Here is a 144,179-nt window from a genome sequence, read left to right as displayed (position 1 = left end):
TTTTACTGGTGAACCAAGAGGAAAGTCGTTCGTCTTTCTGGATTACCATCGGAAGGTGATAAAAAAAGTTAAAAAGAAATAATACAAAATAGTAATAAACTAAAGAAGGAAATGATTTGTGATAAATGTGATAAAAAATTTAAAAGAATGTGATAGATATATTATCTATATCTACATATAGATATAATTAGAAAAGCATTAAACAGAAAATTAGAATACAGAAAAATTTTACTGTTACCAAATCGTTGACACATAAAAAAATGAAAAAAAATGTAATATAACAGCGTCCAGGCTAATGATGAGAGGCGTTGCATGAAAGGTAACAAGTGTAACAATATGGAAAAGAATGATAGAGATTAATTAAAAAAGAAGAACTAATGAAAGTTGTTGATACAGATAAAAAAGAGCGAGAAAATAGAAATTATAATTTTAATAAATTATTAAGATAATATTGTAGCTGTCCACTCATGATAGCGGAGATACGAAGAAAAACCATTTTTCATGGCCACTCAATAATAAATTGGAAATAATGTATTTCTGATACTAAGACGTAAAGAAGAATTAAAAGTTGAATTCGATGTGCCTCATGCATATGCAGAAGAAATGTTCGGAAATAATTTCACACTATGTTCCTCATCAGAAGCAGAAAGTAAAAAGGCATAATTTAAATGGGTTTTATTGATATAGACATAGTTTCTTTCTCTACTTATAAATATCACATATACACAACATGGTTTTTAATACAATTAAAATGCACACATAAACATTATAACTACACACACGTTGATTTACTTTACTTAGTCAGATCTTGAATCATTACAAACACATTACTGATAATACAATGCGTAATGGGTAAGGAATTTAGAGTAAAAAGATAGACCTAATTGTTACTCATTTAGACCAGGTGTTCTCAAACTTATTTTTTCAAATCTCTTTCGACTTCATGAAGCTGTTTCTACCATATTCCCAAAACTTCCAAAAAATGTGAAGGTAGGATTTAATTCCTTCCTTCCTTTTGCACGTTTTAACATACGCTGTGACACTTTGTATGGAATATAGATTACGCAAGTTTTTTTACAAGAAACAGTACTTGATCTTAAAATATTATTTCTACGCCAACACTTTCGTTCCTCGTTGCGAACTATCGCTTACGAAGTGTCCCGTCAAGTTTGACTACTCATGAGGGTTGAACTGAACCATTTTGAAAATTAAAGGATTAAAGTGTAAATCAGTGATTCCCAAAGTGGTATATATCGACCCCTAGGGTTCTATGATAACCTGCAAGGGGTCTACGTCAGCAAAAAAAATTTGGAGGTCCATGAAATGAAAATGGAGGTCCACGACAGTGGATCTCAACACATACATTGATAGTACCTATTTACTTACATCATACTATCTTATAATATTAAAACATTTACATTATTTATAAAAGTACCTATGAAGTAAAAAATTGTTTATTTAATGTTACGTATGTTTTACATAACAGATAAACAAAATTTTATTTTGAGTAGTTTTAATTTAAATTCAATTTATAAATGTATAAATTAACATGTGTTTTTACTTTAAGTTTTAACACTAAACTTCACTACAGTTAGAAAATTACAGGAAATCAATATCAGGTAAGTAGGGGTCTACCCAACACGGAAAAGCATGGCAAGGGGTCTAAGACACAAAAAAGTTTGGGGAACTCTGGTGTAAATGATTACTACATTCCAAAGACTACATTTTAGACTTTGCATACATAATTATAAACTTAGTACGGTATGATTTTAATATATTAAATTTTAAAAGGGTGATGTTTATAAATTATTTATTTGATAAAAATTGGTCTGTATGAATTCTTCGGATCTCTTTCAGATAAATTAGTCGATGTTGATGTTGATGAACATTGCCGGGTAAAAGTTGATAGAAATTTTTTACAATTACTGAGCCAGGATTCAATGATTAATTATACTTTTTTTTAAATTTTGTAAAGGCAGACCTCAGGCGATCACCTCTAATCTATGTCATTCGAAGGTGGTTGAAGGAAGGCGTGGTATAACACCCTCCGACATCCAGGTCGACTTCCGATGGGGAGCTCAGATGTTCTTTTTCTCTCTCTCTCTCTTTCTCCGCAATCTCCTTCTTCAACATTACTTTTTCGAAGAAGGTTATGCTTTCTGATATAACCTAGTTTAATGTTCTCTGTATTAGATTTGTCGCTGGGAATTCGAAGTCGTCGGCTTAAACCGCTTGATAACATCCGATAAGCTGACCTGTCATTTTTTTATCTCAAGAATTTTGTAGACTTTCCCGCCATTTTTGACAAAATTATTCTATTTTATCTATGCGTTATGATAACGTCAGTCAGTACATGTTATATACGCATATACACGTAATCACAGGTTAGATCGATATTGATATATTTTTAATTATTAAAAATATTTGGGTGCTTTTAAAAATATTTTATCCTATCTGTGAATTGACTGATCTGAATCTACTTCATTAAAAAGTTGTTTTAGATAAAATACCAAAGACATTACGTAAAAAGTATTTACGTTCATTACTTATACAAATATTATCGACGGCGTTATCATTTTCAAAGAATCAATAATATTAAATAAATATATTACTCGCAATGTTGTGATTAAAAGATACCATAATATTATCAAAAGTTAATTTTTTCTTAAAACACTTAAATGAATGCGCCATTGTTATTGGGAAACGCCAATAGGTCATTGAACCCAACGTCAAATTCCAATATGTCAAAAAGTTTTTTTTAGTTAATTGTATTTAGATTAATATAAAATATATACTCGATAATAAATATAATTATATAAGAACAAAATTATAATATTAATTAACGAAGAAATATATTTTTTCTGCTCTCTTTCTGTTTTTTTCTTAACGGTAAAGACAAAGAACTAAAGTCCGTTCAGCCATTTATAATTTACTTTTCATAATGTATTAAATAAATCGCTGTCATGTCTGTGTGTCTGTATACAAATAGTCAGTTTAAATTATTCTATGTGGATGAATAGTATTAATAAGGAAATATATATTATCTTGCCTAGATAAATTACTACAAAAATAAAATGTATAAGATAGTAAGATGGACATGTATCGGATATGTAATGTATACTTTTCACGATTCTTAACATATATATAGCTGAACTATAAATAAGTCTGTGATTTAAGGGTCTGTTTACTTCCTAAATAACAATATAGACTTAAAATTACTCGAATTATGTATAAAAAATTAGTTATAGATGTAAAAGATTTAAAGGGTTGAACGTGTGTGTGAATCATTTGCTGTCAATTAACGTATGACCCTATTCAAAAATCAATATTTACAGAAATATTAAATAACATAATCAATAGCAAGAAAAGTATTATCAAAATTCGTATTAAAATTAATTTTTGTTTATTATCTATGCAGACTATGTGCTGTCTGAAGTTACTGGCCTGTCGCATATATAGAAAAAAATAAATTGATGTAAATATTTCAGAGTGATTATTTTATACTTATTATAATTGAAAATAATATACTTAATAAATTACGTATGTACAATAAAATTCTACAATCATTTTTAGATATGTCATCGGAGAGATTTAAAATCAATTTTAATAATGTATTATTGAAAAAAAGTATATTATTGTATCAGTAAGCTATATATAATAATGTATTATTAAAAAAAGTATATTATTGTGAAGCACTAAATAAAACTATATTTGTAAAGAGCGACTGTTCAGTTTCACACCGGCTCTTCACCAGAATTGTCTTCTAAGCCGGTGGTGGCTTCCCGTAGGAATAATATGCTTACATTTTATGTTGATTGATGATATGAAAGCGCTTGTAACAGCCTATTTAAATAAAGAATATGATGATCTTTTTTTGAATAAATGTAAAAGTTTTAAAGCTTTTTTCTTGCAATTGACCTATAACCTTATATCGACTATTAGGAAGACCGAAAAGTGATGTCGTTTCTGTCGACATATGTTACAAAAAAAACCGTTTGATTTGTTACCGCTCCGGCGTTGATTTGTATACTAGATGGCAAAAGGTTGTTGATAACGAAGGTGAATATATTGTTGATTAGAAATAAATAATTGGTTAAAATGTAGTCGTGTGAATTTAACTTAAGAAAGCGACTTTACTTACCGGTTCCCCAATATATTAAGAACTGTAACTTAAATCGGAAGATAATATATTAAATTTGCCGTTTTATTGGTTGGTATGGATAGTAAATTTTTTTTGCTTAAAAATAAATTTTCCGATGCGTTAATATATAACATTGTTGTTTTTGATGTTGACCGCATTCAGCGATTCCCCGCGACCTTGCCTATGACGTCAGACCACCTAGTGGGGGGTACATATGCCGGGAGTACTTTCGCCACGTCTACCGGCGCCTGGTCAAGGTATAATGATAACACAGAAGTGGTATAGAAGAGTAATGACTTACCATCACGTTCGTTCCAGCATCACTGCATCACCTGCGACGGACGGGGCCCGACTGAGTGCCGCTGTTCAGATAAGCAGCTGATAACGATAAGGATCTCGTAACGCTGTGATAAGAGGCGATCGCCACGCACCTGTATTGAAAAATTAAAACAATGAAGGATTATTTATTGAATTACTCACGTATAATCTAGCTGTTAGAATGTTCTTGGTACTTGACTCTAGAAAGGCACTGACGGAGGATCAAGGATAATGAGAAGCTAATACTTGACGGTAAATTAGGGGGTAAAATGGCCAGAGGAGGGTCACTTATTTATTGGACTGATGCAATCTCGAAGCCGTGTATCAATGTGCACGTCTTGAAACTTTCACACGATAGAACAGTCTGGAAAAATATGGTGGAAAAAGAAGTTCCATAGTTTATGTCAGACCATATATTATTTAATAAATGTTATAATAGGATCGAAGAGTTTTCAGTTGATCGATGCGTGGAACTTCTTTGACTCATTCTTTTTCTTTTCAGACGATGGAAGCCTCTGCAAGGCATAGATCCTCCAAAGATTGCCACAAAGACCAGACCAGCGCTGCCCACGCCACTTCTGGCGACTTTGACAATGTCGTTAGTTCACCTAGTGAGGGATCTACCCACGTCTATCAGCTCGTGGAAGTAACTGGAGAACCTTTCGGCTCCAACGACCATCGATTGCACGAGCGATGTATCACCACTGCCACTTCTGATGAGCAATTCTTCGAGTTTTTTGGTTCGATTCGTTGGTAGTCTTGGCATAACTCTAAGCATGGTCTTCTTCATCACTCTCTGGGTGACCTTGGGCTTTATTAGGTCCATCATAAGTGTATTAAACATTGTTAAATTGCATAAAAAAGAGCAACTGTTCAGTTTTAAGCCGGCACTTTTTATACCAGTGTTTCAAGTCGGTGGTATCTTACGGCTATATAGTGTTAAAATTATTGAGGATTTAAAAATGCGTGCGTTTACTTCAACTGAGATATTTTAAATTCATTATATGTAATGTATATGTATACAGAATATATGTAGTGTCAAAACAAATTGGCTGGTCATTGCCGTGATAAGTGACTACTAATAAAGCTTTGATATAGTGAAAATCAAATTACAATTGTTATTTGTGGTATATGAATTAATAAATTAAAAAGAAAGAAAATAAAGAAAAAGATGGTGATTAATATGGTTGATCACAGCGGCGACATAAATATGTAAAAGATACCTGAAATGTCAAAAACAGCACGCCAAAAATACTTGGTCGTAACAGTGAATGCTAATTTTCAGCCATCACCCGATGACGCATTTAATTTGAAATTAACAACGCAATAAAAACAAAACAGATAATAAAAATATAAAAAGTTTATATACACGTTGGTGGTGTTGACACATAATCGTGTGAGCTCATATAGCAGTGTTAATTGGTATTATTCGCTGCTAGTTATTTTGAGGTTATAATTAGCTTATTTAGGTTTCATAAGTAAAATACATGTATAAATGTAATGCAGATAGTTCCGTATTAGTGGAACACGGCCATCAATATTTTAAAAATTTAATTTATTATTGCATGTTCGAATTGAAATTCGAAAACCGAACTGTTGTATCAATAAATAAATACTCTGTGTAAAATATATTTATATAATCTGCGTCAAAATAATAGTAGCTGTTAAATTCTTTTTTTAAATATATATCGTATAAGAATGTTTTACAAGTGAATGAAAAAATAATCAGTTAATTATATAAACACGTTTTATTAACAAAAAAATACGATAATTGCGTTAATAGCGTTTCTTTAAGAGGTCATATGCCTTTACGATCGTTTAAGATTCATTTATTTTAAAAATTGTGTTTAAATTTTACCTTATTTTTGCACTTTAATGTTGAATGTCACATTAACCTAGTTTCTTCAAAACACTGTCATTTTTTATATCAGAAAAATAAAAAGAAATCCGTTGTTTTTGTATCGAAATACAAATTCAGACTAAAACGTGTTTAATTAGATAGAATGTTAATTGAAAATGTAGACTGAAAACTGGTTTTTATCGCATACGTATTAAGAATACTTGTATAATTAACCAATTTTTCAGCGGTAGTAGTTCAGTGGTTACGAATTATGATAGCAATTAATTTATTTGTTATTTTATTGTACTTCTTATAAACTAACGATAGATTGACGACCGTTAGGGTTAAATGTTTCTGAAGTGGAGGCTAGGAGCTCGTGGATGCTACGCGAGCAGGCCTTCCAGGTGGACCGACGACATTCTCCAGGTCGCGGAATGTTACTGGATGCGAGCAGGGCTACTCCAGACATCTTGGCGTCCTAAGCCTAGCAGTGAGCGTCTATCAGCTGAAAAGAAGAAGTGATAAGCAGAAGAAATACATCTCTACTTTTCACTGTAAAAAGTACTCCGGTGACGAGTAGTGGAGTATCATTAAGATTCTTCTTCATTTCAGCTGATAGACGCCCACTGCAAGGAATAATCGCCACGCTTGGCTGGTGGGTTGGCGATCGCACTGTGATACATCATAACATGGAAAGGATGCCAATGCCCGTCCTCTTAACCCTTAATAACCTAGAGTTTCAATTTTAATACCAATCTTTTAAACCGAATGTTCACATTACTATTAGTTTTTTATAGGTTGGCTGTACGGATTTTACTGTTGTATAATATTCTTTCCAACGAAATTAAAAAAAAAAAAAATTTTCCCTTCATCTAGACCCTCAAGCAAACACAGTAATATTAAAAAAATCACTTTCGTAAATCAGGCTACTAAGGGTTAAAACTTGTTCGTGAGCAGTGGGAACTCTGCATAATTAATGTACAAAAAGTGAATCATATATTGAACTCGCGATCTATAATCTCAATTTAAACTCTCTACTATTGAACTACTAATCTTTAACTGAAAAGTTGGATCATAATTTAAAAAAGGTCAAGGGCTTTTCTGAGTGGCACTGGCAGTAAATAAATAGATTATTCAGCATAAAATAGAAAAATATGGAATAACTTCATAATAAACATGAAACCGGAAACTGTTTTATTTCAAACTAGCTGTACCCTGGGTGTGTTTCTATGCAACTAATTAAAATAAAGTTAAAGAGAAGGCACACATAAATATTTAGATTTTGAATCATTTTATTAATTAAAAAAATAATTAAGTTAGAAACCTTGGCAGGCTCATGCACAAAAACTATTAAAGATCATCACATGATCAAATGCGTAGTTTATGGTTCTATAAAAGACACACAGACAGACTTTATTGTAAAAATATGTGTAAGCGCCTGTACAAATAAATTAGCAAGGAAATCGTTCTTGTGTTAACTCATTTATAAAGGCGCTTTTCAATTATGTAACATTAAAATGATATACAACTTTAATTAATAAACAAAATTAAAAACTAAAATTATGCATGCTAAACTTATAAATATAAGTATGACGTTTCTAAGTAGATACTAAAAACGATTTTCTTGCCAAAATATTTGTATAGGCGCTTAAACATGTTTTTTTAGAATTATTTAATAGAGATCTTTGGGAGAGGCCTATGTTTTGTAGTGAGTGACTATCGGCTGTAAAAAAAAAGATACTTCTGTATAGGAGATACATATATTATCTTCGCTTAATACTACGCATCAATATATTTATACAAAAAAAAACGGGCGCAATTTTAATGCTTTAAAAAAATAAGTGTAAAAACTTTAAAGTTTTGGTCTGTGAAACGAGCTATACATTTAACATTTTAAAACAATCATCCGAATCATCCTGTATAGATATTACCATAAAAGATATAATGAAATAATAACATAAAGATATTACAAGGAAATTTGATAACCTTTGCATAATAATTATATATTATATGTTGATGTACATATCCATACGAAGAAATATGCTTTAAACATTATTTTTATGGACTATTCAATAGCATATATATGTAAAATAGCATGACATGTTAGGTTTATTGCACTTTATTGGCAAAACTAATCCATTTGCATCATGGCGGAATGATTATAAATGTAGATTTTTATTAGTTTTATAATTAATGTTTTTAACTACTATTTCAAATTAGTTTGTATTTTTGCTCTGTGGTAAGATTATACAGATTATTAAACCATGGAATGCAAGTGGGAGTCTGTCATGTCATCTGTCAAATAATCAGCTATTAAAATCGAATTACCCTAAGTCTTAGTAGTGATATATATTAAATTAGCACTAGAAATAAAGATAATAAGGATGTTTTTTAACAGCCAAATGGTAAACATCTTTTACATTATCTGTATGTACAATATATTAGAGGGACCGGAAAGTAATGTTGTTTCTGTTGATATATTTTATAGAAAAACTGATTGATTTGTTACCGCTACGGCATTGATTTGTATACTAGATGGTAAAAGGTTGTTGAATACGAAGGGCAATATATTGTTATTATAAGAAATAAAAATTTGTTAAAATGCAGTCGTATGAATTTAACTCAAGAAAGCGACATTACTTACCGGTCCCCTAATATATTAAGAACTGTAACTTAAATCGGAAGATAATATATTAATTTTGACGTTTTATTGCTTGCAGCAATTTTTTTTCGTTTAAAAATAAATTATTTAAAAAATAACTTATAAATAGTACCTTCAAAAGATAGTATGCCCAAACTTTCTTTGTTATGACCCGATAGTTGATGAAAGGAAGAGTGATGAAAATTTCTTCCACGAAATCCAAATTTAACACTATAGGCTGTTTTTTAAGGTTACTTTAAAAAATGTTTTTATTGATTAACGAACAATCGACTTGTACAATTTAAAAATAAACGTTGATCACAAAATGGCAGCTAGCACTGAGTAAACTCGCCGAGTTAATTAAGAAATTATTTTTATAATTAAATTAGTTGTGCCCGCGACTTCGTTCGCGTGGAATTTTGTAAAAAAAAATTATTCAGTTTTTTTTTCATCGGCTATCTGCCAGTATGTGTCCCGTCAAAATCGGTAAAAACATTTCAGAGATTAGTCGGAATAAGCGGACAGAAATATAGCCAAAAAAAATAAATTTGGTATATGTGCGGTACATATATTCATTCGCAAAAATAAAAAAATGTAAAAGAGCTTATTTTAATATAACAAACAGAAAATCCTCTTTCATATATTTGCACAGATAATAAAATTTCGAAGGAGAACGAGGCGAGTGGGTGTCTACAACGCAAAAGTTTAAATTTGACCAACATATCAGTCTACATAACTACATAGTTATGGAGATATAATTTCCAAATATTAAACTTCAAAATAGTAAAATATAATTAACATGATGGCTCGTTATTTTTAATTGACATACCATATTAAAAATTCGGTTTTATACAACTTTGACGTTTACCTGCAAACTTGACTTCATTGTTCTGTCATGTAACACAAAAATGCTATATATAACCATATAGCATGTATCTTATAACGATATAATAAAACGCTAATAAGCTATAAATCGTATTAACATAACCGGATGAAACGCTACTATGCTAATTGTAAATAGCATGCGATAAAGAAATGCAATAAATACGTCCGGAATATTATAAACGTAGCAAATCATGCCTGAGTCAGCAATTAACAATGGACTGTTTTATTGTTTGAAAATATGTTTTAATAACCTTTTATTACTTAGATATGAATACATCAAGCTATGTACGCCTTTTGCAGGCAAATGAGTATTTATCCATTATAAATGTATATCTCATTTCCTGGTCTTATCATATGGTACATTTTATGATATCCAAAAGTCAATGCGCGAAGCTCTCGCGCATGCGCAGGAACATGGCGCGTGAGCGTCGCTTCCCTTGACGACTTTTTACATCCCGTAACTAATTTAGTTCTCTTTGTTTACGATTATTTTGTGTTTTACGAATTAAAGTTACTTTGGACAATACCTTTACCATTTCACTCTTGTAAAATTCGGTAAGTATTTCTACCGAAATTTCCCTCTACTACAAAATTCATTTACTCAATATTGGAACTATTGACATTATCCTTATTGATCATATTTTTTTAAATCTGTTTTATTATTGAATTTACTCTTCGCAAGATGTCGCTCTTTTAATAACATCTACATTTTAAGAAAGTTTTACAAAACAGTTTTATGCATATACACTTTATCAGTTATAGCCTAAATGAAATCAAAACAATCAAGCGAACACGCGAATAACAAGAATCCTTGACAATGATGCCAAGGAATTTTGTTATTTAAATATTTATTAATTGAATAATAAGTTTTTACGTTGAAATTATGTAATGAATTTTATAAATGGTAGTCCAATAACGTCTTTAGTAATTTGATTAAAAATTCTGATTAACTTTATTATAAACAAGTTGTGCTAGCGATTTTATCCGCGTGGAATTTATCAAAAAAATTAATTACAATAAAACTAAAATAAAACTAGCCTAAGTTGCTACTTACTTTTATCTGCCAGCTGGAACAAACAGACAGTAAGACAAAAATTATAAAAAGTGATTTTGGTAAATATACCGTATATATATTTAGGTGTATATAGTAAAAAGCGGTGTTTTTAACATCACAAACAGATAATCTAATTTTTTCAGTTTTATAGATGAATTTGTAATTTTTAGCAAAATTTTGGTGCCAGTTTTTCATGGTGCCTTGTAATTTTGAATCGTGATGGTATATAGGTGTCAAAGATGTCTGTTGACGAACGAGTATTTTTATTTTTACTTTTAAAGCTATTATATCCATTACTCATTTCACAGGATTGTAATACCCCCAAGGTTTAAGATCGCTTAGTCAGATGTGACTAAATATGAAGACCTTTGAGTTGAGATTTTTGTATGATCTGTCATTCTATACACATCTAGAAAGAAGTAAGGTAGTTGTATTGGTTATGGCCAGTTAACTCGAGTAGGTAAGCAAATTATTTGTAATTCACAAAACGGAAGTGTCAAGAGACGCTGTCAGTTTGAGTTTTTTTTTCTAAAATGTCAAAAATAATTTTTACAAGGTACAGGTTTGTACTTCAATAACCCGCTCATAGATGGCGCTGTTTTCAATTATGCTACAAATCAAACTGCTTTCAATACCCGGCGATAAATATTGCATATAGACTTTTAGAATGAAACAATCGGCTAATTTCGGGTTTGTAAAGCATTATCTCTGTCCCACACTACCTATGTGAGGTTCTGTCAGTCTCTGTCGCACAGAGATAACGCTCTACGAAGTCTAAATTAGCCGATAGTCTATTTCCAAAGGTCGATGTGCAATATTTATCGCCGGGTGCTGTACACGGGACATCAATGCTCACCGACAACGAATTTATTAATGCTATTATATCTATTAAACACCCTGTAATGCATTCCGTTTGCAACTATCATGACCTTATGTGAATAACTACAAAGGAATTTAAAACTTAATTAAATAAGTCATGGTTTAAAATACATTGCCTTGTTAAAGGTAATCATAGCCTTAAACAAACTATTCCATATATGATTGACACCTCTTGAGTGATCGAACAAAGACGCTGCACTAGAAAAAAATTTCGAACTTTGATCTTCTGAGTGCGATGGAATTTATCTTTGGTTTCCACAAGGGCGTTGTTATGAACTACAATGGATTGTTCATGAGGATTTGGGTCAAGTTAGCTTCTTGTTATATCGGTGATGCCTTTGTGATGCAGGGTCAAGTATTATAACTAAGTCATATTATAATCATTAATTTACTTTTATAAATGTATTGTTGCCTGATGAAAAATTACGTTCTCCTTGTATTCAGATATTCCTTATGTTACCTCATTATTTCTGTTACTGCATTACACGTATGAATAGTATGTAATGATATGTGATAAATTATTAATTTTATTCCGGTTTTCTCATTATTTAATTCATAGTTTCTTTTGACTTCGATAATCATGGTAATAATAATTTATACACAGTCGTGTAAGACCTCAGGGGCGGCTTAAACTATAGTGCAGGGTGTGCAATGCACACGGGCGCTTCCGCGGCGCTCCTTGAGACAGCTAAGAGCATCATCTTGGACCATCATGGTATAACAATGATATGACAAAAGCGACCAGCCAGCACGGTTGCGGCAGTTCTCAAACGCGAGCACCTTATGGGCGGCTTCATCTCGAACATTTTGTTTCAACTCGAAATAAACCTTATTTCACGGCAGCGAAACAGTAATTCGATACATTTCGCTTCTATTTCGCTGTCCATAAAACTTAAAACAAAAGACGAAACATGAACTATCGCGGTTCGACGCTTAGTTTCGCAACAGAGATGTGCTACAGGCATAAAAACAATGAGTGTTATTCTGCCGGCATAAGAAGAAAGGCCGTAACTAATACCATACTGTAAGCTATACCTACTTATAAAATAGCTTGTTGAAATATGAAAAAAACTTTCTTGTTACGACGGCAAAGTTAATAGTTATAGCTGTGTGGGGAGGGGAGTCCAGGCCTAGGGGGTGTCAGGGTTTTTTTTGACTCTGTGTTTGGCACTAGTCGGTGTAACAACTTCTGAAGGTGCCCCGTGGAGGGGTGAAACACGTGTTGAGTGATTTAACGGTGGCGGTTGTGTGATTCGCATTGTTTGCCGAATGTGCATTTATCAGCGGGCTGGCGGGCGGTGCACTTTGTTGCACGATTACCACTGCATGTGCGGAAGTGGCTAAATATTGGTCCCTTTCTTACGTCAGGGTTTCATTGCACACGGCCGCTGCACGAGCTAGAGCCGCCCCTGGACGACCTTGTTCATTTACTTCTAGAATTCTCTTCTCTTTATTACTTTTTTTTTAAATTATGATCACATTGAACGTTGGTGGATTTGTAGAGAACTTTAATTATCTAGGAAAGCCTTATTTTTGTTTTGCTAGTCGATCAAACGGAACGTATACATCCTCCATTTAGGTTGATGACATTCTATTACAGAATGTAAAAAAAAGTATTCAAGTAGGAATTTACATGTGCTTTTGAATTGTCAATTATAAGTTACCCCCAGCTCGGAACGCTGATATATTTAGAACAGAGTTCCTCAAACTTTTATATGTCATAGACCCTTTGCCATATTTTTCCGTGTTGGGTAGACCCCTACTTACCTGATATTAATTTCTTGTAAATTTCTAACTGTAGTGAAGTTTAGTGTTAAAAAATTAAAGTTATATTAACTTAAAGTTATATATGTTAATTTATACATTTATTAATTGAATTTAAATTAAAACTACTCAAAATAAAATTTTGTATCTGTTATGTAAAATATACGTAACATTAAATAAACTATAAATGAAATAACATAAGCAATAAGTCAATATTTTTAGTGAAAAGGAAGAACCTGATGCTTTAATAATAAATAATCAACATTTGGCGTCAATTTTGTAAGGGTTAATCTTAAATCTCCTCGGCTAATGATGTCCAGTCTGTTTCTTTTTTTCGTTAGGAGATTGGTAACAGCGCTGAATCCCCTTTCCACTAGGTATGACGATGGAAAGGAAATTAAAAATTTCCTTGCTATATTCCATAACACGGGAAAAATAACGGGTATGTTGTTTTGCAGCCAGAATTACTGATATTAAGTAAATAGGTACTATCAGTGTATGTGTTGAGTTCCACTATCGTGGACCCCGATTTTCATTTCATGGACCCCCAAATTTTTTTCGCTGACGTAGACCCATTGCAGGTTGTCATAGACCCCTAGGGGTCGATATAGACCACTTTGGGAATCACTGATTTAGAAGAACCTCAACAGTTACTCGTTTTCCATGTGTATATTATAATATCAATCATGTCAATGACTCAACAAATCAAATTCCACACATTTATATCAACTAAAAACTATTTAATGCTATAATAAGATTTGTTTAATAATTTACTTTTAATATTAAAACTAACAAATGAAAGATCTAACATAAATTGTGGAACCTTATTATATATACGTACTTTCAGATCCATGAAGGTTTTGTTAACTTATCTGATAGATCAGTAGTACTGGCCACTATGATCGAATAATACTGTTGCTAATTTGATTTCAAATTCGAATGTTCATTTGAATTCAGAACCCAGCTGTCACTCATTGCGTTTAAGTCAAATTCACGATTGTAAATAGTCTCTGTTATATTCTCAACGTAAATCAAAACTAGATTTTATTTTCCTTGTTAACGAAAAAGGATATATATTACACGGGTGATTTTATAGGATCACAATTCTTTTAAATGACCCACATTTCACGTTGCCGCTTGTATACCCCTAGATTGTTGTAGGATTTTTTTTCATTGTTTTTTATTTTCAGCATCTTCTTCAGTCGTCACATAATCTAAATTTCTCATTCATTCTTTATTTCCTTCTTTGCATCGTCGTTCATTCTCTCTTCAATTGTCACAATCTAGGTATATCTGTAACAATGTACCACAGTCTATTCTTATTTCATTAAAGCTCAAGTTATTTAACTCTATCGCAGGCTTATATAGTACTTTGGTTTTTTAAATGTTTACTTCGTGTTTGTGTATATAAAATATTTGATTTTATATACACAAACACAAACCTTTTTATCGATAATTCAACCTTTTTATCGATAATTTTAGAAAGAGATATGAAATGCAATTATTTTATATCAGAATAAACTACGGATAGGAAATGTCATGTCGTTTGAAAATGTACAATAAAATACCCGATGATTTGAAGAAATGTAAAAATATTGTAATATTTAAAAACACACATTATAAGCAACTATGTATAAGTTTGAAAAGAATAAATTATTTAAATCCAATCTACGCTGTTACTAAACCTGCAATTAAAATATTTTACATGCTATACCAATTAAAAACTTGTTTATATTTACCAAATTTATTATTGTATAGAAAAGAGATGGCAGTAAAATGTTTACTTTCGTAGTTGAGAGTAAACGCGTTGGTTTTTCCTTTTATTTGAAACGTATATGTTATAAAACTTCAAGGTCAAATTTTTACGATGGAACCTGATTAGGCTTGATTTCTATTCGGATCACAGAGAATAGATTTTATTCACAGATATATTTAAATCTAGGCATGAATCTTTTAGGCGTTCTTTATTCAGAATACCAATTAAGAAAAGGACCAATATTTAGCCACTTGCACATGCAGTGGTAGTCGTGCAACAGAATGCACCGCCCGCCAGCTCGCTGATAAATGCGTATGCGGCAAACAATGCGAACTACACAACTGCCACCGTTAATTCACTCAACACGTGTTTCACCCCTCCACGAGGCATCTTCAGGAGTTATGTTACACCGATTAGTGCCAAATACCGAGTGCCTGAGAGCACTCAGAATACCAAATTAAATCTCCCATATTTCTACACTTACATACATCCTTGCGTCGAATCTTTCGCGTTACTTCATCTTTTTCGGTCTTTGGCAGTGTGTATTAGTTCTGCTACTGTGGAGAATGATTTGGACTTCATCGGATCCGCATGATCATCGTTTATCTAATTTTTCGGTGATCAAAATTTTTTATCAATTTGTCACCGCTTTTCTTTGCTTTGTGATCGAACAGCTCAAAAATTAGCGTGCACGTAACCTTGCATTAGGCTGCATACAGGCGGAGGTTTTAATAAACATAGCTATAGAGTCGACGCGTTTGTGATGGAACTTGAGGCCCAATTTTACCGATTCCTAGTGAGCATTTATCAGTAATATATATATATATATATATAAATATATATATATATATAAATATATATATATATATATATATATACCATCTTGGTGGTATGTGTGGTACATGGATGGTGTGAAGACTACAGAGCAGTAAAGAGTGTAAGGAGTTACGCCTATAAGGTTGACCTACAATCGTGATAACATGGTCGGACTACGTGAGATGCAGGCTGTTTTTAAAGAGCCTTATTAGAAATCTAAGGGTAGACCTAAGCTCTACAGCCGAAGTGATGATGATAATGGTGACGAAGAAAGAGAATAAATCATACATCACTGTATAACTTTTATTTGCGACATTCTCGCTTGTTTATTATTAAAAATTGCAGGAAAACTTGTGATGTTCCAACGGCTTTGCAGGACTGTCTATTGAAAATCTAAGGAGGAGGGCTGTGTCCAGCTGATATGATGATGATACATGGTGATAAAGTGATTTGCTAAAATCGATGAATATTTCATATGAAATCAATATTAATAAAACATATTTTCGTGCGTGACTAATGCAAAGTTAATCTCTTGTCAAGGTCACACGGGTCAGGGGTCACGGGTCACATGCGGCAACTGGATTGCGTGCCAACGTCGGTCTATCGCAGCCCGAGCGGAATAATATCGAGTTATTCTAATTGATTATATTTAAGGAAGTCATCGATTATCTTATTTTAACAAACGACGTCTCATATTTGTCTCGAAATTTGAATTTAATTGTTATTAACTTGCCTATTCTATTGGTGACGTAATGTCCTGGTTGATATATCGTATAGGCTCAAATCAGAAATGATAAGATTTGCAAAATAATTAGCGGGGCACATCATTGACCCTTGGAGCCGAAAGATTCTAAAGTGTCGACTATGAGCTGATGGTAGTGTAGGCTGCCTACAATGTGGATAGACGACATAGTTAAGGTTGTGGGATGTCGCTGGAAGCAGTCCAAGACTGGTTATCGTGGAGATCTTTGGGGATCCTATTCCTTGAAGTGGGCGTCCGTCGGCTTAAAAGGAGAAGATAAGAAAAATAATATATAAGTAAGGAAAGGACCATTTAGCCACTTCCGCACATGCAGTGGTAGTCGTGCAACAAAGTGCACCGCCCGCCAGCCCGCTGATAAATGCGCATGCGGCAAACAATGCGAATTACACTGTCACTCTCAGTAACTCTGTGTTTGGCACTAATCAGTGTAACATAACTCCTGAAGATGCCCTGTGGAGGGGTGAAACACGTGTTGAGTGATTTAACGGTGGTAGTTGTGTAATTCGCGGAAGTGGCTGAATATTGGTCCTTTTCTTACTTAGGATGGACTTCCGCAAAATAACGCCTGATTCCATTAAAAATAATATTTTTTTTATTATTTCTACACTTGATATAACTTGACACAAATCCCATATTTCGTAATTAATCTATTATAAATAAAACTTCCTCTCTTATCTGGTATTTAGCGAAGGACTTCGAAATGACATTTTCAACGGACATATATTTGTCATATATTAATTAAGTCAATTAATTATTAATTTATAACTAATTATATCAATTAATTTTAGTCAATAGTATATTTATTCTGATTTCTATAGTTCAGATCTAACTTGTAGGATGTAATATGGAAAATATTCACATGCTTGTTGAGCAGTGGTAGACTGATATGCGATCGTAGGTAGCGGGTTCAATTCCTGCGATACGATCTTATATAACTAAGAAAGGGACTAATATATAGCTACTTCCGCTGTGCAGCATTTATCAGCGGGCATGCGGGCGGTGTACTTTATTGCACGACTACTGCTGCATAGCGGAAGTAGCTGTATATTAGCCCCTTTCTTACTTAGGATGGATTTCCGCAAGGTAACGCCTGAATTTATTAGAATCTTATATAATTTACATTTTTTGCATTAATTATATAGGATTGCCGTTGCTCTTTATACAGTTGTAGAATAGTAGAAGAGCAGAAAAAAAAACTAAATTATTTGTTTTTTTATTACTTATTTATTTTTAAATATACGCACCGTTGTTAAGCGTATATATAATATATAAAAGTATTTCGTATAGCAGATCACACGTGAACTTAGTTTTGCGCAACCCAAAAGTGTTGCATCACGAAATGTTGTTAATTACGCCTTTTGTTTCGTCTAATGCGACTCTTGTGTTTTGGACGCGGTTGGGCCACGAAATAGGATTTCGAGCGATTAAAGACGTTATGGCCTCGTTCAACAAACTTAATACGACGGTGATTTAAATAAAATAATTCTTCTTTTCAGCCAATAGACGCTTATAGATGGCCAATACCAATAGGTTTTCCTCAAAGATATCAATGTGGGCTCAAAGGTATCGTGTGGTATAATGGTACGCAGAAAAAGGTGACAAAAAAGATTTTATGCAGGGAATTGAACCCGCTACCTACGATCGCATGCCACAGTTTACTACTGCTCAACAAGCATGTGAATATTTTCCATATTACATCCTAAAGGTTAGATCTGAACTATAGGAATCAGAATCAATATAATATTGACTAAAATTAATCGATATGATTAGTTATAAATAATAATTAAATAACTTAATTAATACATGACTAATATATGTCCGTTGAAAATGTGATTTGAAAGTCCTTCGCTAAATACCAGATAAGAGAGGAATTTTTGTTTAAAATAGATTAATTACGAAATATTGGATTTATGTCAAGTTATGTCAAGTGTAGAAATAATAAAAAATTATATTATATTTAATAGAATCAGGCGTTATTTCGCGGAAGTCCATCCTAAGTAAGAAAAGGACCAATGTTTAGCCACTACCAAAAGATTTTATGCAGGGAATTGAACCCGCGACCTACGATCGCAAGTTTCAGTTCTCTGCCGCTGTGCTATCACTGCTCAAATTCCTATTACTACATATTAAAATTAATTATTGTTACTCTCTGTACTTGCACACTTTGTATTGCCTGAAATCAGTTAAAAGTTACTAACAATAATACAATCTAGTATCTAATCACCATAGTTTTAATTCAAGATATAAGTGAAGAAAACCGTGAAGGAATGAATGCCACGAACATATCCCAGTAGATTTGCCAGTTCAAGAGCTAATGGGCAGGATATACCACCAAATATAGCAATATTCATCGATGTGGCGAATACATAGATACTGTGGCACATCCTGAGAATGACAATATGGAGTAGGGACCAGGAAATGGTCGAACGAAACGTAAATTTAAAAACTGGACATTCAAAACACCAGTGACTTGGATAACAATAATTTATTTATTTCAATTTACTTTAGTAAACACTGTGACATACGAAAAAATTACTAAAAAAACACGGAAATATTAAATGTAATTGTATATTTTAATACGAAAGGTTTTTGACTAATGACTATTGCTATATGACATACGGATCCTAGATGTGGTCATTTACGATGAACATCATAAGAATACTCAAGGTCAGGGAGCAATGGAGAGGGCTATGCTTGAAGTTTCATTGCGAGATCGAATCATAAATGAGGAAACCTGCAAAAGAACCAAAATGACAGATGGAGAGTCTAAGAATCGCTGGTCTGTTGTGGCAAAGGGCGGAGCATATTGATCGTAAAATGGATGGCAGTTAGATGACCCACCTCTGGGAGTCGCTGGAAGTCGTTGTATGCGAGCAAAGAAAGACCATTCATCGAGGCAATCTCTAAGAGACGCCTACGTCTCACACTGAGCATCCATTGGATGAAAAGAAGTACTAGTGTCAAATATAATATTTATTGGAATCAGGAGTTACCTTGTGGAAGTCCACCCTAAGTAATAAAAGGACCAATATATAGCCACTTCCGCACATGCAGTGGTAGTCGTGCAACAAAGTGTACCGCCCGCATGTAAATGCTGCATAGCGGAAGTAGCTATATATTAGTCCCTTTCTTAGTTATATAAGATCGTATCGCAGGAATTGAACCCGCTACCTACGATCGCATGTCACAATCTACCACTACTCAACCAGGATATGAATATTTTCCATATTGTATCCTACAAGTTAGATCTGAACTATATGAATGTAAAATAAATGCGTATGCGGCAAACAATGCGAATTACACAACTACCATCGTTAAATCACTCAACACGTGTTTCACCCCTCCACGGGGTATCTTCAGGAGTTATTTTACACCAATTAGTACCAAACACAGAGTGACACTCTATAAATTAAAATTCTAAATATTGGCCCTTTTCTTACTTCAAATATAATAAACAGTTTAATAATTAAAAAATATCAAGTATACAAAACTATTCATATTTATTCAAATGTGAATCATACTTTATAACAGCGCACGCAATTTTCAAACCACTTGACACGAAACTAAAGCGTGAACAATTCAGTTCAATATGCGAATGTGTAATTTGATTCATTACTCAACTTCTCCCATGACCTGTGATCAGAATAGATGACCCGGGTTTTGATACTTTCACTGTATAGTAATGGCATCAGTGATCTAGATCATTGTGCGTTTTGAACCCATGGATATGGACTAATAAATTGTTATCAGTGTTGTGTGGGTCACTGAGTAGCAATAGCAGTAGGAGGTGTAGCAATTTCGTTATCTTCTTTTTTGGGCCTTCTCCCCTTCTCCCCTCAACCCGCCAGGTAGACCGACGACATATTTAAAGTCCCAGAAAGTCGCTGGATGTGGGTAGCGCAAATCACAACATCTTGGTGATCTTTGGGGGAAGTCTATACCTTACAGTAAGTGTCAATCGGTTGTAAAGAAGGAAACGATTCATGGTTTCCGTTCTCTAAACTGTCGAAGATCTGTCACTTTCCATCCAGCGCTAAGAGTAAGAAAGGTAATGTAAGAATGAATAAGGAGGAATAAAAAAGCATGAAAGAATTAAGCAGCTTGAACGAGAGGCCACAAAAACGGGACCAATAATTAAAGTCATACTGTTTCATCATCATCTTGATATCAGGTGATAGACGTTCACTGTTAGGCACAGACCTTCGCCAAATATCACCACAATGACCCGTGTTTAGCTAGCCATGCGGTCGGTCGACCCACGCCGCGTCTGCCGGCTAGTGGCCACCACTCAACAACCTTATATCACATAATTAGCAAATTCAACTTAATAATATACTCATTTAACTATAAATCAGTGGAAAGCATCGCCTTAATGATGGGCGACGACAACCTTCGCCCATCATTTCTATCGTTTGCTCGCAGGGTGGTAAGCAATGCAATAAAAAATAATAAAACCAAATAGGAAAACTTGAACCAAAATGCACATATAAAACACATGTAAAAGAAAAAAGTCTAATCTTAACAAATCTGTAATATCAAAAGATAATGATAGAAATGTAAGAATAAAATAAAGATTAGAAATAAAATTGTACCTAGCCACCTAAGAGTAAAAAAGATAAGGAAAGGAAGGCGATGAAAGCAAAAAGAAATGAAAGAACAAAAAAAAAATTGCAAGATATTGTGAAGGATAAAAGGAGAGAATAAAAGAAATTGAGAAGAATGAAAGTGAGTGTAGAATACAGATAAAACCATGAAAAAAAAAATTGTAAATAAAGTCCCTGTCTCAAACAAAATAGGAGTACGAGAGGCTCCTAAAAGCGGGGGCCATTTAAAAAAAAACTATAAATCAGTAAATAAATGTCATTATTAACAATCAAATATATTAAAAATACACTGAAAAGTGTCATATTACAGTTGTTTGAGATAACAATTTGAATAAAAACTTGTTATTATAAATAAAACTATTATTCAAATGAATTATCTCCCGTTGCGATGTCTATAAGGATATGGCTGTAACATTGTTTGCAAATTGCCTTATTATTTATACGAAAAAATATTGCGAGTCAACGAAGCCGTGGGTACATACGTGTATGTTCTCTGATTTTCCTGCATTTTTTAATAATGAACAAGCGAGTATTACAATAAAAAGTGATACAGTAATGTATTCCTAATTCCCTTGTTTGATCACAAATATCATCATCATTTCAGCTACAGTTCTTAAGTTCACGGACTCCTCCGGTGAACTCAGTCCTGATGAAGCTGTTAAGCTACCAGCTTAAGAGCATCAACATCAACATAGAAATAGCATTGATTTTTAATAAGACCGTTTGCGGTCTTTATCTAGAATTTTTTGGTGAATTTACTATGGTCATTTGTCCACTGTGTTATGGGATTAAAATTTAAAATGACCTTATAGTAGAGAGATCGTGAATCTAACAATCTGAAACATTTCTAATCGAAGTTAGACTTTAGCAAACATTTGTGGCAAGTATATGTGCATTTGTGGCAAAAGTAATGTCATAATCTGAAGGTGTCTTAATTTTTACAAACGGCGCTAAATATCACTGTGTTTTGAAATTTATGATGTAGATATATAGAGAATTAGTTATCAATAAGATATAGAGTACAAACACACACACATACACACACATATATATATATATATACATTAACACGTACGTACTACTTTTGGTACGAGATGATTTGGTATGAGAATGTTTGCACCACATGTTATTTAATATACAATACAAATATATATATATATATATATATATGTAATTGAAACTTTTACATGTGCTGTCATATTGTCGTGTAACAGCCGTATCGGTAAGTGTTTATTAATCACAAAATTAATTTACATATTTTACCATTAATAATACATACACTTTATAATCATGAAATATGTTATACTCATTTATTTCTTATATTGGCATGCGACTGTACCAGTATCTTCTAGCAGTAGAAAGTCTGACGAAGTAGAGATAAATATATTTTATTTATATTATTATTATTATTTATACAAGTGTTGTTAGGCCAGCGGTATAAGATTGCTATTTACGATCGTAGGTCGAGGGATAAAATGTTATATAATTCACACTTTGTGAATTAATTATATAGCATTGGACAGCAGCATCTTCTTCGTACCACAATACTATACTTCGATCACCAACCCGTCTGCCAAGCGTGGTGATTACTATATATTCCACTATAGATATCTTTGCATATGTCTTTCCATGCGACAATGGGCTGAAATGACAACGACTTTAAAATGTGTTACATTAACAAGTTTTTTTTTCTATTTTAATGCCACAGGTCAATAAATTCAGGCAGTATAAAGTCTGATTTGACAGTCAGTAACAATAAAAGTAAATAATAAATAGGATTGCCACTGCTCAAAAAGAAATACAATACTGTGATCACCACCCATCTGCCAAGCGTGGTGATTATTGTGTATCATCCTATACATATTTTTGGTGGATGCATATATCTTAAAGTTCGTCTATAGCGTAAAAGACGATATATCGTAAAATTCATTTTGATATTGAATTATTTATACTTTTTTATCTGTCTCTCTTTTTCCTCACACACACGTACGCCCTTATAAATAAACTGGGCATATTTATTATCTGTGATAAATCTGTCCGGTTCCCATTAGATACGGGAAATTTTAGCCGAAACTATTGCGTGTTAAATATTCTATGATTCATGTAAGTTTACGGAATTCGCTTACGTGTCATGTTAGAACATGATTCAGAAGAATGTGGATGAATTCTCCATTAATACGATTTATTTATTTATATTGTTATCCTGTTGTGGTCATTTATAGTGATCATTTTTATAACACGTAAAGAATGCCAGATGAGCACACAACAAACTAAGAAGGATTGTATTTTTGGTGGTCACTTTCAGAATATCCCTAATAATAGTAGAGCAATTCCTTTTTATTACTAACCACATAGGATCACCCTTTCTCTATAGGTCAAGTAGGTAGACCCATTACCATTAGATCATTGAGTTCCCTTGGAGGTGTACTAAGCTTTTCGATGCTTTAGTAACAAAAGATAATAACATAGCTATAATTGTATATATATAAAACTATAAATAAAAAGTACAATAAATATAAAAATGAACAATTAAATCAAAACTGTGATAATGTAGCAAACTATGGTCTAGGAACGAAGATGAAGGAAGAAAGGTGATGCATGGGAGACGATATAATTGGGAAGAATGATAGAGATAGAGGAGGATAGAAGGAAATTGTAATATAATAGACTGGGGAGTATAAAATGAGAAAGTGAAATATAAGAAAATATTAAATACATTTAAAAAACTTTTAAGTTAAACGGTTTTTTGATACCCATATTGTGGTTGTGGAAAAATATGTACCTAGTCCGCCATATTGGAACGGCGTCCATCTTGAATTTTAAATTTTGACATAGTCATCGTGTTTTACTAGTGTAGCCCTTTCATTTGATACCCATATTGTGGGGGTTAAGGAAAAATACGTAATCCGCCATTTTGTATCGGCGGCCATCTTAGATTTATAATGTTATTGATTTTATTATATTGTATTGTCATCTAAATTAAATGTGTGTACCAAATTTCAGATCAATCTGACAACGGAAAGGTGCTTAAATTTCAATTTCTAATTTTGACCCAAATTATTAAACTAATAAATTCCGTACGGGTCGAACTAAATAAAACCGTTTAATAACACTAGCAGGGAAGAACGAGTGCTCCCCAAAAAAGGGGTATGTAGCGAAATAATCACAGTTGTCAAAATGCTTTCGTTTATCTGTAAAACCATCGGTCTACGCATGCGCAAAACGTAAGGACGCGCGGTAAATGATTTGTAGGCGGTTGTCAAAACCGCGCCTCACGCCAAAAAATATTATGAAATATAAAAAATGGCGAACGGCGTCAAGTGACATATGTGTTGTTTGTGAATTTGTATTTAATCTTTAGTGCCTAATGGAATATTGAATTAAAGACTATCTTATATAATTATTTTATTCATGTACAGTTGCGCATTAAAGAGTTAGTCATAAATTTAAATATAAATACATTTTGAAACTATTAAAAATATTGAATTTTATTTAAAACATTAAATTTATTATTTTTCGTTTTATAACACACATTTAATTTATGTATTAAAAAAGTAATATATAAATATTTTTCTTATTTAATACATTGTTCGTTTTTCAATTAATTATTTGATGATTTTTTATATTGATTTTATTATTGAAGTAGGGACATTTTTGGGTGAAAATATTTTTTTCCAATTTTGTATATATATATAATCTGCCTCCTTCCTTTCTACACCTTTTTTTCTCGTTCTTCACATTTTCTTCATTCATTCCTTTTTAACCTTCTTTCACACATCACCTTTTTACAATCATCTACATTCATAATGATATCAACACATTACTACTTCAGTTCTTCTTGAATAAACTAAATACAGTTTGATACAATTGACCAATCATTAATGATAGAAAAAAAGAAAATAAGGTAAAGAAATGTGGACTGCACTGTCAGAAGCTTCCAATAGAAAAAAAAATCATATTTTAAAGTGATCACATTATACATGGTGTTTAGAAATAGCTTTTAAAGTATTTTAGTTATAAATGACATAAAAATTAATCCTTTTAAAGATTCTATATTTATAATACATCGCCCTGTATAAAGGTAACTTTCGAACGTAGTTTTGTGTTCAGTTTATTTTTTATAACTTTTTACTTTTAAATATATTGTTTTGTTTCGCATTTACGAAAACAATAACTGAACAATTTTATTAACGTGTTTTAAAAATATAAATACGAAAGAGGAAAAAATATAAATACGCTGCAGTAACTGCTTTATCAGGTGATAGCCACATCAATACTCATGTAAGTTATTGTACAAAAAAATAACTTAAATAACACTTAGCCTTCTGCCTTTCATATGACTTCAAGTGTAACGATTAGTGATTTCGATGACGTGAATAATTTCGGTTCAAAGTTCACAAGCGGAGCCTTATTGATACAACCTATTCGATTTGGTTGCACCTCGACGGACCTTGACCGGACACCGAACCTAAGACGTGTGCATTGTTGTCCAGCCTATTGTTAAGGTGCTGAATTGGTAAGCCTTGGTCGTACGTTTAGGTTACTTATCTGTCAATTTAAAGTTATGTATACTTTGTATAAAAGGTTAAGTTATTTTTGAGTTTTCTTCAACGTGTTATATATAAGCGATTTATACATAACGATTGTTTTACCTTTAAGGTTTTACATCTGTTAAAAATCATCCTGTATAAATTGATCACTCAAGTAGGTTTTTTTTGCTTCTTTTTAACCAAAGAAGATTCCGCAAAGATCGCCACCATGACCAGTTCTGTGATACAGCGACTTTCCCTTAGCTATGTCGTTGGTCTACCTAATGGGGCGCTTACCCACGTCTCGTCTACCAAATCGTGGTCGCCAGTCATGAAGATTTTGGCCCGAACGGCCATCGGTTGCAAGAGCGATTTGCTCCGCCTATTGCTACTTCAGACAGGCAATTTTTCGAGTTACCTCAGTGATCTTGGTTCTTCTGCGATATATCTTCGAATATGTATATATAACTTCTAGCAATACAAAGCCTGTAAGGATATATAATAAACAGTAATTAATTTTAATATGTAGTAATCCGAATCTGCTTTTTTACTATGTTATCATTTATATACTACCAAAGATACTCGCGTCGGCTCCAAGTCTTCGTTAATAACTGTCTTCGATGTATTCTCGGTATATACTGGCCTGAGAAAATCTCCAATGTAGATCTTTGGAAAAGCTGCGGTGACATGTCGATCGACCAGCAGATCAAACGCCGCAAGTGGAACTGGATAGGTCACACGCTCCAAAGGGACCCTGATCACATACCGAGGGAAGTTCTATGGAATCCTCAAGGAAAGCGAAGTCGTGGCCGCCCAAAGCAAACCTGGCAACGGAAGATCACTGCAGAAGTGAAGGCAGTTGGAATGACGTGGAGCGAAGTAAAGCGCGAGGCTCAAGACCGCTCGGGATGGCGACGTACTGTGGACGCCATGTCTCATTTTGGGGACATAGGAATAAATTATTATTATATTACCATAAATTTATTTAATTATTATATATACGTACACTAAGACGCGTGAAGGATTTGTTAACTTTTTAAAAGGGGTTCTATTGAGGATATTTTGACAATTCGCTCAACAGAGAGCGCCACATGTCTAGTTGAGACTTTTGAACTGCTTTGATACGAGCCAAGATAAGTCCGCTAAAAATAAAAATAAAAGTTCCACATCTACATATATACATTCATTTATGTATAAATGTAATTAACGAGAGATCGTGTGAGAGAGATTCAAAGTTTATGTAAAATGATTTTTACGTGTTTATGATTTTCGTCTGAGTCATCACTCCGATATGATGATTTACACTGTAGCGAAGCATCAGTTTCATCATCGATAAACGACCCGACAATTCAGAGCATCCTGGACATCGTTTACAATAGAACAATTGGACTTGCGCAAGTCAGACAGACCTGCTAAATCCCCGGACAATGGGCGCCATTTTAATTGGTCTTTGTTTATTGACTTTATATTGTTTTGGAATTAACGAAGAATATTGGAGACTTCAAGGACCAGGATTCAGGGCGAGACGGCTGACCGCGTTTCGATCTGTAAAGTAGACCATAGATAGGTGACCTAAATGAATATTTTCTTTTTAGACGTGTGCTCACAGGGTATAAGTGGTCTACCTTGTAGCCGACTCCGAATGTCGGTTAGGCATGAAGGTTGACGAAGAAACAAAGGCTTTATTAAAAGGGGTTGAAGATACGAGACCTACATTCCTAAAACTGTGTAGAAAAACTGTAAAAGATATAATAAAACGAAATAAGATTTGAGAAAAATTGTAAAACCAAATAAAAAATTAAATGTAAACAAAATAATAACTGTAAAACGAAATTCTGTAAAAGGAAAAAAAAATTAAAATTGTAAAACTAAGGAATTAGGTGACGGAAGAAAGAAATCGGAAAAGAGTGAAATGGAATGAAAGCGTAAGACAGACGAAATGTAGAAATTAAGAAAAAAAATTAAAGAACTTAAGATGAATGGATGTAGAGTGCGGAAATAAAATAAGATGTAAACAAATTATTAAACAAAAATAAATGACCCTGTCCTTCCATAAGATATGGGAACGAAAGGCCCTTAATAGTTGGGCCATAAAAAGGTGTAAGTGTGCGTCGAAATTACATGAACTATTTCCTCTATCTCCTTTCTTACATCGGACATAAAGACTTTAGATATATCTGCATTGCATTTTGTTAATACTTTTATAGTGCGAAAAGCCAAGGTGGAACAACCTTCCGGCGTTGTTGTTTCCATACAATTATAACTTAGGAATCAATAAGTTATCTTCTAGGTAACCATGTACCCTTCCGTCATCGTATAACATCAGGCAAGACAGTGGTCAAGTTCTTTGCCTATAAACATTAAAAAAAAACTTTGAAGGCGGTTTTACTCCACCGCTATCTATAATATATTCTCCAAGGTACTTTATACGTATAGAATAAGGAGTAATTTCGTAATGTCTTAATGTAGGCATCCACAGAGCTTTAAACCAGAGTTCCCCAAACTTTTTTGTGTCGTAGACCCCTTGCCATGTTTTTCCGTGTAGGGAAGACCCCCTACTTACCTGATATTGATTTCCTGTAAATTTCTAACTGTAGTGAAGTTTAGTGTTAAAAACTTAAAGTAAAAACACTTGTTAATTCATACATTTATTAATTGAATTTAAATTAAAACTACTCAAAATAAAATTTTGTATCTGTTATGTAAAATATGCGTAACATAAAATAAACGATAAATAAAATATTATAAAATATATACTTCACAGGTACTTTTATAAATAATGTAAATGTTTTAAAATTATAAGATAGTAAATAGATACTATCAGTGTATATGTTGAGATCCACTATCGTGGACCCCCATTTTCATTTCATGGACCCCCAAATTTTTTTTCGCTGACATAGACCCCTTGCAGGTTGTCATAGACCCCTATGGGGGTCGATATAGACCAGTTTGGGAATCACTGCTATAAACAGAAAGTCTCTTTTTATTTTTATTTATTATCTACTTATGATATATATTAAAATATACATAAATATATGTAACTTTTCATAGAGAGAAATCAATAACAAGAATGACACAATCAATACGTTTTCTGTATTTCATCACCGTTTTTTTATCTAAATGAATAAACAATACGTGATATTCGAAGATTTTATTATATTACTTTCAAAGTGATGGAAATGCTTTGTAATCTCCCAAGAAATTATATCTTATGATCGCTGGCGTCATTTGAATAGGTCAGTAATTTAAAGGCAGGTTTAAATATAATTTGACGTTTCATCTTGTCACTAATGACGGTTCTTCTAATAGTAGTATAAACGCTCTCAAGTTGATCACTTAGGCGTAATAAGGTAGATAAATATTGCCCGGCGCTGGGCAACGTGGGTGTTTCTTTTTATGTAAAAATTGCATTTGACAGTTCGATATTGTAATAGATTTTGCATCTGTACAAGCAAAACTTTTAATTTTTTCTTTTCTTTTGTTCTCTTTGCTTCCTTTACATTAAATACAGGGTGGTTGGTAACAGATGTAAGTCTTAAAGTGTCAGTTAAGGTAAGGTATACTCTAGATCAGTGATTCCCAAAGTGGTCTATATCGACCCCTAGGGGTCTATGACAACCTCCAAGGGGTTTACGTCAGCGAAAAAAAATTTGGGGTCCATGAAATGAAAATGGGGGTCCACGATAGTGGATCTCAACATATACACTGATAGTACCTATTTACTTACATCATACTATCTTATAATATCAAAACATTTACTTTATTTAGAAAAGCACCTATGAAGTTAAAAAAATATTATATATGTTTATAAAATTGTGTAAGTTGTAGAATATTGGTATTCGCTTCGTGGTCGCAAGACATTTTGAACATACACTAAACTTCACTACAGTTAGAAATTTACAGGAAATCAATATCAGGTAAGTAGGGGGTCTACCCAACACGGAAAAACATGGCAAGGGGTTTACGACACAAAAAAGTTTGGGGAACTCTGCTCTAGATAAAAATTAAGTGTTTCAGAAATAATAAATAATATAATGAAAATATAATAAGACAAAGCATTTGCAAAATTCTAATTACTACGTAATAAAATTAATTATTGGTTACTATCTGTTACTGCATAGTTTGTACTATCAGAAACTACAGGATGATTGAAAATAAGTGTAAAAGGTTTTAGACCTATCATCCTAGGATTTCTTATGGAAGTTAGCAGATGGCACCAGTCCATACACCGGCAAGCGAAGCGTAAAACGTTCATCCACATGGTGAAAAGATGACCTTGTTAAAGTTGTCGAAAGATGCTGAATGTAGACTACTTCTAATCAGTCTTATTGGATATATAGGGGGGTCCATGTCCTGCGGTGGGCGTTGAATGACGAACATGGTTATTTTTACTGGGCACATTTCTTTGTATGCAAGATTAAAGTTGTCTTTCAATTATAAAGTCGTGGGAAGCGGCCGAAAGTGGGCAAATTGGTCTTTGATCTTCAAGGGAGTCATTTGCCTCCCATTGTCTATAAACTAAATGATTCAATGCCAGCAATTTACTTATATGCATACATATTAAATGTACACTCATACCTCGCTTTGCGTCGTTTCGTTTTGCGTTTTTTTCGAAGTTGCGTCGCTGCTTAATTAGTACTAATTTTCACTGTGCGTCGTTAGATTTTCGAGGTTGCGTTGTTTTGATTTCGGGTCTTTAATTTTTTCTAATTTTCTTTTTTTTCCAAAAGATGGCAACACTTTTGTTTCTAATTAAGCCATGCCACCAAAACTCGGGAATTCCCTATTTAACTAAAAATCAACGCAATTTGAATACAGTTTGATTTTCACTTTGGTTTGGTAATTTTAGAGTTCAGTTTCGATTACGTAGTGTGTTGTGCTTTTTTAAGAGAATAATAAATTTATACAAATTTTTACGAGTTGTTTCTGGTTATAAAAAAGGTAAATATTACTCCAATTTATTTATTCGCAGAGTTATATTATTTTTTTTAAATGTTTATTTTGTTCAATTTTCGATCTTTACATGGTTTGCTATAGAAAATCTTAATTCACTTTGCGTCGTGTTTTTTTGGAACGTAACCACGACGCAAAGTGAGGTAATGGTGTAATCATATAATTACATTACTATAATATATTTTAATGTAAGTTTATATTATTTTAAATAAGTAAATTTCGCACAGAGTATACAATATTTCCCATAAATAAACGTCATGCTGAAATTCGGCAGCGCTCCAAGTACTTAGTGGCTGTTACCAGAAAATTAATTTAAAAAATAAATATTTTAAATTTAGAATTGTTGTCATTAAAAAAGGTGAATATATTTCATACAAGTTCGATATTCAAAATATCTTCATACAAGTAGGTATTTACGTGCGCTTTTAAATCGTCGATTATTTTATCATTATAAGCAGCAAGATGCCACCGGGTCGGAACACTAATCTGTTGAGGACCAGTAAGATACTCAATAGTTGCTCTTTTTAAATGAAATTTAACAATATTTAATATGTAAATTATAATATCAATCATGTAAATGAGTCAACTAACCAAGTTTCATATATTAGGATCAAATAAAAACTCTTTAATGCTATAATAAGATTTATTTAATAATAATATGTAGTTAAAATATCTTTTTTTTTGCATTTTTTCTGATGATGTTAATGCTGTTGGCCCTAAGGCTTTTACAGCTTCGTCAGGTATTGAGTTCACGGAGCGGAAGGGTCCGTGAACTAGATATTTTATAAAATAAATATCAAATACGTACAACAACAAAAAGGCTTTATATGTCATGTTTAATGTTAAAGTATAGTATATCTATTGTGAAAGTTTACATAAGGAAGGTGTACGATATAATGTGGAACTTAGTATATGCGTACACTCAGACCCATAAATAATTTATTAACTTTTTGAAGACGAAATTTATTTACCCGTCTAAATTTTTCATATAATATTTTAAATTATAGCGCATAAATAATATGTTATTAGAAATGTATAACTTCATTTAAAAAGGTTATATATAAATTGTATTTCTACATACTTTTTAATAATGTTTGTTGTGATGAAAACATCCTTGAGTTTTACAAAACCAACTGCGTTCTTTTCATGTCTGTCGTCTCCATCTAAAGGTTGTCTGGTAGATTTCGCCTCGAGCGATAAGACCGCCTTGTACCTCTCTCTATATATATATATATATGCCTAACACTGATAGTAATATTATTAGATATAAGTATAGGTTATTGGCATAACAAGAAAATAATTAACATAATCTCAATTACTCATATACATTTAGTAGCGTGAGATATTTACTAATACACTATATTTTTATATGAGCAATACGTGTTTAATAAAATATTATTATTCCTGCAAAAAAGGCGATGACAGTGAGGCGATGTACAAAAGAAAAGTTTAGAAAAGTAATGCGAGGACAGAAGAGAAAAGAATGCAAGATGACAGAGGATCATTAATTGAACAAATAGTCCTTGGTTTGACATGGTGGGGAAGAACGTTAGGTCCATAAAAACAGGGAATTTAGAAAAAAAATACCTATGTTGTATAATACAATAAAGTGTAAATAAATATAGACTTTACAGAGGCAGTAATGCGTTTATAAATTTAAAAATGTTGTTATTATTTTTTTATAAACGATTTTTAATTTTGGAGTACTTTTTTTTCTAAATTCCCCGTTTTCATGGACTTCTTATTCTTCCCCACCATATTACTAGGGACTATTTATTCAACTAATTATCCTCTGTCATCTTTCATTCTTTTCTCTTTTGTCCTTGCATTACTTTTCTTATTTTTCCTTTCGTTCATCGCCTGACTGTCATCGCCTTTTTTGTAGAAATAATGATATTTTATTAAACACGTATTGCACATATAACAAAAAATAGTGTATTAGTAAATATCTCACGGTACCAAATGTATATGAGTCATTGAGATTAGGTTAATTATTTTCTTGTTAAGCCAATAACCTATACTTATATCTAATATTATTACTATCAGTGTTAGGCAACGGTGTTCTTGGCTCGGAAGCGGCTCGGCATCTCGCAAGAGGTTAGAAAAAGGTAATTAGGAATAATTGAATTTAAAATGTTAAGGCTTCACATGTGTTGTGTAATTTTTTATTTTTAATGCCCACAACAAGGCATACACCGAACCATAGATATCTATAGCTGGATTAACTATAATTATTTAATGGAATCAGGCGTTACCTTGCGGAAGTCCATCCTAAGTAAGAAAACGACCAATATTTAGCCACCTCCGCACATGCAGTGGTAGTCGTGCAACAAAGTGCACCGCCCGCCAGCCCGCTGATAAATGCGTATGCGGCAAACAATGCGAATTACAGTGTCTCTCTTAGTGACTCTGTGTTTGGCACTAATCGGTGTAACATAACTCCTGAAGATGCCCCGTGGAGGGGTGAAACACACAATACTTAGCATGGATTTCCGCAAAATAATGCCTGATTCCATTAAAAATAGTATATTTTTTTATTATCTCTACATTTGATATTATTTGGCACAAATCCCAAATTTCGCAATTAATCGATTATAAATAAAAAATTCTCTGATAAAATATGAGAAAAATGATAAATGCGTATGCGGCAAACGATGCGAATTACACAACCTCACCGTCAAATCACTCAACACGTGTTTCACTTCTCCACGGGGCATCTTCAGGAGTTATGTTACACCGATAAGTGCCAAACATAGAGTCTATGTCTCTGACTCTGTATTATGACGCAGAGGACGTCGCTAACACTCCTCTGGAAACTTTTTTGTGATAAAGAATAAAAGAAATGTACCTAGCCACCTAAGAGTAATAAGATGATGGAAGGAAGGCGATGAAAGCAAGAAGGAATGATAGAACAAAATGAAAGATATTGTGAAGGAAAAAGGTAAGAACAAAAGAAATTGAGAAGTATGACAGTGAGTAAAGAATAAAGATAAAAATTTGAAAAACTTATTTGTAAACATAGACCCTGATCCCAACAGATTAGGGGTACGAGAGACCTCCGAGAGCGGGGGCCATAAAAAAAAAACTTATTTGTGAGCAGAGGCAATCCTATAAAGCACAAAGTGTGAATTTGATATGATTGTATCAAGATTCAAACCTGCGACATACGATCGCAAGTTAGTCCTCTACCATTGGGCTACCACTCCATAAGTAGCCTGACCACAGACATTTTTATTATAATTTACTTGTTTACTTTATACTCTCTTTTTATGGCCCCCGCTATTGGAGGCCTCTCGTACCCCTAATTTGTTGGGATCAGGGTCTTTGTTTACAAACAAGTTTTTCAAATTTTTATCTTTATTCTTTACTCACTGTCATTCTTCTCGATTTCTTTTATTCTTACCTTTTATTCTTTACAATATCTTTCATTCCTTAAATCTTTCATCGCCTTCCTTCCACCATCTTATTACTCTTAGGTGGTTAGGTACATTTCTTTTATTACTTATCTTATTTTTTATATCACAGTTTTCTTTTTTTTAGTTTTGACTTTTTTAATACAATACTACTTTTTTCATATTCTATTTTTAGTTTATTTTTCCTATTATTAATTGACTAGTTATTTGTGCAGTTTATTTTGTACCTATACTTTATACTTTGGACTGCTTTGTTTTTTCTACTTTTAATTTTTTTTTTATTTAGTTACTGTTCTGTGTATTGTTGTGAGTTGAAACTTAAAATCGAAATTGTTTAGAATTATAAGTGTAATAGAATAAATATATATTGGCCGCGGGGCAACTACAGATCTACAGGATGTTTAAATATAAGTGTAAAAGCTTTAAAGGTAATGTACTGTATATTTTCTTTCAATTAATGTATGATACACCCTATCCATAAATCAATCGCTATACCTCATACTGAATACCAATTTAATTCCAGGATTAAATTTTCAAAATTAATTAATTTATCAATAATCAATAACATGATAATATTTAAGGTTGATGCCGACAAATTAGGTATATATTCACCAATTAAAATCTTTTACAATTATAACTAATCACCCTGTATATGATATAATATATAGAATACTAAGCGATAATAACTTCAGCAGTCTATTAAGTACAAACTATATAATTACACAGCGATATAATTGTACATAAATCGACTTTAATTATATCGAATCGTGTACAACCTAATTAAAGTTACTCTAAGCAAACTTAATTTTCTCGTGAGAGGAATATATATATAATATTCCATATTCTCACAATTTGTCACCAATCAAAGTGTTAGTTCCTGACATTTGACCCGACATCGCCGCTGAATATTGTGACACTTGTGTCGTAACGATAGTTTATCATTATTGTCAATGTATATTGATATATATTTTCATCTAAAATACAATTTAAATGACTATTTATTAAAAATAAAAATCGGTAAAAAAACTTTTAAGTTAAACGGTTTTTTAAACGGTTTTATTTGATACCCATATTGTGGTGGTTGTGGAAAAATATGTACCTAATCCGCCATATTGGAAAGGCGTCCATCTTGAATTTTAAATTTTGGCATAATCATCGTGTTTTACTAGTGTAGCCTTTTCATTTGATACCCATATTGAGGGGGTTAAGGAAAAATACGTAATCCGCCATTTTGTATCGGCGGCCATCTTAGATTTATAATGTTATTGATTTTATTATATTGTATTGTCATCTAAATTACATGTGTGTACCAAATTTTAGATCAATCTGACAACGGGAAGGTGCTTAAATTTCAATTTCTAATTCTTACCCAAATAAATAAACAAATAAATTTTGTACGGGTCGAACTAAATAAAACCGTTTAATTAAATGAATTACATCTCATATTCATTAAATTGAGTCTACATAAAAAAGACGAAAGTAATGCTCACTGCAAGGCCTATTCCAAAAATCATCACATAACTAATCCTGGACTGCCTGCATCCTGCGACCTATGTCGACAGTCCCCCCAGTGGGAGACCTAATTACTCCCAGTCTACCTTTAAGGTTGTATTCTTTAAGAGTTTTACCACAGTCGTTGTTTTAGCCCATAGATGCCAGGCTGCCTCTCCAAAGATATCTTACGAGGGATTTACATAATCTCTACCATAGGAAGGCAGGTTGGCAATTGCAAAAAATAATGATGGGCGACGACAACCTTCGCCCATCATTTCTGTCGTTTGCTCGCAGGGTGGTAAGCAATGCAATAAAAAATAACAAAACCAAATAGGAAAACTTGAACCAAAATGAATAATATGCACATGTAAAGGAACTTATTAAATAATAATAGAATGTAAGACTAGACTCTAATGTATTAAAAAAGTCTAATCTAAACAAACCTGTAATATTAAAAGATAAGGATAGAAAATGTAAGAATAAAATAAAGATTAGAAATAAAATTGTACCTAGCCACATAAGAGTAAAAAAGATGAGGAAAGGAAGGCGATGAAAGCAAGAAGGAATGAAAGAACAAAAAAAAATTGCAAGATATTGTGAAGGATAAAAGAAAAGAATAAAATAAATTGAGAAGAATGAAGGTGAGTGTAGAATAAAGATAAAACCCTGAAAAAAATATTTGTAAATAAAGACCCTGTCCCAAACAAAATAGGGGTACGAGAGGCTCCCAATAGCGAGGGCCAAAAAAAAAATCGCAGTGTAACATTATGATATGCAGAGTGCCCTGATACCAATCCTATCCAGAGTAGTATGAATTATATAAGATTGTATCGAGAATCGAAACTGCGACCTTCGTTCGCGAGTCTCAGTCTTTTATCTCATGCTGGACAATATATCGCTACATCGTCTTTCATTCGTCTACATGTTCTTTTATTCACAATCCTTACATCGTCTGTCTTCTTTCACCACATTCTTTGATATCATTTAGTTTATAATTTCAAATTCCTGTTTGTTATTTTTTCTTTCTTATCTTAACCTCCTTCTCTTATATACTTAATTTAATCTCTATTTTTGTTTACAACCTTCTTTACGCGGCCTTCTATATCCGCCATTAAGGCACCGGTGCCACTTTTCACCTGTTCTTCAACCTCCACTTAACACTACATCCTCAGTTTGTGTGCCAGTGACTGTGAACATCGATGAATCTTGCGATCGCATCTTGAGTCTCGTCCGTGCAATACACGCACGTGTGTGACGTGATATTGCTACCGCATGATGGTCACTGTTGGTCGTCTGTTTGTTCGATGAACAAATCACAACTAATTTACCAACATTGCTACATGCTTGAACTAGACTTAGATGTAACACCGTTCATCTTTGTTATGTATCATTCATTTATATTACATTGAAAACAACTCTGAGGTCAAAACCGGACAAAACAACACCATTAATCTTATGCTTAAAATTCCTCTTGAACATTCAGACATTGAATAAAGTGTTAACTAAAATTAATGACCTTAGGTTAGCAAATAACATGAAATCCTGGATCATTAAGTATCATAAATTATTTCATCATAAATGTTTTGGTAATATAGTTTCATCATCGTCAAAACTGTCGCTATAAGATGTCCACTGTTGGATTGCATCTTGAGAATGTCGTCTATCCACTTTGTGGGATGCCCAACGCTGAACTTCTAGACTCATGGTTCTCACTTTAGAACCTTCTGGTCCCAATAGCCATTTGTTCTGTGCGCCTTAGGCTACATTAACTAGACTACTTTCTTTTAAAAGAAGTCCATGTCGGATTACTAAGTTGAATTATTTAGAAAGAAAGACGGAGAGTGACAACATCGCCTCTCTAATGGAAGACAAAGAATGCCGCCATTTTTAAAAGACTGCCACAAAGGTAGGTTATATAAAAATAAAACTTATAATGTGGGGTCGAGTAAAGCAAAATTTCAATGAACGTTTTAAATATATAAATAGAAATATGTTATAAGAAACAAAAATTAGATTTCAAATGTTGTAACGAAGCAAAACAGGGTACATATGAAAGGATTGTGAATAAATAAAAAGAGAATGTTAGATAGCGTTAAGGATGGAAGAATATAGAGATATAGAAATTGTGAAGATTGACAGAAGAGTGTTTATATGTTGAAAAATTATGAAATAATAGTGCTTGTTATGTAAAGGTAAGGGTGAACGACAGGTCTCAAAAACGGGAGCCATAATAAACTACTCCGTGTTTGGCACTAATCGGTGTAACATAACTCCTGAAGATGCCCTGTGGAGGGGTGAAACACGTGTTGAGTGATTTAACGGTGGTAGTTGTTTGATTCGCATTGTTTGCCGCATACGCATTTATCAGCGGGCTGGCGGGCGGTGCATTTTATTGCACGACTACCACTATAGTTGCCTAAATATTGGCCCTTTTCTACTTACCATAATAAAATAGGCATAGTGATTAGAGATGACCTCTTCCTTATCCTCACTCCATATTGTCATCACCAAGTCGTACGTGAGTATCTGTGAGGTCGTTACCGATTTTGCCACATCGATGAATTGTCCCAATGGAAGTCATTATATTCGGGCAGCGCATGACCAATATTTTAGCGGTTTCAGCCTTGCTATGAACTTCTAGAAGTTGACACATTGATGATGATTAAAAAAAGAACTTATCGATCACCAGTATAGTGAATGTTCAATTATGTTCGTTTTAAATGTTATCAAAGCGTATATAACGATATAAACACTTGTGGCATATTACGTAATTAAAATAATTTCTGCTTGCAAGCGAAGTGGGAACGTCTTCGGTGTACAAAAGGCTTGTTAGTCACTCAAAGCTCTCTAATGCAGAGTCGAGATATTCGCTAGGGTGACCATTAGGTTTAGTCTAATAAAATACAAAAATGTATTTTTTTTACGAAGTGTCCTAAAAAGCAAAAAGTATATTTTTTAATTTTTTTAAAATTATTTATTAACAAAATATATTCGGTAAATTTTTCAAGTATATATGTATCATAAACTATAAATTAAAGAAAAAATAAACGAGGAATAAATGTACAAGGTCGAGAATATGAATTGTAAAATAAAAGTTGTTAAATTTTAGCATGTTATTTACCGCGATGCCGCAGCTGTACTCACTCATAAAAGTTAGTTGGTAGGAATCTCGCGCCGGCGCGAAACCGGCTCCTCACAATACACCCAACATCTCGCGCCGGCGCGAGATCTACAGCTAAGTTGCCTAATTAAGTCCGTTTGTCAATCGCCGATTCAAACCTTGACCTCGCCTTCATAGTAATTAAAGTGCTCGAAGCACTGCGTCGGCGGGGCCGATTTGTGCAAGTTGTCATTGGTCTTGTTATCTAAATAATGTTTGGAAATAACGACTAAAAACATTGTAAAAACATCTTTCGTACTAAATTAGGTAAATTGATTATAATTATTAATTAGGTTTGAAGTTTATATAGATATATAGAATATAAAATTCTCGTATGCTACTGTCTAATCATATTTTATGTAGCTTTATGTGTATTACCGCAATTTTATTTCACTAGATTTAAGTAGATTTAATTAATATACCAGTACGCTAGATGGCGTTAGTCGATTGAATCGCAATTATGAAACTTTGTCAGATATCATATAGGCTTAGGGATTTTAAACCAAAATAAAATTCTAATTCACGGACCCTTCCGCTTCGTGAACTCAGTACCGATGAAGCTGTAAAAGCCTTAAGGCTAACAACATTAACATCTTCAGAAACAATAAAATACTTAATAAATTCAGAGTTGGTTTTCAATAAAGATTCGTCGTTACAGCTCATAGACGTCCACTAAATTCTTTCTTGTCTGTCTGTCCTTTTGTCCTGGCTAATCTCTGAAATATCTGGACGAATTATGACGGGACTTATACTGGTAGGTAGCTGAAGTAAGGAGTTATTCAGGTCACTTTTATTTTAGAAAATTTCTTAAACGAAAAAAAGACTATAAATTCTTTTTGTTAAAATCCGCGTAGACGAAGTCGCGGGCACAGCTAGTGTTAAATAAAATTGAATTAATTATAACTTTTATAAATAGAAGTTATCCAATTGCATAGAACTGAGCAGGATTTCACAAATATCTAACAAAAGCAACCATTCTGTATAATAAATACCATACTTTAAGAATGAGCTGGATTTTATTTATATGTTACTAAAGCAAACATGCTGTACAGTACCAGGCGATAAATATTGCATATCTTTGGAATGAGACAATCGGCTAATTTCGGCTATGTAGAGCATTATCTCTATCATACATTACCTATGTGACGTTTTGTCAGTATATATTAAGAATTGTTAACACCCCCAAATTAAAAAAATGTAAAGTTGTAATATGGCATCTCTAAGAAAAAGAGGGAAACCTTTACGAGATACAATAGCTATAATGGGCATTGTTATGTACAGTTGTAGTGTTCTTAAATAATTAAATGCGTAAACATAATGTGAGTAAGTTTTTTATTTTATTTTACCCCAACCTAAAGCCACTACTTATAAAAAAATGATGTATTTTATACTAAGAATATAAATAACTATCAAAAGAAACAAATGATACTTGTTTTAACAGCTCTTAATAGATACCGGACTGTTTCTATTTCGTGCAACAGAGATAAATACCTGCAAAGTCGAAATTAGCCGATTGTCTCTTTCTAAAGGTTGATGTGGTTTATTTATTGCATACATTACCCGGTTGTATGTAAAATTACAACAATTCTCAATAGTGAGTGATATAGCTTAGGAAAGAGCTGGAATTTCGCAAAAATCTAGCGAAACCAACCATCCTGTACATTAATTAAAATCGTTTTTAATGTTAGGATATGCTTAGAATATAAAATAGTTTGTTTTAGCATATAAGCCGGATATATAAATGTAGTATTTAAATAATAAATAATAATAACCATTTTAAGAAACGTGGGGGAGGATTTGATAAAATTGTGGAATAAGCTAAATATTGATGTTCTCTGAACTAAATATGGCGTCGCCAAAAACACATCGCGATAAGCCAATTCGCCCACGACAGATCCTCCCTGATTCATTCAACAGTGATTATTCACCATGACCTTATATTGGAATATCGATTATTATAATGAAATAAAGTTTATTTTAGAACATTTGATTAACGGAAAACACCTAAGTGGGTCAGAACTAAACCAAACAATTCCTCTGACTCATTTCTGACAACGGACAATAAAACGCACGGATTCACGACATTCGTACACGGTTGAAATTCCTTTCACCCCCATTAAGTGTTTTGCTAATACTTTTATAGTGAACAGTCAAGAGTTGGAACAACATACCGGCGTAGTTTCCAGACAATTATAACTTTGGATTAGTCAAGACAAGAGTGAATAGGTTTCTTCTATCGTTTACTCGTAAGGTGGTGAGTGACACTGTTAATAGAAACAAAACAGTATAGATAAATAGGTACCTAATAAACTGCGCATAAAATAACTAGTCAATTAATAATAGGAAAAATAGAATAAGAAAAGTGTAGTAATCTATTAAGAAAGCACAACCCAAAGAAAACTATGATAAAAATAAAAATGTACCTAGTCACCTAAGGTAGAAGGAAGGCGATAAAAGTAAGAAGGAATAAAAGAACAAAATGAAAGATATTGTGATTGAAATAAGGTAAGAATAAAAGAAATTGAGAAGTATGACAGTGAGTGAAGAATAAAGATGAAAAATCTGAAAAACTTATTTGTAAACAAAGACCCTGATCTCAACTAATTAGGGGTACGAGAGGCCTCCAATAGCGGGGGTCATAAAAAAAGAATAGGTTTCTTCTAGTCAAGCATGCATCGAAGACATTGTCATCATTTAACATCAGGTGAGACAAAGGTCAAATACTTCGCCTATATAGAGTAAAAAAATGTAATAAATAAGTTTACCGACCGAAAATGTTAGAAATGTTACGAATCGAATCATTGTCATTATCGTTGCAGTCATAGAACTTCCACTGTTGGACACATTCCTCGTAGATTCCCAATGGGAGCGGTTGAAAGCGGTGAGCATCCAGCATCTTCTGATGATCTTAACAAGATCATCTGTTCTACGCTGCGTTCGCTGTGGTCTCCACTCCAGAAACTTAAGGCCTCAGAAGTAATCTGTACCGCGGGCTATGAGGTCTGCCCGCTGCCAATTCAACTTGTTAATCCTCTGGTATATGTTGGTTACTTTCGTTCGTCTATGGTTCTTATTGCCCTTGGGTCGTTGCGCGATTATGAGGTTGCCAGTGGGGCCAAGAGAGAGAGAGAAAGAGAGAGAAAGAGAGATAGAGAGAGAGGGAGAGAGAGAGACGTAGGGAGAGAGAGAGAGAGAGAGCGAGAGAGAGAGAGCAAGTGTGAGAGAGAGAGAGTGAGAGCAAGTGAGAGAGAGAGAGAGAACACGTTTTTGAACGGCATAGCATCACTAGTAACACACATTAGCCAATACAATACAATTGTTTACGTCATTTTCATCTGTAATTTCAATTTGCTAATAAAAGTTGAAGGAGAGTTAGGATAATCTTTATCAAACGAGAATTTAAAATATGTAATACAATAAATAACAAAACGCATTTATAAATAGATATATAGATATCGCTCAATAAAAAAAATATTCCGCGAAACACAATAGAGAATCGATTTTGTAATCGATATCCAAAAGAAGTACTCGATGAAATGTAAATTTTAAACCACTTTCATTATTTCGATTATCATTTACTATTAAATGAAAAGGAATCTTATTAACAATAATAAATCATTCGTAATTTAATTTCGTTTTAAAAAAAGAAATCGTATTCGTACTGGCTAAATTTCACGTGATATGTTGGTTCTATCTTATAAAAAAAATAAAAGTGATGTTTGTCATTTGTTATTTATAGGTTAATTATTTAAATTTATCAAGTATTGTAAAAAAGAGCAAATTTTTTTCATAAGATATCAATTATGTTTTAATTGTGCATCAGTTTGTTTTAAATGAATTTAAAAAAGTACATTTTGGAATTCAAAGAGTTCGGTGGTCAGAGCTAAAGCTCCTCAGAGCGACCATGGGCTTTTTAAACAGGTCTATTCATTCCTTAGGGGTCGTTCAATTTACTACCCCCTGATCCTCGTCCTCCGCTCGTTTTCAAACCATGTTAAACTTTCTGCGGCACTTCACCCCTAGATTCAGGTACTACGGCTTCATAACTTAATGTTTCCACTTAAGAGCGCCTTAGAGCTTTGAACTTCTATTTGGTCAGTTGCTATTGCTTAGTCAGTTGATTTATTAGCAATTTAGAAGGCTTTAGCGCATAAAAGGAATATAGTAGTAGCAAAAATTGTGTAATAAATAGTATAATATAAGATGATAATTACAAAGAAAATACGTGTAAAATATTTGAACAACAAATAATGTTGCAAAATAAAATAGTAAGGAAACCTAGAATGTAGTGGTTGAGGATGGATGTACGGCTAATGGAATGAAAGAGAAAGACTAGGAAAATTGTAGAATGGAAGAAACAGTACGACAGATAAGATGATATATGAAAGAGAAGAATGATAATAATAAAAAATATGAATAAATTACTAGAATTAAAAAGTCCCTGTCCCACACGAGATAGGGGAACGAGAGGTCCTCAACAGCGGAGACCATAACAAAAAAAAAGCTTTAGGGCAGAGAAGTAGTGAAAAAGACTCCAGCAACAGTGATTAATAAACCTGTATCATACGTGGTGATGTCGCCAGTATTCAGATCTCAAATTTTACAATCACTTATTTTACATATTTTCAATCCAAATACTGAACCACTTTCACAACAGCCATATATCATTTTCGTCTCATAAAATCTGCCATATTAGTAATATAAATTAATTTAATTTGTGATATAAATAACAAATAAATTTGTTACGTTGCCAAATTGTTATTGCAACGACCAAAAGTTTATATTTCAAAATATATCGTATGCTTATATTAATATATGTACGTACCTCGTATATTCTAATGTTGAAGCCTTTAGCTAACGGTTCAGCCGTTTGGTAAATCACAACAATCACACGAACAGAAATATAAATGATAAAGTTCTTTTTGATAAATCGCAAACGTATATGCAATGTAAGCTTTCGTAATTTCAAATCAGAAATGGGTACATTATATGCAATATATTTGTAGTTTATTTTAACTACCCTCAAGTTTTAAATTGTTTTATATATAAACATATATTTGTCATCTTGAAAAATAAATAAGTGCGTATTATAAAATAAAAGATTTTAATTGTTATATATATACATATATTTTATTCTATCAAGAAGTTAATTAATGTCATATATTATCTGTGCTAAGACATAAGAAATCGTTGTCAATACTACCTACATGCTATATTGAAATATTTCGTTTATTTTAAATGCTTTCATTCACAAGTTTCCAGAGGATGAGCAGCAGCGACCTCTGCTTACCATAATACCGCACTGCGATCGCCAACTCGTCTACCAAGCGTGGCGATTATTGTAAATCCCCCCTTAAATATAGGGGGAGGCCGTATTTGCAGTAGATATCTATGGCCTGATATGATGATATCAACACAGAATGATTTATTAATAAATTTTCGATTAAAGAACTATATTTATTTATTTAATATTCTTTATTGTACACGATAAGATACATAATATACAGATACAATAATATACAGAAAAGTACAATGGGCGGTCTTATCACACAAGACAATCTCTTACAGACAATCATAGTAAGGGAAAGATAATAGTACTTATAAAGGGTAGTTCACGTGTACAAAAAAATACATATTCACTAACAAATGAACATAAATATACATAAACATACATAGACATGCATACATACGTATATAACATATATACTTATAATAAAAAAGGTTTAATACATATTATAAATATAATACAATAATAAATAAAAACACCTAGCTAACTTCGATCAGTATTGGTTTGATCGCACTTGCCTCAGATAGAAGCAAGAAGAAAAAGAAATGAACTAAGAGATAGATAATTATAGGTCTAGTAAATGGCACGTCTTATATTCAGCGGTAAATCATTCCAACTTTGATTCAATTTGAATTTAAATATAACACTAAATATTAAACATTAAAAATATTAATCTTCTTATACAATTCACTTTGAATGTTATTGCTCTACGGTTCACTAATGTAACTTTATTATGTGTTTAACGGTCTCTAACAATATGACATATGCTAGGGTGGCCAACCTTCGGTCCGCGAGCCAAATACGGCTCTTTGAAAGATTATTCGTGGCTCTTGTCACATGCACCTAATTTTTAAATTACTGAAAACAAATATTGAAGCAATTTCATGTTAAGTAATTAACTTATTATTAAATTTTCAGTGCACATATGTTTTACTTTTATTTACATGTTTTAAAAAATACAACTACGTGCAACAGAGACAACGCTCTACGAAGGCGAAATTAGCCGATTGTCTCTTTCCAAAGGTCGATGTGCAATATTATTGGCCGGGTATCTGTCTTTAACAATATCATACGTTGAATAGAAATATAATAAAGTAATATTTTTGTTTTATATCTCAAAGTTATACTGGTGCAAAATAGAATATTAGCTTTAACTTATATATTTTACGAATTAAATTGTCAATAAAATAACATTAACAATATGTTTAATATCCGAATAAGAAAAATTTGCATTAGAAATAGCATATTATCTGTTATACCAAGTTATACATGTTAAAAATAGCATATTAGCTGTTATATATTTTACAAATTTAAAAAAAAAAATAGTATGTATGTCTCCCACTGGATGGACGGAGGACATAGTTAACCTTGCAGGAAGTCGGTGGATGTGGGTCGCGCAAGACTAGAAGAAAGAGGAAGAAGGAATGAATACTCTCTCTCTGATGAACACCGAGCTATATTTCGACTCACAGTGAGAGCAGTGGGAGCAGTTCTGTCCATGTCACATTTATTTCTTATAAATGACTATTCACGTGGTACTGTATATCAAGGAGATACATTACCCCTCTCCCATCCCATGGACGCGGTGAGCCAAAAACTATATCCCTCTGTCAATAATTATAGTATAATTAAACAATGTTTATTATATTGAACCAACATCTAGATGCCAGTGGGGGGTTTTAGTCAGTAAAAGTCTGACACTGCCTGGGCCCTCCATTCCCAGGCGTCCAATGAGGATTTCCCCCCCCCATTTAGAAATTGTAATTTAGTAAATAAAGGCTCTGATTATGTTAGAGGAAAATTTTGTAGTTAAAAAAAACATCTAGATGCCAGCCAAGAAGTGTAACGTTCGAATTTTAATTTTCAATGTTATAACGTTTGATGATTAAAACTTGAATTTAATTATTGAAGTAGTTGAACTAGTAGATTGGTTGGAGTAATTTAGAGTGTAAGGTAAACAATTGGTGTATAATTGTAGGATGGTCAGCGACATTGTGGGAGCGTAGTCAAGGACGATATACGAATCGGCACGGGGTAGGGACAAGATGAACATTCGAGCCGTCTTCAAACATTCAGTCTTGCCACAGCGCGCGACCGTGCTGACGTGTTCCAATATTTTAACAATAATCGTAATATCACACCAGTGTTGCACTCTCTCAAGTGAAATTACGCGTTCAATCGATAAAAACATCGATGTTAAAATCGATTCAAAATATATTAACTTACGTTGAATTTATAAAATCAAACAAACCGTTAAGATTCCAGAAATGGGGTCAAACGCAAATCTATGAATGGAATCGATTATTTAATATGTTAATTTATATATATTGATCTATATATCGAGTCGTTTACATATATTACTGTATGTTATTAATAATATAGGCGCGAATATAGATTAATTTAGTTTTATTGTTATAAATATTCATAATCGATTTAAAATAAAATGAATGAATATTATTTTTAAAATTCGAATTGTATGCTTTTATATTCGTGTATGTTATTTCCAGGTCGTTACTATATACTTTTTTTAAATTAAAAAGTGTAAAGAGTAATATATCCACAGATAAGTGAGTAATGACATTTTGAAAGTGACAAGCAAGTGACAAAGTGTGCGAAATGGCAAATGTAGAGGTGATAATGTTTTTGGCGGTGTGCGCGCTGTACACGGTTCATTCAGCTTACACACAGGTATGTACCCTCTAACACAGAGTTTCCCAAACTTTTTTGTGTCGTAGACCCCTTGCCATGTTTTTCCGTGTTGGGTAGACCCCCTACTTACCTGATATTGATTTCCTGTAAATTTCTAACTGTAGTGTTTAGTGTTAAAAAGTTAAAGTAAAAACACATGTTAATTTATACATTTATTAATTGATTTTAAATTAAAACTACTCAAAATAAAATATTGTACCTGTTATGTAAAATATACGTAACATTAAATAAACATAAAATGAACTATAAATGAAATAACATAAGCAATAAGTCAATATTTTCAGTGAGAAGGATGAACCTGATGCTTTAATAATAAAGTATCAACATTTGGCGTCAATTTTGTAAGGATTAATCTTGATCTCCTCGGCTAATGATGTCCAGTCTGTTTCTTTTTTTCGTTAGGAGATTGGTAACTACTCTTAGGTTTTTACAAGTTCAAAATGTATTGCGACCACAAAGCGAATACCAACATCCTACAACTTACACAATTTTATAAACATATATAATAAATTTTAATATTATAAGATAGTATGATGTAAGTAAATAGGTACTATCAGTGCATGTGTTGAGATCCACAATCGTGGACCCCCATTTTCATTCCATGGACCCCAAATTTTTTTTCGCTGACGTAGACTCCTTGCAGGTTGTCATAGACCTCTAAAGGGTCGATATAGACCACTTTGGTAATCACTGCTCTAGCATTTACAACTGCAGTTAAATTAAGACAGATTTAATTCTTATACAGGATGTTCATTTTTTATATACAGGCGGAATCAGTAGCCCAGTGATAGAGGAGTGAGACTTTCGACCATGAGTCGGAAATTCGATTCCCGGGATATAATTTTTTGTGCATTAATTGTATAGAATTACCATTGCGCACAAACAAGTTTTGAAATGGGCAGCATTGTCTTCTAAATACCATACTGCAATTGCCAAACCGCATATCAAACGTGGCGATTATGGTATTTCCCCCATAGATATCTATAGTGGAGGTCTATGTCTTGCACGGGGCGTCTATGAACTGGCGTAATGGGGATTGCAAAATTGAATTCTTTTATATGCTAAACTTGTCACCTATCATTAAGAAAGATTTTATTTCTTATACGTGATGGATGCTTTCGCTAGATTATTGCGGAATTTCCTTCCTAAGCTCTATCATTCTCTATTCAGTATGAATATTATTTTACATATAGGATGTTTGTTTTATTTACACATAAATATAATCCAACTCATTGTTAGACTGTTGTATTTATTCTATAATTTAGAACGGTTATATTTCTTATACAGAATGATTGCTTTCTCTAGATTTTTGTGGAACTTGCACTATTCAGAATTCTTGTTATTTTACATACAGAATGTCTGTTTTTGTTACTTGAAAATAAAATACAGTTCCTTCCTAGACTAGGGTATGAACTCTATCATTAAGATCGGTTATATTCCTTACATAAAACGATTGCTTTCGATAGATTTTCGCGGAATTCCAGCTCTTCTTAACTAAATCTTACACGATTTAGAATGCTTGTTATTTTACATACAGGATGTCTGTTTTTGTTACTTGTAAATAAAATACAGTTCATTCCTTAACAATGGTATTTATTCTATCGATAAGAACGGTTATATTTCATATACAGGATGATTGCTTTCGTTAGTTATTTGATAAATCCTGCTATGTCCTGAGCTATTGAATCATTTCTATTTAGAACTTTTATGGTTATTCCATTTTTATTTTCAACTAGTTGCGTCTGTGACTTTGTTCGCGTGGATTTTAATTACTGCTCAATCCTTTCTACTTAACAGTCTAAGTTACTCCTAATTAAGCCTGGTATCTAAGCTACCTGCCAGTATAAGTCCCTTCAGATTAGCCGAAATAAACATATTGACAGAATTTTAAAAAGAATGTAATTTTGATATGTTTAGGGTAAAAATCGATTATTTTATTATTACAAAAAGATATTCCAATTTTAATTATTTGTATATATTAGGGGATCGGAAATTAATGTCGCTTTAAGTTAAATTCACAGGACTACATTTTTAAAAAGTTTTTTTCTAATCAACCATATATTCTCTTTCGTTATTAACAACCTTTTGCCATCTAGTATACAAAATCAATGCCGGAGCGGTAACAAATCAATCGGTTTTTCTGTAAAATATGTCGACAGAAACGACATCCCTGTCCCTCTAATATTTGTTGACTCTAGCATTGTAGTCCTATTATCTAGTTTTAGCAAAGCGATCGTAATGTTTTAGTCAATCAATATGAAGAACATAAAATATCATGAATAAACATCTAGGGGGTGTTATTGAAAGAATACGACGCAGCATCGGACAGTCTCGCTTCCTTCCACTGATTTGTTTCACGTTACAAAAAGGTTTCTGTATATATATAATAGATCGTTTAACTATATTCAATTGTAATTAAGGAATTTAAATTACTTTTATTTTTTATTTAATGAAATCAGGTGTGATTCTGTGTTTGGCACTAATCGGTGTAACATAACTTCTGAAGATGCCCCGTGGAGGGGTGAAACACGTGTTGAGTGATTTGGCGGTGGCGGTTCTGTGATTCACATTATTTGCCGCATACGCGTTTGTCAGCGGGCTGGCGGGCGGTGCACTTTATTGCACGACTACCACTGAAGTTGCCTAAATATTGGTCCTTTTCTTACCTTAAAAGAAGTCTAAGGCTAGGCGCACTCTGCCTATTGCCACATCTGAAAAAAAAATCTAATACCCGGCGATATGTAATCCATTCACTTCTGCGTAGTTATATTAGACAATTAATATGAACACTCAAAACAAGGCAAATGATGACATAACATTAGATAATCTAATAGATCGAGTATTATTCTAACTAATAATTTAAGTGAAAGGATTAAAGTTAGTGCTTTGTGTTGTTAAGTTGTATTCCAGCGCTACACTTTCACCGGCAACGCAGACTAACTTAGAACCTAGATGAGTCATAGCTAATATATATAATCTAGATTTAAATTCATAAAGATGGTTATAGGCGCAAAAGCCTTAAATATGTGATTGTCTAGCTTATTTGTCAGCAAAACATTTTTAAAGCTGCACATATATATATATATTACCTATTTCAAATCATCGGGTAACGTAACATTTAATTTCTATTTATTTTCTGGCACTAGTTTTATGTACGTACAATAAAATACTACAATCAATTTTAGATATATCATTGGAGATATTTAAAACTAATATTCAAAAAAAAAACTTTATTGAAAAACATTATAATATATATTACATAAGAATTTTAATATTATTATTATAATATATATTTATAAGAATACTATACTGATGTTAATGCGTTGAATTATATGTTGTCGATGCTCACTCAGGAAGCTAATTATTGTTGCGCATCTATCTATATTTGTAAAGAGCAACTGTTGAGTTTCTCGCCAGCTCTCAGCAGAACTGCCTTCTGAGCCTGTGGTAGCTTCCTGTAGGGACAACAATGCCGATATTTTATGTTGATTGAAGATTCGAAAGTGCTTGAAACAGCCTAAATAAGTCTTCGAATGAAGAATATTTTCATTTTGTGAGTCATACTTACACTAAACAATCCACCATCTCCTTTCTTCCATCGGACAATAAGACACAAAGATTATAGACATCCGTACACGGTTGATATTCCTTCCACCTACACTAAGCGTTTTGCTCATACTTCTATAGTGCGAGCAGACAAGGAGTGGAACAGTCTACCAGCGTTGTTTCTAGACAATTATAACTAAGGAGTCTTCAAGACAAGAGTGTCCGGCTCAAATTCGAGTGCCGGTCTGGCGTTAAAATCAGGGAGAAGACAATAGCCTCCCTGATAGGCGGAAAGGAAACTAGGGAAGAATTCCTCTCATGCTGCAAGAAAATAATTAAAAAAGTTATACAAAAAAATAAAAATTTAAATAGACAATAAGAAAAAAGGTGATATAATGTATCTCAAATGTGATATAAAGTGTGATAAAAATGTAAATGAAAGAAAAAAGATAAAATGTAACAAATAATGAAGGAGGAATCAAAGGACACAGAGCAAAGGTGAAAGAGAGCAGAATTGTGGCATAAAAGAATAGAATGAAAGATTATGTGAAGAATGAAAGTAGGGAATGAAAAAAAAAATTATGTGAAAAAAATTAAATTGCCAATAAAGACCCTGTCCCACCTAAGATAGGGGTACGAGAGGCCCCCAATAGCGGGGGCCATTAAAAAAAAAGACAAGAGTGAATAGGTTTCTTCTAGGCAAGCATATAGCATGCCTTGATATCGCTTGATATAATGCGAGACAAAGGTCAAATACTTCGCCTATAAAGATAAAAAACATGTAACGTAAAATTATTTTTCTATCGAATTTCGATGGGCTCATAATTTTTGGAAATATTAAATTCGAATTTTAAAAATACTTTATTACTATATTATCATAACATTGTTTATTATTTATGAAACAATCGATTTTATATAGGGTGTATCGTATACTAATTGACAGCGAATTACTTATACATTACTCCCTTTAAAACTAAGTAAGAAAAGGACCAATATTTAGTCACTTCCGCACATGCAGTGGTAGTCGTGCAATAAAATGCACCGCCCGCCAGCCCGCTGATAAATGCGTATATGACAAATCAATGCGAATCACACAACCGCCACCGCCAAATTACTCAACACGTGTTTCATCCCTCCACGGGGCATCTTCAGGAGTTATGTTACACCGATTAGTGTCAAACACAGAGTCTCTTTAAAACTTTTTACTCATTACCAATTACCTGTATAATATCTTGTTATTACAAAAAACTGCGAAGATGAGACGCATACGGAAGGTTGGTTGTGATATCTGATCGTAAATGGTTTACAGTACAGAGATGCACATTCACGCGAAAGCTTTTATATTTAGAATCATCCTGTATGTGACACTTGCGGGAACGCTTCCGGTCGATGTTAGTAAAAATAACTTATTTAACACGTTCACTGCGGCTTGATGCCGATTCAGCCTCATGGTAGACTTTGCACTGGTGCGGCGCGTAAAACTCGTGTTTTCTCTCTAGTGCGGCGGCTGTTTACACTCAACCGTATGAGGTATGACAAAGACAAATATAGCTTTCTTTATGTCTGCGAAGCATTGACTCAATATTGTAAAAAAAAATTATTGAAACATGAGGCAGAAAAGGCCTCAACCGCACTACTAGGAAGTTCAGCTTGAGGCTGATTCGACCTCAGCCGCACCAGCTGAAAGTTCTTCAAAATTGGGCCCGCAGTGAACGTGTTAATGAAGCTAGGCCAACTGTGCGAAGATATCGTGCCAATGAAAACGTGTTTACTTAATGCGCTTTGATGTTAAGGTTAGAACTTCCTCTGCAACTCGATTACCTTTAATCAATGTATGATTTTAACTTAAAATCCTAACTTTACGGTGTTCTCCTCGTCGCACTTAATTCGGAATTTAAATGTAGTACTTGATCTGCAACCTATCCTACAGTACAGTCACAACGTGCACGTGATTAGCCCATCTCCGTGTAAACCTTGTTGTAACTTTAGTACGATTTGCCAGAGTATTTTTTTAACTCTTGGACCTTCTGCCTCCGCGAGGTAATTACGGTCAAGCCGTACAAAATCAAAATGGCTAGACGAGTAACTTCAAATATAACATACTTTACTGTAGTAAGAAAAGGACCAATATTTAGCCACTTCCGCACATGCAGTGGTAGTTGTGCAAGTGTATCGCCCGCATGCTCGCTGATAAATGCGTATGCGGCAAACAATGCGAATTACACAACTGCCACTGTCAAAACTCAACGCGTGTTTCACCCCTCCACGGGGCATCTTCAGGAGTTATGTTACACCGATTAGTGCCAAACACAGAAAAATAAACTCTGCATGTGCGGAAGTGCCAATTAGAATTTATTTGCTGCCTATATTTCTAATTTATATTTATATTTTATTTTTACCTTGTGTCGAATATTGAGTGGGTCGCAAAAATATTCATCACGGGCCGCGAGTTTGACACCTCTGCTTCAAAGTATCTAACATATTTATTTCTTTTATTACATTGCAACAGATTATTAACTTTTCATTGTAAGTAATCTCTTAGCTATTTATTTAGTAACAATAAAAAACATCGACCGGCTAGTCATAGATTGTGACTTTCAATAAGAGTCCATATAACAAAAATGAATTGCGTCGATAGTCGTTTGTGATGATAACACGCAAGTGGAACAAAAACATGTTTCTCTGACCCTTGCAACTTGTCTTCAATCCGGTTGACATCTTTACGAGTCAAGATAGTAAATATCTTCGTAGGTAAATTCAATTTAATGTCTCTTATATCTGTTTACTTATATAACTGCACAATAAAAATTCTATTATAAATGTAAAAACTATTTTTAATAAAACTCTTAAATTATTGAACTACCATTTATAAAATTCACCCATATTAAAAATAAGTTGACGGAAAAGGTATGTTATTCAAATGGTATGGAATGGTACCAAAAGTAGTACGTATGTGTTTATCTTATCTTTATCTTTATCTTATAAAGTGTACATGTATGATGTGAGTTAAACTTTATTAAAAGACGTATTGTAGTGTAGTTTCTTCTTTCTTCTTCTCCACAACTATAGCATCTTGCGAAGTCAGAAATAAAATAGAGTTAAAAAAGTTGTCGATCAATGAGTTGTACTAAAACTTCCAATATTGTATAAATTAATTTTATCTTTATCTTAAATTGGATTCCTTCAGTCTTCTCCTTTTGACTGAACCCGTGAAATTTTATTGCATATTGATGGCCTGAACAGTTCAGGATCAAGCTGGTGGTAACAAATCAATGAGTTTATATATATATATGTGTATATATATATATATATATATATATATATGTGTGTGTGTGTGTGTATCACATTCATCTTGACCAGGTGTTTAATGGCTCGCTGTCGGTGTGAATCGAACGTTGATAAACCGTCTTAATATGCGCTAAGGATTACTTCGATCGCTCAGAGAATTTTAATCGCCTTCGCAAATCGATTCCGCATTTTATTCGAATATATCTTGATTTACGTAATAAATTTAGTTTTTATTTGAAATTTTATTGTTATATTTTTCCTTTATCTTTTTTTTACATAATATTGTAATCAAAACGTAAGATGAATTTGTAGAATGTAAATGTTATAAGAGCAGTGGTAGTCCAGCTGTAAAAGATTGAAAATTAGTTTCCAGAAGATGGGCAGCAGCGGTCTTTGCTTACCATAATACCACACTGGATTGCCAATTCACCTGACAGATGTGGTAATTATGGTGTATCCCCCCATAGATATTTCTACCGTACCTGGCTACCAGGATTTCATACGCGTCAAATTCCGTCCGAAATTATTCACCAATGGTGTATCCCCCCCATAGATATTTCTACCGTACCTGGCTACCAGGATTTCATACGCGTCAAATTCCGTCCGAAATTATTCACCAATGACTTTATAAAAGGAATCCAATCTTAAACTATATTATTCACTAAACAACTGTAATTATTGCTTTTTCAATAATTGTTCCGAAGTAATCTATTGAAGAAAAACAAAAATTGTTATTACGTTAGTATTGTAATTAAGAATCCGTCTTGGAATTATTTTTTCCTTTTTCCTTATCTATGATTCTTTAAGATTTTTTTAAATCTATATTAATGTTTTGAGTACGTATATTATTATGTAATTAAATATTGATCCATTGTTAAATTTTATTGTGTATATCTGTACATTTATTCACGCATTTTTTCATATATATACAGTCACTGCGAAAAATATTGCACATCGTCCTTTGGAAAGACACATTCGGCTAATCTCGGCTTCGTAGTGCACTATCTCTGTCCCACGCTACCTATGTGACGTTTTGTCAGTTGTTGTATTTCGTGCGACAGAGATAACGCTCTACAAAGCCGAAATTAGCCGATTGTCTCTTTTTTGAAAGTCGATGTGCTATATTTATCGCCGGGTACTGTATATATAATGTACATTAATAAATACCGTCACATGAGTTATTTACATAGAACGATGCGTAATACAATACACACATTTTTTGGTGTTTTATTTATAATTACACGGATTACATGATAAATACAGACCACGTTCTACTGAACTGCAGCAGCAATAGATATATAAACATTTCTCTTTGAAGGGATCAGCCTGCGACTGTCTGGAAGGTTATTGAAATTCCTTCCACCTGCACTAGGAGTGAAATAACTTACCGGCGTAGTTTCCATACAATTATAACTTAGGAGTCTTCAAGACAAGAGTGAATAGGTTTCTTCTAGGCAAGCATGTATCGTAGACCTCATCACCGCTTAACATCAGGCGAGACAGAGGTCAAATGCTTCGTCATCACACATATACCAGTGTTTTTGATGATTCTTGTCACATTCTGTTATTCAATGCAAGTTTTTGTCTTAAATTTTATCTTTTACATCATTATGTATCTGTATTTGATGGTACCATTATAGAATGTAATAAATGTTTATCTTATATTATCTTAACATAGTTATCCTTTATACTTCTTCTGTTTTCTTATCAGATGACGAGAGGGGTTTTTCGCCGTTACAACCCATAGATGCACGCTGTAAGGCATAGGCCTTTTCAAAGGATATCTATGGGGGATATTAGCAGGCGGGTTGACGATCGCAGTGTGGTATTATAGTACGTAAAAGACAGTTGCTCATCTTCTGGAAACTTGTTTGTGAGCATCCTATATAATTAAGTAGTGCGAAGTAAGAAAAGGACCAATATTTAGCCACTTCCGCACATTCAGTGGTAGTCGTGCAACAAAGTGCACCGCCCGCCAGCCCGCTGATAAATGCGTATGAGGCAAACAATGCGAATCACACAATCGCCACCGCCAAATCACTCAACACGTGTTTCACCCCTCCACGGGACATCTTCAGGAGTTATGTTACACCGATTAGTGTCAAACACAGAGTCTACTATAAACGCAAAGTGGCACTGCATGTGTGGAAGTGGCTAAATATTGGTCCTTTTCTTACTTAGGGTGAACTTCCGCAAGGTAACGCCTGATTCCATTAAGTATTTCAGTAGTGCGAATTATATAAGATCGTATCCCGGTAATCAAAGCTGGGATCTACGATCGGATATCTCAATCCTCTACCGCTGGACTGCCATAGCTCACAAACCTCTCAATTTAATTACAAAACTATCTTCCAATCCATTCAAAGGTTGTCTGAAATTGCGGAAATTCATAAAAACAATCATACTTCTCTATTTTTATTGTATCGTTTCTATGTATGTATAATATATAAGATAAGAAAAGGACTAATATTTAGCCACTTCCGCACATGCAGTGGTAGTCGTGCAACAAATGCACCGCCCGCCAGCCCGCTGATAAATGCGTATGCGGCAAACAATGCGAATCACACAACCGCCACCGCCAAATTACTCAACACGTGTTTTACCCCTCCACGGGGCATCTTCAGGAGTTATAATACACCGATTATTGCCAAACACATAGTCTTTGACTCTTTCTTGCACGACTACCACTGCATGTGTGGAAGTGGCTAAATATTAGTACTTTTCTTACTTAGGATGGACTTCCGCAAGGTAACGCCTGATTCAAATAAATAATATATAAGATGTTTCTTAGTTATACTTATTATTCTCTTATACTTATTATTACTTATTATTCACAAAAGTCTGAGTAAAGTAACATTGGTATTATTGACCCAGATGTATGACTAATCCATTGGTAATACTGACCCAGTGACAATGACCCACGTCACGCCGCGTCAATTCTCACATTCGACGCGTCAGACCAAAAAAAAAATTGAGTGTCGTAAATAAAACGTCATTACAAACTCCTTTTACGAACTGTAATTACATGCTTTCTTACAAGGAGTTAGTATTTTTAAACGGTTTTATTTAGTTCGACCCGTACGGAATTTATTTGTTTATTTATTTGAGTCAAAATTAGAAATTCAAATTTAAGCACCTTCCCGTTGTCAGATTGATCTGAAATTTGGTACACACATTTAATTTAGATGACAATACAATATCATAAAATCAATAACATTATAAATTTAAGATGGCCGCCGATACAAAATGGCGGATTACATATTTTTCCTTAACCCCCGCAATATGGGTATCAAATGAAAGGGCTACAATAGTAAAACACGATGATTATGTCAAAATTTAAAATTCAAGATGGACGCCGTTCCAATATGGCGGACTAGGTACATATTTTTCCACAACCATCACAATATGGGTATCAAAAAACCGTTTAACTTAAAAGTTTTTTAAATGTATTTATTCTTGTAATAATATTAAAGGCGATTTATGTATCTAAATGAAATGATATTAAAAATTAAGTCAACCTTTTTTTAAAAAATTAAAATGAATGAGTGAACCAAGCATAGCTCGAGTTATGCTTGAGAGAAGTTTTGATTCCATTTTTGAACGAAATACAGATAAAAAAAAGTTTATTTATAACTCTTAATACTAATAATTGTCAATAAACGAATTTTTAAATGACAAGAATCCTTGGCAGTGATGTCGCCTGGTTATTTTGTTTTCATTTAGGCTATATCTGATGAAGTGTATATGCATAAATCTGTGTTAAACTTAACTAAAAGATATGTTGTTGTGGAGTTTCTTCCTGCTTCTTCTCCACAAATATAAGATATTGCGAAGCAGATGTGTCAAAAATAAATAAATAATGAGTTGACTATCAAAAAGAATACTGGTAAGTTCCAATGTTAAATAAATAAATTTTAACAAATCACATTTCTTACAACTTGACAACGCTGTGTTATTGGCCCATACGACCACTATACTTTTTAAAGTTAAAATATTCTTCGTTCGAATTTCAATTTTTAATTTTCGAATTTCAGTTTGAATTCGATCGTCATTAGTGAGTTAGTCGCTGCCATTGTGTGTAGGTGAATATAGTAAATAATAAGGGGCAATATTTGCATAGATAATACTGTATAACATAAGAATTGCAATATGGAGTAGGGAGAAGGTGGTCTCTCAAACCATATAGTTAAAAATCGAACTTTGTTTTTCAAATCAATTTTAAGCCAAAAAATTAAATTAAAATCATTTGACTTCTTAATATATATGAAAATTTTTCTTAAATTCCTATATTGGTGTTAAATATCATCTATTTGTTTATTTTACATTATCTTACAGTGTTATATTTAAGCGTGTGTTGATAAGTTTCGTTTACAAGATATACTGCCTGATACGTGTGCTTGGACAGTTATTGTTGCGGGCCACTATATCGCTTATATATTCTTTCCAAAGTGGGACCCACGCCTCACAGGGGAGCAATTTGATTGTTAAGGGGGGCAATTTGATAATTACCAAACATTAGGATAAATAGGTGACTCCTAAATTTTTTCAAAAAGTTAACAGATCTTGATTGAACTGAATGTACGTATATATTAAAGTTCCACAAGATATCTTAGACCTTCTATTTCTTAGTTTTATATCTAAAATTAGAAGTATATTAATAAATAAATATTATTATATCATTCAAAAGTTTTTAGTCAATTGTAATGCGTTGAACGTGATTCGTGGTAGCTTGCTACTTATAATATTAAAATTATTGAAAATTAAAAAGTGCATATAAATACCTATTTTGAATTTGAAATTTGATTTTATTGTTGTTACGTATATATGTCAGGAAGAGCCAACAGTTTGCATATATATTTTTTTTCATAACAAACTGCGTTTCAAATATGATATTTAAATTCAGTGCACCACAAAAAATGGTTTGAAGGTTTTGATTAGTCAATAACAAAGATGTATTAAGATATCGTGATTTAGATGTGGCATTTGTCAGTTGCCTTTTAACTGAACACGATCTCCGGTGTTGCCATGATTCGGTAATAGATTACTTAACTTTTTTTAATATGTATAGTGATGTTATTGCATAGAAATAGTGATGTTAATGGTATTTATTTTATTTTTAATTCACATTAATTCATTTATTTTTTGCATTCGTAAAACAGTGCCTAACATTATAAATATATTTAATTAAGAAGTTTCATCGGTGGAAATTTATGTTTATTCGTATCATATCAGCCGAAAAATGTTCACTGCAAGGCATATGCGCCCAAAATATTGGGGAACGTTGTGGACTGTATAAATGGATTAAATAAATACAAATGATGCTGGTACTTTAAATATAATTTTACAAAACTAGCTAACAATCAAATAATTACTAACAATATACAGACAGAACAAACGAACAAGCAAAACTGCATCGCAACACAAGCCATCAATATAAAAAGTATAAAAAAAAACAAATAAAAATATAAAGAAGTTTTAAATGTTCCAGTCAGTCGCCAACCTTTTTTAAGCCTCTCATGCTCCTCCACCGTGTGTAATTCATTCATTCGTTCATTCGTTCTCCTTGCTTCACATCATCATTCATTCTTTCTCATTCTTTTCCATACATACATCGTCTAAATTTCATCATCTTCTCTTCTGGATTATTCATTTATTGATTGCATTATTTTATTTCTTTGGTTTTAACATTTAATCTATTTTTTATTAATTCACAATTCCTATTCTATTTCTTTTTTGCTATATCACAGATGTGTGTCACGATTTTAAAAGATTAAAAAATGCCTCATGACAGCCACGATGGCAGGTCTTCAACCGCGCGAATCCAATGACTTGTTATGAGTTCAACTAAATCTTTAGTCAGTCCAGTGGTGGGCTTACCCACGCCACATCTGCCAGCTCGTTTATTTAATCAATAAATATTTATTAAGTAATTCAGCAAACAATATAAAACTATTTAATTATTCATATTAATTATAAATACAATAAAATAAAAGGATTTTTGAACACTTTTGGCTCGATAATTGTTGGGAATATTTAAATAAATATCATATTGTTTTCTTCTGTAATGGCTATCGTTTTATTTATAATAAGGTCAAAAAATATTAACCTAACTATACTATCGTATAAAGTAAATAGTTACACTCTCGTGTAGACGAAATAAAACAACACTTAGTTTATCTTACTTTGGTAGTTTTTGTAGATTATTTGGTAGTTTAGTAGTAATTCGTACGTTCATATATAATAACCGAAATTACATATGGCTGCAAAACCTGGTCTCATACTAAAAAATATAGAGAGAAACTGAAATGTTTCCAAAAAGCTTTGAAGATAACTATGTCGGGAATAAAGAATTAAGAGAAAGTGAGAAGCAGCAAAATAAAGAAAAAACAGAACTAATAGATATACTAGAATTGAACAACAGAAGTGTAGATGCACTAGATACATGATCTAAGACAAACTAGACTAATGGAGGGTAGACGATCTAAACCCACATTGGGACATTGAATCAAGATATATAACAAGTGGCGCAAAAGTAATGTCATAATGTGAAAATGCTTTAACTTTTACAAATAGTAATAAATTTTACAGCATTTTCAAATGTTATTATTTTTGTACTTTAAATTTTTTTTGTAACTACAAAACACTTTTTTTTTAAAATTTATTATGAAATAACCGCCGTTTTAAATTATGACATTACTTTTGCGCCACTTGTTATTATAACTAACATTTAAACTAATTAATGGAAACTTTAAATTTAGAATTATTATTTATTCTACGTAAAATCATGTTACTGTTGTTCTATTTTATCCTGTTTTACCGTCTTGCGACCATTGTAAAGCAAACTTCTTCATATTTTAAGGAAGAATATACTTGAATTTACAAAATAATTACATCAATGTGACATGTATTTGTTGAAAAAAAATTCATGAAGTAATTGTAATGGTACCAGTGATTTATCAATAAGTCAAGGGCATAGTTGGTAGGGTTACAACAACCGTGTCAGAAACTGTTACGGAATGGTTGCGTTGTAGGTATGAAAAAAAAGTACCGATTCGTAAGGCATTTATAGATTAGTGTTGCGTGGAAACTTTATAACAATGGGCTCGATGCGTTCTATACGACGCTAGTGATGTGCTTGTGAAACTAGGTTTAATCAATATTCAAAGTATTTAAACTTGTGTTTATATATATATATATATATATATATATATATATATATATATATATATATACAAGTTTGCTAAAGGTAGAAACAAGCCTTTTGTTATATATATTTATTATAATTGGGTGTTGTTAGCATCTCTATATAAATCCCTGTCGAGATTTCTGTCGGCAAATTTTTTCAGTTTGCGGGGTCAGCATGCACAGGTTTTTATTAAAACCTTTTCAATGTTTTTTTTTCATCAGCTCGGATGTTTTAAATAATATTATTGATGAAAAATGATAAACAAAGAGATTTGTCCTACTGTTTTGTATTCTGTTTGATTATTTTGTTTTGTCACTATCGAACTGGCTATGTGTAGGCTTTTGGCAGGCGAGTAGGTGTAGGTGCAAAGAGCAACCTAGTATATATACATGTGGATTAAAAGTAATTTTTTTTAAGTTTTTATTTCATTATAACTTCATAAACTTACCTTATTTGACACTTATGTTACTACACGTTTAACCGTCAAGTAGAGTATGAAAGATTGTAACGTTGCTAAGAATAAAATAAAGATTTGTGTTCGGGATGGTTCGTCGCTTTTATTGTTTAACAATCCTACATATATATATTTATGTATGTATGTTTACACCTTTTTACAAACATTACAATGCTTAGAAACGAATGTGGGTAGAACGCGGTAGGTAAGGCCCCTCACTAACTGGACCAACCACATACTCTTGATGGTTGGAAGTCCTTGGATTTGAGCAGCGACTGGACACTATGTCCGCCTTTGGCTTCACACGATGACATCAACAATGAAGTAAACACTACTTTAGATAATTGCTACTGTACTTTTAATCACATATATTTTGATTTCATCACCTAAAGCAGTGTTTTACAACCTTTTTTGTGCAATGACTTCCTTCTCCCATCATAGACTTTTTAAAATTCGAACACCTGCTTTGTAACATGCATAAATTGCATTTTAAAACGAGAGACCTGAATACGTGTAGAGTTCACTCTCGAATTGCCCACCGTAGCCATCAAATTGCTCACTTGTGGGGCGTTGGTCCCACGTTTGAAAACACTGACCTTAAGGTTTGTTATATTACTTCATGTATTGTTAATATTTTTAAAATTTATATGACTGATTTTAATAAATTTTGTTAGGATATTTAAAAAAAAAGTTGACCTATTTTTGGAGCAATGCACATGACTAGTCTTCATACAAATTTCAACACTCGTATGCAAAAATAATTTTATATAGAATAGACACGCGACTTCACAGATGGTTACTGACATAATTGTGGTAACATGACTTTTGCCGTGGCTTTTGTTGTCAACCGAGCCCATTTTTAAACGGTTTTATTTAGTTCGACCCGTACGGAATTTATTTGTTTATTTATTTGGGTCAAAATTAGAAATTGAAATTTAAGCACCTTCCCGTTGTCAGATTAATACGAAATTTGGTACACACATTTAATTTAGATGACAATACAATATAATAAAATAAATAACATTATAAATCTAAGATGGCCGCCGATACAAAATGGCGGATTACATATTTTTTCTTAACCTCCTCAATATGGGTATCAAATGAAAGGGCTACACTAGTAAAACACGATGATTATGTCAAAATTAAAAATTCAAGATGGACGCCGTTCCAATATGGCGGACTAGGTACATATTTTTCCACAACCACCACAATATGGGTATCAAAAAACCGTTTAACTTAAAAGTTTTTTTAAATGTATTTATTATGGTTTCATAAAATAAGTGAGCGATGTGCCCAGTCACTTCAGACGTGTAATTCCATTCTACGTCGGTGATCTTGGTTCTTCTGCAGTTCTCCTTCTTTCTGTTTCGATCTCGCAGCGAAACTCCGAACATAGCTTTATCTCATTGCCATATTCATACTCGATCTTTATCTATTTTATTTTATGTTTTTTTTTCATTCAATATTTACTCAACAGAAATACTAAAATCGCTTGCCTTTTTTGCATGCGTACCCTTATTCATTGATCTCTAAGTGACCTTGAGCATTAAAATTTCTCTGAATTATTAATTATTAAACAAAGCTTTTTTTAAATTTTATCACAGTGTAAACGACTTTATAATACTGTGATCAAAAAGTAACATTAATTTGTTTATAAGATGTAAATTCTTTATTTATCTTTCCAAATCAATTTCATCAACTTTAAAATAATTTACATTCTATAAAACGCACTTTTGTCAACGCTTCGAAACAGTTACAACAGTCTTCTTTCGATATAGCCTTCAAGAACCTTTTCGATTCGGTTTTATCTCCTCAATCGTGTCAAAACGGCTTCATAGCATTAGTGTTTTAAGTTTGCTGAATAGCTAGAAGTCGCAGGGATCCAAATCAGGCGAATACAGTGGTTGCAGATCGACATAAGTCGAGTTTTCAGGAAAAAACTCGCGAAGAACCAATGCAGTATAACATCGAACACTCAAGACTTATCGCTTTTGAGACATAAAACATCCATCAGAAAACAATTTTACTCTACTACGATATTATTTTACTTACTTTGTTTATCTATTTTTATTTCAATATAGCCGTTAATAATCCTTCTATAAATTAAATAGAAAAATTCAGACAATTCTCGGACAACGAAACAAAATATCATTTCCAATTATGTATTCAAATTACGACAGTTTTAACTGCTGTTAAATAAATAACCTATCAATTTTATTTTATTTTCTCGGATTAACCACTAAGTTAGCTGTCGCTTGATTCAAGCTTGACGTTGATTTATGGGCAAACTTAAGTAAAGTCAAAAATTTGTGATAAATTGTAATAAAATAGACCAAACTTCAGTTATTAAGGATAGATGAATGAAATAGAATAGAAGAAAAAGATAGATAGAATTGTAGAGTGAAAGAACGGAATAATAGATAATATGATGCATGGAAGAAGAGTGCAAAAATGAAAAATACAAATCCCTGTTTCCACAAATATAGGGATGGAACGAGAGGTCCCCAGTAGCGGGGGCCATATATATAAAAAAAAAAAACTTAAGTAAGCTGTCCCATAAATCAACGTCAACGATAAATAAATCAAAATTTTAGTTGATTATCTAATACATAAAATTTCCATGTCACAATGTTAGTTACCGTACTCCTCCAAAACGGCTTGACCTATTTTTACCAAATTTTCTATACGTATTCAGTAGGTCTGAGAATCGGCTACTATCTTTTTTCCTTTCCCCTAAGTGATAAGGGTTGTTTACCCTTAAATTTTTTTTTTATTTTGTTGACGAAATTTTGTTTTTATAATATTGCATTAAAAATACATACAACCCTAAATTTTCACCGCTGTACGATCAACCCTTTAATTTTTTTGCAAAACAACTTTTACAGCTTTTATTAATCTATAGTTGGCAATGAATGCGTGTCGCATCCAACCAGTGATATTAAAAAAAAAAACAGTGATATTAGAGATCAGTATATATATTAGAGTGCTATGTCCATCTTTGGACGGTCCCACGTCTGAAATATTTATAAATGATTTCCAAATAAGTTTAACAATATTAGATCTATAATATAGTTTATCTGGTATCCAAGTCATGTTTGACATTTGTGACTCAGTTTATTCTAATTAAGCGATACTGTGGAATTTCATTTCGGCTATATCTGGTTAGTTTAAACTTGTGTTTTCCGTCGAAACTCGTTCTGTTAGTCATCGACACCTTAGTCAGTAAATATTTACACTATTATTAATTATGAATGTATGACTAAAAAGAAATTATTAACACGTTCACTGCGGCTTGAGGTCGATTCAGCCTCATGGTAGACTTTGCACTGGTGCGGCGCGTAAAACTCGTGTTTACTCTCTAGTGCGGCGGCTGTTTACACTCAACCGGAACATGAGGCAGAAAAGGCCTCAACCGCACTACTAGGAAGTTCAGCTTGAGGCTGATTCGACCTCAGCCGCACCAGCTGAAAGTTCTTAAAAATTGGGCCCGCAGTGAACGTGTTAATCATTTCATCCGGAATGTCCACTAGTGGACATAGAACTTGTCCATAGATTTAGAAAAGACAAATATTAAAGGCAATTCGATGACCAGTCAGACCAGAATTGACGTCGGATCGTATATCAGGTTATGCTAGCCCTGAACATATTAGATAGAAGCGTTTTTTTTTTATTTATTTATAAAACGTACCCCTATTTATGGTGGGACAGGGACTTTATTTGCAAATTATTCTTTCACATAGTTTTTTATTTTCTTTCTCTTCTTTCGTACTTTGTTGTCTCTTTCGGTCTATTAACTATCTTTCACGCTACAGTTCTTCTATCTTTCTCTTTTGCTCTGTTCAATCTTTCATTCTTTCCTCTTTTGTTATTACATTTTTCATTTTACATTTTTTTATTGTACAGTTTTATGTATTACTTTGGTTCTATTTTATCCTTTTTTAATCTATTTTCTATTTATTTATTGTGTTTGCGTTTTGTTCCTTTCAATGGCACATTTTGCAATTGTTTTGCAGAGGGCTACGAATGAGTTTTTATCTATTCCGCTTATCAGGGAGGCTATTGACTCCTCCCTGAGATAGATAGATAGAAGCGTTGCTGGAGTTCCTTCCGTCACATCTTCCTGCACTCACGCCTTCCGAAGTAGAAGACTAAGAGGTTCCATCTTCTTGTGTCGCAATCCTGAGCAGAAATTGCTGACGAGTGCCAGCCTAAGTCTAAGTACTCTAATGGAAGCCTTTGAACCTAGTCAATCCATGGAGCAATAATCTCCCAATGCGGTAAAATAGCAGTATATAGTATAAAAAGTAGGTACAAAATAAACTGCACAAATAACTAGTCATTTAATAATAGGAAAATTAAACTAAAAGTAGAATAAGAACAAGGTAGTATTGCATTAAAAAAGTCAAACCCTAAAATAAGAAAACTGTGATATAAAAAAATAAGATAAGTAATAAAATAAAGAACAAAAAAAAGTAACTAGCCACCTAAGAGTAATAAGATAATGGAAGGAGTGATGAAAGCAAGAAGGAATGAAAGAACAAAAAAAATGCATGATATTGTGAAGGATAAAAGGTTAAGAACAAATGAAATTGAGATGTATGAAAGTGAGTGAAGAATAAAGATGAAAGATCTGAATAACTTATTTGTAAACAAAGACCCTGATCCCTACTAATTAGGGGTACGAGAGGCCTCCAATAGCGAGGGCTATCAAAAAAAAAAAAATAAAAAAACATATATAGTATAAAATCGATCCAGGATAAGCGCCCTTTGTGTACTGCCACCTCAAACCGACTATATCTGTAAATGTCATTTCGGCTGCAGTTATAGTCGGGTGCAATAAAAAATTGGAAGCCTGCATCCGGCGTGGTACGACAGCCTTAACACGTTCACTGCGGCTTGAGGTCGATTCAGCCTCATGGTAAACTTTGCACTGGTGCGGCGCGTAAAACTCGTGTTTTCTCTTTAGTGCGGCGGCTGTTTACACTCAACCGTATGAGGTATGACAAAGACAAATATAGCTTTCTTTATGTCTGCAAAGCATTGACTCAATATTGTAAAAAATATTGATGAACATGAGGCAGAAAAGGCCTCAACCGCACTACTAGGAAGTTCAGCTTGAGGCTGATTCGACCTCAGCCGCACCAGCTGAAAGTTCTTCAAAATTGGGCCCGCAGTGAACGTGTTAAAAAGTTCGTCATTCCTCCTTATGAGAGAAGGTTCTACGCTGGACTTGCTGAACCACAGTGACTACTTAATCTTACTCTAGATGGTAATTTTGTATTATCATTGATTAATTAGTTTATTTATAATATTTTGTTTTTTTATTTCGAAAGAACAATGTATATAAAATTTATATATTATGTGAACAATAAAAAATATAATGATGTAATAATTACTAAAGCTGCAGATATGAATATATCCGAAGAAGAGCCAATGTCACCGATGTAGAAGAATTGCTAGTGAAAATTGGAGCTGGAGATGGCTGTTGGAGACGAAAGATTCTCAGGTGACCACGAGCAGGTAGACGCGGCGAGGATAGCCCCCCCCCCCCCACTAGGTAGACCGACGACATGGTTAAAGTTACGGGAGGTCGCTGAATACGAGCAGCGCTGGATCAGTCATCGTGGAGATCTTTGGAGTAGTCCTAAAAGAAATTACCTATTAATATCTGTCAAATTTGATTTTCATTTCTATCTTCGTTCATCAAATACAGTAATACCCCGTTTTACGCGAGGGATACGTTCCAAAAAAATCGCGTTACTGAAATTCGCGTATAACGGGGTTTATGATTAAACATAGTCAAAAATTATTACAAAAAATACAAATCATTTTAATCAATCACTTTAATTCTAGGAACACTTTATGCAATACATACTCTTATTTTTTACGGAAAAATACATCTATTGTCTTTTGGGTAACGTTTTGTTTACGTTCTTGTAAAATACGTTCAAAACACCCAACACTGTTGGGGATTGGGATCCCGCGACGATAGAGAAGTTGATGACTACATTATATTTATACGCATTCTTTCGCGTAATTCGAGGCATTTGAGCGCGATATTTGCAATTCGCGTTATAGTGAAACCGCGTATAACAGGGTCGCCTAAAGCGGGGTATTACTGTAGTAAACTAAAACGCACCAGGACCTTCTCATAGACTTTTGTATAAATTAATCTATAGGAATTAAAAATTTACTTCGCAAAGTATATATAAAAATTAAAAAATATGTTCCCGTCCGTTGCATAATGTTCGCGACTCACCCGCAGACAGACTGTGTGACACTCCGACGAACCGGTTTTTTGTAAGGCTTGTACACCAGTACATGTGATGCGAAATAATATTTTAATTAATTATTATTATATTAAGTTTCTATTAGAATTTATTATGTCAGTACAGACCCTGCACTATGTATATATATATATACATATGTGTATAATAAATACATTTAAAAAACTTTTAAGTTAAACAGTTATTTGATACCCATATTGCGGTGATTGTGGAAAAATATGTACCTAGTCCGCCATATTGGACCGACGTCCATCTTGAATTTTAAATTTAGACATAATCATCGTGTTTTACTAGTGTAGCCCTTTCTTTTGATACCCATATTGAGGGGGTTAAGGAAAAATATTTAATCCGCCATTTTGTATCGGCGGCCATTAGATTTATAATGTTATTGATTTTATTATATTGTATTGTCATTTAAATTAAATGTGTGTACCAAATTTCAGATCAATCTGACAACGGGAAGGTGCTTAAATTTCAATTTCTAATTTTGACACAAATAAATAAACAAATTCCGTACGGGTCGAACTAAATAAAATCGTTTAAATATGTATCTTTTTTACGACTCACATATAATTAGTATAATAAATAAAGATAAGCTAGTTATATCTTTCTATAGGCTACATAGAATAACTTAACTTTATTCGTTGACTAATGTTAGATCTATTTAAAATGCAACTGAGTATCTGGTCGCCTCTTTTCAACAGATCAGCATTCGTCTGTGGCAGCTTATTGCCTATAATGTTAAAATAATCGACGATTCAAAAGCGCATGTAAATATCTATTTGAACAAAGATACTATGAATTCTGAATTGAATTCAATTCAATTTGAATTCCCCAATAAACTGTCTGCACAGTATAGAGATCGTGCAAAAAAACGTGTAGTGTAAAAAAAAAATATTTTTCTTGCTATATCTTCGGTTTAAGTGTGTGGACGACCTAAAATGAATCTCACCTCGCGACCTTTGGGTCATGTGATGTATAAATGTTTCTGGCGCGACCATTCCACAACAAAGCAATTGAATACACGGCAATATTTATTTTTATTTTATTTATTTATATTTAGAATGTCAGGCGCGTTGTACGCGAGTTACTGCTTGTCACGCAAAAGATGACCGTATTCAAAGTAATGTAAAAAATTCTTTTGTCAATATAGAAACAGATAATATATACTGACAGAATAATAAAAATAAAATTATTTATCTTTTAATAAGATTTTTGTTCACTATTACTGAACGCTAATCTTTTTTTAAATTTATTTACTGTATTGGAGATAGACAGTAACAAAAGGCTGTAAGAAAGTACAAACTTAGAAGCTTATAAATATAAAATTAGTTACAGTTGTTACCTTATAACTAATCTTGATGTTTTATTAGAAAACTCTTATATAGCTATATACATATATATATATATGTATATCATACAAATTAAGAAATTATTAATTTAAAATGAATTTACATTTATACAGCTTTGTTATTAAATCACCACCACCGTCATCACCATCATCATCATCATTTTGACCATTACAATATTATTATGACCATTATCATCGTCACCACTATCGTCATTATCTTCGTTATAATCATGATCATTAGAACCATTATCACAATTATCATTGTCGTTATCATCAGCACAATTATCACCATGCCATAATCAACATCACCATAACCATGTTTCATCGTCATCACTACCATCACCATTATATCAGTCAAAAGAAGCTCGCTGCCAGGCATAAGCCAACCACCGAATGGGGGCCTACCCACGTCTACTTGCTCGTGGTCGCCACTGGAGAACCTTTTGGCCCCAACGGCTATCGATGCTACTTCAGAAGAGCAATTCTTCGAGCTATGTAGATAACCTTGGTTCTTCTGCGGACCTCTTCATTCCTAATTCGATCTCGCAGCGCAGCTCCGGGCAAAGCTCTCTCCATCGCTCTTTGGTTGACTTTCAGACTTCTTAAAAGGCCCGCCATGTTGAAGGTAACACATTGGTCAAAGATCTTCGTCTTTATATTATGAATCACACAGAACACAAGCTACTGCCACTTAGGGTATAAAAAAAATGTATACACAAAGTTAATATATAAGTGTATAAACCTATTCCTATACCATAATTTAAAAAAAATATATCTACACAAGTCACAGTACAGTTTGGTGATGAACTTATTTAAATATTGTATTAGCTCAAAGTGATCAAAACAAATAAATTCATTTAAAAAACTTTCAAGTTAAACGGTTTTTTGATACCCATATTGTGGTGGTTGTGGAAAAATATGTACCTAGTCCGCCATATTGGAACGGCGTCCATCTTGAATTTTAAATTTTGACATAATCATCGTGTTTTACTAGTGTAGCCCTTTCATTTGATACCCATATTGAGGGGTTTAAGGAAAAATATGTAACCCGCCATTTTGTATCGGCGGCCATCTTAGATTTATAATGTTATTTATTTTATTATATTGTATTGTCATCTAAATTAAATGTGTGTTCCAAATTTCAGATCAATCTAACAACGGAAAGGTGCTTAAATTACAATTTCTATTTTGATCTAAATAAATTTCGTACGGGTCGAACTAAATAAAACCGTTTAATAATAAAACCGTTTAAAAATAACTTACTTTGTGGTCACTCGAATCAGGACGCTGTTTAGATCCTCGTTCATATTTTAATGGGGAGGTTACCTCGATTTTAATTCTTTATAACTGCGCACATTTGACATTTTTTACGTGACAAATGTAATCACTGTATGTGTGATAAAGTGAATATTAATATAAATAAATAAGTATGTAACTTCGCTGTGTAGTAAAGGTTGCTTACTAAAATGTGTACCTGCGATTGCGTAGAAATATTTTAACCTTTTCATATGTTTGTAAATGATACATACATATGTAAATAAATTATTTATTGAATGACTGTAATTGTATGAGGAGTCCGTAATTGAATATGCCATGTAAGTGTCATATATTAAAACCAGTGCCGAAAATACATGTAAACATATCAGAGTTGAAAGCTGTATTTGAAACAAAAGTTCATGTACATTATTGATCCTTTTCCTCCACTTCTTCCTCGCATCTATGTGATCACTGAGAAACGTGATCTCCTGGACACGAAGGAATCTTTCTTCTTATCTTTGGCGTCGAGGATCGACAGCATGAGGGTTGGTATCAGATGTCGAGAGGATTTGGTATGACCAGCTCCTTTAACCAAAAACCTTGTACATTTACCATAGACGACGCAACTAACAAAGAACACTTTGATCTCTTAAAATACTCTCCAATCTGATCAATAAATCATTGTGGGCATTACTATATATATCACCGAAAATATTCAAGATGACATCATTAAAACATACGCCTACAAAGGCGCCGGCTGTTATTGCAAACGCTTATGGCGCGCCTTATAAGGCTGGCTATAGACGCCACCGGCAAAATGTCACACTACACGTGTTGGTAACGTTTTATATTGACTCTGTAATGTTTTGTGGTTTACATGGTGTCCAATAAAGTCTCCAAGTGCACAAAAGCCTCTTTGCAACCATTTACTCAAACAGTCAAGCAATATCCCAAGCTAGTTATGAAGCAACATAGGTTTAGCAAATAAGAAAGGATAATAAAATAGCTATAATTGTATAAAAGTTAAACTGAAATTATTGGTACAAAACTTTGATAATGTACCGAACTGTGATCTAGTAACGAACACGACAACGAGACACGATTTGAATGTGAAGAAAGATTGATATTATAAATGATGAAAGGAGAAAGTGAAAAAAACGAATAGGATGAAAAATAATCACTCGAATTGTACCGTCCCTGCCACTTCGCAGGGGAAACGAGAAGTCCCGAAAAGAGGGAGGGGGCCATAAAAACAATTTACCCAGTAATCTGTACTTTTGGCCACGTTTTGAAAAAATACATAAATAAATATAATATCTGTTGCTTCTCAATCATTATCAGCTTGTCAGCCTATAGATATATATGCCTCCTCCAAAGAACGCCACTACGACAGGTTTTTCGCTGCTCGCATCCAAAGAGTTTCACTATGTCGTAGGTTCACGAAGTGGACACCTCGTGGTTTCACTCGAGAAACTTTAGACCCACTGCCAATTCAGACGAGGTCACTTTTGTCCTTCTATGGATCTTCTTACCTTTAGAATATTTCTCACACATCAACTATAATAGTAGGTTTTGTCGCGTTATCTTTTATATAAATTACAAACATTTTTAAGCATGTGAAATAAAAAAATGTACTTACTCAAAGTTAAGCCATAAGTAGAAACCATTTCATTGAAGTTTTTCATTAAAAAAAAATTGCTCATTTGACAGTTTGTCATGAACTTCGCGCGTTTTGCCAGTTTGATTTAAATTAATGTGTTTTATAAAATAGTTTTTATTATCAATTTAAAACATTAAAAAAAATCATTACTTAAAATCGTTTGATTGATATTCAACTTTATCTCGAATTGGCATTGTAATATTGAAATTCTGTTGTTAATGTTGTTTTAAATCAACTTTATTTAACGTTTTTTTTTAAGATTTTATTTATAAGAAATACCAACGTATATTTTTACATATTAATACTTTCATATATAAAAAAAACAATGTATTTTTAATACAATGACTTCATCATTGACGTCTGCTCATTATCGCGAAGGATGCGCGAATGAAATATTTGACATAAATTTTCGAAAATCGAACGTTTATGTCAAGACGGATAGCTGTTTACCGTGTCCGTGACTCAACAGGCATCCTTAATGGTGTTGCAATACCTCTTGACGAACCCCAGGCAGCCTTGTTATCAAGGCGCGTGTAGATAGGATGTAATATTTAACTTAAAATTAATGTCAAATATTAATATTGTGCTAAAAATTAGAAATATATTAATTGTCAATCATTATACTCGTAGAAACCATTACTTTTATCTATGAAGGTCTAAATACCTATTTAGACAAACATATCTTTTATATTTCAAGGAAATCTTACTTTAATATGTCATATATTATCTGTGAAGCAGATAGAAGCATCGTGGGGAAACCCCTTTTAGATTTACCGACAATATTGTCAAAGCATTTTTTTCGTACTCTCTGTTTTTATTTTTATTCCTCTTTCTTTTTTCACAAATTCTTTTTCTTACATCCTAAAATAAGTCAAGGTTGCAGAAAATCCAAAGATGCGAATGCAAGACTGCTCATAGTGGCCATTTTTGGGAGAGGGCTACTCCTGGCAGTGGGCGTCGGATGACGCGATAATGCTGTGATCAAAATAGGTTTTTTCTATGGGCATAAAGTAGAAAAGACAGTTCTAAAGCATTTTATAATTAATGAACAAACTTTTTTTAGCATTAACGATAATTACCAGAATCATGTATGTAAGGAACGAAGCCTAGATTCTCAAGTAACCTTTGAACTGAACTAACTTTAGGAAAAACACTAATTCCAATAGCTCTATGAGTTTGTCGCTTGACCTGCGAGCTTTCAATTCTACCAAAACATTGTTACGCAATAAGTCGAATAACAAAAAAAATCGAAATTGTTTTGTATTGGATGTGTATTTATATTAGAGATATCGGCAAAACAGATCTTCCCTATGTAAAAACACTATAGAGTATATTTTTCTGACGTATACAGGGTGACACGATATATAATAGATGTGAAAGCTTGTGTTTTAACCTATCAATCATCGATCACTATAAAATATGTGACTTTATTTAACTTTATTAATTTAATTTCGAAATAGATTATTTTCTAGCAGTATAAAGTCTGAAAAGCACAGGCCTGCAAGATATCTTAGGATATATCATAATCGATACTCTTGACACTCTTGGTAAGCGATCGCATGGTATTATGGTACACAGAGAACGGTGGTAGCAATCCTATATAAATAATGCACAGTGTGAATTATATAAGATTGTATTTCTGGAATTGAACCCGCGACCTACAATCTCAAGTCTCAATCCTTACCACTTGGCTATCACTGCTCGTATAGGTAGTAAAGAAAAAAAGTTTTTAATATGTAGTAATTTGAATCTTTCTTACATTTTTATCATTACATTGTTTATTATTTCTGAAACTATTTATTTATGGATAGGAAATACTATACCTTAATTGACAGCAAATTATCTATATATTTAAAGGAATCAGGCGTTACCTCGCGGAAGACCATCATAAGCAAGAAAAGGACCAATATTTAGTATAGCCACTTCCGCACATGCAGTGGTAGTCGTGCAACGAAGTGCAACTCAACACGTGTTTCACCCCTCTACGGGGCATCTTCAGGAGTTATGTTACACCGATTAGTGGTAAACACAGAGTCATCTGACTCTGAGTAATTTGGCGGTGGCGGTTGTGTGATTCGCATTGTTTGCCGCATACGCATTTGTCAGCGGGCTGGCGGGCGGTGCACTTTGTTGCACGACTACCACTGCTTGTGCGGAAGTGGCTAAATATTGGTCCTTTTCTTGCTGAGCTATATATTGATCTATTTATAACTTTTACATATATAACCTAGATAGGAACATAATACATATAGTATTATGTTGTTATATCTATGGTTCGTATACAAAGTTACTTGCCCACAGGTCTTTAAAAGTTATCTAACAATAGTAGGGAAATGGGGGTAGTAATGGATTTCCGTCAGACGGTCAGCGAGGCCTAATTGACCCTAACAATCGCCCAGCGGAGTGACGTTGTTACGTGGACCCTTACCCGAGTGACCAGGAAACTGGGTCACGGATTGAAGGCTTGATTATACCCGTGTAGTGTATGTTCAGTTATTTATTTAATTGTGAAAACATCCGTGCAGTATCTACTTATCTATCTACCTATATAAATATATATAAAAAAACGGTTATTTTAATATCACAAACAGAGACTTTAATATATGTCTATAAAATCTAAGGAATCATTCGTAAACCAATATATACGATTATATAACAAATCAACAAGCGACGAGGTAAATATCTCTTTGTAATACAAGAAATTTATAAGCACAGACTCTAAAAGATATATTACTCTATTTCAGATTATGTTAACAATTATTTTGAAATGAATTGTTTTAATTTAAAGGATTTTTTTTGTTAATAAAGTCATCTAAAAACAATTACAAAACTCACCGAATTGTTTGTTAGTTCTCAGTGGATGGCGTTTTATGAACTAACGTAAACATAATTTTGATCTGACAATTATAGATCATTGTAATGATCTTATATAATAAAGCTACGTTGACTTTGATAATAAATCCTGGCAGTACAGTCTTCAGGAACAGCTAGAAATAGGTAATTATCTCCAATCCTTAGTCCGCTATTATCTTTTATTGACATTTATCATGCGGGTGCCTGGTCCATTGTGTCTAAGAAGAGAGGATGATTGCGCTTCTCGGGGCTGACGGCCCATGTAGCGTTTATAAGACTTTCTTGGAATGTGTAGGCGTTCAATCTTCACTAATTAGAATTTTTTGCTTGTAGTATGCAGAGATAAATAGTAAAGAATATTTAATTATAATAGGCTGTTTATTACTTTTGATACCATTTACTTTTGCACAATATCTATCGTATATAAATTGACAAATTGGCTATATTCTAAATTCTTCAAAGTTTTTAAACGTAGAATCGCTCTGAATGTTACAGGTTCAAATTATTATACAATGTAAAACGTTCAAAGCCTACATAACTTATGATACAAATCTAAATTTAACAAGACCATTTGATTTTACGATCCAATACGAAGAGTCGTAACATAAAGTAATTTCATTGTTACAAATTGGACATGTGTATTCGCAAGCAAGTATTCACAACTTGCAAGCGCATATGAACGTTTGTATTTTAGTTTGTATTAGAAGGTTGCTTTTACAAGCTGCCATTATTTCATTTGCGTACACGTAAGAAAAATAGACAAAAAAAACGCTGTTTATCACGTAACGTGAGAACAAACCGTAAATGCTATTGTCGGTCATATTTATTACAGTTTTATTGCTTGGTTTCGCTAGACAATCCTGACTGAGCATATATTAAAACTACAGTTACCAAACTTTTGAAATATATGAGATTACGTATTAATATGACCAAATCATGTGGAAATGTGCCATTGAAATATTAGCTATTGATTAAATGACAAAAGGCTTTTTTGGTGGTATGGCATGAAAAAATCCCATTCCGAAGAGTTAGTAGTGATATTAGCCAGGAAATAATAACCGAGGCGAGCCCTTATGTCGGAATGGTGAACGGATATCATCATCGAGAGTCAGCCAAAGCCGCTGTCCCCTTGGGGGAGCCCTTGAGTTTAGTCAGAGCATGGAGCATTCATCGAAGCGATCTAGGACCTCAGCGGTCTCCCAATCCACTAAAATAGTACGTAGCAGCTCGAGCCGTGCCGTCCACTTTCGCTGCTTCAAGAGATCTTAGACTAGACGCCTTTTACGTCTTGCCACTTAAAATCTACGAAATCTGTGAATTCCATTTGAGCAGCAGTGACAGTCCAGTTCAAGTGCATTTTGAAAAAGCTATTAAAACTTTTTTTTTAAAGAAATTAAAAAAAAATGGTAACTTTTACAAACTTTTTTGTAATTATTTACTTTAATGATTTCTACAAAGATTTTTGAGTTGTTTTTTGAGAAAATAAATGTACTTACAACTTTTTTAGATTTAACCAGTTCCAAGAATAGAAGTGACAAAGAAAGATCTGTGTGTATATAAAAATCTACTTCTACGAGTTAGTTAATTTCTCTATGGTTATTGCACATGCTTGTATGTTACAATATAATCCTAGAAAATGTTTAAAAATCTTGAATTGCATGACGCTTGTGTGGCTGCCGTCACTGTAAATACGGTGATTTCATAAAAGATAGCATCCTTAAAATGATGTTCACTTTTTATTTTAATAATATTTAAATATGAAATATTGTATTATTTTGTAAATATATCGTTGGATAATATTTTCTTAATATAAAGTGCCATGCCCCAGCTAAGCTTTTCTAAAATTCCTATGCCCCCCATCCCCCTTTGTAACATATATATTTTTTACATTATAATATAATATATATAAGGTCGAGTTCATTTTAGAAATATCCTCTTTAACAATCAGACTGCCCCCAGTGGAACGTGGACCCAACATTGGGAAACACAGTCGTAGGAAACGAATCTTATCATAGTGTTCAAAAGTTATAGTTGATCGAAATGTGTGGAAATTGATTTATTGATCCACATCTAAAAAAAGAGCAACTGTTAAATTTCTGGTGTGCTCTTCTAAGCTAATAAGCATTTCGAGCTGGTGGCAGCTTGCTGCTTATGTTAAAATAATCGACGATTCAAAAGCGTATGTAAATGACAACTTGGATAAAGATATTTTAAACGGTTTTATTTAGTTCGACCCGTACGAAATTTATTTGGGTCAATTAGAAATTGAAATTTAAACACCTTCCCGTTGTCAGATTGATCAAAAATTTAGTACACACATTTAATTTAGATGACAATACAACATAATAAAATCAATAACATTATAAATCAAAGACGGCCGCCGATACAAAATGGCGGATTACATATTTTTCTTTATCCCCCGCAATATGGGTATTAAAAAACCGTTTAACTAAAAAGTTTTTTAAATGTATTTATTTAATTTAAATTCATACCTAATAAATGATATCATGTTATAAAAAATATTACATGTAATGTTTTACATCCATTTCACAAAATATAATTAATAAATATTATCAAACATTAATTAACATTTAATGAATATATCGGGTGATCTCTGCACAATAACGTGTGACATAAGAACAATGCGGTGACGCCATTTTTGTTAAATCGCCTGCTGTGACGGAACGCGACATGGGTCCACGCGGGTTACACTGACTTTTTTAATACAGATTAAAAATAAAATAATAATTCTGTATGCATAGAACAAAAATTACTAATTAGATTAAAAATATTTATCAAGTTCCTATGTACTCGATATTTCATCTTGGTCTTCAAACTCATGTTTTGGCTTGGTTGGAAGACTACTTAGAACGATAACGTTTGCGCTCCTTTGGAATTCTAATTTAAGTCTTGCTTCTATATTTTGCGTTCCTTCGAAATGTGTGTGTGTGGGCATAGGCCTACCCGTAAGACGTCTATGAGATATGGCATAATCATCAAGCTTGGCAGGCGGGTCTGCGATCGTAGTGTGATATTATATAGCGTTTGATCTGCTGGGCGATAGAGTTCTCGTTGCAGCGTACATAATATATTTATAAATAATATATAATTAGGCCTATATTTATTAGGCTTCCATCATATATTTGTAGGATCAGTTGGAAGTTTACATCTAAGTAAACTTAGTTTAATATAAATAAAATATATGTTCCTTTACGTTATAGTTTTAGGTTTTTTGTAAAGATCAACATCGTTTAGAATGTTTTTTTTTTTGCCACTTGGACAATATTTTTTTAATTCTTGTTTTTTCTTTTCAACAGAATGGCCATATTGTAAACCCTCCTCCGACGAGATTCACTTGTGAGGGCCGTGTCGCCGGTTACTACGCTGATATGGACACCGGATGTCAGGTAAGACTTTACTGGTTGTATATTTATTGGTACAAACATAAGACTAGTTCGCGATATTTAGCTCAATTTAGTCACTTTTATATTGAAAACACGCTAATTCTAGAAATTATTGAAATTGTATTATATTGTTAAAATTAATATGTTTTTATAAAGAATATACACAAATATTTAAGTAAGAAAAGGACCAATATCTAGCCACTTCCGCACATGCAGTGGTAGTCGTGCAACGAAATGCACCGCCCGCCAGCCCGCTGACAAACGCGTATGCGGCAAACAATGCGAATCACACAACCGCCACCACCAAATTACACAATACGTGTTTCACCCCTCCACGGGGCATCTTCAGGAGTTACGCTACACCGGGCTGGCGGGCGGTGCATTTCGTTGCACGACTACCACTGCATGTGCGGAAGTGGCTAGATATTGGTCCTTTTCTTACTTAGGATGGACTTCCGCGAGGTAACGCCTGATTCCATTAAATAGAAATATTAACCTACATTCCGGTATACAGATTAAAAACAACACAAAAGGATGTGGTTATTATACATTTATTAAAATAGTAAACATAATAAAATTAAATATGCTAAATATATATTAAAATTAATGATTTAACATTTTATGAATTATTTTGTGTTAGCACGAGACGCCGCGTATACACACGCTTGCCGCCATCTTGTGATTTTGGCGCGAAAGGAGGTTAAGTGTCACGAGACGTCGCTTTTTGCTTTGTTCCAATGCATTACCTAATTTTATAACCACGACGTCAGTTATGTCATAATGTTTGTTTATATTTGATGTATTGCTTTGTCGTAAATCAAATGCGAGGAATTATTGTCGATGGGCAGACATTAATTATGATTTAGTCTCTGTGGTATTTGACGACTACATAGCTGTCATCATGCTGATAATGTTCTACTGTATAGACAAAGGCCTTAGTTTTTTCCCAAAAATGATTTTATATTATATTTATAAAGGGTTTAATTTATTTTTGGTTGACATTGGAACTGTCAAAACTAAGTGTCTGTCGCGTTCAAATATAAAAAATAAATACATTAAAAGTATTTTAGAATAATTTATTTATTTAATTTTAATAAACGACGATATTTATAAAATTCTAAAGGTATATTAAATAGATTTTTTTCTATAGACATTAGGATCCGAGCCTTTGTTTTTAAAATAATATGTATTATTACTTCCGAATTTTTTGCTTGCGTTTATGCATATCATAGTATTTATTAGTATGTCTCTTACTCAAAGTCTCTTAAACTTAAATCATTGGTGTCTTGTTTGATTTCAACTACGCCCTAACAAGATCCAGTTTTTCAAAATACGTTTCATGCGACCACTTCCTGTTCCCTACTTCATACTGTCATCCTTAGGTTGTGCGCCGGTATCTGTGCGGCAGTTGCCATATTCGCCACATCGATGAACCTTGCGATCGCAATTTGAGTCTCGTTCGTGCAATACAAGCACAAGTTTGTGTGACGTGATTTTGCTACCGCAGCGTGATCGACACTGTTGTACAGTCCGACGGTGTCTGTTGTTCGACGAACAACGATCGCTCTTTAGCTCCCAAACTTCGTGGATGACGAAGTGTCTTTGAGCCTGCCTCTGTACCGTAGCTTTGGCTAACAAGAACTTTTTTATCGGCTTGGACCAGTTAGGTACAAGATGTTTCTCTGGTTCGGGATATTATAACAAAACTTATTTTGATTTTAGTTCCTAGCAAATGTAGGTCTTCCGACATTCTTCTAATGACGTAGATAAATAATCACTATAAATTATCCAACGAGGAATGGATAATTATATGAATAAATTACTGAACAAAATAGGTCGCATGAAATTATTTTTTTCCATTAAAGGCAGAATCACCGATTGACCTTTGTTCAAATTGAAGTAAATTATTAAAAAATGCCGCTGCTCCATCAAAATGGCGGGAGTGTGGTATTTGGTGATTTATTGCTGACGATTAACCGCACAAGATACATCTGGTCAGCTATTGACATTTCAATTTTAAATTTACGTAATTACCATGAAGTTTGTGCAATAAGTGTTACGTTACATAAGAAAACAAGAGCGCGGTGCTGCCATTTGTATTGTTACACCATAGACAAGTGAACGAGGTAAAATTAAGATAGTAAGATTAGATGATTGATTGTTGGAAGTCGTGAAAGTTAGTTTTCCCTAACAAGACTGCTAAACAATAAACAAATTAATAGACCTCTGTGAGAACTGGTACATAGGCTATTTATTCATTTAAAATAGAAACGCTATCACCTATTCATAATCTCAAATTAAATATGGTTGCGTATTGTAGGCGTATTGGCCCTAATTATGCAGGTTTATATCTAAACGTGAAATGTCAAGGTCGTCCATAGAGTAATGGAAATCGAATCAGAAATATAGAGATCCGAAGAAGAACGAAGGTCACCGATGTGGCTCGAGGAATATCTCGTCTGAAATGACAGTGGGCGTGGCACATCACTCGTGCTAGAAATAATCGTTGGGACAGAAAGGTTCTCGAGTGGGAACCGTGGGCCGGTAGACGCAGTGGGTGGGTCCCACACTAGGTTAATCGTGGGAAATCGCTGGATGCGAGCAATTAAAGACCAGTCATAATGTCGATCTTAAAAGAAGGGAGGTTATGCCCTGCAGTGGGCATCTAACATCTGAAAAGAAGAATACACATAACATTAATAACTGAACGAAACAAAAAAAAAATATTCCTATATTGTTTTCCTTTTATCTTTTATTTATTAGATCACTTTGAAACATTTTACGCTAATTTATTTCTTCAATTCTATTGTATACGACAGGCCATGACAGTAGAAATTTTATCCAACCAGCAAGTTTATTTACATGAATATGTACACCGATAGCATACATCTAAAGTCTAGAAAATATATTTATATATGCTACCATATACACCATATTAATGAGCAATTAAAATTGTGATATTCTCAATCTGTTTATACGCATATAAATCATGGACAATCGAAACGGTAGACCGAAGTAAGATTATTACATTTGAAATGTGTCACACCAGGCTCTTCACTATCTATTACAAGCGACTTCTGGACTACTTTGGCCATAGCTCAGAGGCACCAGAGAGTCTTGATAAGCTGGTTGTTGTAGGATAAGGGCAGACTCTGTGAGGGTGGTGACGAATTTCACAATAACGGAAGCACTTATCAAAGCAGGTCATACAGACCTGTAGAGGTAGTTCATCGAATCCTCGACAAAGATTTTCCAGAAATGAAACGAAAAAAAATGAATCTTAAGCAATGAAGATCTTTATTTAACCGAAGACCAAACAACAATATTAATCAAATTTTAAATTAAAAACAACTTAATAATAATACGAACATAAAAAATTACAATAATATAATTTTGAAATAATAGACCATCTATTGTAATTTATAAAGGCTTAAATTAACTTTATTCGTTCAAAATAAAATATACAATTTATCTTTTTAATTATAACGAGGTAAGGCTGTGTACACATATGATATAAATTAAAAAAAAAATCTCCACATGTGAAAAAATTTAACTGGTGTAATTTAATAACATAAAATAATTTAAGACCAGTTAGAAAGTTTATTTTTCGATAAACAAGTTCTCATTAGCCATGGCTACCGTCCAGAGACAGGTTCAAGGAAGCTCACCATCCGTGAGGCTCAGGGGCTGAAGAGCGAGATGGTCATCGTTGTGCGTCAAATAAAAGACATAGCATGTTCCATATATATCTAATATGTTGATATGTAGACGCAAAACAGTAGTAAGTACAAATTTATTAAACTGGAAGCTAAAATGTATGATATATCAATACGTAAGATGTATGCAAGAAAATTATTAATTATTATAATGAAATTATCTAAATGAATTTATAATTTTATTGATGCTTCGAAAATAAATGGTTTATTGATAAGTTGGTTGCAATTTTACTCACTTTATCGATATGTCGTATGACAGTAAGTGGGTGTTGTGTCAAGGGTACAGATGTTGCGGAGAAAGAGTAGCATATAGCCTCGATGTTTGCAAATAGTAAAATTATTAATCCTACAACTTTGTATTAAGATACAGTCTAAAACAAATTTTCAAATGTTTTAAATTTAAATTCTCGCATTCCTTTTGACAGAAAGCAAACATTTTTTTTAAATGGACACGCCGCGTGTGCCAGTGCTGCATTTAGGTGGCAACCATTTGCCGATTCCTCCATAGCATTGTTATCGAATTGATTTCTCTAAGGGTACAATCGTGTTATTGAATGCGCCTTTACCAAAAACAATTCTTCGAAAGTACAGTATGTATTTGGAAACTAAAATTTAAAATATAAAAATGTATTATCGCAATAATAATATACCGAGGTTCACCAAAAGACAATTTACTTTCAACAAATTAGTAGGAATAAATTGAAGTAGGTGTGCAAAAGACAAAAGACGGGAATCTAAATATGAACGTAATAAAAATTAAAAAAACTTTTAAGTTAAACGGTTTTTTGATACCTATATTGTGGGGGTTGTGGAAAAATATGTACCTAGTCCGCCATATTGGAACAGCGTCCATCTTGAATTTTATATTTTGACATAATCATCGTGTTTTACTAGTGTAGCCTTTTCATTTGATACCCATATTGAGGGGGTTAAGGAAAAATATGTAATCCGCCATTTTGTATCGGCGGCCATCTTAGGTTAATAATGTTATTGGTTTTATTACATTGTATTGTCATCTAAATTAAATGTGTGTACCAAATTTCAGATCAATCTGACAACGGAAAGGTGCTTAAATTTCAATATCTAATTTTGACCCAAATAAATAAATAAATAAATTCCGTACGGGTCGAACTAAATAAAACTTTTTAAAAATTGTAATGTGGGCTTATATAGATCCCTGTTTTAAGATTTATCGCAGCCAAATAAATTATTAACAATTATTCAAACTTCCATTTTTGATTAATATTCCAGTAAAATCTTTAAATATGTAACACAAATGAGAAAATTATAACATCAGCCTACTGGCCCATCCAATGTGCACGCTTTGCGACGAACGAACGTACTGCTACAAGAAATGTCATCAAAACCAGCCAGTTACAAAACTTAACGCCAAAGATTTTATCACAAGTATTTTTTAAAAGACTTTTCACTACATGTATCGTTTTGTTTCATTCATTCATCTTCACTCAAAGACCACGACAATGTCCGGTTTTATACTAACCGCATCCAACGGATTTCTACAACCTTTATTTTGTCGTCGATCCACTTAGTGATCTACTATTTATACCGTCTATATCTTTGTCTTTTAACACGTTGAACGCCATAGTGTCCCCTGGGGCCACACCATTAAATCGAAAATCGACAAAAAATCGCCAAGGTGTTTTTTTGCAAATGTTATCAGTAAAACCCTTAAAAATAATGGGCGACTTACGGAAACACCAATTTACCCATTATTTTTCTGCGGGGCCGCGCGGGTCACATGCTTTGGTAAAAATAGTCGAAACACTGTCCGTTGACTCCCTAGGGGCTTCTGAAGTGATCGAGGGCATGCGGACACGTGGTGTGCGACACGGCCTCTTGGACCCAACATGATGGCAGTCACATGGTGTCCGTCGCGGCCCACTCAACTAAACATGGTTTTTAGTATGGCGTTCAACGTGTTAAATAAATCATAGAACACACCTATCCACGGTAACACGACAGACAACCTCTAATAATTACCAGAGAAAAAGTAATTTATATAACTTAAAATGAGTTGCCAAATTTATTTCATTCACCCATGTCAGTCGATAAACGTTCACTGCAAGGTATAGACCTCTCTTAGTATCTTCAATTGCCCGCATCCGGAACCAACCTTCGCCACCTACAGGCTTTTATGCTATCGATATAAACGGAAAATGTTATTAGAGATTGTATTAACATAAGTAGTGATATAAATATAAAAATCTATACTATAATAGTGTACCAAATGGATAAATATATATTAAGATTCAATTTAGTTCAACCTAAAAGAGATTGACCTACAGACGCTTCCGAAATCACGTGCGATCGAGGAAGGTCGCGAGATGAACTCCTTCCGGGAGCAGATAATATCTTGTAAAACTATAGCCACTAACAAGGCAATAGTAAATTGTTGCTATTATATGTAATTTTATAAAGATGAGGCTTAAGATAATCTGCGTTTACTTTGTTACGTAAACACAAGTTAAAGATGCTTTGTTAATTGGTTCTATATCTTGAACGTTACGAAATACGATCAACTGATTAGTTTTTTTTACCCTGTTTAGTTTCCAAGGTGAGTAGATAAATAGGTTCAGATGTAAATATTGAGTGATCATACTTTTAAAAATGATTGCAACAAGTTTTAATGTATGGTAGACATGATACGGTGTTAAAAATTTAGATTGTTTTAAGATGATGGCACTTTAAGAAGGAGACCATGATGTTTCTGGTTAGTGTACTATAACATCTGTAACAAATATATTACTATTTATCGAGCTATATATAAAGCTATTTATAAAGTTATTTAGAAAGCTATTTATAGTGCTATTTATAAAGCTATTTATAGAGCTATTTATAAAGCTATTTATAGAGCTATTTATAAAGCTATTTATGAAGCTATTTATAGAGCTATTAATAAAGCTATTTATAGAGCTATTAATAAAGATTTTTATGGAGCTATTAATAAAGCTATTTATAGAGCTATTTATAAAGCTTTTTATAAAGCTATTAATAAAGCTATTTATAGAGCTATTTATAAAGCTATTCATAGAGCTATTTTAAAGATATTTATAGAGCTATTTATAAAGCTATTTATAGAGCTATTCATAAAGCTATTCATAGAGCTATTTTAAAGCTATTTATAGAGCTATTTATAAAGCTATTTATAGAGCTATTTATAAAGCTATTCATAGAGCTTTTTATAGAGCTATTAACAAAACTATTTATAGAGCTATTTGTAAAGCTTTTTATAGAACTATTTATAAAGCTTTTTATAGAGCTATTAACAAAACTATTTATAGAGCTATTTATAAAGCTATATATCAAGCTATTTAATATATAGCTTTTTACGGTTTCAGGCCGCGAATCACCTTGAGAAAGTTTATTAGAGGTCAATATTCTTACAGTGGCCTCACAATATATTTAAGATAATATTTTGTGTGTTTAAAATGATCATAATTATTTTTTTTTTAAAATGCTACGTTTATAATGACGATTTTTTAATCTGATAAAAAATGTTTCATTTTAAAACTCAACACAAAGGACACGTGTTGCCTTTGGTTTAATTAAAGTTTCTAAATTCTTACAATGCATTCGCGTCTAATTAACAATGAGTTTTAAGCTCACACTGTGTTTCGTCTAGTTTGTTTACTGCCGTCTAACCTTGTCCCACTGCAAAAAATCGGTGCGTGGGTATTCCGTAATCTGTTTCTAACCATCTTTATAGCTGTACAGTTGAATGAGTCGTAATTAAAATTAACTGAGGCCTTTTACTGCTATATAAACTTTAATTGAAGAAAAAACTACGAGTGCTGAGAACGAAGTTTTAGATGAAATTTTAATGTACATAGATGTTTTATAAATATTTCAAGGTTGTCTATTTCGTAGGAGGACGATATCTTACTCTGCGATTTTGGTGCATGGTCATGTAACCTAACTATTACCATTTGCCAATCCCCTGAACTATGTCAGATAATCTCGTTCGTCTTCAGATCTCTTCATTCCTATTACATTTTGCTTGGCTTTCTCTATGTTTCATTGGGTACAGGATATAATCAGTGAGGATACCATTGCCTTGCTAGTGACCAAGTTAATTGGACCTTCCTACAGGACTAGAGGCTTATAATAGTAAGACAAAAAACATATAGGAACGAATTGTGGTACATTAAAATCCATAAGATAGAGCTGTGATATAGTGTTAAGTAAATAAATACAATTTAAAATGTAACAATTCTATAACAAAGCAATGGAAATAAAAATAAATAAAATAAATTACATATATAATCTATAGTTGTTAGTTGAAGTAAGGCGATGTAAGTGAGGTGAGGTTTAAAAGAAATACAAAGAACGAAATGTAATGCAAGAAATTACGACGACCAAAGAAGAGCTAATGCATGACAATAAAATGGAAAAAAGAATAGTATGGAAATAAGAAAATTTAGTGCATTAACTATTATTGTAACTATTACCATATCGGGACCCATATAAAATAAACGAAGGTTTGAAAATAGAACGCATCTAAAATAGACTTCAAAATATCTCCTAACGAATCACAATGATCTATTCACTGTGAATTGGTTAACTAAGGCTGCATTGGCAACTGCCTTTCCCTATGTGCCTGTTCACATTTACACCATAGTATAGCTAAAAAATATCACTTACGGTTGCCTTGTTAAATTTGAACGTAACAGCTCCGTGATGCTTCGCTACGGTCGAGTGAACTGAACTGGTAACCGTACCTTGAACTTTACAGTTTACGTAACTTATTTTAGTCTCTGCGTTGTTTAATTTTTACTTTTTAATAAGTACATCGCTTACGCTTGAATAGTATCATCGCTTACACTTGCCTTTGTATTAATATGCAGAGCTGTAATAAATATAAAATTTTTAAATGGGTGAATGTTTATTTCATTTACTATCAGTTGATATATGGTATATCCTACCTTATCAATGATTTTATAAATACATCTATCCCCCGATTTACACGGTAGATAGATTCCTGAGAAAAACGTGTAAATCGAAAATTAAAAATTTTCAAGTCAAAACCGTGTAAATCGAAAAACCTGCAGAAAATGCATAATTTTGCTATTTAACAGTTGTGATTTTTTTTTTCAATATTTTTAGGTGTACACAAAAAATAAAAAGCATTGACAAGTTAAAATATTTAATATATTACGGAAACACTGTTCTTTTATTTCACTTCACTGTCAGAAATTACTTTTTTTTGGAATCGAAGGTTCGAATTCACTTTCATCACTCGAAGTTATTTGTGCCCATTCGATGTTTGAAACATTATGAGAGATGGTAATAAAATCAGTTATTAAAACAAAAAAAAAACTTATTTGGAAAACCGTGTAAAAGCGAAAACGTGTAAATCGGGGGATAGGTGTAATAAATAATATAATGATAACACAGTAAGAGAAAGTGTTTACAAAATTAATATTAATACATATAAAAAATAATGATTGGTTACTATCTGTACTTATAGACTTACCAGAAGATATTGGCTTGTTGCATTACAAAAGAGTTTCAAAATAATCACTTTATGCAGGATTATTGGAAATAAGTGAAAAAGCTTTAATAATTTTTGCTGACAAATATGCTATTTGATCACACCTTTGATGCATTTACCTATATAACAAATGACTTGTAAAAGAATTTGAAAACGTATATGGAAGTATTTAAAAAAAAAAACTCGTTTCGTTTTTGTATAATTTTAATTAGTAATATCTATATCCAACTTATGAAGTTTCCACTTTGGTTCATTTACAGTGAATGTGTACATTAATAGAAATATTCCAGAAGAATCCAATTTATATTTATATTGTTCATCTTAAGATGAATCTATTAGGATTTTAAACGCATCCTGATTATCTTTCTATTTAAGATAAAGCTTTCTTCGAACGAATGTTTTTATCTTCGTAAATAAACATCCTTTTGATGCATTAGATAAGATCCACACAGGGACAATTTTAAGTCCAAAAATAGAAATGAAAGCTACTTTTGTAATAGCTCTGGTGTTTTTTGTAAAAATTCCCGAAATCCTTTTCAATGTATATTTGATAATTATCGAAAGAGTCTTAGTGGGTGGTAGGAATTTGACAAAACTGTTTTCTCATGCACAAGATTTTTGTGTAGAATCAAAAATTTCTCCAAGAGTATCCAGAAGGTGATTCTTAAAAAATACATAAAAGATTCTTTCAGATACTACTCTCAAAGAATGTTAGTTTTAATAAACAAAAGTTTTATTCCATACAATATTAATTTATGTGGGTCACTGTATTCGTTGAGTGAATATTAGTGGTTTCCTACTGCAATCTGTTTTCAAAACATAATTAGTATATATTACAAGATTGCATACTAAAACGTTTCAAATTATAGTCGTGTAGAATCTAGACGGCTTACTTTTATACAACGTAGTATATATTAGTCTGGTGAACACGTGAGAATAATAAAACATTTGTCGCAAACGTTGAAAACAAAATAAACATGTATTTTTAATTCTGATTCTACATACCCTCCAATGAGACATGGGAAAGCTTCCCTAAAGTGGAACGATAACATATTCAAGGTGATATATGCCTTTTACTGGAGCGTCCACATAGCAATTCCAGCACCAATCAGGGTCCTTTTGTTATCATGTTTCACCTTTAGCATGTTTTATCACCAGGCTTGTTTAGGATCACCTCGTTCATCTTTCTCTTAAGGATTTCAATCCGTGGTGTTGGTTTAAAATCCCTTTATATTTTTATGTGTTTTTTATACTCTTTATTTTGACAGTTTGTATCGCGATGCAGTTTTGGCTTGTTCGTTTGTTCTGTCAGTCTATTGTTATGTATTATTTTTCTGTACTTACTTTTGTAAAATTATAATCAAATTACCAGCTTCATTTGAATTTATTTAATGCATTTATACAGTCCACACTTATTTTAGAATATTGTGAGTAAACGAAAGTGTGTCGAATTTAATGTTATGACCGCTTGATATATTTTTAAATTATTATCACTTCTTCAAGAGGTCTTTTTTCTATATCCCTCAGACATTAGCATCCATGACTTGGTTTTAACAATAATTAAATATTTCAGATATTTTTTTCACTCGTGTTTCTGCATGTGAAAGTATCTACTAAGTATTTTAAACTATTTCCTAACTTAAATCTAAGGTCACCAATCCATCGTCAAGTTTTTTTCGTCCTCTCTCCTTTTTAGTTTTTATTTTATTAATATATTTCATAATACCTAAAATCTTTGTAGATTAGATTTTTGTTAAATGAAATATTTGGATTTGTTGCATATTTCTTAACAAATACAAGCAAGTTTATTGTAGAAGGATACACTGTTGCCTGTGGAGGTGTAAATCATTTTAAAAAGCTCTTGTTTTCAACTTATATTATCACTCAAAGTGCGATTTTTTTATTTGGCCCCCGCTATTGGGGCGCTCTCGTACCCCTATCTTATTTTTGGGATGGGGACTTTTATTTTCTTTTAATAAGTTTGTCATAAAATACTTTTATTTTCGCGTTTTTCTTTTATTCATCTTAAGTTCTTTCTACATTTCCCTTTTATTCTATTTAATATTATATATTGAATGTATTAAAAATTTGCCAACTAAATATACGAAATCAGATACTTTCTCGCCTGTTTATCTTTTAGATTCTGTTTACGAAGCTCATCTCAAACGTTTATCGATACAGTATAGGCGTGCATTCATTTAATTCGGTTTAGCCGCACCTCGCCGGCTTGAACGAACTTTATCTCTGTTCGCCTTGACCTGCTCAGTGGAATGTCTTTTAGGATTATCATAATCTAAATATACTGCAGATTCTTTTCATTTTGATTTAACAGGAATTCATATGAACACACACATACCTATGTCATATAAAAAAAATGCAGGTTGATTCTTTTTCTTTTTTTTTATAGGGCCTCTCGTTCACTCCGTATTATAGATGGACAGGTTCTTTATTTAAGTTATAATTTTTCAAATAAATTTAATTAATTTCCATTCTCATCCTTTGTCCTTCTCAATGTGTTTCATTCATTTCTCTAATTTCCTTTACAATATCTTTCATAACTTTTGATATATCACCTAACTTCGCCTACAGTCCAGACTTCTCTAATTTTTACCTTTATTTTTCATATCATTTGTTTAAAAAATTGTTTATTCTTAATTCTTGTTTATTTTCATACTGTCTACACCGCACTTAATTTACATTTCTAATATCACAGTTATTTTATCTCTTTTGTTTATTATTATCATCGCCGTTGTACTTTTTTATTTATTTATTGCTCTTTCCTTTTTATATAACATAAGAATTTATTTATAGTTAATATACATATTTAGGAGTGATCGTTTTATACAGGATTATTGAAAATACCACATAGAAGTCAGCTTTTTAAACTAGTTAAACCTTATATGCTAGCGTGGGCATACTTTCAGACCCATTTTAATAGATTTATTTCATATTTCCAAATTTAGATGTTACGAGTTTATTTTTATTTCTCACATGTCTGTCACTATTTTTCATATAAGATTTTAAAATCATTGATCTACATTACCCATCGTAAAGGAAAGTTGAAATAGCAATGAGTAGATCATATCAAATAGAACACAGATAACAGTAAAGTACATCTAACAGGTTATATAGTAAATTTATAGAGGATCCCTAACCCAGCTGTGGACGTCCAGTACTTTAAGTAATGATAATTTAGCTTAAAGTTGGACTTACATATTACGTAAGAACTTATTGACCAAAGCAAATTTACTGTTAGAAAATAATTAAATACCGCACAGTCTACTGGAGTCATTAAACCCTAATAAATATAATACCACAGATAATCAATGAAAAAGCTGTTCCTACTGTCAATCATATGGTCATCGGTGTTGTCAATTATAAAAAATATAAACCCAAGTATTAATTATTGTTATTTATAAATACACAGCCGACTGAATATCAGGAAATTATAATTAAAAGCGAAAGTAATTAAAAAAAACTTAGGCGTAACATTTCCTCGTTATATTTGTACGGTAATATGTTCAATTAAGATATCAAAACCTTCGAGCAGCTGCCGGAAACAAAAAAATAATTAATTCATGAAAAATTAAAACGAAATATTTATAAGAAATTATAATAAACGTATGTTTGACGAGCGTTAATTGTATTAAAATCGCACGCGCCTCCATTGCGAAGTTTTTTTTTTAATCAACTGTCAAAGGCACACGTCACTTGCCATGCAATGTACAGCCAACTTTTTTTTTCAACAATTATTATCAAAAATAATAATAATATTATTAATAAGCTTTTATAATTTAATTAAAATAAATATTTCACACTTTTATTGTTTATCAAAGTATTGACCTTGTCAACGGAAAATGTTAGTTGCATGCCGCACTGATCCGGTCTTATTGAAAGTCTATTAGAGAGGCATATGCCCAGCTGTGGACGTTAATCGTAAGGTCGTCACGTAGGCATTAGAATAATTAATTATTTGAACATTATAAGCAGTAAGCTACGAGCTGCTCGGAACGCAGATCTGTTAATAAAAGCCGGCTAGAAACTCAACAGTTGCTCTTTTAAATCTTCTTCTTCTTCCTTCCCTTTTCCCTTTATTTGGGGTCGGGTCTCCTTATCAATTTGCGCCAGGCCACTCTATCCTGGGTTGTCCCTGCATCAAGTTGAAGGGTTTCCAGTTCCTTTCTGATATTAGACCACCACGTAGCTTTTGGACGCCCTCTCCCTCTTGGGAATTCTGGGAGGCTTAAGGCAGTTTTTACCACGTGGTTATCTGGTTTCCGTTGAATGTGGCTATACCATCGTAATCTTTTTTCCTGTAATTTGCTGGGGATCGGAGCTACCTTAAACGAACCTCTGATATATTCGTTCCGTATTTTGTCCATTCTAGTGACGCCACCCGACCATCTAAGCATCTTCATCTCATTGACATGAAGTGTTTGCTCGTGTCTCTGACTTGCAGTCCAGCATTCCGAGCCGTAGAGCATAGCTGGTCTGACAACTGCTTTGTAGACTTTACCCTTGGTCTTAATGGGCATACGGTTATCACATAGAACGCCTGACACTTCCCTCCACTTCATCCATGCAGTTTGTACCCTGTTCTTGACATCAGCGGTTGAGTCTGCATCGATACTTAAGGTCGACCCTAGGTACCTGAACTTAGTGACGGATTGGAATGCCACTGATGTTCAGATTGCTATGGCCTTGTGTTGGTGTTGGTGCAAATGCACAGTGCAGTGTTCCGTTTTGGATCTACTTATGCGGAGGCCGTTGGATTCTAGATCTCTAATCCATAGGTTCAGGTCTCTCTGCAAATCATCCGCTGATTTGTTTGCAAGAACAATATCATCTGCATATAGAAGGCACCATGGTAAGGCATTCTGTATATCCTTTGTGAGGTAATGCATGACGCAGTTAAATAATAATGGGCTAAGTGCGGATCCCTGATGAACGCCAACTGTTACTTCGAACGGGTCACTGAGTCCCGCCGGGCTTCTCACCTGGGTCGCGCAGTTGTAGTACATGTCTTTTACTATGGAGACATACTTTTCGGGGAGGCCTTGAGACCTGAGAGCTTGCCATACAAGTTGTCTTGGCACTCTATCGAAAGCTTTTTCCAGGTCAATGAAGACAATATGTAAATCTTCTTTATTGCATCTATGTTTCTCCATAATAACTCTCATGGCTTGAATTGCGTCCGACGTTGATTTACCAGCAGTGAAGCCGAATTGGTTTTCCGTGACCGTTGTTAGCAGCCGCAGTCTATTATTAATAATTCTTTCGAAGAGTTTAAAAGTGTGTGATGTTAATTTTATCCCCCTGTAATTTCCACAAAGTGAAACGTCTCCTTTATGCTTGTAAAATGGTATTAAGTAGCTCTTCCGCCAGGAGTCTGGCATTGTACCGGACGTGAGGACAAGATTTAGGAGTTTCGTAAGCCACCTTATAGCAACCATTCCTCCACGCTTCCATATCTCCGCAGGTATCTGATCTGGCCCTGTAGCTTTCTTGTTCTTCATCTTTAGTATCGCTACTTTAACTTCGGATTCTGTTATGGCTTCGATGGGCCCTGAGGTCACACGTATGGAGGGGAGTTTTTCGCTTGGAAATTCTTCGTTGGATAATTCGACGTAGTAATCTTTCCATCTTTTGTTGATGTCATTATTTGAGGTCAAGAGTTTACCATTAACATCTCTGATATATTTATTTATGATTCTCTTTTAAATGAAATTTAATAATGTTTGGTGTATATATTATATATCTAATATATAAAATTCTCGTGTCACGGTGTTCGAACTTGAACTCCTCCGAAACGGCTTGACCAATTTTTACCAAATTTTACATGCGTATTCAGTAGGTCTGAGAATCGGCTACTATCTATTTTCCATACCTCTAAGTGATAAGGGTGGTCCACCCTTAAATTTTATTTTCAATATTTTAGACAATTTTTTTGGTTTTTATTTTATTATGATACAGCATAAAAGAATACATACAACCATAAATTTTTGCACCCCTCAACGATCAACCCTTATTTTTTATTTGTAAATTAAAATATCAATTTTTTTTGCAAAACAACGTTTGCGGGATCAGCTAGTACATTATAATATCAACAATTCAAATTAGTTGACAAAAATGGTTTGACACATTTTAAACAAATAATTCATTAATTTTGTAATAAGATTTATTTAATAATAAACTTGTAAATTAAAATTTAGAACTAAGAAACGTAAAGTTTAAGATATATTATGGAATCTCATTATATATGCAAGCACTCAGACCAATAAAGGATTTAACTTTTTTAAAGTGAAATGTAGCTGTTACGGGTTTATTTTTATTTATTCTATTTATCATACGTCTGTTAGTAATTTTTTTGTGTTTAAATTATATGTATATATTTATTTATATTATGTTCTAAGGCTTCTTAGGTTGCTGAACCTTTAGAATTACAGCTGAAATGATAACGATTATGAAATATTAGTAGGGCGTAGCATTATGTCGTTGGTATGGAACTTTTTATCATTAAAGACTTAACCCTTTATAGCCTGATTTACGAAAGTGATTTTTTTTAATATTACTGTGTTTGCTTGAGGGTCCAGATGCAGTGAAAAATAGATTTTTTTTAATTCGTTGGAAAGGATATCATACAACAGTTAAATTCGTACAGCCAACCTATAAAAAAAAACTAATAGTAATGTGAACATTCGGTTTAAAAGATTGGTATCAAAATTGAAACTCTAGGCTATTAAGGGTTAACAATTTATTTGACTCGAGCGACGAGAGCCAAGTGTCTATATCCTTGCCTCGGGATATTTAATCTTATCCTGCATTTGATATTAAATCTGCCACAATTTAGACGTCCTATTTGATATTTCGATATTTCTTTTTACTCATGTTCCTCTCCTATGTACCGCTGTAATGCAAGTTGATTTGTTATAGCATGAGCAGTGGCTGAGATTGCTACCATAGGTCACGGGTTCGATTGCAGGGATACAATCTTATATACTCTCTCTTTGTTCATTAATTACATGGGATTACCACTGCTCACAAACATGTTTCCTAAGGATGAGCAGCAGCGTTTTCTGCGTACCATAATACCACACTGCGATCGCCTATCCGAGAGCCAAGCGTGGCGATTATGTTATTTCCCCCAATAAATATCTATAGTGGAGGCCTATGTCTTGCACTGGGCAGTCTATGGAATTTAAAAGCTTGAAAGGGGTAAATGTATAGCTCATTTGTCAGCGAAAAACTAAAGTTTTTTTTAACTATTTTCAATCAGCCTGAATGAAGTGATCAATTTGCAAAGTATTACATTTTTTTTCTTTGAAACGCGACAAGTCAATAAATTCGACCAGTGCAAAGTCTGCACAGATAAAATGTATACGTATAAATTCGTAATGTTAAAGTTTATTAAGAGATGTGTTATTTTGGAATTTCTTTCTGCTTCATCTCCACAACGATAACACTTTGCAAAGTAAAATTAATAATAAAATAGATTAAAGAAATAAATCAATAATAAGTTGACGATAAATAAGAGTTCTGTTTAACGACCCAATGTTGAATAAATTATTTTTATCTTTATCTTTAGCATTCATTTCTTTGAGATTTTTACACCTATAACCAATCACCCTGTATATATATTTTAGCGAAATGTCAGTTTGTTTAGTTAGCAACTCCGTTATCAACTTCCGAAGGTTTAAGCAGGAGATCGTTGAAGTCGCTTAGTTTAAAATTTAATTTTAGTAACCACACTGGAGGGCTTTCTCGGGAGTCCTTTTACATTCGTATCTTGCCAGATGGTGCTTTTATAGTATATCAAATATATTATAACCTCGCTAGGTGTCCAGATTATAAATATAACTTCAGAATTATATTATTTTTTTTAAACAAAATAGGTTAAAAAACAAAAAAAAAATGTCCTTTTCGAAATTAAGACTGCAAAGCTCAGATGATCCGGTTTCTTTGGTCTTTATTATTTGGCAGTTTGATCCGTCTGTGATACGACGTCGCTCGGAATGAGGAAGTCTTTGTTTATCACGACGTCTCTTTAAAAAATGTTTAGATGAACCAAATGTCTTAGAACAATAGTATACTGTAGTCTATCATTAAACATGACATATAAAGTTTTTTCGTTGTTGTACGTGTTTAATATTCATTTTATAAAGTATTTAAACAACATATTACTATTAAATAAATCTTATTATATCATCCAATAGTTTCTAGTGGATCGTAATGTGTGAAACTTGGTTTGTTAACTTATTTACAATATTTATATATATACATATATATATATATATATATATATATATATATATATATATATATATATATATGTGTTTTTTTTTATATAGAGGTTTAAAAATACTTTACGTATCATAGGGCCTGATGTCAGTGCCCCGTATGTCGGACTCGATCTAGATCAATACCGACTAAAAACAATCCTCTCTCTTCGGTATCCCTGGTCCCCACGGCATGGCCGTTAGGCATTACTTCGCGGGGGGGATTTAGCCGCAGCTTTCTCTGATAGAGTGGCTGTTCAAGCCGACTTCCTCCGCTCTTGCTCTATTTTACGCAACTCCTTCAGCACCGTCGTACAGTACGCGCTCGTAAGTTCCCAGGCCGAAGGCGAGGATAGCATTGTAGCTATCAGAGTTTCAGGATAGATTTTGCATCCTACACCTTCTTCCCAAGACCTCCTGGCTTCGTTAAATCGGGGGCAGACGAAAAAGACATGCTCTGCATCTTCAATCATTCCGACACAATTAGGACAGTCAGGGGAATCTTCGTATTTGAACCTATGGAGATACGCTCGATAACAGCCGTGGCCGGATATCATCTGAGTCAGGTAGTAGTTCAACTCTCCATGATCTCGGTTCACCCATGGCTCTAGGTTTGGTATAAGCTTACGAGTCCATTTTCCTTTCGTCGACTTATCCCAGGACGATTGCCACTGTTGCAAGCTTTTCAGTCTTCCCCAAATTCTAAGTTCAGCTGAAGTTAGGTCTGATTTGCTATTTTTGCTACGGTACAGATCAGTTCTTTCGTCTGCAAGAAGCGCAACAGGAACCATACCTGCTATCACGCATGCCGCATCCTCCGATACTGTACGAAAGGCGCTAGCTACCCGTAGAGTGCTGACTCTATAAACAGAGGCGATTTTCCGTCGGGACTCCTGTTTGCTCAGTGCGTCGGACCATATGGGTACTCCGTACATAAGCACTGACGTAGTCACCGACGCTAATAACTTCCTTCTGTTTTGCTTGGGACCTCCGACATTAGGCATGAGTCGGCAGAGTTTAGCTGTCACCAGAGACGCTTTCGCTGCTGCTCTCTCAGCCTGATCTTTAAAGTTTAGCCTATGGTCGATCATTACTCCAAGGTACCGTATAGCTGGTTGAGTTGCGATTTCACAGCTGCCGACATTGAGTGTGATGGTCTCCGCAACTCTCCTGCCAGTAATGAGCACTGCTTCCGTCTTCTGCTCAGCCAGTTCTAGTCCGACTGACCTCATCCACAGAGTGATTATTTGGAAGGATCTTTCAAATGCCCACTTCACTTCCTCCAAGTGTTTCGCTACTATAACGACTGCTAGATCATCAGCGAATGCGACGAGTTTAGTTTCGCTGGGTAGATGTTTCTTTAGGAGTCCATCGTACATAGCGTTCCACAAAAGTGGCCCTAGTACTGACCCCTGTGGGACGCCTCCAGTGACTTTGTACTCCTCCGTCCCGGTTTCCGTAGCGTACATGAGGACTCTATCAGAGAAGTAACTAGCGACTATTTTACGTAGGTATAGAGGTACATTCAGTGAGCTAAGTGCCCCCATGATAACCTCCCATTTTGCTGAGTTAAAGGCGTTTTTAATGTCCAAGGTGGCAACCAGGCAGTATTTTATCGAGCCTCTCTTCCATCTTTTCCCAGACACTGCTAGTTTTGCTATATTGACTACTTGCTCTATAGCATCTAGCGTAGACCGGCCTTTTCTGAACCCATACTGTGAGTTAGCTAGGTGGGGTTCAACTGCTGCTTCGATCCTGCTGTGGATAATACGTTCTAGTATTTTCCCCGCAGTATCCAGCATACAGAGGGGCCGGTATGACGATGGCTCGTCTGGTGGCTTCTTACCTTTAGGGAGAAGTACCAGTCTCTGTCGTTTCCACGCGGTAGGAAAGGTTCCTTCCAGTAAGCAGCTATTGTAGGTCTCCAAGAAGACTCCTGGTGTTGCTACAACAGCTTGCTTAAGAGCTACGTTGGGGATCCCATCCGGTCCCGGAGCTTTGTTGTTTCCAACCCTACCGCATGCTACCATTAGCTCCTTCTCGGTAATAGGGGGGATCTCATTCGGATCCACAATCCCTAGTTGAAAGGAGGACTTTGGTTGCGTGGGGAACAGAGCTCTTACAATTCTTCCTAGTAGAATAGGACAAGTGGGCGTTGTATTCTCATGTCTCAGTTGTTTAACTACAACCTGGTACGGCTTGCCCCATGGATTCATTTCAACCTCTTCCAACAACATTTTCCACGCGTTTCTCTTGCTCTCTTTAATGGATTTATTTAATTTTAATCGCGCTTCCTTATATTTGTCGTAGAGCTGCTCGAATTGTGGTGTTTTCCGAGCCCGTTGGGAGGTTCTACGCGCCTTAACACATATTTTCCTAAGCTCAGCAATGTTATCATTCCACCAGTACACCGGTGGGGTTCGGTTGTTGTTGCGTCGCCTTGGCATTGTTGCATCGCAGGCCTCAGTCAGCCTCCTTATGATTTCAACCGCCTTTTCACTAGCACTTTTGGAAAGCAGTGGTCGATCCTCGAGTGCTATCTTGAACAAGCCTGAATCATACATGCTAGTCCTCCAACCCACTAAACCAGTTCCTGTGTGTGGTACTCTATTTTTATTCGGCTTACATGACACCTCCCAGTATATGGCACAGTGGTCGCTAGCGGTGTAAATATCCGAGGTCTCCCAACTGCTATTTCCTCTCGCTAGTGTACTGCTGACGAAAGTCAGATCCACAATTGAGCTCGCCTCGCCTCTTGAGAACGTGGGCTTATCGCCTGTATTAAGTAAGGCGACGTCCAACAGTGACATCGCTTCCAGAAGCTGGCAACCTCTAGTGTTAGTAGCTTTACTACCCCAGTCCACTGCCCAAGCGTTAAAATCTCCAGCTATAGCTACCGGGGAGTACATTCGGGCATCCTCCACTAATTTGGCCAGGAACCGGACGAACTCATCGTGTGTTAGGCTAGGTGGTGCATAGCAACTGTAGAAATGTATTCCATATATATATATGTGTGTGTGTGTGTGTGTGTGTATATATACATATATATACACATACATACACAACAAAATTGTCCTAACTGATAATATTTCTTTAAGTTAATTATAAATCTATATATTTCTTCTGTTGTATGTTCAAAAAAAAAATGTTAAATTAGATAAGTATATTGAAAGAAAAAATCGTAGCGATTAATTTTGTATAGCCTCATTACTGTATCCAGGATATAACTTCGCACGTGAGAAGGCAAACACGTAACGAAATTATCGAAATATAATTTCCAATGCATTCGTATAACCGACTATAAGCCGACAACGGAACTAAAGACCGACGTGCGCTCGCGATTTGACGGGCGTTTTTTTTATGTTTTATTTAAGGTGTTCATCCACTGTAGCGATCGGTGCGAAAGATTTTAATTATGTTTTACCGGGTGAAAAAAATTCTATTTTATTTTAATTATCTGTTAGCACGATATGTCAAGACATAGAAAAAATTATCGTCAAATATTTTGAATTTATTATTAACTGCAGGGCATACGCTTCGTTCAGAGGTATCTATCACCCATAGATATCAAAAACAAATCATAATAATATTTAACTTTACTTATTTAGTTGCGAAAAGGGCGGGTTATTTTCCATTACGAAGTCTCAGGCTACAGGTCGTGGTTTCAGCACATAGATCTCCACTACAAATGCATAGGCCTGCCCCTAAGATATTTATGGCTAGAAATACCACAATCGCCACACATAGCAGGCGCAATGGCGATCAAAGTGTGGTATTATGGTACGCAGAGGACGCTGCTGCCGATCCTCACACTCCTCACACTTGTAAGCAGTGGTAATCCTATATAATCAATGCCAAAAGTGTGAATTTTGGTATACCGTTCAGTTACCGTTATTTACAGTAAAATGCGAAGAGAAATAAAAATTCTTTTTGTTAGAATTACAAATAGCTTTTCAGTATAAGGTAATTTTATTTTGAATATGACTTTATTTTTATAAATTACGCTAAATATCACTACGCTTTGATATTTATGATGTAGATATATAAATAATTAGTTTTCAATAAGCGATAGAACTATACAAATTTAAAAAATGTGGAATTTTACCACTTATTTCACAAAAATCAGTTTATTTTTCTATGCAATGTGAATTTTCATCGTTTTCCTTGTAAAATAAGCTATCTTTATTTTAGTGATTTATATACAATGAGTAGATGAGAATTAGTAAGATTTTTAAAAAGTGAAATGTGCTTATTTATTACAGCGCCATCTAGTAGCACGTATTGCACATTAGAATTATGGAAAGTATCACTCCGTTGAATTGTACCCGTAATTTAATAATGACGCAATGCAATCGAACAGTTAATTGCAGATTTTAAAAGAACACGGCTGAGCATTTCGAAACGCAAACAAATAGACAGACAGCCATTGCGTGTTTATAGCTCTCCGTTATTTCCCGCCATTATGATCTGTCAGTTGCATGAACATGGAGTTTGTGGTTCGTTATTATAATGCAATTTCGTTTGACATAAATATGCCGCACCGATGATTAGGTTTCATAAAACACACGCTGAGAACATCTGAAGGTATTAATGATTGAATACATGTGACAATCGTAAACTTAGTGTGGTAATGTCAATTGCTTTGCATATATGTAAGATTTACACCTATGTACTGAGTCACCAAGGTATTTCTGACTTATGGATTACAGTTCTGAAACGTTGCTTCTCCCTTTGGGTCTCATTTCTCATTTCCACAAAGTATACGCTGGAGATTTTTCTACGAGATGAATTAAAAAATACGGAGATCCATAGAAGGTAGTAACACAAACAGACAATTTTGTTAAGATAGTTTGAAGACGTCCGATATAGGCCGCATCCAACTGTTATTTTTGGATATCTATGTGGAAGGGATATGTCCAGCCGAGGTCGTCCTTTGGGTGGAGTGATGAAAGTTACAACATAAGTTCGAACCCACGCCGGCATTAGAGTACTGTACATAAACCATTGAATCTTTAATATGCGTCCCACACTGCATGCAATCTTGTAGCCCTTCAATCGATAGACAAGTCAAAACATCTGTACGTTAATTTCATAATAATGAGGTTTTTATAAAAAGTCTTGATCCTGCCGACCCCGCATCATCAATAACGTCGCAATAATCTTTAATTAAAGCCTACCACGCGTCTCATTGCAAATGCAATCCCATTGATGTCAAATCAGCAATCGTGTTTACATTTGATGTTAGATTGTAATTATAAAATAAAAAAAAAAAATATTTCTGCAAATTATATATTTCGACTTCTTTGTAAAATGTACTAAATGAAAAAAATATATAGATACATTTATAAGTAATTATAAATTTCTAATTTACGTATCAAAAATCGAGTTCTATCCTGCATGGAGTACTGCAATCACCTCTTGGACTGTGCAGCCATATATCATCTGGAAGCTTTGGACTCAGTCGACCGAAGAGCCCGTAGGTTAATTAACAACGAAAAGCTCCCAAATAGCAGACTACACTCTTGAGCATCGTCGTTGAGTTGCCAGCTTATCGGTTTTTATAGTATACACTTTGGAGAGTGCTCGAAGGCTCTTTTCGAACTGATTGAGCCATCTCCATTCCTTTATCGGACTACTAGGCGCAGGCAAAAATTTTATCCATACGTTGTTGACATACCCAAAAGTGGAACTAAACGATTTAACAGCTCGTTTTTGTTGAAAGTCGCCAAGATTTGGAACGACCTATCTGGGTCTATTTTCCCTGATGAGTTGAACTCTGGAGCCTTTAAGAGTAGAGTGAATAGGTTTCTTTTGGATGGGCGTGTACCACCTTCGTCTTCATGTACACTTTCTATCAGGTGAGATGGAGGACAAACGCCTTTTCCATAATATTATTAAAAAATACATATTTATGTAGAATTGAAGTAGAATAGGGAAGTATAACAAAAATTTATTAAAAATCAATTGAAGGAAATCTAAACGATAATTATAAATATTAAATCAATAATTAGTACAATTTAAATAATTTATCATTTGATAAATCTTGAGATTGAATTGCACTGACTACTTTGAGGACTAGCTTTACCCGCGACTTCGTTCGTATAAATATTCGAAAAAATATTTAGTTTTTTTTTTTCGTTCAAGAATTTTTTCCAAAATGTAAGTTAACTTAAGTTACTCATTAAATAAGCTACTTGCCAGTATAAGTCCCGACAAAATCGGTCAAGACATTTCAGAGATAAGACAAAAAAACAGACTGACTGACAAATAGAGAAAGAAAAATATCTTTGGTTCATGTAACAATATTTAAATATTCCAAATAGACACTCACAATTTGTTTTTGGACTCTGTGTTTGGCACTAATCGGTGTAACATAACTCCTGAAGATGCCCCGTGGAGGGGTGAAACACGTGTTGAGTGATTTGACGCTGTCAGTTGTGTGATTCGCATTGTTTGCCGCATACGCATTTATCAGTGGACTGGCGGGCGGTGCACTTTATTGCACGACTACGACTGCACGTGCGGAAGTGGCTAAATATTGGTACTTTTCTTACTTAGGATGGACTTCGGCAAAGTAACGCCTGATTCCATTAAACTCCAATTTTATTTATTTGTATAAATATTTGTAAATGTGATCGTAAAGACCCGACCAGTTTGTAGAGGCGTCCGGTTAGATAAGCTAGCCTTTGGAACCGTTGTATCTTTAAACAGAAGGATGCTATTGCAGGAGGGTTCAGTTTGATTCAGATTTCTATTAAATTGGGTTCATTGGGTAATCTTCTTATTACATACAAAAATGATGACGATAAAATCCTTGACGAATAATAATATGAAATAATAAATAAAATAAATTTATGTATCACATTCTTATTGAGCTCTAGAAACTTCTCTGCTAGACATGAGTCTCTTGCATAGAATAAACCTCGTTGAAAGAGGAAACCAGAGACTTAAGACGACCTTTACAACTAACTTATATTTATATGTTAGCTTTATAAAGAGTTCAGGCCTGAAGCTGGTTGCATATTCATAAGGTATTAAAGCATCAGTAAGTTTCGCTTCCCGGCTACCACTGCTCACAAACAAGTTTCCAGAGGATGGGCTGCAATTTCCTCTGCGTACCATCATGCCGCATTCCATGTCTAACCCACCTACATATTGTGACGAAAGGAATAGACATATTTAATTATGGATTGTTTTCGATATTCCTACACGTGGAGGATATTTATCTTCGAGTAAAAACAAGCTATCTTTTTAAATATGTTTAAGTTTATGTTTTTTAAATATAGTATTTTTTCCCAGGTGTACCACATGTGCGACGGAATGGGCCGTCAGTTCAGCTACTCGTGCCCCAACACGACGCTGTTCCAGCAGCGGATGCTGGTCTGCGACCACTGGTATATGGTCAACTGCTCCAAGGCTGAGAGCGACTACGACGCTAATCTACTCATAGGTAAGGAATCATCGTCATCATTTTAGTCTCAGGACATCCTCTGCAGGAAATAGGTATCCCCAAAACACCACCAGTGTCGGTTAAGAAAGGGCATAGAGGAGAAGAACATTGTCCTACTGGTGAATCAAGAAGAGTGCTGCTAGACCTTATTGGAGTTCTGCAAAATGTTAATAGGAAAAACAATAAAAAGCAATAAATAAGTAAAAGACAAAAATAATGAAAATTATAAACAAGAATGATAAAATAGCTACGATATTAGAAATGTAAATTAAGTCCAGTAGAGGTAGTAAGAAAAACGAATTAAATATAAATAAATTGTCTAATAAAATAATCCAATACATTGCAACACTGGCAATGCAATTATGAGTTTAAAGCTATGTTACAAAATCGCCGTGTCAAAACACTTGATTATATCAAAAAAGGCGATCGTTGAGATCTATGTTTGTTCAAGTTAAGAATTGGCCAAGAGCTTTTGCAACTGTCCTGCCGAGCTTTCACTTTCGGCAGCTTCTTCGGAAGCTCAGAGGCCGAGCGTGAACATCGCGCAAACCTGACCTTGTCAACACTTGTTAACGGTTAAGGAGGCTTTTCACTAAACGAACACAATTTTATAATTATCATTAACTAATATATTAAAGATACAATAAATCTTTATTTTATAATAAAGGAACGATAGTTCAAAAACAATTCTATGCTAATTTATTTCTGATGCCAATTAATTTTAATTTGAAATAGATTTTACAACAACAGACAGAAATAATAAGATATATATGAATTAAACAGTACAAGTGGCAAGTGCGATCCAAATTAGTTTGATGTTTTTATTTATCATTGTATTATATTTTTAATATGTATTATACCTTATTTATTGTAATTATATATGCTATATACATATGTATGTATGTTTTGTCTATATGCACGTTAACTACGCATTATTTATACTTCTACTGTTTCCATGCTGTGGTCGTCTGTAAAATATTTCCTCGTGTGATAAGATCGCCCTTTGTACTTTTTGGTTGGTTTTATGAAACTATTTATATGTATTCTATAGTGTATAATTATGCAAAAGTGTGTGATCTGTTACGGTGTAGAAACATGGTCTCTCACTTAGGTCTCATTGGCAAATTTAAAGCCATCAAACGAGGCCTGTAGGCTATTCTCGTGATTTTACTACGAGATCGAATCAAGAGTGAGAAGATCCGTAGAGGAGAGCAAGTAATCGATTTAAGCGAGAGGGCTAGCAAATTGAAATGGTCGTGAACAGACTGTTGGGGATTCAAGTTCGGGAGCGGAGACCGCGGTCAAGGTCGTTGAAAGACGCTGCATACAAGCCGCTTCTACACTATTAAGGATCTCTAAATTTAAATTCAAATTTAAATTATCTTTGATACCTAATAGATTCAGGCGTTACTTTGCGGAAGTCCATCTTAAGTACGAAAAGGACTAATATAAAGCTACTTCTGCTATGCATCACGGAAGTAGCTATATATTAGTCCTTTTTTTACTTAAATTATTCAGTATAGTAGTTACATACACTTTTGAATCGTCGATTATTTTAACATTATAAGTAGTTAGCTACCGCTGGCTTGGAAGTCTGATCTGTTGAGAAAAGTCGGCCAGAAACCCAGCAGTTGCTCTTTTTAAAAGAAATTTAGCAATTTTTAATGTAATTTATTCGATAATATACTTTTAATTTTAGATTTAAAATTAAGAAAAGGAAGGTCTAAGATATCTTGTTGAATTTAATTATATATATGTACACTCAGACCCGTGAAGCATTTGTTAAGGTTAAAAAAAAAGTTAAGTTCATATCTGTTTAAGATTTAAAATTTTGGGTCATAAATAATATATTATTAAATATGCATTTAGAACCCGTAAATCTCTTTTTTTGTGAAATAAATCTAGAATTGATTTTCGCGGCAACGCTCCTTAATAAAAATATAGAGGAGGCCTGTGACTAACAGTGAAAGAAAGAAGTCGTACGGATAAAATTATGACGATGATGATAAAGGCAAGTTAATGTTATACACGACATGAAAGAAGTCATTAAAATTAAATTTATTTTTAAATGTTGCATAAACGAACTATATTATATTTTTATATATAATAGTTGCATGTTCCGTTAGTGGAACCGTACCTTAAGTTCAGATTCAATTTGTTTTTATTGCTATAATATCCACAGTGCTTATTGGATTAAGTTAATTATTGCGTCATAACATACACTGACATAATTTTTACCGATAAATGGCGTTGTTTATTTTATTTTTAACATTGGCAGTGCCGCGTAGCTTTGCAGCTAGATCAGTGATAACGTTCCAACCACAAGGTGGAGAGATGATTTGGATTAGATCTTCGGAAAACAGCTGGGTGCTAGGTACTTTAGACTGCGTTCATTAGAGATTTATATGATAGGCTTTTGTCCAGCAACAGATGTTGAATAGGCTAAAATTATGATGATGAATTGGTATTAATATAAAAATAGAGATTTTTTACATTACCCATCAGTTTTAATTTATTTAATTTTCTTACACCAACGATATAAAAAAAATCAAATATATATAAACCATAGTAAATAGTTTAAGAGACTAGCGTAATAAAACAAAAAAAAAAATCGGTAATATAAAACATAAATGTACAAACGTTTAGAAATATAGATTCTATTAAAAAAAAGTATGAAATTAAATTAGGTCTCTAATAATAGATGCTAATTTGAATAAAGAACTGATGTTTGACAACTGTCATTTTCAATAATATTGATAGTATCGCCAACACAAACAATCCTAATTGGTGATTATTGCACCACTCTTGGGTCAAAAATTTATTTTTAAATTAAATAAGTTCCATAAATGCCATTTTAAATCAAAATCACATCTTTGGATGGTATTTTGTGTTACAAGACATTGTAGTGATTCTTTTGCGTTTTATGAATCGATATTTTTTTATTTATGCTTCTAAAAAATTATCATCAATCACCATGACAAACTGCCCATTAAATACATTCACTGCCATCTATTGGATAGATATAGTAATTATTAATCGATTTTTATTTTGGGTCATACTCCTTCGGACATTGTTGTGACGTCGTTAAAAACAAACAAGACAGCTGTGATATAAGAAATAGTTGTAAATAGTCTACAGCCACAAAATTCGTAAATATCATCGTAACATTAATAAAAACATTTCGGTCGCGCGTTGTGTGTACGAAAGTGCTTTCTATTTATAACCACGACTATTTGTGTTATTTACTTATTCAAATATATAAGATTATTTTGTGTTTAAGTTTTACTAGACCTATTTTTATTTTAATTACAATTATAATTTTGATAATAATTTAAATAATGGTATGCATCACAATTGTATCACAAATGTGGGAAGCTTCCTGAAATAAAACAGTTTACTTTAATTTTAATTCAATTTAATTAAACATAATTATAAAAAATAAAGGCAGGATCAATGTCATATGGATTATACTTAAAAAAAACTATATCGAAACTAACTAACGCCTGTCATCTTAATTCAGCATCTCAACCGAAGCACAGCCTGACGTAATTCAAATAATTAATTTACAACAACTCATCAATAATTCTTAAAGTGATTTATTGCGTTTCAATAGCATATATTCAATCGAATTAAAATGCAATTAGTTTTTTAATGAGTTAGTAATATCTTCTTTGCGATCGATTATTTATTTGTCATGTAATTTTTCCTCGTTAAGATAAATGCGAATTTGATACAGGTTATTAATTTTTTTAAGTTCATTATTCTAGATAATTTATTTGAAAGCAAAAAATATTTTTAACATAACAGTTCCAGTAAAATGTATTTTTGTAAATATATATATAAAAAGCGCATGAATCATAAAGCTAGAACTGTCTCATTATTGCTCTATAGATTGATAGATACAGAAAAATAATAATTTTAAATACCAATTCTGCCACCGGACACTATGTAGAACGCATGAACTTGTATTGTTCATTTAAGAACGCTTCGTATCGCTGGCCGCTGCGCCCGTAACACTGTTTAAAATAATTCTTGCGCGTTCGAATTCCAAATTCAAATATTCGTTCAAATTTGAATTAGGACGCTACCAGTAATGATACTATCTTTTTGCATCCGGGCCAATTTTAAGGCGCTAAAAGAGTATACACTTTTATTTTCGGCTACAGTATTTATAACTGGCTGGTTTGGATGACTGAATTTCATTTATTCTTATTTTTATGACAGTATTATATAAACGTACATTTATCTACCACAGATTTCCAGTTCCTTTTAATACTTAATGACCCGACGCTCTATTTTTACTTGTTAATAAGACAATCCAATAGTTGTTTAGAATAAATCGCCTTTTTCTTATAATTCCTATTTCATAGAATATATTTTATTTTTCTATCTTAAAGTAATTAAATTCTTTAACCTTATAAAAATAGTTATTAAACATCTCTAAACTCGAATTGAATTTGAATGCCTCTTCAAGGCAAGTAGAGACCACGAGTCAGTAAAAAACGAGGCATTATTGCATCGTGTCGGGCGTACGGTTGAATTGAGCATAATACCGCTGTTACATGGCGCATTACAAATGTTATTTCATATGGTCCCACGCCACCGGATGTAGGGCTGTCTGTCGTGTGGTTCATAAGAATATTTAGTTTTGTGCAGCCTTATGTATATAACAATTATAGAGATATAGCTTGGAATCCGTGAATTTAATTATTAAAATAATTGTTTATTTCTTTATTTAGATACACCAATAACGATAACAAAAATATTGTAATTATATTTAACCCTTAATTAGGCGCATTGAGAAAATCACTCAATTAGGCGCATGGGGTCTTAAATGACCCCAAAAAAGTATTAAGAAAAGAGTATCAAAAAGGAATAAAACTTAATGGATTTCTTTAGTAATTAATAAAGTACTTTAATATACTTAACTTTAAGAAACAAATACTATGACATTAAAAATATTAGAAAAAAAAACAAAAACAGTAAACCTCTCTTTAAACTAATTTTTTTGGCATAGCCAAGATCAACTTAAGAAATAAAGTTTATTCAGCCTCATCAGTGGAATCTTCTGTTCTGCATCCGACGCAGTAAATCCTTGAGTGTTGCTGACAAATAAATTTACGACACTTGAAACATTTTGGTGGCACTTTTTTGTCGTCCTTTCTAGGACATGATGCACAGCGCCCGCGCTTAGCTGTTGATTGATAAACCGCCTTGTTCACATTATAAACTTCACGGAGCCGTCTTTTTGTTGTCGCTGGTACAGCACGTAGTTGTATGCGACGTTTTTGGTGATCTTCCACATGTGCCGCAGCTATTTTCTTCAAGAAAATCCGTCTTATATAAGTCAAAGTCTTCTCAGTATTCGCTTTGTGTATGACAAATGGGTTGATTCCAGATATGTTTATACTCCAGGTAAATGTAAAATAATATTTTGTGCTCGGGTCCTTACTGCGTTCGATGGTGGTACTTTACACCATTTCACTTTCGGGCCATTTCTCTGAGTATGTCGAGATAAAAAATAATTATCTTCCGTCGATACAGGAATGTCTTGGATATGTTCAGACTCCTCAATTTCGCTTTCTGAATTATGAGCACTATCAATGACATCATCGTTTAAAGTTTTGTCTTGCGAATCCGAACCAGCAACATCTTGCTCTTCATCAAGCACTTCATCCAGCCATTGCAATATTTGTTTGTCGTTAGGCATTTCAATTCAAAAAAAAGAAAAAGCATAGAAAAAAACTCAAAAATACATAAAGAAATCATACCGTATCAAAATACACACATACAAAGATAAACAGTAAACAATATACTAATATAAACACAAAAAAATCACAAAAGTAAAAACTTACCTTCGCCAAAAAATGTAACGTAACTGGGCGCATGGGGTCAGGTCTCTAAAGGACAGCGATGTGTGTGCAAGAGTTAATGTTCTGGATGCGACTAATTTGCGTACCCCGAGGGGAATGAGGAAGCTAGAAAGAGCGTTAGTACGCTCTGAAGACTGTAAGCCATTATTTTTTGAATTTTAAGCGGCCCTGACCCCATGCGCCTAATTAAGGGTTAATTGTCCATTGCAGTCCATGTTTTTAGATTTTATTTTGTATTCGAAATAAAATCTAAAAACATGGACTGAAAGACCTGGACATCCATCAAAGATCGCCTAGACTGTTCAAGATAAGTCTTGCACTGCAATCGCAAACCATAACTATGTCAAATCTACATATACATAGCAAACACAACCAAAAATATTATTAGAAAGAAACGTTCTTCAGTAAAATAACTCACCTAAGGTCATATATTTATTCGATGGTTTCTATACAATTAAAAAAATACTGTATTCATGATTATAATTTTAACCATAAATTTTTACAAATATTAAGGTGACAGCCCTATATGTATTGTGTAATAGCATCAATTTGAACGAAACGAACTGTGCCGAAAGAATTTGGAAACGTAATATTTTGTAATATACATAAAAGCAATGCTGGCTATGTTTTGATCGGCATACTATAAAAAGTCGCAGGTTCAAACTGAAAAAACTATTCAACAAAAGATTTATTTGGCTTGGGAAGACCAGGCGAAAAGAACACGAACATGACCATATGTTTTTTAAGTTAAATAAATTTACATATGTTTAATTAACATCGAAATCGAAAGTAAATACAGTAATACCCCGCTTTACGCGACCCCGTTATACGCGGTTTCACTATAACGCGAATTGCAAATTTCGCGCTCAAATGCCTCGAATTACGCGAAAGAGTGCGTATAAATATAATGTAGTCATCAACTTCTCTATGGTGTCTTGACCATCTGTCAAACAATTAAAAACAGTGTTGGGTGTCATGAACGTATTTTACAAGAACGTAAACAAAACGTTACCCAAAAGACAATAGATGTATTTTTCCGTAAAAAATAAGAGTATGTATTGCATAAAGTGTTCCTAGAATTAAAGTGATTGATTAAAATGATTTGTATTTTTTTGTAATAATTTTTGACTGTGTTTAATCATAAACCTCGTTACACGCGAATTTCAGTTAACGCGATTTATTTTGGAACGTATCCCTCGCGTAAAGCGGGGTATTACTGTAATCATTCCAAAGGTGTACTATTTTGTATAAAGTCAATTACAGTATAGTAACCCTTAGAGCTGATTGGATGGTCTAGTTGAAGTTACAGTGCGCAGGGAACAAATGTCCACTTGGGCCTTAAGTTTCTGTGGACGGATTGGCAGCTTGCATAAACCCTCCAAGTTAGATAGACAATTTTGTTAATATCATGATACTGGACGTAAACCGAATCCAACAAGTTCTTTTAAAAGTCTACAGGGGAAGAATATGTTCCGCAGTGGATGTCTTATTTCATATACGATAAGGTTGTATAGACTACCGGCAATCACAGCTTAGGACTAACCTAAGAATGCTATAAAAAGAGATATTGAGGCTTTAGTGGCTTTATACGAAGCGTTTATATCCGAACGCTACAAATGCTATAATGGACTTTTTTATTTTAAATATTTCTTTCAGTTTGAATTTCCTTATCACTCTCCTCTTCCGTTTTCACAATTTCTTCCTCTTTTGAGTTCAACTTTACACCACCAAGGGCGGTCGCCGTAGACAGGAACAGGTGGTAATCACTTGGCGCTATGTCCGGGCTATATGGTGGATGTGATAAAACCTCCCATCCGAGCTCCCGTAGCTTCTGACGAGTTATCAACGAAGTGTGTGGTCTGGCGTTGTCCTGGTGGAACACTACACCCTTCCTGTTGGCCAATTCTGGACGCTTCTTTCATTCTCTTTCATTCTCTTACCATTTATTTACATTCTACTCACACCTGGTCTCTCTTTATTCGCAAAAATCTTTTGGTATATCAAAGTACAGATTCAATTTTGATTTATAATATCTCTTTTATTTATTAAAATAATGAAACTATTGTCGCTTCCTTGTTCACTTACATTCAAGATATTTCGACACGATCATAAAGTTGCCTTCACATCATCCGGATTATTTGTAATTAATTGTTCGTAGTTATTGAAGTGTGTTACGTGTGTTAATGAATAAAATAAATTGTAAGGTCGTGTTGCCTGCGTGGTCTTCCGGATTTTTAAATCATAGACTTAGATATTATATTTAAGATTTAATTATTTTTAATATATTCAATAATCCACTCAAATTAAATACAGGATAATTGATTATAGGCGAGAAAGTTTTGAAGAGCTTAATTAACACTATATACAAAAATAAAAAGAAATGAAATAAAAAGAGAATTAATAAATAACATAATGATAATATGTAAATTAAAATTAATTATTGTTTAATATCTTTTTCTGTAGATTTTGTACTAACATAAAAAGTAAAAATTTGTAACATATTTCAGAGTGTTCTGAAGAAAGGCGTTTGGTGGAAATACGTGTAAAGCCTTCACAATTTATATATTAATGATATTGATATATTCTCGTGCTCTCTTTTTATCTATTAAAAGACAATTTAATTCGAAATTACTGGATATATACAATACAATTTAAACCTCAGTGGAATGTGACTGCTTGCTGTGACTCGTAATTATTACTGTCTGTTCTGCAGAATGCGCTGGATTATTGATCCCTGTTTAGTAATGTTTTTGTTTTGTTTTATTATTGTTTGACTTCGATCCATTAAATGCTCCTAGTGAGATAGTTTTAAGATAACAATTGTAACTAATTTTATACTTCTAAATTTGTAATTTCTTACTACGTTTTATTACTCTTTATCTCTAATAAAGTAAAATAAAAAAGTTTAAAAGATTTTACATCTATAACCAATCATCCTGTATCTCTATCTGTAAATATCAAAACTGAATATACACACATAAATTATGCGCTCTTTGCCATATTTAAAATTATTGAAGATATAATTATGTAAAATTTTAATAGTTTAACCTGAAATTTATCAAATTTCAACACATTTTTATAATTATTTTCCATAAGAACCTTCTCTAAATTCCATGACTACTGTATACTCCATAATTTTATGTATTGCAACTTTTCTTCATTCTGTATATATATATATATATATATATATATATATATATATATATATATATATATATATATATATATATATATATATATATATATATATGCCTGATTTAACAATGATAAGGATGAGGCTGTATGTGTTTCAGGACAACGCGACAAGCCGTTCGTGTCCGACGAGGACATGCGCTCGCGCACACCGCGTCCCAACGTACTCTCTGTCCCACCAAACAGTAACTACTATGAGGGCTTGAGGGAGGCGGAAACTAAGGTAACCCGCAATCTGTAAGGTAGACTAAACTATTGTAATTGTAAAAGTAAAACTGCAGTGTAGAGAACAGACTGAATTTTATTTGCTGTAACTCTGTTTTCATACCAAACATTAAAGGTACATTTACCAATTCTGGAATTAACCAATGACAATCTCTGCTTTACCACCAATCACGTGTGTCGTTTATGTGAAAGCAACGGAAGATGTGCGATAGAGAAAGGTATATATAACGGAATACATAAATACGAAGGCTCCTAGATTTGTAGAATAAATATCGCAAAATACTTATATTCATTATAAAATTTTGTGATTCCAGTTCCCAATACACCCCGGTAACAGCATTGTGGGTATAGCAGACTCAATCTCAGATGACAACAATGACTTAGACGACGAGAACCACGATTATCGGCCAACCACGTTGCCGTCAACCACTGAAAAGACTGAAAAAATATTCGGCAATAAGAATGGTCATGAAACCAATGACAGCATTAAAGAAGCATCCCGAGGCAACGAACCAATATTTCTACCAACGCCGAACGATAATACTGAAAACATACGTTTTCATATCCCACCACCTTCCAAAGAACTCAGTCCACCATTGAGAAGTACAGAACCCAAAGCACCAGAGGGTAATGAAGACTCTGTGTTTAATTTTATTAAGAGATTCGATCCGAACGATCCAGATTCACATAAAACATCGATGACGAAAACTGAAATAATTGACATAAACAGGCATCTGCCCTCTGGGCAGGTTTCCTCAGAGGAGGACAGGACACCGCGCAAGAATAAACTATCCAGTGATACCTTTAACAGAGTCCAGATCGATAGAAAAAAGAGTTCAGTGGAAAGTACTAGATTTAACTCTGTTAATATTAAAGCCGGAAAAACTACTGAATCGTCCACTGATTTTAACGACCACAGCGAAATTCCAGTGCCCGACAAACATTTATTACCTCCGAAGAGAGAATATTCACAAGTACCTTCAACAACGATGGGACCTCCGATATATTATGAGTGGAAATGGGCTGTCCCTGCCTTAGATTTGGAACCGCCTAAGGAGAATAACATCACCAACACGACAGCACCGCAACACAAGAGAACAGCTCAGGGAAAACGACCTTTTAGTGACGTCACAAGGACTACGACCACTCCAGCCACACCCACACCGCAAAACACTGAGTACAACATTAGTTCATACTTTGTACCAGACTACGTGTTTCCACTGGACAAGCAACATCCAGGATACGAGGAGGATAACGCAGAGACGTCTTTCCACGTCAGGATATCCAAACCAGGACGAGCTAGCTACGGCGAAAACTCGAATTGTCCACACTGCCACCCCGCATACCTGCGGCCCGGGACTTGCGAGCCCTGCATTGTCAAGCGGTAACCACAGGTCAACAAGCCATTTAGCTTACTATTTATAGTTTTGTAAACCGATCATGTCACGGCTTTATTGGAAGTGTCAATTTTTTTTCTGGCAACACTCTTGTTGTACCATTTATACTTCATAAACGTAGGTAGTTAATTAAATGTAAACAAGATTCAAGTATCGAATTTAATATATTTGCAACCCATTTTACTTTTGACATTCTCGATATAAATTAAGAATCGATATTTTTAAATCTACCCGCCTCTTACTTTAATATATCTTCGTATGTTGGTATGACAATATAAAACTGCAACCATAAATGTTCAATGACCATCTGTTCCTTTCTTAGTGAAAGTTGGCATTACGTGATAATATTGCCAGCTCTCATGTTTAAATGTCAGTATACATAACATTTTTTAAACTTGTTAACACTGATTAATAAATAATTTATATTAAGTTACTATTGTGTCATTAAAACTTTCTATTCAATTAGTTTTTTATAAATTTCGTCTTCATTTTTTAAAGTAAAAATATGAATAAATTTTATTGGATAAATACTCAATAAATTATGGTGATGGAATCCGATTTGCATGAATCGGATTTATTATTAAAAATCAAACCTCGAAATGAATGGGGCGCCGGAATAATTTTATAGTCTATCTTGAAGGTCGTCCGCCATGTTTTTTTTTAATACAAGCGTCAAAGGCCTGTTGAGGCTTAGCGCGGCATATTCGAAGTCATATTTGACATTTAAACATTTCATTATGTCTTCGCTATTCTTTTTAACACAGGTTTATCCGTACGAAAGCTATTTAACTATTAATTGTTCAATAAAATAAACTTTAAAAATAAGTCACTTGTTTTACAAGATTATATTATCTGTTAAATTTTTACTCTGTACAGTTTTCGATATATCTACATGTTCTGTTAGCTATTAAGAATGATATTTTTTTTGACATGACATTTTGCAATAGATAATTAATATTTAATAAAAGTTGTTATTATATCATAAATACCAATGCTAAGTTAAGAGTTTAATACGAAAATATGTCGATATGAGCGTGTATACAATTGTATATTTAGATATATTTATTTGTATAGTTCTGTATTCGTGCTTATGTTGCAATGTATTAATAAATAAGGTTTTTACATTGTAGTTTTATTTTACTTTTTACCTTTTTTGGACGCGAGGAACCTTCTCTACACAGGTGGCTTCTGGGGGAACACGAGTTTATAAGATTTCTTTGAAGAATATTAAACGACCAAATACTACGAACTACGACTAAGACGAAATACTACACTAATGTGTTGACATAATAAAAGAATAATGAAAATAATAAAAAAGAACGATTAATTAGCTATGATAACATAAATGTAAATTAATTGCGATGTAGATAGTTAAAAAATAAATTAGTATTAAGAGTAAATAAATTGTTAGAAAATGTACGAGTTTAAAGGAATTATGAAATAAAAATAATAAATGTAAAATTGACGGGAAGGCGAGAGAAGTGAGGCGATGTATGAAAGTGTGGAAAGGAATAAAAGTAATTATGAAAGAAATTAGGGGAAAAAATGGAAGACATTAAGAAGGACGAAATGTAAGGAAATAAATTTGATAAATGTAAAATTGTGGAAGCCTAGCGGGAAGGCGAAGGAAGTGAGGCGATGTTTGAAAGGAAAGTGTGGGAAGGAATGAAAGAAATTACAGGAAATAAAGAAAGACATTGAGAAGGATGAAAATTGAGTACGGACAGACCCTGTTTACTTTTGACAGAGAATGAATGAAAGGCCCCAAAAGGCCGCCATAAAAAAACAAACAGTAGATGGACCTAATTAAATATCAGGAATGACGCCAAAATCAATCCAAGAATTTTTAAGTTAAAACAGCATTATACATCCACGTATTTATTTTACAAAAAATTAAATTATAACAAATTTACATTTACTTACATCTAAAATATAAATCTCAGTTATTTACAATTAAATATTACGAAAAGAATCAATTTCAACGCAAACTCACAACTTCGAGACATGCTTACAACAGCACAGATAAAACAAAATCATTTCATAAATTCGCAAGTCTATGACGTCATTCGGTAACTGACAATATTTTTTTTTAATCTATGGTCAAGACGACAATGGCAGTTGAGACAGTGAATTTAAAATTTATTAAATGCTTGTACATATCTACAGAGAACTCCAACCGTAAGGCATACATATATATGTACATAGTTTATTGGAAGATCAATCTGAATGGATTTCTTCGGCCACTTGCTGCCATTTCGCCACTAAACTGGACACAGATTTGTGCTTCAATCCCATTGACGCAGATATCTTCACCTGAAACAAACATATATGTAGTTCATAAAACAGCTATTCGTCATTTTCTCTCTGCACTCAGGTAAATGGAGAGAAAATAAATAAAGCCCACGCGCCGGTAAGGACCGGCAAAGTAATGTAAAAATTAAACAAATAAATAGAATTAAAGAAAAAAAATAGAAATAATATGAAATTGTCAAAGAAAATAACAAAATATATATAAAACTTGTTATATATAGGCATGTAACAATTGTTATTATAAGTTATTATTTATGAGATTAACAGGTAAATAAAAAATGTGCGAAAAATGGCGACATAATTAAAAAATTAGCAGCGCCTATTAACCGATTAAATTGTAAAGTTGTGTTTACACCCATAGCACAACTGATGATCGCTGCGACGTTAATATTCTGCTGACCACGGATTGGTGAGCGTAGTATAGGATTCCCCTCCCCCCACGAGGTGGACACAAGACTTCAAGGTCACCGGAAGACCCTGGATGCAGGTCGCTGCCAATTCATATAGTTTTGTCTAACGGTATTGTATTATAAGGCAGTGCCAGCCGATATTAATTCTATTACTATTTTAACCCTTAAATGCATATTGTTGTTTTTAAACAACATACTAAAAACCACAGATAAAATTGACCTTCTTTTAATTTTTTGTTAAATTTGACAACTAGTTCTTATTTGTGAACTAATTTTGTACATTTTTTAATGTTAGCACTATCCAATGTTTAAGAGCATTGAAAATAAGTTAATTTCAAATGTCACTTTGAAGAAAACTTTTCTAGTGGCGCGAAACTAAGTTTTGTAGCTGTGTTTGGACTGATAAAATATCATGTAAGTATATAATATATTTTTATTTGCTTGATTATATCTTCAATTACATGTTTACGTTGTAAAAGAGTGAAAATCCCTTGACGATACAGTCGATTAGGGCGAAATCTGGTATGTTGTAGGAAAACTACAATGCGCATTGCCTGCTAAATAAATGCATGTTTGGTGAAGGATTTTTCTTATGGCCATGCCGCGATTACTAGAAAGCAAAATTACAAAGTATTTAGAAACTCTTGAAGATTCAGAAGATGGCTTAGACGGGTGAGACTCCGAAGTAGAGGATGAAAGTCACTTTTATCAAATCGCTCGAGCTATTCTTCGAGACCTTGAATATAGTGATGACAGTGAGAATGCCCAGCCTGATGAAGTGGATGCTGATCCTCTTCTCGTTATTGACAAAGATGAAAATATGCCAGACCCTCCTATTTTGGAAGCCGAAGAAGCAGCACCCCAGAGTAAATCACAAGGGATTCCTAGACGACCTCTGGTTTGGCGAAAACGCAACCTTGTTACTGCTGAAAATAGCCTTATTTTTAGGGGAGAAACTCAGATAACAGAAGCATTGATGTCTTTTAACACGCCGTATGTTTTTTTTTACATTTTATTTTACATCAGATCTAAAAAATAAAAATGTAGAACAAAGTAACTTATACGCAGCCCAGATACAATTCTACTACTGCAAATGGCGCTAAACGTGGTCGACCTAGTGGGAGCACTATACAAAGAGAACTTGTAATGAAGAAGTTCCGAAACCAGCTCAAGCAATTCCTTCGAAAGACGTCAGATTGGATCAGACATGTCATTGGGCAGTTTGGCTGGATAAGCAGCATCAGGTGCAAATTCCCAAAATGTTAAGGCTTTATATTCAAAATGTGCCAAAAATGTCATGTATCTTTATATGATACGAAAAAAAGCAATTGTTTTCATAAATATCATAATGAAGCATAAATAAATACTTCTCAAAAACAATATCCACTCTTATTTTACCCATACTTGCAAAATCTCAATGAATGCGCAATGTAGTTTATAAACAACATTCACATTATTGCAAAAAAAGTATAGTAAATTCATGTCTTGATTTTTTTAATCATTTTTCCTAGGCTGTAATACATGTCTATAAACAAATATGTTTTTTTCAAACGTAAAACAAAAATCGTCCATTTAAGGGTTAAAAAGATCCCCTGAAACATGTTCTTGAGACTGAATTTCAGAGTGATTACTCCGTACAGATTGAAAATAGATGTATAAACTTTGAATTTTTTTCCATACAAATGACGTATAAATTCACACCTTGAAAGGTTCATCTATAACCAATCACCCATTGATTTATCAATGGGTGATTGGTATGAAGGACGCCGGGTAAATAATACAAACAACTCTTGTTTACCTTCGTTTTCTTCTTCGCTCTCGCTTCTCTATCTCTACTCTTCTCCCTGTCGGGCGGTTCAGGAGAGTTGGACGCCGTGCTGGGGCCGGTCTGTTTCTCTAATTCCGCTATATCGTTGTAGAAGCAGGTTAATTCGTCGCCTATCTCTTTCTTTTGCTCCTGTGAGAAGGTAAAATACAAGAGTTTTTTAAACTCGTGGGTATAGATTGATAATTTTCGTAGCATTGTGTAAGTAACCCTTAGGGCGCCGGGTATGAAGGAGTATACAGTTTGGCAGTACTTATTATGAAATAATACTGTGATAAAAAATTAAGTGATTTTGTTAACAAAATGTAAATTCTTTATTTATTCCTTCAAATCAATTTCATCCCATTCAAAGCAATCCCGGTCTGATGAAACACACTTTTGCCAACGCCTTTTTCAGTCTTTTTCGTCCAACAGTTGGAATAGTCTTTTCTGTAAAGCCTTCAAGAGCGACAATTCTGTTTTTATATCATCTCATGCATTGGCCTTTTGAGTTGGTTGAATAACCAGAAATTACACGGAGCCAAATCAGATGAATACGGTGGTTGCGTAACATAAGACGAGTTTTTGACGCTTTTTTTATTCAAAAATAAATGTGCTATTTTAGCAGCAATAGAGACTATGCCTTTGAGATACAAAACAACCTTAAAAATGTTTTTGGAGCCAATTGACATTTCAACTTTTGACAACAGACTCTTGATATATGTTATAGACAGTCCTACCAACGTAGGAATAAAAAAAAATACCTGTCTTCCTTTCACCTTACTTCTTGATCACTGTAGTATAGCATATAAAACAGAGGTGGTATATAAAAAATGTTTACTTTATTTCTTATCTTCTCTTTTCTGAAATATGTTAACATTATTTTTGTTCTGTTGGAATGCGATTGGCCAATTACTTCTGTCTGTAGAAAGACCACAAGGACAGATAGTAAAAATAATTAATTTTAATATGTTGCAATCATTATTTTGAAAAAGATCTTTTTTACTATATTATCATTACATTATTATTTCTGAAACCATTCAATTTTAGATACATAGTCCATATTTATACGCTGTATGTTTCCGGCAACTGTGAAACTAGTGCAGGATAATGAAATGCTTACTGTGGGCAGTGGTGGGGGGTCGTCGCAACCAGGCGGAGGGGGCTCTGGCCATTTCGGTGGTGGGGGAGTCGCCACTCGCTCTTGGACGGGCGAGAGAGACCCTGCCGGTTGAGGTCCCATCGATGTTAGTAGCGTGTTTGGTAGCTCCTCCTGTATCAGTATTATCATCATTTTAGCTATACAACGTTCACTGCTGGGCATAACCTTACACTTTAGATCAGTGATTCCCAAAGTGGTCTATATCGACTCCTAGGGGTCTACGTCAGCGAAAAAAAAATGGGGGTCCATGAAATGAAAATGGGGTCCACGATAATGGATCTCAACACATACACTGATAGTTCCTATTTACTTACATCATACTATCTTATAATATCAAAACATTTACATTATTTATAAAAGTACCTATAAAGTAAAAAAATATATTATATATGTTTATAAAATTGTGTAAGTTGTAGGGTGTTACGTTACGTATATTTTACATAACAGATACAAAATTTTATTTTGAGTAGTTTTAATTTAAATTCAATTAATAAATGTATAAGTTAACATGTGTTTTTACTTTAAGTTTTTAACACTAAACTTCATTATAGTTAGAAATGTACAAGAAATCAATATCAGGTAAGTAGGGGGTCTACCCAACACGGAAAAACATGGCAAGGGGTCTACGACACAAAAAAAGTTTGGGGAACTCTGCTTTAGATTTACAATATGAGTGTTTGGAAGCCGTCTGCATCTAGCATCATGCCGGTGCATGATGACTCCTGAACCTCATAAACCTCCTTGACTATCAGTTCTGTACACTTCGTTAAAGTTTGATATAGTAATACCCCGCTTTACGCGAGGGATACGTTCCAAAAAAAATCGCGTTAACTGAAATTCGCGTATAACGAGGTTTATGATTAAACATAGTCATAAATTATTACAAAAAAATACAAATCATTTTAATTCTAGCAACACTTTATGCAATACATACTCTTATTTTTTAAGGAAAAATACATCTATAGTCTTTTGGGTAACGTTTTGTTTACGTTCTTGTAAAATACGTTCATAACACCCAACACTGTTGGGGATTGGGATCCCGCGACCATACTGAAGTTGATGACTACATTATATTTATACGCACTCTTTCGAGGCATTTGAGTGCGAAATTTGCAATTCGCGTTATAGTGAAACCGCGTATAACGGAGTCGCGTAAAGCGGGGTATTAATGTACAAAAAATTTTACCGCCTTTTGTACCACAGGTGCATAAATAGTTTTTATTTTTTATACATACATACGTTTTCGTAAAAAAATTATTAATGAGTTGTTCTCACCTTGACGTCATTGGGCTGATGAGGCGGGGTGGTGGATATGTCCATGTCGGTGTTGTCCAGCGCCGGGTACTCCCACTGCTGCAGGCCGTCCGCGTCGCGCCGGTAGCGGTAGCGGCCCTCCGACCTGCGGCATGAACAGCGTACGGGTATCCGACGTGGTGATAGGCTTTCGCGCCCCGTGACTTTAGGTGATCGGGCTGGCTTAAACTGGCTTTAACTGGCATTTGAAAAAGAGTGAGTATAAAAATGTATTGTTGCTTTACTAAAATTTATACAGGGAGAATGTAATCTAATATATAAAATTCTCGTGTCACGGTGTTCGAACTTGAACTCCTCCACTATTCAGTAGGTCTGAGAATCGGCTACTATCTATTTTCTATACCCCTAAGTGATAAAGGTTGTTCACACTTAAAACATTTTTTTTAATTTTTTTAACGAAATTTTTTGTTTTTATTTTTTTATGATACAGCATACAAGAATACATACAACCATAAATTTTCACCCCTCTACGATCAACCCTTATTTTTTATTTGTAAATTAAAATATCATTTTTTTTTTGCAAAACAACGTTTGCGGGATCAGCTAGTTAAGTATAATAATTTTAAAGCGACGAATGTATTACAAATTTCCTATGTGATGAACCATATCCAAAATAAGATTTAATTATATGGTTGGGAAGACGTCAAGCTTTCAAATCGCTTCGGATAAAGGTACTATAGCATGAGAAAGAACTATATCTTTATATGGTAGAGGAATAAATGAATGTAACATTAGAAGAAAAACCTTGTTACCTCAAAACTTAGGTATCCTATTGGGGTCCCCCCCAATAGGATACCTAAGTTTTGAGGTCACATATAGAGATCGCCTTCTACCATGCTTCTGAATGATTGGAATTTTCCTCTATGTAGAAGAACCACGGTGTTCCTATGTCCAACAGGGACCATTTGTATAAGCTTTAGTCAGTGAAAAGCTCCCGGGATTAACTTTCTTTTTAATATGTACGGTATATATAAAACTTATGTTAACAAAAATAACATACTGCACATAAATTTTCACATCAATTTGAGTTATTATTACGAATATTTCCAATAGGCTTTTTAAGCACCTACTAAAAGTCTAGACATTATATGGCTGGCTCGGAATGGAGGTTCTATTGAGAAAAACCTAAATAATAACTCTTTGCAAGCAAGTAATTTTACGTTTTGTTTTCCTGTTAAACCGTCTATTTGCATATATTGTATCTGTCTGACAGTATTTCGCGGCTTTTAGTGTACCAGTGTTGCCAAGTTTAAAACAGCCAAAACCACCTAAAAACACAGGGCTCACTTAATCTACACCGGAGATATTCACTCAGAGCTAGCTCGAGCTAGCGCACTCACCAATTTAACCCACGTGATCTTGTATAATAATGAATATATACTAAACCCATTCTATTCGGCGATTTATGATTGCCTTTATCTCCACATTTAATGTTCAATTTATAGCAATGTTACCAAAAGTATTAATTAAAATAAAATTACTAATTTTACCAAATTATTGGTAAAATTAATTATTTGAATATGGTAACACTTGTAGCAAACACAAACGCATCGTCGCTGCGTGCGGCTGTCGGCATTATTCTGGAAAAGACCAAAGTATAACATCACGAAGATCAAAAAAAATTACAAATAATTAAAATCTCTCACCAGATTCCCCGGCGCGAAGTGCTGGTTCCGTCATCCTCTTCCAGGCTACCTGGTCTACACGGTCTAGATCTTTCTTTACCCTAGCCTTACAATGGACAGGTCACACAGAAGGAAACTCGAACTATATTCATTAATATTTATTAACAGGTACAATATCACAGATACGGTCAAATCACAGATAACCAACACGCGCATAATTTATGTTAAATCTAAATATACTTTTAACAAAGATAAAGTTGCTAGTGTTAAAAAAAACATTTCTCATTTGAAAAATGTGTATCACATCGTGTGAAATTGATGAAACAATAATTAATTATTCTACTAATAAATGAAATTATAAAAAAGGTATTTAAATTTACATGTAAATATAAAAGCAAGTATTGCTTCAACAATTGTCACCCGAGAAATATGTAAAATTTACCCTATTAAACTATATATATTGTGATGGCAACATTAAAAATAAAACCTAAAAAAATGTTTTATGTGTCATTTTCTTCAAAAAGATATAAAGCCCTTTCACACGCGAGCACACGAAATATCTTCGCGCCAATTTAGTATGAGTTCTGAAGGAGTGCTAATATCAAAGTAGTGATAAAATTATAATTACCCGGATTAGTGCTATAATATAACTGGATTATATCCAAAGCACTCAATATTGCCAGATTTGGTACAGCGTATGAAAAAGTGCTATTATCAAATAAACGATTAATTTAAACCGGTACAGCACGATAACAATTCTGGATGAAGTACTAAATACCGCGCGATTTGGTACGATTTTTGAAGGAGTGCTAATATTAAAGTAGCGATAAAATTATAATTACCCGGTTTAGTGCAATAACATAACTGGATTATATCCAAAGCACTCAATATTGCCAGATTTGGTACAGCGTATGAAAAAGTGCTATTATCAAATAAACGATTAATTTAAACCGGTACAGCACGATAACAATTCTGGATGAAGTACTAAATACCGCGCGATTTGGTACGATTTTTGAAGGAGTGCTAATATTAAAGTAGCGATAAAATTATAATTACCCGGTTTAGTGCAATAACATAACTGGATTATATCCAAAGCACTCAATATTGCCAGATTTGGTACAGCGTATGAAAAAGTGCTATTATCAAATAAACGATTAATTTAAACCGGTACAGCACGATAACAATTCTGGATGAAGTACTAAATACCGCGCGATTTGGTACGATTTTTGAAGGAGTGCTAATGTTAAAGTAGCGATAAAATTATAATTACCCGGATTAGTGCGATAAAATAACTGGATTATATCGAAAGCACTTAATATTGCCAGATTTGGTACAGCGTATGAAGAAGTGCTATTATCAAAGAAACGATTAATTTAAACCGGTACAGTACGATAATAATTCTGGATGAGGCCGAAAGTACTAAATACCGCGCGATTTGGTACGATTTTTGAAGTAGTGCTAAAATCAAAGTAGCGATAAAATTATAATTACCCGGTTCAGTGCGGTAAAATAACTGGATTATATCGAAAGCACTTAATATTGCCAGATTTGGTACAGCGTATGAAGAAGTGCTATTATCAAAGAAACGATTAATTTAAACCGGTACATCACGATAACAATTCTGGATGAAGTAATAAATAACGCGCGATTTGGTACGATATTTGAAGTAGTGCTAATATCAAAGTAGCGATAAAATTATAATTACCCGGTTCAGTGCGATAAAATAACTGGATTATATCGAAAGCACTTAATATTGCCAGATTTGGTACAGCGTATGAAGAAGTGCTATTATCAAAGAAACGATTAATTTAAACCGGTACATCACGATAACAATTCTGGATGAAGTAATAAATACCGCGCGATTTGGTACGATTTCTGAAGGAGTGCTAATATTAAAGTAGCGATAAAGTTATAAATACCCGAATTAGTGCTTTAATATAACTGGAATATATCGAAAGCACTTAATATTGCAGATTTGGTACAGCGTATGACGAAGTGTTATTATCAAAGAAACAATTAATTTAACTCGGTACAGTACGATAATACATCTGGATGAGGCGGTAAGTATTAAAAAACCGCGCGATTTGGTACGACGTCTGAAGGAGTGCTAATATCAAAATAGCGATAAAGTTATAAATACCCGGATTAGTGCTATAATATACCTGGAATATATCGAAAGCACTTAATATTGCAGATTTGGTACAGCATATGAAGAAGTGCTATTATCAAAGTAACGATTAAATTTTTTCAATGACAGTACGACACAACCGGATTATATCAAAAGCACTGTACATTGAGAAACTTACGAGGCGTATAAACGAGTGGCTAACATCAAAGCAACGAATAAATTAATATGATATAGTACGATTACTGGTCTTGGTAATTACGGAGGTAGTAAATATACGGTTTGGTACGTACTATTGAGTATTAATATCAAAGAAGCGATTAAATTAAACCAATGAGTTATATAGATAGTACTAAATATCGCGAGATTTGGTACGGCGTATGAATGAATGCTTATATCAAAGCCATGTTAAATTTGATATTGTACGATAATATAACTGGATGACTGGATAACGGCGTATGTATGAGTGCTATTATCAAAGTACTTATTAAATTAATTCGTTACAGTATGATTACTGATCTGAATAACGACGGAAGTGGTAAATATAACGCTGTTTGATACGACTGAAGGAGTGCTAATATCAAACAAGTGTTTGTTTTAATACAGTACAATACAAGTATGGTGCTTAACACGAGTAAATAAGACACGGTCGCGAGTCGAAGCGCACGCGGTGGGCCGGCGTGTGGATTGGCGCGGGGGTGACGGGGTGGCCTGTATCGGGTCGCAGTACCTCTGGAAGGCGCAGGTCCAGCCGGGCGGCGCGGCGCCGGCCTCGTGCCGTGTAAGCGCCGCGCCCGCCGCGTCCAGCCACTCCCGCATGTAGCTTGCAGTCACGCCGCCAGCGCGTGCGCCCACCACCAGCGTCTGCGCACATGGAACAGTTTTATTTTTAGGGATTCTTGTATGTATAAATATGAAGGTGGAGACACTTGTCATCCAATAATAAACTTGCAGGTTGAACTATTGGTGTACAAAGTGAGCAAATTGATAGAGCTTAACCTGAACTTCTATAGTAACCAAACCCAAGGGATTCCTCAGGAGCTTCGGCTAGTGGATTACATGTGGAAGGGTTTTTTGATCTTAGTGGTACGCTCTATGGAGTATGCAAAGATTATATATATTATGCAAAGACCCTCATGAAAAGACTTCAGCTTGGAGTATATCTCGATATATGTTAAATTCCTCAGTGAGAAAAGGACCAATATTTAGCCACTTCCGTACATGCAGTGGTAGTCGTGAAATGAAATGCACCGCCGCCAGCCCGCTGATAAATGCGTATCCGGCAAACAATGCGAATCACACAACCGCCACCGCCAAATTACTCAACACGTGTTTCACTCCTCCACGGGGCATCTTCAGGAGTTATGTTATACCGATTAGTGCCAAACACAGAGTCTTTGTCAGAGATCAGAGAAACATCACGAGAGATCAGAACGCCTGATTTCATTAAAAATTCCTTAGTGATTCTATCCTCAAATAAGTCTAGCTATATTAGTGTCTCACCTGGAGTTGTATAAGCATCTCCTGCACCGGAGTCACCACACACGGCTGCAACTCGTTCAAGTATTTCAGCTTGGCCTCGACCAGATCAGTCATATCGTCCAAATCTTCATCCTTCTTGCCTTCGTTCAGTGTCTCCCCCTTCGTGAACGTCAGACCATTGCCATAGCTGATTGTGTTTTTTGGGCTGCTGCAGCTTTCCTCCTCTTTGAATCCCAGTCCAGTTCTCTGATCAGAGAAACCTTCAATGTATTGTGAATACTTGGTTGTGTATGCTGGTGTTTCAATCTTCTCATTCTTTCTCTCTGGCAACACCGAGTTGGAGATTCGAAGTTTTTTCCTATTGACATTCTCTATTGGCTCATTAGCATCCATTAGATATATGTTTTCTTTCTTCTCTGGTTCTGGTTTTGGTGGCGGGGTCGCTGGTTTGCTGCTAGAAGATTCTTCTACATTTACAGCACTTGGAAACAAGCTTGGCACAGGTTCTCCTGTAATATTTTTGGTGCTTGGAAATAGTGATTTAAGTTCTTCTAATGGAGGCGTTCTGCTGCCGTCACTTCTGGGAGAGTTATTTGCACTGCTCACACTTAGTTTGTCTTTCTCAGATTTCTTGGGTTTAACAAACTCTGTTTTCTCAATCTCTTCAAGCAAGTCATCTATGTCAATGGTCTTTTTGTTGGCATCGTCCACGGACCTTGGAGACGCTGTGGAGGAATTCGTCTCATCTCTTATCATCTGCTGCAGCTCGGAGGGTAGTTCACCCCCTAGCGTTGCTAGTAACTTGGCCTTGTCTTTTAATCTCTTCAGCAATGAACTCTCATCTTGACTGTCTTCATTATCATTACCAACTGTTTTCTTTTCCTGTGAATTACATCTTTCGGAATTAATAAACATTTTTTGAGTATATTTTTTACATTTACAGCAAAGGTCAGACCTCAGATTGAAAACTTAACCATCATGGTGCTTCACTTTTCAACATTACTGGAAATTTATATATAGCGATATATATTTTTATTGTATAAAATATATCAAAGTTAAAAAAAAAACTTATATAAACAAAATAAATATATTAAAAAGTAAAGAAAAGAATTCCCAGTAATATTGAAAGGTTACTCTGCGCGGTTCAGTAGCGCTGTGTCATCATAGGTCTGTAATGAGTTTAGACAAATTTTAGACATATTATATTAAAAAAAAATTGAATTGCAAAGGATATCAAAGAATGTGGGGAAGGAAGAGAGGCGATGTGCGATTATGAATGAAAGGAAGAGAACAGAACAAAATGTGAAGAATGGAAGGCGATGTAGTAATAGAAATTGGGAAAGATGTGAGAAGGATAATAATAAAAGAATTATTGTTATATACAGTCCCTGTCCCAAATACGAGACATAAAAAGAACCTGAATTTAAAAAAAAATAGTAAGAATTCCTACTGCCCTAACCACGCCCAGCCTCTTAAGTTACTTCGGTGAATGCTCCATGCAGTGACTAAGCTCAAGAGTTACCACGAAGGGACCTCATCTTAAGCTGTTACTCATCTATAATACTCCATAATCATTCTGTTGCCTATTGCTTCGCTAATCACTACTGTCACCTCGGACAGCTTTAGTGCTGGAACAAACTCCAGTAAGACATATCTAAATATGATGGAACATTACATAATCATATACTAATGTTTTTTATTGTATGTGTGTTGATCTTATTTTAATGGTCACCACATATAACATTACAATTTGTGTTAGTTGACATTTTTTTCCCTTTTTATTATGCAATCAATTGACAGAATATGAACACATGTTTTGCACAATTAAGGACTATGAGAGTAGATTTTTTTTATTACTACATGACAGTGGGCGGGGCATATGGCTCGTGCAAACTATGGCCGTTGGAGTAGAAGTTCTTGAGTGACGACCACGAGCTGGTAGAAACAGCGTGGGTAGGTCTCCCACTAGGTGGACGGACAACATAGTTAAGATCGCACAAAGTTGCTGGATGTAGGTAGCACAAGACTGGTCATCGTGGCGATATTTGGGGAGGCCTATGCCTGCAGTGGGCAATATCTTAGCATTTAATTGGTGCTTTATTGGAAGTACCATTGACTCGAAATTTATTTTGAAAAAAAAAGAGAAAAAAATATAAAATTTTTATGTCTTTTTAGCTACATTGCAGTCTTGGTTATAGACAGAAAGAAATTTTTTTAATGATATATGAACTTCATACCTCTTTCTCTGTAGTGACAATTTCCACTTTAGGTTCTGGTGATTTTGGTGGCGGTGGTGCTAGTGTCTGTGGAGGAAGTTCAGGACCTATTGGAGTTGGATAATTCAAATTCGGCGGCATACTCGGTCCATACTCTACCACCTGGTGTCTGGTCTTTTGTTTCTTCGGGCCATTCTTTTGTGGTTTGGTAACTGTTTTAACAACTGCGGGTTGGACTGTTTCGGGTGCGGACGTTTCGTCATTTGATTCAGAATCCGAGTTGTGATAGGAAGTGATTAATTCTATTTTCCTGAAATAATATGATAATTTTGTATTATGATAGATAAATAAGTTTTAGAGGTACAGTGCCATACAGTCAGCGAAAGAAGAATAAAATATAAAAAACACTTTTTTGCACTTCCTTCTTTATGAACATTGATTCGTCTATGGAACAAAGTCTTAATTTAAGAGGCAAATTGCTAGTGCGACTGATGCGTTAAAAACTATCAAACAAGAGAAAGTTACAAAATTTTTCAAACCATTGTTTAAGTCTTAAGATAATTAACCAAAATGTTCTAAAACTTTAATCAATTTGATTTTTTTTATATATTCGTTTTTATTTTTATTTTGTTAAGTAGGAATGTGTTCCCTATAATCCCATACAAATTATTATTCCGTATTTACGGTTTCTGTATTTGCGGCATAAGGAACATATACCTAGAGAAAGAAGCTTTTACAGTGGCACAAAATAATTCCATATTTCTCTTACTCATGATGTAACTTAAAGAGTGACTTCGGTAGTCATGTGAAATAAGTAAAATCAGATATACAGTCACCCTTTTTATTACTTTCCTAATTATTATTACATAGTTTCCTTTGGAAAACAAAAACAAAATGGCGCAGAAACTTTACGCAATACAATGTCAATAGAAATTGCGAAAGAATTGAAAGAATTGTCTGTCTCGACAGGTAGTTTGAAATATTGTAACTAAACTTTCTATTTAAGTGAATTGTAACCCTTTTATTAAGCATATCATGGTCAGTTAAAGGTGCATTCATACTTGAGCTTGTTTCAACTGGTCAATGTGAACACAGCTTTCTAATTTTAAAAATATAAATTGTCACTTAACACTTCACATGTACTTACTCATCGTCATCCTCACTTGATGGCCTTTTCTTATTGTTTTTAGATTTTTTATCTTTTGAACTTGAATTGGGTTTATCATGTTTTTTGGAAGACTTGGATATCGCCGCTTTTGCTATCACCTTATTCTGCAAGTTTTGCTTCTCTGCTAATGCCTGCTGATACAGTTGCCATTCTTCAGCTGAAACTTCTGCTGATCCTAGAAATAAATATACATATGTTGGCATTGTAACATTGATTTATTGGAAATAATTATTGTAGTGTAAACACTGGTTTCCACATGGGTAGACCCCCAACTTGGTGGACCAGCAACAGTTAAATTTGCAGGAAGTCGCTGGATGTGGACAGTGCAAGATCAGTTTGTGGCATCTTTTGCAGACGCCTATGCCTTGCAATGGGAATCTACTGCTTGGAATGATAGTGAAAATCCGTTTTTCTTAGGAGAGGGTTAATGAGAAAATAGAAGTTAAGGAATGTGAAGTGCTGTGAGGCCTTTGGCAATTAAATGAGGGATTTGTACTTTTATATTGTATGTTTAATACAAAAAGAGTAGTTATTTATGTATAAATTACACTGTTGATCATGGTTGCACAGATTTATTAAGTCTAGGGGCCACTCGGGCAAATCATAAACTGATGGCGGGCCGGCCGCCTAAAGTATAGGTAATAAAATATTTTTGGTTTTATTCTGGAATAGAGTTCAATATTTTTCGAATGTACGAGAGTATTATTTTTGCTGTCAGCGGGCCACCAGTATTCGACCGGCCGCGGTCTGTGCATCCATGCTGTAGATAAAGACTAGGTTTGTTTTGTTCGTTTTTAAATAAATTGTTTAGATATTTGACAGTGTTTTTTGATTGATTGGTGTGTATGTGGCTTGAGACAACAGAGTGGATCACTCAGCAATATGAGGGAGTATGCACTATATAATACCTGAACTGTGTAATTGTTGCCGCGCAATCTTCAATGCAAGTAAATACTCCGGAGGTGCTTCCCATGTCACTGCATTGGTTTTCTGGTTCCAATAGTATGTAAAACCACTACTTTCATCATAGCATGCCGACCAAGCTGGAGACAAGAAATTTTTGAGTTAATAATAGCCAATGTCATATTTATTGTAGAAAAAAATAGCTTTCTTGACACAATACTGAAAAAGAATGTTTAAAAATAAGGTTTAACCATTTTTTGGGGCTGCAAGGTTTTCCTAGGATGAGTACAAGCCAATAGATGCAACTTGTGGGCCCCCACTAGGTGGAACAATGATGATATGTCATATAGGATATGTATTGTTGTAATAATAGTTAAAAGGTATATAGTTAAGATTGCCGAAAGTCCCTGGATGTGGGCAGACAACACCATCCATTGTCACAATTTTTGGGGGCGCCTATGCTTTGGAGTATGTGTCTAATTGGCTGTCATGAATTAATAAATGAATTTTATAATTTAATTTTGGTTATTTTAAAAAAAGAATATAACTTACAAAGTCAAAGACAAAATAGCTTTATTATAGTAGACTATAAAACTCATGTATGTTAGTTCATAAGACCACCTACAGAGAACTAATAAGAAACCCTTTTTTTAATCGTTTTAACAAACATTTTTTCATCTTAAAATAAGAACAATTCATTTACGAACATCTGTATTATTAACATACTCAGAAATAGAGCAATTGCCTTTTGGCAGAGCCTGTGCTTAATAATCTTTGGAATTGACAAGTGATTAATTTATTGCACCCCTTGATAGTTTATTAGAATTATATAGATTGTCTTACAAATGAGTGAGACACTTTGAAGAGCCTAATAGCAGGTACAGCAAGTTTATTTTTATTCATTAAATTACATTCATGGAGACATTTGTCTTAAATATACATTAATTTTTAAGTTCATAAAATTTTCATAAATATGTTGTAAGAGCAATTATGTTAGTGTCTTTGAATTTGTTTATTAGTGACTCCCATGGACTCATCTTGGTTTAAACAGCCCATTTCTCTGGTGCTCTAGCACAAAAATGGAATCTACATCAGAGACTCTACCCTAAAGTAATAGACCATATGACAAAAAAATTTATGAAATTAGCTAAAATAAACTTGGTATGTGGTGTCCACCCCCATCAGTGGACGAATCTTTCAAACATTGCTTTTGTACATAGCTTTTGTATGCAGACCCTATTCTAACTTATAATCTAATGTAATATCTAAAAGACTTTCGTGACCCCTTCAAAATCCACATTATTCATCAAAACCTCATTTGTACTTATTTCACGATTTTGGTAAAGATCTTAATACCTTTAGTTTTACTATTATTTAAGAGCAAAACATTTGCTCTAAACCAATGTAATATGCTAAGCCAGTGGTTCCCAACCTTTTTCATGTCATGTCTCACCTAAGCCTTTCTAAAATACATATGGCATAACATATATAATTTTTATATTAAAGTGAAAGGGTTGAACTAAGTGTCGAACCCACTAGTGAATTGCTTGCCTTAACAATAAAATTGCGTTCCTGCAAAGCATGGGTACCATATTGGGAAGCACTGCCCTGGAGAGAGCACTGTTTATATTGTCAGTTACAGATTGACCTCTGTTAACCTTAAAAACTAAAGACGTAGTCTGCAAGCAGTACAATTTTGCATATGAAGTAAGTCATGAATGTACAAAAGGTACAGAAAACAATTTGTTACGTTATAAGAATTGATGGAGCAATTCATTGTACATATATATAAGACAAATTACAATATTTTTAGTTAATAAAGTTGAAGCAAAACTAACAACTTACGGCAATGCGCTATGGGGGCGGGATGTATGCCTGCCATATCAGAGGACGCCAGCGCCTGGGGTGCAGCCGATACATTGTTGTTTGTTCTACTTGCAGCTGTATGCGATGTGTAAACCATTTCTTCTTCCGAATCATCTGAATCACCGTAGTTAGCAATTAATCCTGCCAGAGGATTCATCTTACTCATATTGACGAAAAATTTGATATAAGTATAAAGAAAAATCAAATATTTAGCACATAAATGGAAAACCAGTATAAATCATTATGAATATTGTGAAATTATTCAAAGAAAGCATTAGCCATTTAATGTCAGCCAAATGCCAATAAATGACTTCAATCGATCAGTGTTGCCGTAGTTCAATTACTTGTACAAATATTTATGTTTATTATGCAATCAACAATTAAAACGTAATTTATGGAATATTGTTATTATAACAAAATGATTACTATTTAATTACTAATTTCATTTTGTACTAGTTTATTTTAATCTGCCAATCGAGCAATCTTAAAATAAATTAAAAAAAAATTCAATTCATTTGCGATGAACCACAAATAATTGTGTTTATTTAATCGTTAAATATTTAATATAGAATACTCAGGGAAATTATAAGATCCGAACCATTTTTGAAAGACTAAAAACAAAACTTCTACCGATGAAAAATCCCTTTAATTTCTATTATAACGGAACAAAAAGAAGTCACTCGGTGACAAATTTAGGTTCAGAAGTGTCAAACACTCTCCTTGTGGTAATCGCAGATTACGTTTTACTTATGATAATTATGTCTCTAAGAAGACGTTAAAAGTGCTGCTATTTTAATATAATAATAATGCGTCTTTTGCGCCACACCTGCAACAGAGTTACTTTAGCATGCGGCTTCTCTATAAAAGTTATGTAAAATCTGATAACCTATTATTCAGGTATGAAGTTGGAGTTAGTTAAATTAAAACAAAGGATAATTTATCAAAAAAGAGATGCTAGAAAATTAGTGAAAATTGCAATTTTAGAACCAATCAAAACTTTTCGCGTTTTACAAAATTGAAACATTTGACAAAAACACGTGAAACTCGGATATAATTAAAACTTTTGACAAATAGATGCTTAGAAAAATGTAAAAAAAAACAAGAAAAAAATAAATCTGTCTTCCTAAGGCCTAGGAGTTTTTATGACATTTTCACCTAATTTTTTTAATAACAGTAGTATATCATTAAATAAATTTGACAACGTACGAAATGGAAATTATTAACTTAAATACGTTTTATGTATTTTTCATTTTCTTTAATACATATATTTATGACAGCACGAATTTTGTTGAGAAAGCTTGCTTAAAATAAATTAAGTGATGAAAATTTACCATTATAAATTAAATATTATTGAATTATATTTATAACATGTATTATATCTTATTTATTATAGATATATATCTCATATATTTCGGTATGTTTGTTTGTTACGTTAACTAACCATTATTTATATTTCTACCTTTTTTATACTATGGTTGTCTGTAAGAGATTGCATCGTGTGATAAGATTGCCTATTGTACTTTATTGTTTATAATTATGAAACTATTTAAATGTATCCTGGCGTGTACAGTAAAGGATATAATTAAATTAATTAAATTAAAAATAAAATTACTTTAGATATAATTTAAAATATATTTTCTCTATCATATATTATGCAATGTTAAGTAGTCACAAATTTCCTTTTACGGGCTCCGCTTCGTCTTCTGTGACGACGTCGTTTATTTCCCGCGAAACGTAATATCGCGTTATCAAAGGCTTTGAATTTGCTACTTTAAGCGTTTCGAAGTAGTATGTTCGATATTCAGTGCTTTGGTACAGTTTGCAAGTACGTAAGGTGATTTTATTAATAAAATTAAAAATAAAATTCCACCTTTATTTTACTAAATGTTGCTATTATAAATATATGTTTATATTCTGTAATTACATGTTGTAAGTTTTTCTAGGTGAATATTTTATTATCTGTGTTCTTTTATTATTATATTTCTTTTAATTCGTACTCGAGTTTGAGTAATAAACTCTTGTAACATATTTGTAAATAAAATGAGAAAAAAAATGACTTAGTATGTTCTCATTTGTAAATGAATGAATTAATGATCGAATGAATGAACTAATGGAAGAAAGGATGAATAAAAATACATACGAATATTTATTTAGTCAAAAAGATTCACAAAATGGAGACTTGCCGCCTTTTTCAAAATTTAAACATTTGACAAAAAAACATGTAATGCGAAGATTATGAAATTTTTTGACAAGCAGACGCTCGTCAAATATTATAAACCAAGGGTAGCCAACCTCTTTGATAGTTAGCCATTGTTCGAAATTTGAATTTTTTTGGGAGCCTCAATTTAGCGTATTGAAAACACGCAAATGAATATTTATTTTACAAAAATTATATTTATTGAAAGCATATGACAAGTACAAATTATGTGTTTTGAATTTAGATATAATGGCACACGTATATGACAGCACTCGTAATAATACATAAGATGCCGGTTAGTTAATTATGATCGATGTTTGGATTTCGATAGTTTATGGTGGAATAATATTTGGAATAATAATTATACACCAGTAATTTGTTTCGATTTCCCAGGAGCTGGTATAGGTTTTATAATTTTAAATATTTCGGCTATCAATTGGAGCCAAAATTAATCGTTGAAAGAGCCACATGTGGCTCGCGTCCAACTAACTAAGAAAAAAAAAATACTCGCCTTTCGGTAATGCACGGGAGTTTTAAATAACAATTTCACCTAACTTTTTCATCACATCTTTATAATCTACACATAGGTTCCTTCTAATTTTGGTCAAATTGGGGTTTTTTACTATTCTTCTAGAGATGCATAAGGGATTATCATACATTCCTAAGTGAGCGATAATATGAATTAATTTAATATAAATGAAAGACAAGCTAAGAACGGATGAGGGTCCAGCGTTCACGCTCCATGTTGCTGGCCACTACGACCACAATAGTTTTAGGACAAATAATTCTTGCGCATTAGAATTAAAATTCGAACGCCGATTCGAATTCGGATGAGATCAGTGATGAGGGCGCTGCTGTTGCGTCGGGGTAGTGTGGATTGTAAATAATCTTTTTACGTATGTAAATACAGCGCTCTGGCGTAGGATTCCTCTTTTCGGTGCTCCGCTAACGATTAAGTAATGTAGCTTATACAAAGTTAATGAGAGAAATCAAAGATGTTTCCCAAACATTTGCTTAATGGAGTTACGATCGTTTTCCATTGTTACGTGCGCGTCTGTAATGACTTGGCTAATTCGATTTTCTTTGTCTAGAATACGCAATTTACTCAATGTAGACAGCGCTGCCAAAGTTATTGTTTCTGATATTCGTATAATCTTTTCATCAGGATTACGGGATGATTAAATTCGAAATGGAAGATTAATTTTAGCTTCCTAAGACTAATGGAATATTAAAACGTTTAAAATGTCAAATGAAAAATGAATGAAATCTATTTAGATCATTTGAAATTGAATATTTTGTGAGTAAATATTATTTCGGAGGGCGGCGGACTGTCAAACGTTTCGCAAGGCATTTAAAATTTAACAGCATTTATTAGCTAAGCGAATGGCGTATCGGTGACAATTGTGTGTAGAAATTTCTAGAAAATTCTGGGACAATTTAAAAAAAGATAAGACGGGGCGAAAAGATTTTACATTATCGAATATAGAAAATCTAAAACAAGTTAAAATTAATTTAACAAGAACAGCTTCTATAAGACATATCAGCTGAAGATTGTCTCGGCCGGGAAAGAAAAAAGAAGTGAGTACAGAAGAGTAATAAAATGAAAGCATTAGATAAAGCGCGTCTGTGCTAAAAAGGTCTCTACGAGCACACGACGCCTTACCATGGAATGTCTCAGAGTATAAAAGATGATGGAGAAAGAAATTTTAATCCAGCCAAAGATTCTTGAACAGCTTCCGAATGGATATAAGCTGGCAGCTAAAGATGGCAGTCAGTGAAAGCCAATTGATTCGGAAAGAAGAAGTGATATAATGGAGTGATGAAAAAATACTCGAAAAAGTGTCAGCGGCTCATAGTAAACCGGCGTAGATGGTTTTATATTGATTTAGATCAGTGATTCCCAAAGTGGTCTATATCGACCCCTAGGGGTCTATGACAACCTGCAAGGGGTCTACGTCAGCGAAAAAATAATTGGGGGTCCATGAAATGAAAATGGGGGTCCACGATAGTAAATCTCTACACATACACTGATAGTACCTATTTACTTACATCATACTATCTTATAATATCAAAACATTTACATTATTTATAAAAGTACCTATGAAGTAAAAAAATTATTATATATGTTTATAAAATTGTGTAAGTTGTAGGATGTTGGTATTAGCTTTGTTGTCGCAATACATTTTGAACTTATAAAAACCTAATAAATGTATAAATTAACATGTGTTTTTACTTACACAAAAAAATTTGGGGAACTCTGATTTAGATAAAATAAACACTTTACTTTGATCGTCATTGTAGTTTTTGATTTTTTTTATAGTCGAAGCATTTGACTTCTTTCTCGACTAGGCTATGATGAGGTCTACGTAGTTACATGCTTGCATAGAAGATACCTATTCATTTTCGACTTGGAGATTCCTGGGTTAAAATTGTCTGGAAACAATGATGCCGATGGGTTCTTCCACTCCTTGGCTGTTCGCAATGTAAAGGAATTAGCGAAACGCTTAGTGCGGGTGGAAGGAATTTCAACCGTGTATGGATGACGTGAAATGTCGTTGTCTTGTTGTTCGATACACATATATGCAGAGTGATTGGTTTAAATTGTAAAAAGATTTAAATAGTTAAATGTATGGCATATTTGCTATCAAATAATGTATGTAAATTAATTATTATTTACTATCTATCTCTACGCCTCCGCAAATCGTAGGGTTGGTCAGTGGCTTTTACTCGGTTCCATATAAATCTATTTTCCATACTCCTAAGTGATAAGGGTGGTCCACCCCTAATTTTTTTTTTAAAACACAAATTTTTCGGTTTTCATTTTATTATGATACAGCATACCAAAATACATACAACCCTAAATTTTCACCCCTCTACGATTAACCCTTATTTTTTATTTGTTAATTAAAAACTTTAATTTTTTTTGCAAAACAACGTTTGCGGGATCAGCTAGTCTAATATATAAAATTCTCGTGTCACGGTGTTCGAACTTGAACTCCTCCGAAACGGCTTGACCGATTTTTACCAAATTTTACATGCGTATTCAGTATGTCTGAGAATCGGCTACTATCTATTTTCCATACCCCTAAGTGATAAGGGTGGTCCACCCCTAAATTTTATTTTTAATTTTTTAGACAATTTTTATCATAATAAAATAAGTTTTTATTTTATTATGATACAGCATACAAAAATACATACAACCCTAAATTTTTACCCCTCTACGATAAACCCTTATTTTTTATTAGTTAATTAAATTTTTTTTGCAAAACAACGTTTGCGGGATCAGCTAGTATATTATAATAATTATTATCTAAAATTTTAAATTATTAATTTTGAGTTATTTGCATGGAATTAAATAGAGCTTTATAATTATTATAATTGACTTTCTTTACAGACTGAACTGATTGAAGTAACTGGTTTGTTATATTCTATTAAAAAACAAAAAATTAATGTCACATATTTTAGTGTTCAATTTATACAAGTCGATTTGAAATAGATACGAGAGCTATAAAGGTTTTTAATGACAAATGAGCTATGCAATCACTCATTCAAAGCTTAATACCTATAATAATTCACCCTGTGCATAATTATTATTTTAAAAGTAGTTCTATAGTAAGTGCTACCATGGTTCACTAAGTTAACAGTTGTGTAACCTTAGCGGTGGTCCTTGTAGCACGGTTTCGAGGGTAGCGTATCCACGCATACCCCGGGACGGGCTAACGAAAAATAGCACGGCGCGAGGGAAGACCGCGTGGCGATCCCTGACCGGGAGATACCGCGGTCCCCCGTTTAGCGCGGAGGGCGACCACCAGGAGGGGGGGGTTAGTGAGTAAGAATCCCACATACCCCTGTCCTCCCCCCAGAGGCAGGGCATCTTGAATACCGGAAGATTTCCCCAACCGAAAAAAAAATGGTCCTTGTAGCAGATGGTATCTGAAATTAACAAGAACAGCAAGGAATGAGTGCCGACGCAAGCGCCTTATCACAAACAACTTTATTATTTGAAACCACGCAACAGGCAGCTTTGAATTGCAAATGGCGGCCGTGCTAGACGATGACTGTTGCACGATTTTTAATAAAGTGCCTATTCATAAATAGTCCAGGGGTGATGTTTTATTTTATCATATACTTAAATGTGTTTTCTACCTTCGTTCACCAGCTTGCTATTTTACTTACACTGTATTCAATTCTCCTTTTTCTTCACCATCCGGACGGCTTTGCCTTAATTTTTTCTTTGCATCTTCCAGGAATTTCTATAGAAGCTTTAATTATCTGCCCGTGGTTTTCCGTTGCATGTTGTTTTTTCTGCTAATGCATCTTCCGCTTAGATGCCTGGCTCTATCAAATTTTAAGCGCTATGCTATATATATCAAGCGCTTTACGGAATATATCAAGCGCTTTACTAAATATATAATACATCAATCAACATTAACAATCTAAAAATGTGTCCCTGTTTCCTTTGGTCTAGTGATAATGTTTTGATGATGTTGATTTTTATATCTCTCCCTTTTTTCGTTACAACTCGTTTGAAATAATTCTTCATGTTAATCTTTTATTTCAATTTCTCTTATCATGCTTCATAATCGCTTATGTTACAATTTACTTCTGTCTTTCACAACCTTTCAAATTGTCTTCTGTGCTTCACCTTCCTTTCCTTATCTTTGTTATTAGACCACAATTTGCTACATTATCACAATTTTGACTCAATTTTTGATTTATCTACATTTTACTATTTCTAGCTTTATTTTTTACAATTATAGCTATTTAATAGGTTTTTCTTATTTATTAAATCTATATTGCTTTATTCGTGACTAGCTTGTGATATTGCGCGACCCCTTTTGGCTTACTTCTGAGTTTTATTCTTTTCTATTGTATATTGTACTACTTTTGGGAGAATCCTAGGAATATAAGGCGGCATTTGCCGTTGCCTATCGGGGAGGCGAAGCTGCCTTTTTCGATGCTCTTCCTTATCTCAACCTCAGAATAAAGGCGGAGTGTTCCAGATACAAGACAGCCAGCAATGATGTGGTCTGGTTTACTTCCGGGTCACAGATGCACGGAGAACTATCTTTTAGCTTTAACCTATACAGGTACTCAGATAATCCTCCGTGCTCCGTGAACATCTAGATCAGACACGTACTCAGCTGGACTTTCTGGAGTACGTGATGGGCTGATAAAGCGTCTAAGAATAAATTTCTGGTTATGAGTTCTGCTGTACCTTCTGCATACCTGCTCTTCTATTCGTCAAGTGTATCCAGTCTGAGCTGTTGCTTGTCAAAGGATATAGGGCATCTATCTTATTCTGGTCTCATTTAACACTTCATGGCCGCCTTGGACTTTGGTCCTTTCACCTTTGGTCATGCCATAACTCGAGAACCACGTTACTGATTACTTTGTTGATGATTGTCAAGAAAAAAGAAAAAAAAGGAAATGGTGCAGAAAATAAAAAAAAGTTAAGAAAAGATAAAAATTACGTGCATTACTAAATAATAGTTACTTCAATTATTATATCCGTATTTTTAGATCGTAAAATTAGTTGGTTGATTTCAAATGAATTTATATTTTCTATTATAGTGCGACAGACCAAAAACTTAACGTACAAAGTCTCTCAGGACATCAAGTATTAAATAACTTATTATTAAGTTTATCTGATAGATAGATTTAACTTAAGAATAGCTTCGAAAGTGTTCATCGTCCCTAGGCATGGACATAACACTTAATCCGTTTGACGTCTGTGGATCACTGTGGCCAAACACCCCGACCCCATGACTTATATGGCCTCGTAAAAGCACCAGTTAAAAGGTTTGTTGCTTTTATCGCGGCATGTGTTGTGCGATCTGGATTGTTCGTTGCCGGAGATTGAAGTCGTTCCTTTAACTGTCTAATAAAAAACGTATAGGTGATAAATATCTCTCTGTTTCTTTTATTTCTGTTTGAATTTCTTCAAAGTAATGGTATAGGCTCGTTGGATTAACAGAAATCTATCTGCCTATTTTTAATTTGTTGATTAGTGAAGAATGTTTCTGAATATTCCTTGAGTGCTACATTATTTATTAGGTGTTTTGTTTGCAATTATTTTTCTCACTTTTACTAAACGCAGACAGTTCGGAGAGGGTTGTCACTATTTGATACGGATCTTTCTTTTTTCAGCTGCGAGTCACGATAGCGTTTTATCATTATCTAAATATATTTAAATATAGCCAAAATTTTATATATAAAAATTTGAAAGTTTTATTAGATTATACATTGACACATACTTTTTAATTAAGTACACACAAAGTTCTTGATAAATAAAAAACAACTTTCAGATAGAATAAAAGTTTCGGATAAAATCAACGGTAGGTTATGCCTGCAAACAAAAACAGAAACATATATAAAGTCAATTGGATTATACATAAAAAAGTTTTAAAATAGATATTACACGAATCAAATAAACTGTGATACTGTAATAATGTGTGATCTGGGAATGAGAAAGGAGTTAGAAAGGTAACGTGTGAAAGAAGATATGAAAGAGAAAGGAAGAAAGATATTGTGTAGGACGGAAGGAAAGTATATAAGAACTTGAGAAAGATGAAAGGAGAATACAATATTAAAATATTGAAAATAAATATTTACCCAATAATGTGAAGTCTCTGCCCCAAATACGTTAGGGCAAAATAGTAAACAACTATGCCTTATAGAATAACTTTTACTTATATTCCTTCTTTTTTTAAATAACTTACGTGGTAAGCATTAACTTTTATTATTTCAATTGTGATATTATATAACTAGTAAAGTTTTAATTCGTTTAATTTTTATTGCCTTATTTTCTCTTATATGTGTAGTATATATAATTATGTAATAGTAATAAATGTATAATGTAACATTACATAAATATTATCATAAGTACCATGAGTATTGTTACTTTTTTACTAATCGATAGCTTGGATATATGGTGTTGTGATTTCAAATGAGAAATTCTGAAAGAATCTCTACATCAAGTAAAAGATGTGGCTTTTGAGAGACCTGACTATTATATAGTAAATAGATTAAGATAGAGAGGTTCGCTAGGGAGCGACGAAAGTGAGTCAGGGAACATTAGAATCAGGTGCCTCGTGATTTGACGTTGGTGGGAATGAAATAACAAAGAAATGAGAGAATCATAGAGAAGGAAAGACTATTTTTGATCACTGCTACTCTGCCAAGTGGAATGTTTGAGAAAAACAAGAGTTAAAATTCAATATCAACAGAACTTGGATTTGTCCTTGTCGTAGCATTGACAAATTATCGATAACTGTGTTCCACTTCGATAGTAGTTTCGGTTTGATCCGATTGGAATTGAATTTGTCGAATAGTTAACAGTTCTCAACATTTACAGTTAAACTTAAACCGTATTCGCAACCCGCTGTCTAACTTGTTCAATCAATTGCGCTGCAATTAAACTGTTAACATTATGTAATTGCGTTACGTTGTTCTTCTTTTGTCTGCTGTTTTTAATCGATAATAAATATAATATTTGATTCATTTGTACAACATGTCGAGTTTGTAATGTTTCTCATTTTTTTTCTCCTTCTTTTTAGCGGACGGACACTCACTGCAAGGCATAAACCTCTACCAAAGATCGCTACAATGACCAGTTCTGCCCTGTCCACATCAGATCAGCTGCACGAGCCACATTCCTCGCCCACTGCCATTTTAAACAAGCAATTCTTCGATGTATGCCGGTGACTTTGGTTCTTCTGCCGAACGCCTCATTTATATTGTATTGTTAGTTTATACTTACTTACTTACTCCGCTGGCTCAGTGACCCAAAGTGGGTCTTGGCCTCCAAACTTTCCTCTATCTTCATGACATTCAATTCGCGCAAGTCTGCCTCAACGCGATCGATCCAGCGATACCTGGGTCTACCCACTGGTCTTTGACTCCTCGGTTTTTCCAGGTACGCTACCTTCACACTCCGATCTGATCCCATTCGCTCCAAGTGACCAAGCCAGCGGATTCGTTGAGCTTTATATTCCCCAATGATATTTGGCTGTGCTACTAAAGTCTCAATTTCTGCATTCTTTCGGAGCCTCCAAGATCCGTCTTGATTTCTCGCTGGTCCCAAGATCTTCCGCATGATTTGTAAAAAACTAACAATGTATATGAAAGACATTGTTAGTTTTTATTTTTATTAATTTTTAACTTGTTATTAAATAATTTTTTGTACAATTTTGACTTTAAACTATTGTCTGGATGTTTTAACTTTAATGTCTGTTTAGATCCAGTTATTAATCTTCATTTTGTGTAGTTGAACCATAGTGACGTCATCACGAATGAAAGTTGTGACTTTTAGAAGTAACACAATAATATTTTATCTATAGTAATAAATATCAATTTAGATGACTGTCTATTGAAGTTAAAAGTAAAACAATATTGCAGAGAACAAAATGAATTTTATCAGCCGAAACACTTATTAACATATTTGAGCGCTAAGGTATTTCTAACCAAGTGAACACTTAAATAGTGTTTGAAACCTCTATGGCTTAAAAATAAAATTATATCGCGGTATAACACTTTAAAAATGTTCTTTATACCTGGGTAATATTAATAGAAATTTAAAAAATTATTATATGTAAGTTTCAAGTTTCCTGTTACTGTCCTTAAAATGTTGAACAGGTTATTTTTAAATACGTTAAGACCTTCAACGTCAGAAGCAAGCGATCCCATCGCAGGGTGCGAGGGGGAGAGCGATTTATACAAAAGCACTCCGAACACGGTTCATGTTAATTAAAGACACCTAAAAATAGATCCGTGAAATGTCACCCTTGTTAAAAATTTACCGAAAAAATAAATGTAATATTTTTAAACAGAATTACAATATAATAGTATTAGTGCTGTAAGTAAAGAAGGTTCTTGTAAGTATAAATCAAGTTAAAATGAATTTATTCGACATTGGAAATTTTAACTGAACTCTTAGCGATCGTCAACATATTATATATTTTTTTAAATCTATTTTATTTATGACTCTGCTTCGCAAGGTCCTATAAATGTTGAGAAGAAGCAGGTACAAATTCCACAACAACACATATTTTAATAAAGTTTAACATTTTATTGTTATTTTATTATCGTACATATACACTCTATCAGATATAGCCTAACTAAATGAAAACAAAATAATCAAGCGACATCATTGCCAAGGATTCTTGTCATTTAAATATACGTTTATTGAGTAATAAGCCTTTTTAGTAAACTTATTTTTAATATTCCTTTTGAATTTGGTTTGGTAAATTTTATTAAAAAAATCTGATTCCGTTTATTACAAATGCAGAGACATATTTGCAGTCGAAACTTTGGTACAGTCAGTTTTTCACGGTGCCTTGTAAATACACTATGAATGTCCGTAATTTTGTTTGAATTTTTTTTTATAGTTATTGTAAATATACAAAATATTATTATAAATATGTTGTGAAGCCACTGTAAGAATATAGATTAATAGAAAATTTTATTGTGATGTAATGTAAATTGTGTGATGATGGAAGGTGTTCTTAATTAGATTTGAAATCATCATTTCAGATATATCATATATTTATACATTTTAATACGACAGAATAGAAGCAGACTGTTTCCAGCTGTCCATCTTGTAAGCAAATGTTTTACACCACGTGTGTCCAATCTTAACTGTTCAGTGTTAAATATTTATATG

At 33.6% G+C, this 144,179-nt stretch overlaps 3 protein-coding genes across 3 annotated transcripts in view; 1 reads left to right on the top strand and 2 right to left on the bottom strand.

Moving 5' to 3' along the window:
• Positions 1–43,894, bottom strand: part of LOC137918353 (uncharacterized) — a 48,258-nt gene extending 4,364 nt beyond the window's left edge. Inside the window, exons 1-2 of the mRNA XM_068761130.1 lie at positions 43,836–43,894; positions 4,443–4,572 (exon numbers count right to left, since the gene is read on the bottom strand). Of these exons, the coding sequence (XP_068617231.1) occupies positions 4,443–4,445 (3 nt within the window). The 5' untranslated portion in view covers positions 4,446–4,572; positions 43,836–43,894. The remainder of the gene's footprint in view (positions 1–4,442; positions 4,573–43,835) is intronic.
• Positions 43,895–78,207: 34,313 nt separating this feature from the next.
• js (jiangshi) lies at positions 78,208–113,924 on the top strand. Its single transcript, XM_068761118.1, has 4 exons — positions 78,208–78,295; positions 103,096–103,246; positions 112,413–112,534; positions 112,851–113,924. The coding sequence occupies exons 1-4, from the start codon at positions 78,278–78,280 to the stop codon at positions 113,922–113,924; spliced, it is 1,365 nt and encodes a 454-aa protein (XP_068617219.1). The 5' UTR covers positions 78,208–78,277.
• Positions 113,925–115,810: 1,886 nt separating this feature from the next.
• Positions 115,811–132,599, bottom strand: LOC137918484 (formin-binding protein 4-like). Its single transcript, XM_068761305.1, has 10 exons — positions 132,298–132,599; positions 130,458–130,592; positions 129,529–129,724; positions 128,403–128,691; positions 126,187–127,047; positions 125,414–125,547; positions 120,895–121,018; positions 119,581–119,730; positions 118,452–118,730; positions 115,811–116,246 (listed from the first exon to the last, which is right to left on the bottom strand). Exons 1-10 carry the CDS (start codon positions 132,482–132,484, stop codon positions 116,151–116,153), a joined length of 2,451 nt encoding a protein of 816 aa, XP_068617406.1. The 5' UTR covers positions 132,485–132,599; the 3' UTR covers positions 115,811–116,150.
• Between the last annotated feature and the right edge of the window lie 11,580 nt (positions 132,600–144,179).

Source organism: Battus philenor, unplaced genomic scaffold (genome assembly GCF_028537555.1).
Source record: "Battus philenor isolate CCGP_79_NKW_IND1 unplaced genomic scaffold, ilBatPhil1.0.hap1 SCAF_14, whole genome shotgun sequence".
NCBI classification, from domain to species: domain Eukaryota; kingdom Metazoa; phylum Arthropoda; class Insecta; order Lepidoptera; family Papilionidae; genus Battus; species Battus philenor.
Note: the sequence above shows the minus strand (reverse complement) of the source record. Positions and strands in the feature narration are given on the sequence as shown.

Coding starts and splice junctions, on each gene's coding strand:
- js (XM_068761118.1), top strand. Junction 103,247..112,412: donor CGACGCTAATCTACTCATAG/GTAAGGAATCAT, acceptor TATGTGTTTCAG/GACAACGCGACAAGCCGTTC. Junction 112,535..112,850: donor TGAGGGAGGCGGAAACTAAG/GTAACCCGCAAT, acceptor TTGTGATTCCAG/TTCCCAATACACCCCGGTAA.
- LOC137918484 (XM_068761305.1), bottom strand. CDS start 132,484: ATGAGTAAGATGAATCCTCTGGCAGGATTAATTGCTAACTACGGTGAT. Junction 129,725..130,457: donor GCAACAATTACACAGTTCAG/GTATTATATAGT, acceptor ATTTATTTCTAG/GATCAGCAGAAGTTTCAGCT. Junction 116,247..118,451: donor GAGCGAAGAAGAAAACGAAG/GTAAACAAGAGT, acceptor TGTTTGTTTCAG/GTGAAGATATCTGCGTCAAT.